The following is a 133,346-nucleotide window of genomic DNA, read 5'->3' as shown; positions in this document are numbered from 1 at the left end:
TTATTAAAAACTGAATTGAAACCTATTTTAAGTGAAAAAAAATTTCATATTAGATATGCATGTCATATTTTAAATGTGGCTGTGCAAGATGATTTAGCTCTTATTGACCCACAAATACAAAATATTAAAACTTATATTACATTTATCAATTCTTCAATGTTTAGAAGACAAGAATTTGTAAAATTATGCAACACCTATAGAAAAGAATTTTCTAAATTCAAATTAGATGTTAGACATAGGTGGAATTCAACTTATTTAATGTTGAAACATTGCATCCCATATAAAAATTTAATTCAATCATTTGGTAATGAAAATATACCTCAACCTCTCCGTTACACTGTAGGTCTCCCAGATTGGAACACTTGTGAGGGTTTTATAGTTTTCTTGAAGTTTTTTATACTGCAACTAATGCTTTTTCTGCTGTTTACAAACCAACCTCAAACATAATTATGTGTAACTTATATAACATCACGCTTACTTTAAAAAAAATAAAACAGAAAGACATGAACAAATAATTGAAGTCATGGAGGCAAAATTTAAAAAATATTTTAATGAAATTCCACTTTTATATTCCTTCACTACAGTAATGGACCATAGGTTTAAGTTATAAAGTTTAGAAGTCTTGTTAGAAGAGTGCAATAACAACCTCGATAATGATCATGAAGATTCAGGGAATAGTATAAATGAAATTAGATCATTATTAAGGTCTATGTATCATATATATGAGGTGGAACATGGACAAAGAAGACTCAGTTATTCTACGAGCTCGGGGCCTAAAAATAATCCAATTTTTACTTTAATGAGCCTAAAAAGAGCAAAACCTAGTAGTGTTGGTGAAGCATCTTGCAATGAGTTATCATTGTATTTGGAAAATGAACATTACATCAATCCCGAAGAATGGGAAACTTTTGAAATTTTGCCTTGGTGGAAAGCAAATGAAAAAATATATCCAGTGCTATCCGTCATGGCACGTGATCTACTACCCCCCCCCCCGGGTGTCTACAGTAGCATCGAAGTCCGCTTTTAGTGCAGGTAACAGGGTTTTAGAAGACAAAAGAACCAAAATATCATAAAAAACATTAGAGGTATGTGTGTGCTTGAAGGACTGGCTTGATGTAGATGCTAGGATACAAGGACTGGAAGGCTCAAGCTCATCATCTGAAGATTGCTGAAGACTTTTAATTTAGAAGTTATTGTAATTTCAAAGTTGTATTTATTTTTTCTCTTTTCTTTCCTTTAAAGGGTTAGAGGCAAGGTTATATCTCCTCCTCGGCTCCTCTTTTCTTGTTATAATATTTGATATTAATAAAATTTAAAGGTGCCGCCTGGGTTCTTGGGTAAATATTCTGGGCATAATCGATCTTTGTTTCTAAATTACTATTGTAAAGTAATTGTAAATGAAATTGACAAAAGGAGGACCAAGAAAATTGTAAACAAAACTTGACAAAAGGGGACTAAGAAAATTGTTCAAAAAATTTGATTTTTTTTTTTTTTAAAACAGAACATTTCTCGGAACTCCATGGGAATCCACGGAACTTCGAGAACAATTCTCGGAACTCCGTGGGATCCCAACAGAGTTCCGAGAAATGTTCTGTTTCAAAAAAAAAAATTCTCAGAAAGATCCCACAGAGTTCCAATAAATGTTTTAATTCAAAAAAAAAAAAAAAACACGGGCCGGCACGGCGCCGTGCCGTGCCTAGCCTCGAGGATTCTGGCCCCGGCACGGCACGGCCTATGAACCCTTCTGTGCCGTGCCGTGCCCGGCCCGCGGGCCTATCCGGGGCCCGGCACGGCCCATTTGCCACCCTGAGCCAAGCATGGCAATTAAGGACATTTTTTTTTTGGTCAGCACCTTACATTTTATTGATGAATGAAAAAAAAAACATGGGGACATAACATCTTACCTCAAACCCTACAAACAGAAAAAAACCTACATAATTCGAATGCTAGGAATACCTAGAAAATCACACCTCATATCACCCCTAGCCAATCTCAGGAGGTCTCTCCATTGATAGAACATACTATTACATTTATTGTCATAAGCAAAATTTGCAAGGGAGTCGGCTACCTGGTTGGCCTCTCTATATTGATGAGATATCTTTTGCTTAATATCTAGAATAAGATCTTGAAGTTCATGCCAGTAATTGTAGACACCTCATTTTGACAAGGCCCTAAAATCCCCAAAATTGAATATCCAATAAAATTCCCAAATTTCGAGTCCCAAGACATCCCAAAATTAACCTCCGCAAATTTCTGGGGACTGAGCCCAAAATGAGAAGAAGGTTTGAGTCTTGGAGCATCTTATTGTGCGTATTTGTGAGTACAAACTCCCCAAGAGGTTGTTAGTATTCTCGAGAGTCCTCCGGCAAAATTTCAGGGCAATCGGGCGAAAAATGAAGAAAAAGACAGGCAAAGTATGTGCGATAATCAAAGAAACAGCGAAGATGCCAAAACCATCATCATCACTGTCCCCACCTCTCCTCATTTTTCTTTATTTCCTCCTCATTTTCTTTTACATATATAAATATATATATATATATAATATTAAAAAAAAAAAAAAACGAAGACAGACGAGAGACAGAGAAGATGCCAAAATCATCATCGTCACTGTCCCCACCTCTCCTCATGTTTCTTCGTTTCCTCCTCATTTTCTTTACATATATAAATATATATATATATATATATAATATAAAAAAAACGAAGACAAACGAGAGACAGAGAAGATGCCAAAATCGTCATCATCACTGTCCCCACCTCTCCTCGTTTTTCTTCATTTCCTCCGCATTTGTCTTCGTCGGCCAGGCCTTCTTTCAGAAAGTCCAACCACAAAACAAGAAAAGAAGATCAACCCAAGAAAGCTCCCGATATAAAAAAGCATTCGACCATCTTCTTCGGGGGGCGAACGATCTGCAGAGAAAAAAAAAAAAAAAAAACCCAGATAGCCACCTCTACCTTCTCTGGCAGACCACCTCTCTGAGCCACTCTCTCAGCCACCCTCAAAACCCGGATCGTAATCCTAAACGCCGCGAGCAAGCCCATCACCATTTTCTCGACCGCCACAGCCCGCCGGCCGAGCTCCACCATCACTCTCCTCCATTTCGAGCCCTACCACCATCTCCTCCACCCCACCTCCAGCGGGCCCTACATCAGCGGGTCCCACATCAGCGGGCCCCACACAAGCACACCGACTCCGTCAACATCTTCCTGGATCTTTTGTTCCTCCTATTATAGCCGGTGTAAGTTCAGTTTTTTATTTTATAATTAGTCATTCTTTGCACTACACGATACACCACAGTAGCGGGTCCCACAGCGGGTCCCACAGTGGCGGGTCCCACAACAGCGGGTCCCACAATGGGTCCCACATCAGTGGGTCCCACATCAGCGGGTCTCATAGTGGCGGGTCCCACAACAGCGGGTCCCACAGTGGGTCCCACATCAGCGGGTCCCACATCAGGGGGTCCCACAGCGGGTCCCACAGTGGCGGGTCCCACAACAGCGGATCCCACAACAGCAGTCCCAGCGGGTCCCACAGCAGCGGGTCCCACAGCGGGTCCCACATCGGGTCCCACATCGGCGGGTCCCACAGCAGGTCCCACATCAGCGGGTCCCACAGCGGGTCCCACATCAGCGGGTCCTACTATGAATAGTAGTTTTGAATAGTACTTATAAATAGTAATTATGAATAGTAGTTTTGAATAGTACTTATAAATAGTAATTATGAATAGTAGTTTTGAATAGTACCTATAAATAGTAATTATGAATAGTATTTTTGAATAGTAATCTTGTATAGTAATTATAAATAGTAATTATAACAGTCTTCAGCACAGGAGTCAGTCCTTCAGTCAGTCCAGGAGTTTTTCCTATCATCATAGGGGTTAGGATTCTGTCCATCCTCTCATCAAGTCGTGATCTTTACCCGCTCCTGCAAGGTATAGGATGCTGTCCAACCATTGCCGAGTTATTTTCCTGTTCGTTCCCCCGCAAAGCATAGGATGCTGTCCAACCTTTGCGGGATTCCAGAAGTCTCCCTACCCTTATGATGATAGGATTTTATTCTCTGGTGTCAAAAAAAAAACAACAAAAACATTCCAAAAACACTTGAAAACAACAAAAACATTCCCAAAAATACTTAAAAATTCAAAAACATCTCAAAAACAATTCAAAATCCAAAAACATCTGAAAAAATCAAAAATCTCAAAAATCTCGAGTCATTAGAGTGTAGTTAGGAATTCTGTCCGAACTACGTTGGCTTGATCCCTTTCAACAGGGTACGTAGTGCAGCTTGGGGTCCACATCCCAGGTCCAGCCAAACCTTTAAAAATAAACATTTCAAATATTCCAAAAAAATACAAAAAAACTTCAAAACCTTTTCAAAAAAGATCTTCCCCTAGAGTTAGGAGTCTGTCCTAGATATTTAGGGTGTTTTAGAGTTAGGAGTCGGTCCTGATTTGTATTGATATGGTGTGTCCTGTCGTGTGAGTGTCCCTAGAGTTAGGAGGCCTCAAGTCGATCGGTTAGACATTTAGTCGAACCGATGGCTAGACTAGGAAGCATATAGTCAACCCATGGTTTTCCTTAGAATGCACAGCCTAGATACACATAGGATATAGGGCTCACCTGCATTAGCTTAAGGCTAATCAACTTGCATTAGTTAGGGCATATAGAGTCCTAAAAATTACAATCCACTTGAATTTAAGCAATCGCACAAAAAGCTTTAAACATCAGTCGAGTCTAGTGGATCGAGTCTAGGATAGCGGTCCTAGAGTTTTAGGCATCGTAGTTTAGAATAGGGCACCGAACTACGTTGGCTCTGATTCTTCCCGAGGCCGGGATACGTAGTGCAGCTAGGATGGATGGCCATTCTGGTCCGAGTCAAGTATTGCATTAGAGTCTAGGGTTTGTCGTGTCGGGTCGTGTGTCGAGTCGTGTTGTGTTGTGTGTTTTGCTGTGTTTTCTTATTTTTATGTACAGATCTTATACCTTTAGCTGTAACATGCATGTGCTTGTCCACCAGAACTTAGACACCAATTAGGCATGGCACTCATAACCTAGCTATTCTTAGGCGACATATCTTTCATTTCTTTTGTGTGTGCTTCTTATTCATCTCCGAGACATGCATGATTAGCTAGACGTTATCTCGGAGATATTCGTTCTCATTTCGCATGATTTTCGCCCAAAACTCTTCAAAATTAATAATAAATGGCATAAGAGACCAGGTGCTAGCACTTGGGCGAATTGGGGGCGCCTAATCCCTTCCCCATTCGTCATCAGGCACGAACCCTATTTTATATCTCTGGTTATCCGTTGCAACAGAGCACAGCATGGGATCCAGGGCCCACTTCCTTGGATGGCGACTCTTCTTTGTTTAAGATACGCCTCGAATCTGGGCTAGTCCCCGAATCGAGAGGTATCTCACTTTACATCGCCGCTCATGCTGTGAGGGGCACTCTTTCGAGAGTTCCTTGGTGGGGCTCTCCTTCACGTGGACGATCTAGAGAGACTCGCGCGGGGGCCCGTCCTCCACGCCCGTCCCGGATCGGGTTCCACAGGCTGGCGACTCTGCTGGGGAAACTTTGAAACATTGCCTAACTCTGTAAAAATGCCATTTTATTAATTTTGAAGAAATTTGGGTCAAAACCAAGTTAAATGAGAACTTTATCGTTAGAAATCCAGGGGCACCAAGTAGGTGCGTAAATAAAACAAGGGATTCACACACTGCACATCATGCATTGTCATATTCTTTATTTCTTTCATTATTTTCCTTATTGGCCTCAGGGAATAGATATGACGCGCACCAGATGGGAGCCGTTGTATCTATTTCCTAGCTATGCGCCGGAGCTGCAGCCGTAGACACTGGGTGTGCTGGTGTTCTACAGCAGCCGATGAGCAATGAACATACTCTGTATAATGCTGGGTGTGCTGGCGTTATACATCAAGGGTATGGTCATAGGCATAGTACCCTGCAGAAATGCATGGGCCCTACTTTCATTTCATTATATTATGTATATATATTAGTTGCTCCCTTTAGAACCAAAATTAGGGAACCCTTGCTAGGACACTATATATATGTATTCATATAGGACGAACATATGTTGCTTACACATGTGAAGCCTAGAGTTAGGAGCCTTGTCCGATTTGTAGACTAGGGTAGCTCACCTTGTGTGGCTACAACGCGGTCCTAGTACACTCATCAGTCTGTCACGAGTCGAGACCTCTTTGGCTCCGCTAGATTAGACTAGGGTTGGTGTCCCTGGTTAGGATGTATATATATGTATATATTTGTTATTAGATTAGGGTTTACTTCCTAGTTAAGTTTTCCCTCATAATCTAATCAATTATTCTTCTCTATCCATTCTGTGGATTATCATCAGATGCTTGGCTCTTTTAGCCATGATCTATCTCCCATGTGCTTGATCATTTGATTGATCCTGATCAGATGTACTCCGCATGTCGATTATGAGTCTATCTTGCCATTATCATTACCGGAGTGTGTTCTTGCTGAGAGCCCTGCTTTGTCTTGACCATGACGGCATACTCTTCATGTTTAATTGCTGAGACCCTCCTAGTACAGCCGTCATGCTGCCGATTTCTTTTCAGAACCCTTGAGCGTAATCATTATCCTTTTGGGTTCGTTGACAACCATGTGCTTACCTTACCACATCTCCTAGTATAGCTGTTATGCTGTCGAATTTTCTTCGAATACTTTGAGTGTGGTCATCATCCTTTTAGGCTTGCTGACAAACCATGTACTTGTCGTACCACATCTTCATGTACAACCGTTAAGCTGTCGGATTTTATCAAGGGGAAGATGTCTTTGTGCTGCCTTTTGTCTCAACTTGCGCATTACATTGTCATGCGATTAATTCTCATTGAGCATAGTGTTTATGATGTCCATGACAGGAGTCTTAGTCACTCGTCTACCATCAACCCCAAAAGAGCTTTCATCTCTAAACGCGCTTGGTCTAGCCCCATACCTGATAGACAGGGATCCCCTCATTCTTCTTGAACTCAAATGCTTCTGAGAACCCTGCACATAATCGTGTTGCACCTCCTACACCCACCATGGGAACCATTTCACCCATTCAACCCTTCATGGATCTCGCCACCTTTACCTGTACCACCTCTGGGCTGGAAAATGATTGGGAAGGAAAAAGAAAGATGTCAGAGCTTGAACTCCTTGAAAACATCATACCAGAGAAAGCCTTGCCATTGTCAAGTGCTAAAGCACAATTTGAGCTGGGTCAACAGAAACCCAAAGAAGTCCTCTCTTCTGAGATTCTAACTCCAGGATTGCTCTCTCCAATCATTATCAATGAAGGCACGTTGTCCTTGAACTTTCAGCGCCAATCCGTTGCCTCCGATGAAGTGTCACATCTTTGAAATTTGCTTTGAAGTGTGTATACCAACCCTCCCTGTCAAAGTTGGTAAGTCTAACCATGTCGATATCAATTCTAAGTATGTTGTGTTTATTGGTCTCTCTCATTGTGAGCCAATGTCCAATCTTTTGTTGAATTTGATGGAGAGCCTATCGTGGCGCGTCAAAAATCATTGTATGTACTTCAAACATTCAATGCAACGAACATTTGATTCCAGTGTCGTCAGTATTCTTGTATATGTTCACTCTTGGATCTAATGTTAATAAACAAATTAAGACACCCTCCTCGGACGAGGATGCCGATGAAATTCTCCTCGAGATTTGAAAGATGATCAGACGAGAGGAAGAGCGTCGAGCAAAGCCACTTGAAGATGAAATCGGTACCGTGGATAGTGGTATCCAAATCCGAAACTTGGGAAATAAGAATTGGCAAAATTTTATCTCCCGAAGAGCGCAAAGAATCGATAAACCTATTTAGAGGGTTCAAATAAGTGTTGCTTGGTCCTATGAGGATAAACCGGAAGCATGCCTTGGCACTGTTCAACGTAAGTCACCCTCAGCTTCAGACATCAGGTCGAAAAAAGCGAAAATTTCAAACGAAGAATACCAGACATCAAGTGAAGTTAATGAAAAATTGAGAGAAGACTTTCGGACAACAAAGTCATGAGCATAAAACATGAACCCCAAAAAGAATACTTGGGCTATACATTACGATGGAATTCTAAGTCAAAGTAATCAAAGGGTAAGGGCATTCCCGCATTTCAAGTGAAAAAAGAAAAAGAATGAAAAAAAAGAAGAAGATAGAATCCAGAGAAGAAAGGAGAAGGGAGCATGCCCCACGTCAACTCCTCAAGAACGTCAGAATCGCAAAAAGCAGAGCTGATAAATAGATTGAAAGATTTCAAAATCTTCAGCATTCAGAGAAGACCCAGAGTCGTAGAATCCTGAATATCAGTGCGAGATCCTAAAGAAAAAGTGGGGATTCAATCAGTCTAGCTTGCACAGTGCAGATGAAGTCTTGCCAGGAAATGCCGCCAGACTCCTCAAAAAAAAAAAAAGAGAACAAGAGAAAAAAGTTCAAAGCCATTGAACCTTAGCCATTCAAGAAGCTTGTATGCCAAAACACCAGAAGGCCATCCTTGGACGCCTGAGCCTTAAACGCCAAAAATCCCAAGTTCAAAAAAAAATCCTTTTGCGAACACCTTCGAGCCTCAACAAAATCAAACATTCTTTTCAAACACCCGCAAATTAGGGGCATTTCGGCCCGAACTACGTCTGACCTGATCCCCAACTCTTCGGGGGTACGTAGGCAACCTGATCAATTCAGGTTCGGTCAACCTTTGGGATAAAAATCAAATTATTCCCTTTCAACCTTTGGGATAAAAGTCAAATTATTCCCTTTCAACCTTTGGAATAAAAGTCAAATTATTCCCTTTCAACCTTTGGAATAAAAATCAAATTATTCCCTTTCAACTTTTGAGCTTAAAGCCAAATCATTGTGTTCCAAACCCCAGCAAACTACGCGGACCTGATCCTCCATTTTTGGGGTACTTAGGCAACCTGACCAATCCAGGTTCGGTTGAAACTTTGAAATCCAAAGGAAATATCCAACCCTTTTGAACCCAATCCCGCCTAGAAAGTCCTTCTGGTGAACAAGCAGAGGTTCAAAGTCAAAAAAAAAAAAACGATGGAGTCTGAAGACCCGCTAGGCTGAAAACCCGAGAGGGCAGTCTAGGCAAAATTTAGGATCATTCACCCGCTAAGTTGACAACTGAAAAGTCAGCTTAGGCAAAAATTAGGGTATCAAGCCCGCTGGATTGAAAACCCGAAAGGGCGAACCAGGCAAAAGTTAGGGCAAGCGGTCCGTCAGATTGAAAACCTGAAAAGGCAATCTGGTCAATGGCAATGACTTCCAACAAAAAGCGAATCATTGAGATAGAGAAACAGTCTTCAACCAGGGTAAAATCTCAGAGTCCAAGTAGTGCCAGCAACTCTAAACTAGGGGCATTGAAACCGAGCAATCTGAAAGGGATAATAACCATGACATAAATACCGAAAGAGGAGAGTAGTGCCTTTTGACACGGTCTTCGAAATACTCTAAGAGTGGCTAAGCCATACCCTTGAAAAATAACACATCAGATCCAAGAGTGAGTCGAAAGCGAGTCGAGTCCTTAAAGCAATAAGAGTCTTCTTTGATTGAGTCCTTGGAAATCTGTTCCTCCTTCATATTTGTGTTCCCTTTCCTTGCAAAGTCCAAACTGTCGGGTGCTGGAAGAATGGGACTGTGTCCTCCAAAATGCAAAGAAAATTCAGAGTAAATCCTGGTTTAGGTATCAGAAGGGGCGAGAGACATCTTGTTCAAACTTACTAGAGACCTTAAGCCTCCAAAAGTGAGCAATGCGAAAGAAGGGATTCTCAGACCCAGCCATCATGGTGATTGTCCTACTCTCTCCATACAAAAAAATTGTGCAACCTCAAGCCTTCATGAAACGAAGCATCTTTTCTTCAACCATCATTGTCCTGCCTCCTTAAAACTCCTGTCATGGAAACACAATATACTAGGGGCATCTTTTATGACTCGCGTCATAAAAGATGTCAAGCACACAAAGGCAATCAGTAATAAGGCCTCCAGCAAGTTAAGATAAGAGGGGTACGAGCACATCTCAAGCCAAACCTCTAAACTCCTCAGTTGATTCCACTCTTCAGAAGAGTCAATTCTCCAAGAAAATCAGTTTCCCTAGCGAAGTCTAGAATTTGCTCACGCAGCCTTCAATCTCCAGCAAAATTCAGTTCTCTCAGAAGAAATGATCAATACTCAGAACCTCAGCAGATCATGTGAGTCTGGTCCTCACCAAAGTCTCCCTGAGAGCACCCAACTAAAGTCTCCCTGAGAGCACCCAACCAAAGTCTCCCTGAGAGCACCCAACTAAAGTCTCCCTGAGAGCACCGCACTAAAGTCTCCTTGAGAGCACCCAACTAAAGTCTCCCTGAGAGCACCGCACTAAAGTCTCCCTGAGAGCATCCAACCAAAGTCTCCCTGAGAGCACCTCACTAAAGTCTCCCTGAGAGCACCCAACCAAAGTCTCCCTGAGAGCACCTCACTAAAGTCTCCCTGAGAGCACCTCACTAAAGTCTCCCTGAGAGCACCTCACCAAAGTCTCCCTGAGAGCACCCAACCAAAGTCTCCCTGAGAGCACCCGCACTAAAGTCTCCCTGAGAGCACCTCACCAAAGTCTCCCTGAGAGCACCTCACTAAAGTCTCCCTGAGAGCACCCACCCAAAGTCTCCCTGAGAGCATCCAACCAAAGTCTCCCTGAGAGCACCTCACTAAAGTCTCCCTGAGAGCACCTCACCAAAGTCTCCCTGAGAGCACCCAACCAAAGTCTCCCTGAGAGCACCTCACTAAAGTCTCCCTTAGAGCACCCATTCCGCGTTGTTCATCTGTCAAGATGCTGTCTTTTCAGATCCCGATTTAGGTTTGATCATGATGCTGTCTAATCATTCCTCTATGTTCATCTGTCAAGATGCTGTCTTCTCAGATCCCAATTTCGGTTTGATCATGATGCTGTCTAATCATTCCGCTGTGTTCATCTGTCAAGATCCTGTCTTCTCAGATCCCAATTTAGGTTTGATCATGATGCTGTCTAATCATTCCGCTATATTCATCTGTCAAGATGCTGTCTTCTCAGATCCCGATTCAGGTTTGATCATGATGCTGTCTAATCATTCTGCTGTGTTCATCTGTCAAGATCCTGTCTTCTCAGATCCCAATTTAGGTTTGATCATGATGCTGTCTAATCATTCCGCTATATTCATCTGTCAAGATGCTGTCTTCTCAGATCCCGATTCAGGTTTGATCATGATGCTGTCTAATCATTCCGCTGTGTTCATCTGTCAAGATGCTGTCTTCTCATATCCCGATTCAGGTTTAATCATGATGCTGTCTAATCATTCCGCCGTGTTCATCTGTCAAGATGCTGTCTTCTCAGATCCCAATTCAGGTTTGATCATGATAACTGTCTAATCATTCCGCCGTGTTGATCTGTCAAGATGCTGTCTTCCCAGATCCCAATTTAGGTTTGATCATGATAACTGTCTAATCATTCCGCCGTGTTGATCTGTCAAGATGCTATCTTCCCAGATCCCAATTTAGGTTTGATCATGATAACTGTCTAATCATTCCGCTCTGTTCATCTGTCAAGATGCTGTATTCTCAGATCCCAATTCAGGTTTGATCATGATAATTGTCTAATCATTCCGCTTCATCTGTCAAGATGCTGTCTTCTCAGATCCCAATTCAGGTTTGATCATGATAACTGTCTAATCATTCCGCTTCATCTGTCAAGATGCTGTCTTCCCAGATCCCAATCCAGGTTTGATCATGATAACTGTCTAATCATTCCGCTCTGTTCATCTGTCAAGATGTTGTCTTCTCAGATCCCAATTCAGGTTTGATCATGATAACTGTCTAATCATTCCGCTTCATCTGTCAAGATGCTGTCTTCCCAGATCCCAATCCAGGTTTGATCATGACATCTGTCTAATCATTCCGCAACGTTCATCTGTCAAGATGCTGTCTTCTCAGATCCCCATCCAGGTTTGATCATGATAACTGTCTAATCATTCCGCTTCGTTCATCTGTCAAGATGCTGTCTTCTCAGATCCCAATTTAGGTTTGATCATGATAACTGTCTAGTCATTCCGCTTCATTCATCTGTTAAGATGCTGTCTTCTCAGATTCCAATTCAGGTTTGATCATGATGCTGTCTAATCATTCCGCTGTGTTCATCTGTCAAAATGCTGTCTTCCCAGATCCCATATTAGGTTTGATCATGATAACTGTCTAATCATTCCGCCATGTTCATCTGTCAAGATGCTGTCTTCTCAGATCCCAATTTAGGTTTGATCAAGATGCTGTCTAATCATTCCGCTTTACAATCTCCAAATCCCTGAGTGGCTTAATTAGATGCTGTCTAATCATTCCATTCTGCATTGTGTGAGAGTCTGTCTCATTACCACTTGAGAGTCCATCTCAGTTTTCTTTTCGAGATTCTGTCTCGTCAATTCATCTTATCATTCCTTCTCGATGAGAATCTGTCTCGTCGATCCATCTCGTCACCCTTTGCATCCCTTCTGTTTGAAATCTTGGGCCAGTCAAAATGTGTTGTCTGTTCAGCTTTGACATTCGCGCGACAAGCGCGCTCTGCCAAAGAGGGGCATCTGTAGACACCTCATTTTGACAAGGCCCTAAAATCCCCAAAATTGAATATCCAATAAAATTCCCAAATTTCGAGTCCCAAGACATCCCAAAATTAACCTCCGCAAATTTCTGGGGACTGAGCCCAAAATGAGAAGAAGGTTTGAGTCTTGGAGCATCTTATTGTGCGTATTTGTGAGTACAAACTCCCCAAGAGGTTGTTAGTATTCTCGAGAGTCCTCCGGCAAAATTTCAGGGCAATCGGGCGAAAAATGAAGAAAAAGACAGGCAAAGTATGTGCGATAATCAAAGAAACAGCGAAGATGCCAAAACCATCATCATCACTGTCCCCACCTCTCCTCATTTTTCTTTATTTCCTCCTCATTTTCTTTTACATATATAAATATATATATATATATAATATTAAAAAAAAAAAAAAAACGAAGACAGACGAGAGACAGAGAAGATGCCAAAATCATCATCGTCACTGTCCCCACCTCTCCTCATGTTTCTTCGTTTCCTCCTCATTTTCTTTACATATATAAATATATATATATATATATATAATATAAAAAAAACGAAGACAAACGAGAGACAGAGAAGATGCCAAAATCGTCATCATCACTGTCCCCACCTCTCCTCGTTTTTCTTCATTTCCTCCGCATTTGTCTTCGTCGGCCAGGCCTTCTTTCAGAAAGTCCAACCACAAAACAAGAAAAGAAGATCAACCCAAGAAAGCTCCCGATATAAAAAAGCATTCGACCATCTTCTTCGGGGGGCGAACGATCTGCAGAGAAAAAAAAAAAAAAAAAACCCAGATAGCCACCTCTACCTTCTCTGGCAGACCACCTCTCTGAGCCACTCTCTCAGCCACCCTCAAAACCCGGATCGTAATCCTAAACGCCGCGAGCAAGCCCATCACCATTTTCTCGACCGCCACAGCCCGCCGGCCGAGCTCCACCATCACTCTCCTCCATTTCGAGCCCTACCACCATCTCCTCCACCCCACCTCCAGCGGGCCCTACATCAGCGGGTCCCACATCAGCGGGCCCCACACAAGCACACCGACTCCGTCAACATCTTCCTGGATCTTTTGTTCCTCCTATTATAGCCGGTGTAAGTTCAGTTTTTTATTTTATAATTAGTCATTCTTTGCACTACACGATACACCACAGTAGCGGGTCCCACAGCGGGTCCCACAGTGGCGGGTCCCACAACAGCGGGTCCCACAATGGGTCCCACATCAGTGGGTCCCACATCAGCGGGTCTCATAGTGGCGGGTCCCACAACAGCGGGTCCCACAGTGGGTCCCACATCAGCGGGTCCCACATCAGGGGGTCCCACAGCGGGTCCCACAGTGGCGGGTCCCACAACAGCGGATCCCACAACAGCAGTCCCAGCGGGTCCCACAGCAGCGGGTCCCACAGCGGGTCCCACATCGGGTCCCACATCGGCGGGTCCCACAGCAGGTCCCACATCAGCGGGTCCCACAGCGGGTCCCACATCAGCGGGTCCTACTATGAATAGTAGTTTTGAATAGTACTTATAAATAGTAATTATGAATAGTAGTTTTGAATAGTACTTATAAATAGTAATTATGAATAGTAGTTTTGAATAGTACCTATAAATAGTAATTATGAATAGTATTTTTGAATAGTAATCTTGTATAGTAATTATAAATAGTAATTATAACAGTCTTCAGCACAGGAGTCAGTCCTTCAGTCAGTCCAGGAGTTTTTCCTATCATCATAGGGGTTAGGATTCTGTCCATCCTCTCATCAAGTCGTGATCTTTACCCGCTCCTGCAAGGTATAGGATGCTGTCCAACCATTGCCGAGTTATTTTCCTGTTCGTTCCCCCGCAAAGCATAGGATGCTGTCCAACCTTTGCGGGATTCCAGAAGTCTCCCTACCCTTATGATGATAGGATTTTATTCTCTGGTGTCAAAAAAAAAACAACAAAAACATTCCAAAAACACTTGAAAACAACAAAAACATTCCCAAAAATACTTAAAAATTCAAAAACATCTCAAAAACAATTCAAAATCCAAAAACATCTGAAAAAATCAAAAATCTCAAAAATCTCGAGTCATTAGAGTGTAGTTAGGAATTCTGTCCGAACTACGTTGGCTTGATCCCTTTCAACAGGGTACGTAGTGCAGCTTGGGGTCCACATCCCAGGTCCAGCCAAACCTTTAAAAATAAACATTTCAAATATTCCAAAAAAATACAAAAAAACTTCAAAACCTTTTCAAAAAAGATCTTCCCCTAGAGTTAGGAGTCTGTCCTAGATATTTAGGGTGTTTTAGAGTTAGGAGTCGGTCCTGATTTGTATTGATATGGTGTGTCCTGTCGTGTGAGTGTCCCTAGAGTTAGGAGGCCTCAAGTCGATCGGTTAGACATTTAGTCGAACCGATGGCTAGACTAGGAAGCATATAGTCAACCCATGGTTTTCCTTAGAATGCACAGCCTAGATACACATAGGATATAGGGCTCACCTGCATTAGCTTAAGGCTAATCAACTTGCATTAGTTAGGGCATATAGAGTCCTAAAAATTACAATCCACTTGAATTTAAGCAATCGCACAAAAAGCTTTAAACATCAGTCGAGTCTAGTGGATCGAGTCTAGGATAGCGGTCCTAGAGTTTTAGGCATCGTAGTTTAGAATAGGGCACCGAACTACGTTGGCTCTGATTCTTCCCGAGGCCGGGATACGTAGTGCAGCTAGGATGGATGGCCATTCTGGTCCGAGTCAAGTATTGCATTAGAGTCTAGGGTTTGTCGTGTCGGGTCGTGTGTCGAGTCGTGTTGTGTTGTGTGTTTTGCTGTGTTTTCTTATTTTTATGTACAGATCTTATACCTTTAGCTGTAACATGCATGTGCTTGTCCACCAGAACTTAGACACCAATTAGGCATGGCACTCATAACCTAGCTATTCTTAGGCGACATATCTTTCATTTCTTTTGTGTGTGCTTCTTATTCATCTCCGAGACATGCATGATTAGCTAGACGTTATCTCGGAGATATTCGTTCTCATTTCGCATGATTTTCGCCCAAAACTCTTCAAAATTAATAATAAATGGCATAAGAGACCAGGTGCTAGCACTTGGGCGAATTGGGGGCGCCTAATCCCTTCCCCATTCGTCATCAGGCACGAACCCTATTTTATATCTCTGGTTATCCGTTGCAACAGAGCACAGCATGGGATCCAGGGCCCACTTCCTTGGATGGCGACTCTTCTTTGTTTAAGATACGCCTCGAATCTGGGCTAGTCCCCGAATCGAGAGGTATCTCACTTTACATCGCCGCTCATGCTGTGAGGGGCACTCTTTCGAGAGTTCCTTGGTGGGGCTCTCCTTCACGTGGACGATCTAGAGAGACTCGCGCGGGGGCCCGTCCTCCACGCCCGTCCCGGATCGGGTTCCACAGTAATATATAATAGACCATGGTGGGTCCCTCTTGGTATCAATCACATCTATTAGCATTTTATTATCTGATTCAAGCCAAACTTTAGAAACTCCCGGGGCCTTGCAATACCTAAGCCCGTCAAGCATACTTCTCGCTTCCGCTTGTAGGCTAGTGCCGACATCATAATAATGTGAAAATGCAAAGATCATCTTACCCATATAATTTCTAATAACTCCGCCACCACCAGAAATTCCAGGATTCCCTTTAGATGCACCATCAATATTTAGCTTTACCTCTCCTCGCCTCGCTTTAACCCACACCACTTTCAATATCTTGGGAAAATTAACCTTTTAAGGAATAATGCCTATAGCACTTAATGCCCAACATTCCCAATGAGAACACTCTAGGGACGGCGTGAAGGATTTAGATAACATCTTGCACCATATCAATATATCATTTATCAATATATCATTAATAATTACATCAATAGGCTTGGCAATTCCCTCCATACGTCGTTTACATCGCTCCCTCCAAATCTCCCAAGTTATTAGGGATGGGATGACTTTCAAGGTAAAACCATAATCTGAATTTCTTTTCCTCTTTGATATTTCAAACCATTGCAAAATCCTAGCACATATAGACTGGTTGTGTATAACTGGAACTTGTAGAATGTTGGCAAAATGAACCCATAGAAAATTTGCCTATTCACTCTCAACAAAAACATGATCCAAATCTTCTTCCTTAGGCACAACGCAACATGTGCACATAGATGGGGTGGGAATGAATATGTCCTTGAGTCTGCTATCCATGGGAACGGGCTCTCACAAAAACTTTCCATATAAAACAGCTGATTTTAAGAGGAAGATCCTCCCAAATATAATTTGGCCATCTTTTCTTTGGAAAATTGCTCCTCACCATATTCTATGCAGAGCTCATATTAAATTGACCTGAGTTATTAAGGACCCAAACTAATTTATCCTGTTTATTGGATAAATTCAAAGAAGAAGCTTTGATGTTGTCAATCACACCTTGAGGAATGTAACTCTCCACTCTCGCTAAGTTCCATACTCCAGCCTCATCAATCACATCTTTAACACACAAATTCAAGTCAATATTCGCCCTACGAGTTACATAATCAACAAGCGGCTGATTGCCAAACCATACATCAGTCCAAAAAGAAACAGTCCCTTCTCCAATGATCCATCTGCTGCTATTTGTCCATTCTTCCTTCAATAAGAGCATATCTTTACATTCCTTCGAATCTCCAATTTTTCTTTCCGTCAAATAAAAGCTGTTGGAAAATTTGTTGAGGGTACTGTTGATGATAGAAAACAGAAACTTGTTGCTTCAAGGCGTGATATCACTTTCCTTAAGACAAGATTCGCCCCCACTAGTAGTGTGCAAAGGGGATCCGCGAATTGCCTCCAAGATACAATGAAGCCTAGTAGGGAAGCCCTACTAATGTTTGATGACGCGTAGCACTAGCGGAATCAAACCCGAAATGCCCTTCCGAAATTTCAAGCCTTAGAGAAATCTCTAGATTCTGTTTCTGCAGAAAAACAGTATCTAGAACAGTAAACAAAAGAAAAACAGTATGTAGAAATACTTGGGGATTTTAGTAGGATTGTAGAAGAGAGTGTAAAGTCAGTCAGAATTGCCAATTCGATTTCTATTTTGAAATGACTGAAGTTTGCACATTTTTATAGACCATCTGGTGTCTTTTCAGTGTGAAAAACACCTCTACAGGGCACCTTTCCAGAATGTTTGAAATCTGACCGTTAGATCGCACCCATTGATATTGAACGGTCCTGATCGATCCTAGATGTGACTGTTGGCTTGAGTAAAATCCTCTTTCCAACCCAGTCATCGTTAGATCAATCATCTATGGTGTGGATCGCACCCCCTTGGCACATGACCGTTGGGGAAAGGGACACAACCCATTTGATCACACCTTTTGACCGTTAGAGTCATGGGCCCGTTGGGCCGACCGTTAGGCCCGAACCGAAACGGGCCCACCGTTAGGCCCGAACCGAAGCCCAACCCAACTGAACCATTCGGCTTGATGGGCCTGCGAACCATTTGACCCACCCATCCGACCGGTCCATCTTCATCTTGATCCAACGGTGCAGATCAAATCTGGAAAAAATTAAAGGCTCCAATCGCTCCTCGCGACGTTGCGTACGTGCGAAGTGCAAAGTGCGCCTAAAAAAGCGCCAATAAAGCGCCACTATGCGCCCTATAGCCCATTGCCCACGCCGCGCGCGCGCATGCGCGTGCGCGTGTGCGAACGGTGCGTTGCACCGTCCCGCGGGTCCAACCATGGGTTCAACCCAATGTGCAATCAACAAGAGTTAGAAAAGGTAGTGCTTTATAAGCCCTTCTCTTTCTTTTCTCTCATCCGATGTGGAACTATCTTTTTCAACTACACTTCTACATCCTTTTGTAAAAGCAAATATTTCCAAGAAAACTTTTTCTTTTTCCCAAACGCTTTTGATAAAATATTTTCCAAAACACTAAAACATGTAATATACATGATTTTGAAAATGCAAAATCATTAACAATCCCCCACCATTTTCAAAATCAAAGAAAATTTTCTCATCAGGCTTGGAAATCTTATGCATAGATGAAGGTATCTCTCGATTTGAACCTTCACTTAGTGAGGACATATCAAAGTTAACCAGAATTGCATAGTAGACGTATCTTTGAACTAGCTATTCTATTTGGCTAACCGGATACGTCTCACACACAAGATTTCACCTCTTTGGGCAATTTCTAAAACCGACACATGTACTGGCCTTGTGTCTATATCTTGGTTTCATGAGCGCTCTAGAGACTAGCCAGGTCTCATAGGAAGCGGCACCACTTCCACACTCACATAGGTAGGCTTATCAAGAGTGCCCCTGTAACTAAAACACTCCAACACTATGTTATAAGCCTATTAAGAGTTTAAATACTCAGCCTTCTCCTTTTAAACATTACAGGTACCAAGCACTTTACCTTGGGATGGCAAATAATACAGATTATAGTGCTTGCAATCACTCCATATGATGTACTTGGACTCATTGAACTCAAGACTTGATGTTTATTCAAGTGTTGAGTTGATGTTCCATCATTGGTGACTATTGGTTAATGGCTTTAACCCCATCCCTAATGATGTTTTACACACCAGATCTCTTGAAAGAGCTTTAGTGAATGGATCGGCCAAGTTTTGGCTCGATCTCACAAAATCAATAGTTACTACTCCATTAGTAAGTAACTCTCTTATAGCACTATGTCTAAGTCCTATATGTCTGGACTTACCATTATAAACATGATTATATGCCCTTGATAGTGTGGCCTGACTATCACAATGGACATAAATCGATGGCATTGGTTTAGACCATAACGGAATTTCCAATAACAAATTCCGAAGCCATTCCGCCTCTTTACAGCATGCTGCCAGAGCTATAAACTCTGCTTCCATAGTTGAAGTTGTTATGCATGTCTGTTTCTTAGAGGCCCAGGAGACTGCTCCCCCACCAAGGGTGAAAATCCACCCACTGGTTGATAAATGGTCTATACGCTCAGTTATCCAACTAGCATCAGAGTATCCTTCTATTACAGTTGGATACCCACTATAACATAAACCATAGTCTATAGTTTTCTTTAAATATTTTAAAACTCTATAGACTGCATTCCAATGAGAAAAACTAGGATTACTGGTAAACCTACTAAGTTTACCTACAGCATATGCTATGTCTGGCCTAGTACAAGTCATAGCATACATAAGACTACCAATTACACTAGCATACCCTAGTTGAGAGATAGTCCTACCAGTATTAAGATACAACTTTATATTTGGGTCAAAAGGTGTTGAAATGGGTGAACATTCAAAATGGTTAAACTTTTTGAGAACTTTCTCAATATAATGTGATTGTGTTAGAATAAGACCATTATACTGTCTTATGATTCTAATACCCAAAATCACATCATCTTCACCCATATCTTTCATATCAAAGTTTTGAGAAAGATATGATTTAGTACTTTGAATGCTTGCAATATCAGTACCAAAAATTAACATGTCATCAACATATAAACAAATAACAACACCTTTGCCACCCTTGAATTTACTGTATATACATTTATCTGACTCATGTATCTTATAACCATTTGACACTAAGACTTTATCAAATCTTTCATGCCATTGTTTAGGGGCTTGCTTAAGCCCATACAAAGATTTGATAAGCTTACATACTTTATGCTCTTGGCCTGGCAGAATAAATCCCTCAGGTTGTTCCATATACACTTCTTCATCAAGTTCACCATTTAAGAATGCGGTTTTAACATCCATCTGGTGAATGTGAAGTTTGTATATGGAAGCAAGGGCAATCAACACTCTAATGGTAGAAATCCTAGCAACAGGTGCATATGTGTCAAAGAAATCAATACCGGGTTTTTGAGTAAACCCTTTGGCAACTAACCTTGCCTTAAACTTTTCTATGGTCCCATCTACATTGATCTTCTTCTTGAAGATCCATTTACATCCTATAGGTTTAGACCCAGGTGGAAGATCAACCAAAATCCAAGTTTTATTACCCATGATAGAATCCATTTCGTCATTAATTGCTTCTTTCCAAAAAGCAACATCTTGTGACTTTATGGCTTCTCCATAGGTTTGAGGGTCACTTTCTATGCTTAAGTTTAACAAGACAGAACCTTGGAGTTTTTCCCTTGTCCCTTCTACCAGGTAGGTTACAAAGTCAGGGCCAAAACTCCTATCCCTTCTATCTCTTGAACTTCTTCTTATTTTACTAGGTTGTACACTAGGATCACCAACTTCTGTTTGTGATTCTAAAGGATGATCTACAGAAGTTGTAGGTTCAATTTCTTTAGGAATTGCAGTGAACCTATTTTCATAGAAAAAAGCATCTCTAGATTCAATTATGGTATTGACATCTATAAAATCATTGGGTTCTATAACTAAGAACCTATAGGCCTTACTGTGACTAGCATATCCCAAAAAGATACACTCAATACCCTTTTCACCTAATTTCCTTAACTTAGGTTTAGGGACTTTAACTATAGATCTACAACCCCAAACTTTAAGGTAACTTAAGTTTGGTTTCCTTTTCTTCCACAATTCATAAGGGGTTATATTAGATTTCTTACTTGGTACCCTATTCAAAATGTGACAAGCTGTAAGTAAGGCTTCACCCCAAAAACTTTTATTTAAACCAGAATTAACAAGCATAGCATTAATCATTTCAGTAAGTGTCCTATTCTTCCTTTCTGCTACACCATTTTGTTGTGGTGTATAAGGGGCAGAAGTTTCATGGACTATGCCTACTGATTCACAGAAATGAGGAAAGTGATATTCACCACCTCTATCTGATCTGAGACATTTAATGCTTGTTATACATTGGTTTTCTACTTCAGTTTTATAAATCTTAAATTTTTCTAAAACCTCATCTTTATGACTAAGTAGATAAACATAACAGTACTTAGAATAATCATCAATAAATGTAACAAAGTACTTTTTACCTCCCTTTGTGGGAACACTATGTATGTCACATACATCACTATGAATTAAATCTAACAAGTTAGAAGTTCTATCTACTTTAGGAAATGACTTAGTGATTATCTTGGTTTGCATGCATGTTTTACATCTATCTACTAAGTCATTTTCATATTTAGGAATTAAGGTTAACTTAACCATATCATTCATTTTTCTAGTATTTACATGTCCTAAACGATTATGCCATAAAGATAAAGAAGAATCCAAAACATAAGCAAAGACATTCACTTTATTGATATTAAGTTTGAACATCCCTTCATACATATATCCCTTCCCAACAAAAGTACCCCCCTTAGAAAGAATGAACTTGTCAGATTCAAATACAAGTTTGAAGCCATTCTTGTTGAGAATGCTTCCAGACACTAAGTTCTTTCTAACTTCTGGTACATGGTAGACACCGGTTAGAGTGAGTCGCTTGCCGGATGTGAACTCAAGTTCCACCTTGCCCTTCCCTTTGACTTCTGCTGTCGACGAATTTCCCATGTATAACACGCTTCCATCTTCAACTGTTTCATAAGTTGAAAACAGGTTCCTGTCTTTACAGACATGCATCGTCGCACCAGAGTCAATCCACCAATCATTGCCATCTTCAAGCATATTTGCCTCTGAAATCATGGCGACAAACTTTTCTTTGTCTGTTGGTGCACCCGACTTCTTATCCTTAAGAAGTCGGCACTCACTCTTGTAATGGCCTGGTTTGCCACAGTTGAAACAAGCACCCTTTCTTTTCTTATTCTTATTAGTATTCTTTTCAGGGTGTTTGTTTCTCTTCCAATTGCCTTTTCTTTGTTGGTTCGAATTCTTGACATTTTCCACCAAATGGATCTTAGAGGATACAGTTTCATTTTCTTTCTTGTCTCTGATTCTTGACTCTTCCTCAATCCTGAGGCATTGAGCCAAGTCTTCAATAGACATTTCCTCTTTCTTGTGTTTTAGACTTTTTCTAAAGTCTTTCCAATTTGGTGGAAGTTTGTCAATAATTGACGGGACAATGAAGGAATCATCAAGAAGGATGCCTTGCAAATGAATTTGATTAATTACATGTTGTATTTCATGTAATTGATCAATAACAGACTTATCATCTACCATTTTAAAATTTAAAAATTGACTCACAGTGAATTTCTTGCTACTGGCGTCTTCCGCCAAGTATTTGGCTTCAAGTGCATTCCAGATTTCACTTGCTGATCCCATGCCTTGATATATGTCAAATAGTGTATCTGACATAGCATTTAGGATGTGCCCTTCGCAAATGTAGTCATCCTGTTCCCACTTCATCCTTGCACGAGCCTCCGCCAAAGTTTCATTTTCATTTGCTGACGGCTTTAGAGTAGTGAGAACATGGACCACTTTGAGTGATGTCAAAATGAAGTGCAACTTCTTCTGCCAGCGCTTGAAATTTCCTTTGTCGAAACGTTCGAGTTTGACAAAGTCTTGGGTCATTTGACGAACTGAATAAAGTGCCATTGAAACAACAGTAGTAAAATCTTGTCTTAAGATTGTTGGAAAATTTGTTGAGGGTACTGTTGATGATAGAAAACAGAAACTTGTTGCTTCAAGGCGTGATATCACTTTCCTTAAGACAAGATTCGCCCCCACTAGTAGTGTGCAAAGGGGATCCGCGAATTGCCTCCAAGATACAATGAAGCCTAGTAGGGAAGCCCTACTAATGTTTGATGACGCGTAGCACTAGCGGAATCAAACCCGAAATGCCCTTCCGAAATTTCAAGCCTTAGAGAAATCTCTAGATTCTGTTTCTGCAGAAAAACAGTATCTAGAACAGTAAACAAAAGAAAAACAGTATGTAGAAATACTTGGGGATTTTAGTAGGATTGTAGAAGAGAGTGTAAAGTCAGTCAGAATTGCCAATTCGATTTCTATTTTGAAATGACTGAAGTTTGCACATTTTTATAGACCATCTGGTGTCTTTTCAGTGTGAAAAACACCTCTACAGGGCACCTTTCCAGAATGTTTGAAATCTGACCGTTAGATCGCACCCATTGATATTGAACGGTCCTGATCGATCCTAGATGTGACTGTTGGCTTGAGTAAAATCCTCTTTCCAACCCAGTCATCGTTAGATCAATCATCTATGGTGTGGATCGCACCCCCTTGGCACATGACCGTTGGGGAAAGGGACACAACCCATTTGATCACACCTTTTGACCGTTGGAGTCATGGGCCCGTTGGGCCGACCGTTAGGCCCGAACCGAAACGGGCCCACCGTGCGAAGTGCAAAGTGCGCCTAAAAAAGCGCCAATAAAGCGCTACTATGCGCCCTATAGCCCATTGCCCACGCCGCGCGCGCGCATGCGCGTGCGCGTGTGCGAACGGTGCGTTGCACCGTCCCGCGGGTCCAACCATGGGTTCAACCCAATGTGCAATCAACAAGAGTTAGAAAAGGTAGTGCTTTATAAGCCCTTCTCTTTCTTTTCTCTCATCCGATGTGGAACTATCTTTTTCAACTACACTTCTACATCCTTTTGTAAAAGCAAATATTTCCAAGAAAACTTTTTCTTTTTCCCAAACGCTTTTGATAAAACATTTTCCAAAACACTAAAACACGTAATATACATGATTTTGAAAATGCAAAATCATTAACAAAAGCTTCTACACTTCAAGTATCTAGACTTCATAAATTCACATCATAAGTTTGACCTTAGATGCAGATTATGTATGCTTTTAACTCTGAAGGCATTGCAAACTTCCCTCAAGGACTTTATACCAATGCCTCCTTCCTCCTTGGGTTTACATAAACTATCCCACACCACCCAATGATGTTTCTTCCCTTGGTCAGTGGATCCCCACCAGAAATTTGCAAAAATGCTCTCAATTCTTCGAAGGACAGCCACAGGGGCTTAATAGCTGATAGAATATAAATTGGAATAGAGGCCATAACATGATTAAGTAATATAAGTTTACCTCCAGCTGTCAACAACTTTCCTTTCCAACCTTCGACTCGATTGCGCACTTTCTCAATGAGCTTTTCAAAGTAGATAGTCTTTAACCGACCCTTGTATAATGGTGCTCCCAGATAGTCCATAGTTAAACTTTTAAAGGAAAAACCAGTTGTCATGTTGATAATTCTTCTCCTTGCCAAAGGAATTTTGTTAGAGCAAGAAAAACAACTTTTTTCCTTGTTTATAAGTTGTCTGAAGTAACTTCATACAAGGCCAAAAATCTCATAATGGTTTCAACTGATCTCTTCGTTCCATTAGAAAAATTATAGCATCATCTGCAAAAAGACAATGAGTCACTGTATACAGCCTCTGGAGCAGATATAGTAGTCAACCTTTCTACCCTGAAAAAGCATCTTCTAGCCACGGCTTAGCACCTCTTCTGCAATGATAAACAAGTACGGCGATAATGGATCACCTTGACGAAGGCCTGTTGTAGATTTGAAAAAGTCCTTGGGCTTTCCATTAATGCATATGGAAAACCAACAATTGGATATAATGTTCTTTATCAAATTAATAAAAGCATTGCCAAATCCAAATTTCTCCAAGACACCAAGAAGAAAATCCCATCTCACCCGATCATATGCCTTGGCCATATCAAGCTTTAGCACAATATTGCCCCCATACACCTTTCTATCCAAACTCTAAACCATCTCTTGCACAATAGATATATTATCAGTGATGCTCCTACCTTTCACAAATGCACTTTGTTCTGGAGAGACAACTTTTTGGATCATGACTACCAATCGGTTGGTAATCACTTTAGAGATGATCTTATAGCTAAAATTACACAAACTTATAGGCCGATAGTCAGACATACTTTTGGGGTTCTTCTTTTTAGGGATGATTGTGATAAATGTGGACATATAAGATTTAGGGAGATGGTAGCCCCTGAAAAATTCCTTAACCGCACGAATTACCTCTGATTTGACAATCTCCCAACAATGAGTAAAAACTTCCCGTCAAATCCATCTGGGCCAGGTGCACTATCGACAGGCAAGCCAAAGACTGCATTTTTTATTTCATCTTCGGTCGGTTGCACCATCAAAATTCCATTATCCTCATATGTGATAACACTAGGAATAATGTCAAGGATATCTCTATCTATAAAGTGACCTTCCTCTTTCCAAAGATTTTTATAGAATGTGCATATTAATTCCTGAATATTATTTTGATCCTCCACCCAATTTTCATTGTGCCATAGTCTACTTATACAATTGTGTGTTTGACTTTGTTTAACTGAGGCATGAAAGAATTTAGTGTTTCTATCCCCTTCTGCCAGCCTTTTTTCCTTCGATTTTTGTCTCATGAATATCTCCTCCTTAAGAAGAGCTTGGTGAAGATTTTGTCTAGCCATGGCTAACTGCTCATCATTTGATACGGATGGATTCTCATCATGAGCATCCTCAGCCACAACCACCAAATCTTCAGCCTCTCTATGACCTCTTTATTCCAGCTTCTAAGTTTACCTTTCAACATTTTCAATTTGGCTGCCAGAGAAAAAATATTATTCCCAAAGATCGGAACCTACCAATCCTCTCTTACTACTGCCATAAATCTTTCATCAATAGTCCACATTTGTTGAAACCGAAAGGGTCTTCTAATCACCATACTCAAATTAATGAAAGAAAAGAGGTGCATGATCAGAGCAAGTTCTAGCCAAGTGACTAACTTTAATCTGGATATTCTGCTCATTCCAGACACTATTAAATAACGCCAACTTCTCCAAAGGCTTAAGCTGTTGGAGAAAGGCGTTATTTATCTTTTATACTTTAACACTCCCGGGCACGTGTGGCCCACTTGGGCACATGTGGTCCCACTTTGGGCCGACCATCGCATGTGGATTTTTGCTATCCGGGAGGTTTGAACTCGAGACCTTTGGCTCTGATACCATGTTAAGTTACCAACTTCTCCAAAGGCTTAAGCTGTTGGCAAAAGGCATTATTTATCTTTTATACTTTAACAGGCTTAAAGAACTTTTTTAGGGTTTTGAAATTCTTCTAATTTCTTTTGGGGGACTGCTTCATTCATTGGCAGAATCACTGGGACCTACGCCAATACAAGGAGATGGGGTGAGTCGGTTTACACCCTCAAAATTCAAAATTTTAAAGATCGACCTCGTGTTAATTGCAAGGCTCAAATTCAAAATTTGAAAGATAGATCACATAGTGATTGCTAAAGGGAGAGCAGTTACAAAATGGTTAATCAACAACTACCAAGTCCAAAGTTTATTAATAAAGGAGGAAGAGATTTCCAAGGGCACTCGACATACATCATTACACAACTTGTATCTTTTTTCTTTTATCTAGGAGTAGTCTGTAACTTAGAACACTTTGGCTAAGACAGCAAATCCAATGGGCAGATCGTGAGTTTTCGGAGATAAGTTTATATAAATACAATACAGATGAATAAGATGACAGAGATAAGTTTAATAACAAAATGGATTTGCTTCTTTTTTGCCTACAAGTTTATTCTGTATTGGGCCTTACATTCTAAACCCCTAAGATTTCAAAATGAAATAATAAATAAAATTCCAAAGCACAGATCCAATGAACCCAGACTAGAAGAAAATCTGAAACCCAAAGCTCCACTTAAGCCCCAACAAAAATGCTAGCCCATATATATGTGAACTCCAATAGCTAGCAAGAAGATGCAAATGAAGGCAAAGAAGAGGAGGGCGTGTACTAGAATCGAGACCCCGCTGGTCTGGAATGTGCCAAACTCAATGAATCGGTTACGACCCGGGACTTGACACAGAAGACCCGGTGAGAGAATGATGAAGAGAATAACAGCTACAAGGACTGGGCCCCAATCAGACATTTTATCTAATAACTCTTTCTCACTCTCAATACAAAGAAGACCAGAGAAGAAGAAGGTGATCAAAGGACAATGGGATTGAGGTTTTTAACGTGGGATTTTGGCTTATAGTCGAAAGAAAAGGACATATTCACAGAATGAATGGAAAAAACAAAGGAAGGTTAGAGTATCAAGTCACTAACATAAATTCTCTCTCAGTCCAAACTTGGCATATCCGAAACTTCTTGCATGGGGCTTTTCTTGAGTTATTCTCGGAATGATTCTATCCGTAGGATCACATCCCAGGATCTTTTTTCAAATCGCATCCAATGATTAAGACCATCTGAATGGGTGGGCATTCTGATGGTCATCAGAACCATTCATCAGTGGCCCCAGTTTGTACTGCATTGTTGAAGAAAATTAGTAAAAAGCCAGTGGCCAACTGGCTATTAGTCTCTTTTAGGCCCACATGTACCACGTGGAGGTGATCCATCCGTTGGTTGGTAGATGAGCACAAGTCCAGCCCATTGGCCTTAGGGGTGCAACTGGGTAGTTTTTTTTTTATGAGAATTCACCGATTCGGGTTGAGCTCTTACCTTAGGGACGAGTTGGGGTGGATTCCAATTCATTTTTTTTTAGCAAAAGCTCAACCTAACCCGAACCAAGTTGCACCCCTAATTGGCCTTGACCCCTCCTGATTGTATGATCCTAGCATTGTTCCACCAAGCCATATTTAGAATTTCACCAAGAAAAGCTAAAACATTCATTTAGTAAGCTTTAATCTTATGATAAGATGTCCACCCCATTGCCTAACAAATCCCGTTTTAATATGGGGGAGTGATAAATCGACTCCCCATGTGTCTTTCTCTCTCCTCTAGGTTAGAGAGAGAGAAAGAGGAGAGAGATAGACACATGGGGAGTCGATTTATCCATTTGGGAAGTCGATTTATCACTGCCCTTTAATATGGTGCGAGGCTGTACCTGCTCGTAATCAAGGGGTCGCCCTTGATATTTGATCTAACAACTGCTGACTTTATTAATACGAGGGTGTTGTTGGATCAAGGGCGTTACTTTTCTCACACCCCTCTTACGTGTATGTACGCACACACACCATATTATCTTACATATAATATCAGACTTGTTTCTGTTCGTTTCGCTGGATCCCTACAAAAAGGATGTAAGAATGAGCTTTTGCCCAAATTTTTTAAGACATGGACTTTCTTCTGAGTAATCTTTATTCACCTGTTTCTGCCCATTTCTTATGTTGTTGCCGTACCCAGTTTCACCAGACCCCCAACAAAAATGGTGGGGGAGAATGAGTTTTTGCTCAATTTTTCGTGGACATATTTGATACGAGAAATTTTCATTCTTTTGTTTCCACCTGTTTCGTCTGCTCATGCATCCGGATTATAAGAATGCTTATCGACCTTGGTTTCCTTTAACTTCTTTGCAAAGACCCACTAACAGAAGTGTAAATACTTCTACACCTAAATGTCAAAGAATTCTCTATATTCCCACGCCCCCTCCATTTTCCCACTCCCCTGTTTCCTACTATTTCGATAGGGGTGCAACTTGCCGACTGAACCCGACGAGTTCAACCCGAATTTGGCTCGGGTTAGGTTGGCATTTCCTCAGGTTGGGTTGGGAAAGCCAACCCAACCCTATTTAATTTCGGGTTGGGTTAGGGTTGAGGCCTTGGCAAACCGACCCAACCCGAACCCGGCCTCTAATTTTATTATGTTTTTTTCTTGTATTTTTGTGTTTGGCTCGAAGTGAACCCGAACCAACCCACTAAACGTGTAAACCAGACCCGATTTTGGGTTAGATTGGTTGGGTTAGGGTTGAGGGCAATCTATCTCGGGTTGGGCTAGGGTTGGCCTCAACCCGATCCAACCCGACCCGAGTTGCACCCCTATATTTCATAGATAGTGAGAATGATTGCAGCCCTGGTTTCCTTTGACTTCTCTGCATGGAGATTCACTAACTAGTGTGAATACTTCCCAAACCTACATGTCCCTTTAGCCTCCATGTTCCTACTCCCCTGTTTCCGCCTGTTTGGTTCGCTCTTACAGCCGCATAATGAGAAAGATAAGGAAAAATATCTCCTGTGGAATTTTTTCCTAGGAAATTTTTTGTTTCCACAATTTAGAGGGGAGATGATATTTCTGATGCTGTTTACCAAAAAATAGATATTGTTATGGCTTATTTAGAGGGATACCATTATAAGTTGAAGTTTTTTCTAAATAAAACTTAATTGCGCTGGTTCAAGTTCCATTTTATTTTTTCATGTGTAATCTGAAAATAATAATTAAAGCAAACTCTTGTGTAACTCACGGTGTTATTCTTCACCGTCTATATTCTACTTATATAGAGCATACACCGTAGTGATAGATGTACACTTTGGGGTGTCAATGGATCTAGACGGTCCGATGGACTATCCGAATCCGAACTTTAATGAACGGGATAAAAGCATACCAAGAGGGTCCATGGGCATATTTCAGATTCCCAATCATATGATCCGAAAATTTTTGGATCGGATCCAGGCATGCTGCGAAAGTCCTTAGGGACAGTCACGATCCGAAATCATCTTACAGAAATACCCTCAAAATCATTATAACATCAATGTTAAGTGGGGGTATTCTCGTCAAAATAGTCATATTATTTTAGTACTTACCGGTTTCCATCTTTATTGAATGAAATCTCCTTTTCGAAATAAATCTCCTCTTCCTTCCCGTGTAAGTATCCCCTGCCCATTTGTGGAACGAACATCTCATCTTCCTATCGTCCGAAATCATCTTACAGAAATACTCTCAAAATCATTACAACATCAATGTTAAGTGGGGGTATTCTCGTCAAAATAGTCATATTCTTTTAGTACTTACCGGTTTCCATCTTTATTGAATGAAATCTCCTTTTCGAATTAAATCTCCTCTTCCTTCCCGTGTAAGTATCCCTTCCCCATTTGTGGAACGAACATCTCATCTTCCTATCGGTAACCATAACCCAACTACTCCATTGACATTAATTAATGTTCTGTCCCTAGTCATTGCTCTCACCCTCGCTATCGCTAGTCATTGCTCTCACCCTCGCCATCGCAGCACCCTTGCCTTCCTAGCATCCAAGCAGTATGCACGGAAAACTCCTGCTAAGTTTTTGGTTTCTATTATCTTCTTAGAATACTGGATAGTGGAGACATATTTTTCCCTGTTTTTAGTCACTTCTTTGAAGTCGATCACTGCTTTTCCTTATGGTGGACTGACATTCTAATTCTTTTTAAAAAAAATTAATTGTGTAGGACATAATAGGACACTCCGACGGACGGTCCGATTTAAAATGGATCGTGATCGTGACGTGGAAAGTAGGATCTGAAGAACAATCTGAATCTGATCCGACCGCTAAGGAATTTGAATGGATCATGACCATGACATAGGTGGATCCGATCCGAAGTGGATTCGTTGACACCCCTATGTACACTAGGCTGTTTGGTACAAGGAGATAAAAACTAATAAGTTACACTATTAGTAGAGTTACAATCGGATAAGGACATGTCAACAACATAGAGTTATCTCTTCAAACGAGTCGTTGCTATCATGTGTTAGAGTAAGCTTGCTTGATAAGAGATGAAAATGTTGAGCCGAATGTCCTTTAGGGCCCGTTTGGATGCCGAGAAGATTTTGATTTGGATTTCTCACATTTGCAGCCCTTTTTGCATTGTAATTTGGATCGGATCAAATTCTTGGATTTCTAATTCAGCAGCTGGTAGTGAAAAAAAAATCAGATTTCTAAATTTCCTGTGGAAATAAGAAATTGGAAATCCACAGATCTGGCAGTTTCCTTCACCCTCTTTGCTCCTCAACCTCTTCCCTCTCTGTCTCCCTCTACATGAACTGCCGGATCTATTCAATTTGTATTCAAAACTCAATTCCAAATCCAAATACAAAATGGGAGGTATCCCAACGGGCCTTTAGTGAATATATCTGCTAGTTGATCCATTGAAGGCACGTAGTGTACTTGAAGTAGCTTCCTAGCGACGCGTTCTCGCACAAAGTGAAAATCAATCTCAATGTGCTTAGTTCTGACGTGAAAAACCGGATATGCTGCAAGATACGTAGCACCGATATTATCGCAATATAACAATGGAGGATCACAAAGATGAACCCCTAGGTCCCGAAGAAGATATTGTAGCCAAATTAATTCTGCAGCTGTGCATGCAAGAGCCTTGTATTCTGCTTCAGAGCTTGACCGTGTGACCTTACTCTGTTTCTTGGATGACCATGATATCAAGTTGGCGCCGAGGAAGATTCATGACCCAGATGTAGAACGACGGTCATCAGGATTGCCTCCCCAATCGGCATCTGAAAATGCAACCAAGGAAAAATGGGTGGAGGCGTTGATGGTCAATCCAAGTGTAAGTGTCCCTTTAACAAAGCGGAGAATCCGTTTAACTGCAAGAAGATGAACGATTTTGCATATGTTAGCAAACTTGATTAACTGCAAATGTTAGATCGGACGTGTGAGAGTCAGATATTGAAGACCGCCAACTAGACTACGATATAGAGTAGGATCGTCCAAGAGAGTGCCGTCAATTGTAGAGAGCTTGGCTCCAGAGGCAACTGGTGTTTTGCATGGTTTGCAACCCAACATACCAGCTTTATGAAGTAAGTTTATCGCATATTTTGTCTGTGTAAGACGAAGAGAATCGGCATTGCGAAAGACTTCCAGACCAAGGAAAAAACTCAAATTTCCAAGAAATTTAGTGTCAAATGTGGAGGATAGTCGTTTCATAAAAGCATCTAGTAGTCCTCTATTATTTCTTGAAAGTATAATATCATCGACATATACCAAAATAACGATTGTGTTACCCTTAGAGTGCATCCTGAAGAGAGACAGATCTGCCAGACTTCCCTTGAAACCAAGAGAAATTAGAAAGGAACTGAGTTGTTGGAACCAAGCTCGCGGTGCTTTTTAAGGCCATAGATGGCTTTATGAAGCCTGCACACATGATGAGGACGTGTGGAATCTACAAACCTGGGTGGTTGTTTCATATAGACCTCCTCCTGAAGAAAACCATGTAAAAATGCATTCCAAACATCCAATTCATATAGTGGCCACTGCCGAGAGACTGCTAAAGATAACATTGTTCGTATACTGCCAGGTTTAACAACTGGGCTATAGGTTTCTTCATAATCAAGGCCTTCTCGTTGGTTAAATCCCTTGGCAACGAGTCGTGCTTTATAACGTTCAATGCGTCCATCTGCAAGTTTCTTGATCTTAAAGACCCACTTGCATCCTACAACAGTTATATTAGGTGAGTGAGGAACAAGTGCCCACGTCCCATTTTTCACAAGAGCATTAAATTCTTCCATCATAGCCATGCGCCAATGTGGATCCTTAGAAGCAATGGTGTAACATGTGGGTTCCAAAGGGTATGAGATGGTGGTGGTAAGGCAAGTGGGAAGAGGATGCTTAGTAGCAAGGTGAGCCACATAACCACTGAGAGTTTTGGGTTTGGCAATGCCATCTTTCGCTCTAGTCGTCATAGCATGAGTATTGGTTGTGTTGGGAATAACAGATTGTGGTGGGGTTTGGGAAGGGGTAGCAATATTAAGATGAGATGGAAGAGAAGACGTAGCAGGGGGCAGCTCGTGAGTAAGAGATGGGCTACACGAGCTTGGTATAGGAAGTGGTCCATTGGTAGAAGGACTAAAAATGGGTTGAGCCTAGATAGGAACTTCATCTAAGGAATTAGGGACTGTGGAAGGATTTGGGTTGGAACATCAGCCAAGATGAAGGGGCAGAAGAGGACCTAGAAGGGCTGGTTTTGTGGGAGTGGGTGTGGCAGGTGCAGAAGGATATGATCGACCACGCAAAGGGTAGGTGGCTTCTTCAAATATTACATGCCGTGATATATAGACGCGCCCTGTGTTGAGGTCCAGACACCGATATCCCCTGTGATTAGAGCTATACCCCAAGAAAACACACTGAACAGATTTCATCATTAATTCGTGTGTATTGTAAGGAACTAAGTGAGGATAACAAGCACAACCAAAACTTTTGAGGAAGGTGTAGTCAGGTGGTCTCTAAAAGAGCAATTCATATGGAGATTTATAACCCAATTTGACAGAAGGAAGCCTATTGATGGCATAGATTGCCGTGGAAAACGCATCAACCCAAAAAGTCAATGGGAGACCACTATGAGCTAAGAGACATAATCCAGTCTCCACAAGATGACGGTGCTTGCGTTCAACAACACACATTCAATGTTGAATCCCTTCCTTGGTTAAAAAGTCCTTGAAAGCACGACTTGTAAATTCACCCCCTCCATCTGTTTGTAAAATTTTGATGGGACGGCTAAATAATTTTTCCACAAGCAATTTAAAGTGAAAGAACATAGATAAAGCGTCCGATTTTTTTGCCAGAGGGAAAAACCATGTGAACCTGGTCTTATCATCCATAAAACTTACATAATAACGAAAACCTAAATTGGACAAGACTGTTGAAGATCCCCACAAGTCACAGTGTATCAAATATAAATCATCAGGTGCCACAAAGTTGGAATCATAAAACAGCAGTTTTGAGCTTTTTCCCAGTGGACAATGTGAACAAAAGTCGAATTTATTTGCACCAGAAATAGAAATAAGCTTATTCCTAACCATGTAACTGGTAGTGGCAGTAGACGGATGGCCTAAGCGTTGATGCCAAACCTCGGATGGAGCACGCACACCATAGAGAGAGTAGAGGCTTTGATTATTTATAGAGTGATCATTTCGATCTGCGATTGGATAAAGTCTGTCGTTACTTGGTCCAGCCAGCAGCGGTGTTCTCGTTTGTCGATCCTTGATGCAAAAACCCCGTGCAAAGAATTAAAAAAGTCATTTTCTTTTGTAAATTTCTCAATAGACAATAGGTGTAAGTGATTTTGGATTTTCAAAATCATGTATTTTATATGTTTTAGTGTTTTGGAAAATGTTTTATCAAAAGCGTTTGGGAAAAAGAAAATGTTTTCTTGGAAAGATTTGCTTTTACAAAAGGATGTAGAAGTGTAGTTGAAAAGATAGTCCCGTACCGGATGAGAGAAAGGAAAGAGAATGGCTTATAAAACACTACACTTTTCTAATACTTGTTTGATTGCACATTGGGTTGAACCCATGGTTTGACCCGCGGGACGGTGCAACGCACCGTAAGCACACGCGCGCGCGCGGCGTGGGCAATGGGCTATAGGGCGCATAGTGGCGCTTTATTGGCGTTTTTTAAGGCGCAATTTGCACTTTGGAAAGGTGCCCTGTAGAGGTGTTTTTCACACTGAAAAGACACCAGGTGGTCTACAAAATGTGCAGAATTCGGTCATTTCATATAGGAAAACGAATTGGCAATTCTGACAGACTTTACACTCTCTTCTACACTTCTACAAAATCCCCAAGTATTTCTACATACTGTTTTTCTTTTGTTTACTGCTCTAGATACTGTTTTTCTGCAGAAACATTATCTAGAAATTTCTCTAAGGCTTGAAATTTCGGAAGGGCATTTCGGGTTTGATTCCGTTAGTGCTACGCGTCATCAAACACATGCATGCAAACCAAGATAATCACTAAGTCATTCCCTAAAGTAGTAGAACTTCTAACTTGTTAGATTTAACACATAATGATGTATGTGACATTCATAGTGTTCCCACAAAGGGAGGTAAAAAGTACTTTGTTACATTTATTAATGATTATTCTAAGTACTGTTATATTTATCTATTTAGTCATAAAGATGAGGTTTTAGAAAAATTTAAGATTTATAAAACTGAAGTCGAAAACCAATGTATAACAAGCATTAAATGTCTCAGATCAGATAGAAGTGTATATGGAACAACCTGAGGGATTTATTCACATTCACCCGATGGATGTTAAAACCGCATTCTTAAATGGTGAACTTGATGAAGAAGTGTATATGGAACAACCTGAGGGATTTATTCTGCCAGGCTAAGAGCATAAAGTATGTAAGCTTATCAAATCTTTGTATGGGCTTAAGCAAGCCCCTAAACAATGCAATGAAAGATTTGATAAAGTCTTAGTGTCAAATGATTATAAGATACATGAGTCAGATAAATGTATATACAGTAAATTTAAGGGTGGCAAAGGTGTTGTTATTTGTTTATATGTTGATGACATGTTAATTTTTAGTAGCGATATTGAAAGCATTCAAAGTACTAAATCATTTCTTTCTCAAAACTTTGATATGAAAGATATGGGTGAAGGTGATGTGATTTTGGGTATTAGAATCATAAGACAGGATAATGGTCTTATTCTAACACAATCACATTATATTGAGAAAGTTCTCAAAAAGTTTAACCATTTTGAATGTTCACCCATTTCAACACCTTTTGACCCAAATATAAAGTTGTATCTTAATACTGGCAGGACTATTTCTCAACTAGGGTATGCTAGTGTAATGGGTAGTCTTATGTATGATATGACTTGTACTAGGCCAGACATAGCATTTGTTGTAGGTAAACTTAGTAGGTTTACCAGTAATCCTAGTTTTTCTCATTGGAATGCAGTCTATAGAGTTTTAAAATATTTAAAAAAAAACTATAGACTATGCTTTATGTTATAGTGGGTATCCAACTGTAATAGAATGATACACTGATGCTAGTTGGATAACTGAGCGTATAGACCATTTTTCAACCAGTGGGTGGATTTTCACCCTTGGTGGGGGAGCAATCTCCTGGGCCTCTAAGAAACAGACATGCATAACAACTTCAACTATGGAAGCAGAGTTTATAGCTCTGGCAGCATGCCGTAAAGAGGCGGAATGGCTTCAGAATTTGTTATTGGAAATTCCGTTATGGTCTAAACCAATGCCATCGATTTATGTCATTGTGATAGTCAGGCCACACTATCAAGGGCATATAATCATGTTTATAATGGTAAGTCCAGACATATAGGACTTAGACATAGTACTATAAGAGAGTTACTTACTAATGGAGTAGTAACTATTGATTTTGTAAGATCAAGCCAAAACTTGGCTGATCCATTCACTAAAGCTCTTGCAAGAGATCTGATGTGTAAAACATCATAAGGGATGAGGTTAAAGTCATTAACCAATAGTCACCAATGATGGAACCTCAACTCAACACTTGAATAACCATCAAGTCTTGAGTTCAATGAGTCCAAGTACATCATATGGAGTGATTGCAAGCACTATAATCTGTATTATTTGTCATCCCAAGGTAAAGTGCTTGGTACCTGTAATGTTTAAAAGGAGAAAGCTGAGTATTTAAACTCTTAATAGGCTTATAACATAGTGTTGGAGTGTTTTAGTTACAGGGGCACTCTTGATAAGCCTACCTATGTGAGTGTGGGAGTGGTGCCGCTTCCTATGAGACCTGGCTAGTCTCTAAAGCGCTCATGAAACCAAGATATAGACACAAGGCCAGTACATGAGTCGGTTTTAGAAATTGCCCAAAGAGTTGAAATCTTGTGTGTGAGACGTATCTGGTTAACCAAATAGAATAGCTAGTTCAAAGATACGTCTACTATGCAATTCTGGTTAACTTTGATGTGTCCTCACTAGTTGAAGGTTCAAATCGAGAGATACCTTCATTTATGCATAAGATTTCCAAGCCTGATGAGAGAATTTTCTTTGATTTTGAAAATGGTGGGGGATTGTTAATAATTTTGGATTTTCAAAATCATGTATTTTGCATGTTTTAGTGTTTTGGAAAATGTTTTATCAAAAGCGTTTGGAAAAAAGAAAATGTTTTCTTAGAAAGATTTGCTTTTACAAAAGGATGTAGAAGTGTAGTTGAAAAGATAGTCCCGTACCGGATGAGAGAAAGGAAAGAGAAGGGCTTATAAAGCACTACACTTTTCTAATACTTGTTTGATTGCACATTGGGTTGAACCCATGGTTGGACCCGCGGGACGGTGCAACGCACCGTTCGCGCGCACACACGCGCGCGGCGTGGGTAATGGGCTATAGGGCGCATAGTGGCGCTTTATTGGCGCTTTTTAGGCGCACTTTGCACTTCGCACGTACGCAACGTCACGAGGAACGATTGGACGTCACGAGGAGCGATTGGAGCCTTTAATTTTTCCAGATTTGATCTACATCGTTGGATCAAGATGAAGGTGGACCGGTTGGATGGGTGGGTCAAATGGTTCGTAGGCCCATCAAGCCGAATGGTTCGGTTGGGTTGGGCTTCGGTTCGGGCTTAATGGTCGGCCCAACGGGCCCATAACTCCAACGGTCAAAGAGTGTGATCAAATGGGTTGTGTCCCTTCCCCCAACGGTCAAGTGCCAAGGGGGTGCGATCCACACCATAGATGGTTGATCTAACGATGACTGGGATGGAGAGAGGTTTTACTCAAACCAACAGTCACCTCTAGGATCGATCAGGACCGTTCAATATCAATGGGTGCGATCTAACGGTCAGATTTCAAACATTCTGGAAAGGTGCCCTGTAGAGGTGTTTTTCACACTGAAAAGACACCAGGTGGTCTACAAAATGTGCAGAATTCGATCATTTCATATAGGAAAACGAATTGGCAATTCTGACAGACTTTACACTCTCTTCTACACTCCTACAAAATCTCCAAGTATTTCTACATACTATTTTTCTTTTGTTTACTGTTCTAGATACTGTTTTTCTGCAGAAACAGTATCTAGAAATTTCTCTAAGGCTTGAAATTTCGGAAGGGCATTTCGGGTTTGATTCCGGTAGTGCTACGCATCATCAAACATTAGTAGGGCTTCCCTACTAGGCTTCATTGTATCTTGGAGGCAATTCGCGGATCCCCTTTGCATACTACTAGTGGGGGCGAATCTTGTCTTAAGGAAAGTGATATCACGCCTTGAAGCAACAAATTTCTGTTTTCTATCAACAACAGTACCCTCAATTTTTTCCAACAATAGGTTCTTTGTTAGGCCAGGAACATGTAGAACATCTCACAATTTGAAAGAATTAGAGTAAGTACGAAAAGTGTAATTACCAATAGTAGAGATGGGTAGTCGTGAGCCATTGTCAACAACAATTTGGTCAGTTCCTGTGTAGTGTCGTCGATCCGAGAAAGTAGAAGAGTCTGCAGTCATGTGGTTAGTTGCACCAGAGTCAGGGAACCATGTGTCGTCCAACGGTGGCTGAATATGCATATCATGAAGGGACTGTTCAAGGCGATCCACAGAGAGAGCAAAGCTAGGTAGACGTGGGCATTGTGTAGCATCATGACCAATTTCTCGACATAACTGGCATGTTTCAGATTTGAAAGGAGGACTAGTAGGCCTAGCCATTTGAGGGTGACGGCCACCATGAAGGGATCCACGACCACGTCCGCGGCCATGAAAATTGGTTCCACGATTGCCACGATAATCAGTTTGGCGATCATTGTTGCGTGATGGATTGTTATAGTTATTGAAACAATTGCCACGACCCCGTGTGGTAGAGAGAGCAATATTTTGATTGGAGGAGAGATGCTGGAGATGTTGAAGACGAAGTTCTTGAGTAAATAGAAGGTTGTGGAGTTTAGAGAAAGAGACATGATTGGTCTAAGTAGAGATAGAGGTAACAAATGAATCAAATTCAATACCTAGCCCATCAAGAGTATAGTTAACAAGATCATAATCAGAGACAGGGTGACCAGCGGCAGCAAGAGAGTCACTGAGTGTTTTGACATGATGAAGATAATCAACCATTGATTGAGAAGAAGGCTTTTGGAGGTTGCGAAGCTCAGAACTTAGGTGCAGGGTACATGATCGTGATTGAGAGGAGAACATCCGTTCAAGAGAAAGCCAAACATCTCTTGACGTCTGACAACCAACAACATGAGCAAGGACCGACTCAGATAGGGTGGCATTGAGAAGGATCATCTGATCCATTCTCATCCAAGGGATATAGTTGGGATTGAGAGTGGGATTGGCTGTAGAGGTGGTACCATTAACAATCGATAGGTATTGAGAAGGAGGAGAAGTAGAGCCATCAATGAAGGAATACATGTCATGTGTTTTAAGGATGGGAACAATTTGGCTTTTCCAGAGTAGGTAATTGGTACGATCAAGTTTAATAGAGACTAAGTGAGAAATATTAGAGAAGGGATTTGATATGTTCATATAATTATGGTGATTGTGGGTAGTTATAATCTAGTTATTATCTAGTTGTGGGAGTATGTTTTAGAGTTATGGATGTTAGTTATGGTTTATGTGTTTAGCGTAGTGGGTAGTGGATGGTGGTTGTTGATGGAGTGTGTTGTAAGTGGGAATATGGATGGGTGATGTGTAACTACTTTGTGTTTGTATTAGTAGTTGTATTATAATGAAAGGAGAAAGGAAGAAATTTTACAACAGCAAAGGAAACTTTGTTCTTGGAGAGTCATGGTTCCTCTCGAATTGAGCCATTAGGATGTCCGGTTGCCTCGAATCAACCTCTCTCTCCCTCTCTTCTATTTTCTTTTCTTTTATTTTCATTACGGCCAATTAGGCACGTAACAAATTGGTATCAGAGCCGTCGATCTAGCGCGATGGCTGCGTCTACGGAGTTTTGGGAATCCATACATGAAGATTTGCAAGAGATTAAAGTGTTGGCTTTGAAAATGATGGAAGAACACTGACGATTTGCGGAAGGCTTCAACAAAATCAGAATGGAGATCAAGAAAATGTGCAAAGAAGATAAACAGTTGAAACTTGAGGAAGTTGATGTTCGTGTAGAGAAAACTGCGAGAATTGATGCCGAAAAAGATGAAAAATCATCTTTGTTTTCGAGTTTGATCACGACGGATTTTGAAATTGGAGTTCCAAAGATCTCTACCATTACTTTTGAAGATGGAAGTCCAATTTTAATTATGTTGCTCAACAAAATGATTTCCATTACGAATTGGGACCCCGGTGAATTAAAGTGTTTTATTCAATAATTCGACCTTGAGGGCAAGGTCGTTTCGAAGGGGGAAGGAATGATATGTGCATATAATTACGGTGATTATGGGTAGTTATTATCTAGTTATTATCTAGTTGTGGGAGTATGTTTTAGAGTTATGGGTGTTAGTTATGGTTTATGTGTTTAGGATAGTGGGTGTTGGTTGTTGATGGAGTGTGTTGTTAGTGGGAAAATAGATGGGTGATGTGTAACTACTTTGTGTTTGTATTTAGTAGTTGTATTATAATGAAAGGAGAAAGGAAGAATTTTACAACAGCAAAGGAAACTTTGTTCTTGGAGAGTCATGGTTCCTCTCGAATCGAGCTATTAGGAGGTCGGGTTGCCTCGAATCAACCTCTCTCTTCCTCTCTTGTATTTTCTTTTTGTTTATTTCGTTACGGCCAATTAGGCACGTAATAGGATTAATGGAGAAGCTGGTGGGGATGTGAGAACTCACCACAGGAGAGGAGACATTGTCGGCCATTGCGGTGTTGCAACAAGGTCTGCAATAGTTGGAGGAGAATGACTCAGCTGCTAAATCCGTTAGGATATCAATGGCTCTGATACCATGAAAATAATAATTAAAGCAAACTCTTGTGTAACTCATGGTGTTATTATTCACAGTCTATATTCTATTTATATAGAGTATACACCGTAGGGATAGATATACACCATGTTGTTTATTACAAGGAGATAACAACTAATAAGTTACACTATTAGTAGAGTTACTGATGAACACATAAATGTGTGAATATTAGGTAGTAAATCATGCATATTTTATACTTAGAACAGTGCTACTTGATGTATTTTCCTTGTTTTTGGTGTTTCAGGGTTATTCCTGAATTTCCACGAAAAATGGAACTAAGGTGGATCAAAAGCGTTCAATGGCACTGTTTCGCCCTTTGAAAATTCAATTAGGATGATTTTGATTAATTCAAGAGATAGATAATTTTTTTTCTCTTCGGTTGTAAATGAGTTTTATTGCACATTTCATAAGGCAAAATGAAGAAGAAGCTACTGAATGTGCCTTGGATAGTAACATGGAGGAATGTGCTACTCTTATCAATTCAAGCACTGTAAAGGTTTCACTGGCTGCTGTTGGTTGTAATAATGGGGAGTGCCAAGGCAACCCATTAAAGATGATAGCCCATTTAATTGGAGAGCCATAAGGGGACAGTTCAATCAAACCTCGGAAATAATTATTGGGTACATCTATTTACATTGAAGCTACTACCTAATGGACGGTCAAGATCAACTTTGGGGATGAATTTGGAATAGCCCACACAATGAACAGCTTGGATTACGCATAGAGGATTTACATCATGGCTAGTCAATTCGACGGTTCAAATCATCCTATAGGGGTGCAATCAATGGACGGTTTAGATTATCATATGCATTCGCTTTCTATATCTCTTTCACATTCATTAGAAGGGATGGCCGTAAGAAAAAGAAATGACCGAATATATTATTCCTTATTAAGATGCATGGGTCCCACTTGGTGTTAATTTATGATGGGCTCATCCATATTTTTTCGAGTAAAGAGGAAAATTTGCAACCCCTTCCGCCAAAATATGTGGGGCCCATCATTGGTTCATTCAAGCTTGTGTGAGGTCAGTCACGTGGAGAAGTGCTTACTATTTATATAGAATATAGAATTGGAAAAGGCAACTCAAGGGTATTAAAAGAAGGGCTGTGGCTACTAATTTAAGGGTTGCCAAAATTACAACTTGATGACCATATTTGGAAGTTACTATTTCTTTTGATTTCAAAAAGGTATGATTAGCAAAATGCCAAAATATACATCTACTTGGATTACCAAGTTACTGTTTTTTATTCCTTATTGCTCTGTTTGGTTCCCTTTTTTTGAGAAAAATAGCAGGGAATGTAATTCTACTAATTCGTTAAAGGGTGTTTGGTAGGGAATTTAGCGAAATTGGGGAGTTTGACCGCCGGGGATGTTGGGCGCTTGTCGGTGACGTGGAATCCTCAAAATTCAATGGATGAATTTCTCCAAATCGAAGAAAAAATGGGAGAAATTCTCAGGCAAATTCTTTTTTCCAGTAATTGTCATAAGCTTTTAATTTTCATTGTAGTTTTTTCGGTAATTGTCATATGTTAGTACATCCTGTTGGTATTTTTTCATAATTTTCCCACTTTGCTTCCATTTTTCTGTAATTTTTCATTTAAAACTTAGTATTTCTGCCACAAATCGTAATGATTACTATTTTTTTCAATTTTACGTTTTTGCTAGCTACCTTTGCACCCATGTTACTCCTGCCAATCTTTGCACAAAGGATGGGCCACAAGCCGACAAGTGGCCTCGGTGAAGGTGGCTAGCAAATTCCTATACAAAAAAGGGAAATGTTATCAGCACTACTGTTTTTTATGAGGGCACTCCTCACTTTATTAAAAGTACGGTATGGCCCACACCATATGATGATCCAAACCGTCCATTAGATGGGCCATAGCCTAAATAGGTTATGCCCCAAAAATCATTTTCATAGGCTGATCCTAACCCTCCAATCTGAATGTTAGAGGGTTGATCCTAACCCTCTATAGATCGGAGGGTTAGAATCAACCTATGGAAATAATTTTGGGGCATAACCTATTTAGGCTATGGCCCATCTAATGGACGGTTTGGATCATCCTATGGTGTGGGCCATACTGTACTTTTAATAACGTGAGGAGTGCCCTCATAAAAAAACAGTAGTGCTGATAACATTTCCCAAAAAAAATCTTCAAAAATATGGCAAAAAACCTCCTTCACATCTCCTAACGCAACCAAACAACGTCTGGGAGATTTGCTCTCAATCTCCCTGTTGACTGATTTCCTTTTGATTTGCTTTTAATCTCCCTTTGACTTCTTCTCCAAATCCTCTCAACATCTACCAGCATCCAAACAGAGCATATGAGCTAAAAAGGGAAAGAGTTACTTGATTCAACGTGAAGTACATCAGCCATTCTCGCAAGCCATAGATACACTATATATGGGTGTGATTCCCTTTTTGGACTCTTCCTTGTGAATATTAAAGAGGTGTTGCACGATTTTAGAAAGGGGAAAGAGGCAAAAAATTTGGCTATTTTTTTATTCAGAAAGAAAAGGGGGAAAAATCTCACGTTTTAGTTGACCCACTTTTTCTTGGAAAGTATATTAAATTCAATCTCCCTACCTTTTATATTTAAAGAAGCTTACCACTGTTGACACTTGAAAATTGCCTCTTTCATATATTTTTGAGAAACTATCATTCTAAAAGAACAAAGAAGCAGGTCATGTTTTGTGGGGTTCGGTCTCTCTTTCATATATAGAAAAGCAAGTTTTCTTTTACTCTCTCTCTTTATCCCTCTAAGCTCTCCCTTTTGTCATCTTCCAATTCTTCAACCAACGATTGTTCTCTCCTTTGAATTTTTGTTTTTCTCTCTCCTCTCTCTTAATATTTTTGTCCAATTCACTCTTGCTCTCCCCTCTAAAATTTCATCCCATTCTCTTTTGTTCTTGCTTTCTTTCAATTACTTAGAGGCATTCTTTGGTGAGCCATCATCTACCCCACCATTCAAGGTTCATCAAAAGGGGTGACATCAAGGCGTGAAGGCGGAAGAATCGGCTTGCTGGAGGGAGACCGAGACTAAGTCCTTTTATCTTATTTGTTTATTTCAAGTTTAAAAGTGATGTACTTTTGATTATATTGAGAAAGAGTGGAGTTATTTCTTCATCTTTTTACTTTTATGGCCATGGTTTGTATTATCTTTTTAATGTTTCCTTTATCCATGAGTAGCTAAACTCCCTTACTTGGGGTTTAGATGAACCCATGGGAAACGGGGAAGGATATCGATTAATTTTTTTTTTTCACAAATATAACGTAAGTTGTATATATATATATATATATGAGGAAAGTGTCTCTAGTCTCTCTCCTAGATAAGTTTATCTACTCCTCCCTTTAAAAAAACACAGTGGGCCCATGCTGTTTGGATGATCCAAAGCATTCATTTGATAGGTCCTAACATAGATAGGGTGTGCCCAAAAAATCAGCACCAAAGGGTCATCCTAGAACTTCGTTTTGTGGTGCCTTGTGGTACCCATTTTGGACACATATAAACGTCCACGTTTATATGCGTCCATTTTGGACACGGTGTGCCCAACAAAATGAAGTTCTAGGATGACCCTTTGGTGCTGATTTTTTGGGCACACCCTATCTATGTTAGGACCTATCAAATGAATGCTTTGGATCATCCAAACAGCGTGGGCCCACTGTGTTTTTTTAAAGGGAGGAGTAGATAAGCTTATCTAGGGGAGAGACTAGAAACACTTTCCTCATATATATATATATATATAGAAAAGGAGTGTGCGGTCGAGCGCACCTAAGCTTAGGTGCGGTCGAGGGCCCAAACACATGGGTCCCAGATTTTTTGTGCTGATCAAAACCATTCATTTGCGAGGCCCCATCATAGATAGGGTGTGTACAAAAAATCAGGAGAGTGTCTCTAGTCTCTCCCCTAGATAAGCTTATCTACTCCTCCCCTTAAAAAAACACAGTGGGCCCACGCTGTTTGGATGATCCAAAGCATTCATTTGATAGGTCCTAACATAGATAGGGTGTGCCCAAAAAATCAGCACCAAAGGGTCATCCTAGAACTTCATTTTGTGGGGCACACCATGTCCATTCTGGGTACCACAAGGCCCCACAAAACGAAGTTCTAGGATGACCCTTTGGTGCTGATTTTTTGGGCACACCCTATCTATGTTAGGACCTATCAAATGAATGCTTTGGATCATCCAAACAGCGTGGGCCCACTGTGTTTTTTTTAAAGGGAGGAGTAGATAAGCTTATCTAGGGGAGATACTAGAGATACTTTCCTCTATATATATATATATATATATATATATATATATATATATATATATATATATATATATATATGAGGAAACTGTTGGTGAGCTTAAGCTCACCAAATTTATGGTGAGCTAGCTTTCCCAATCACATGGGTCCCACATTTTGGGGAGTGATCCAAACCATTCATTTGCAAGGTCTTATCATAGATAGAGGGTGTACCAAAAATCAGCTCCATAGGATCATCCTAACCCCTCCATTTGTGGAGGACAAAAATGGGGCAGATTTGTGTCTGTCCATTTTTGTCCTCCACAAATGGAGGGGTTAGGATGATCCTATGGAGCTGATTTTTGTTACACCCCCCATCTATGTAATGGACTTTCAAATGAATGCTTTGGATCATCCGAACAAAGTGGGCCCCCATGTGATTGGGCAAGCTAGCTCACCATAAGTTTGGTGAGCTTAAGCTCACCAACAGTTTCCTCTCTATATATATATATATATAGAGAGAGAGAGAGAGAGAGAGAGAGAAAGAGAGAGGAAACTGTTGGTGCGCTTAAGCTCACCAAACTTATGGTGAGCTTAAGCGCCCAATCACATGGGGGCCCACTTTGTTAGGATGATCCAAAGCATTCATTTGAAAGTCCCTTACATAGCTGGGAGGTGTACAAAAAATCAGCTCCATAGGATCATCCTAACCCCTCCATTTGTGAAGGACAAAAATGGACAGACACAAATCTGCCCATTTTTTGTCCTCCACAAATGGAGGGGTTAGGATGATCCTATGGAGCTGATTTTTGGTACACCCCCTATCTATCATAAGGCCTTGCAAATGAATGGTTTGGATCACCACAGAAAAGTGGGCCCCCATGTGATTGGGGAGCTTAAGCGCACCATAAGTTTGGTGCGCTTAAGCTCACCAATAGTTTCCTCATATATATATATATATAGAGAGAGAGAGAGAAAACGGTTCCTACACATATGTGTAGAGAATTCTCTACACACTAGCTTAAAATACAATGGGGGCCCACATTGTTTGGGTGATCCAAGCCATCCATTTTAAAGGCCCTCACATAGATAGGGTGTCTACAAAAAATCAGATCCATAGGATCATCCCAACCCTACGATTTGTGGAGGTAAAATGGATGTCTTTAAACCTTCACAAATTGGTCCATTTTTTGCCTCCATAGTTTGAATGTCATATGGATCTGATTTTTTGTGGACACCCTATCTATGTGAGGGCCTTAAAAATGAATGGTTTGGATCACCCAAATAATGTGGCCCCACTGTATTTTAAGCTAGTGTGTAGATAACTTATCTACACATATGTGTAGGAACCGTTTTCTCATATATATATATATATATTGCCCTCCACTTTTGGATGGGTTAGGATGATCCTATGAAGCCAATTTTTGTACACATCCTATCTATGTAAGGGCCTTTCAAATGAATGCTTTAGATCATCCTAACAATGTGGGCCCACATGTGTTTGGGCCCTCAAGCTCATATAAGCTAAATGAGCTTCAAGCTCACAATCATTTTCCTATATATATATATATATATATATATATATATATATATATATATATATATATATATAGAGAGAGAGAGAGAGAGAGAGAGAGAACATTTCCTACACAAGTTACCTACACACTAGCTTAAAATACAGTGGGGCCCACATTGTTTGGGTGATCCAAACCATTCATTTGAATGGTCCTCATATAGATAGGGTGTCCACAAAAATCAGATCCATAGGATCATCCCAACCATTCAAACTATAGAGGCAAAAAATGGACTAATTTGTGAAGGTTTATACACGTCCATTTTACCTCCACAAATTGTAGGGTTGGGATGATCCTATGGATCTGATTTTTTGTGGACACCCTATCTATGTGAGGACCATTCAAATGAATGGTTTGGATCACCCAAACAATGTGGGCCCCCACTGTATTTTAACCTAGTGTGTAGGTAACTTACCTACACAAGTGTGTAGGAAATGTTTTCTCATATATATATATATATATATATATATATATATATATATATATATATATATATATATATAAGATACAACTTGATTATATAATTAATGAACTCTCATGGGGAATGACATCCTTCGATCTTATTCTCCATCGACTATGTTTATTGGTTATATAACACGCCAAAGCAATATTTTCAATTTAATCAACAATCTAACCCACAACCCATGGTGGATTCTTGATTCCAAGTAGTTTTTCAATTTGAATCAAAATCCTTTTCTAATCAATTTTCTTTTGCAAATTAGTTTAGTTTAGCTTTTCTAATCAACCCTAACCCAACCTGCTTCCAAATCAAGTCGGGTTGAGTCGGGTTGGGTTCGGGTTGAGTTGGGTTTATCTCGAGCCAAATAGAAAAGGGAAATGATATCAACACTCACATGTTTTAATAAGAGTCGCTCATATATCTTGTAATTTAGTATTTTAGGGCTCTCAGAAGTATATTACAGTTTTCAAATAGCTCTTTCAAGCCCTTTAAACACTAAACGACAAGAGACTAGAGCGCCTCTCATTATAACATGTGAGTGTTGATATCATTTCCCAATTGGAAAATACAAGAAAAAGAAAGCATAATCCAACCCAAATGAAATCGGGTTGGCTTTTCCCAACCCAACCTGAGAAAATGCCAACCCCACCCGAGCCAAAATCTGGTTGAACCAGTGGGGTTTAGGTTGAGTCCGACCCAAGTTGCACCCCTAGGTGAAAGTGAGTTTGATAGAAATGGGTGGAAATATCATTTTCCTACATGTCCTGATTTCAGGGGGGACCCCCATGTCTAGCTTTTTATGTGGCAAGAAAACCACTCAACATGAACAACACGAGGGCCACGAGGCCCACGACGAGGGTATTTCCTTCAATACACAAACAGTGAGGCTTCCTTTCCGTCCTGCTTTCTCCCAAAAAATCTGAATGCCTCGTGCTTCACGTTCCAATTTGGTGGTCACTAGGAGTACCAAATTACCTACTCCCATCCTGCAAAGCGATCCAACCCGTTCATCTAGTGGGCCCCTATTCGTTTTTTGCATATCTCAATCTTGGGAATAAGATCTCTGTTCAATAACTGACCTAGATCTAGTGGGCCATAAAATCGACGGTCCAGATCACCAAGTTACATGTCACATATGCATTTTGAGTCATGGTTGTTTTCATTCTTCATTGGTCCATCATAAATCTAGGACTGATTTGTGATTGAATCTAGTGCATTTTAGATGGACGGTCCAGATCTAAAAGAGGTGGGGCCCACCTAGTTCGGCACTCCACTGGCTCAGTGGGTCCCACCATTGAAGAATGAATGGGTGGAGAAGCAACCGTTTACTCCAAAAGCAAAGAGGGGCGGGGGAATAGCCATCAGAGGGGGGAAAATATCACTCCCCGAAAATATCACTCCCCGATAGAATATCCAGAGAAAATCGGAGTGTTTAAAATCAAACGCGCGTTCTTTGAATGTTTTAGGGGTTTCCTAATCACATTTAAAGATTCTAGGGTTTTTCTTTCCCTCAGCATTTTGATTTCAACGATTCCGTCTGTTAATTCCAGTTCCTTTCTGTTTATTTTTGGGATTCCGATGGATCTCTGCTCTATCTCTCAGAAGAAACTTAGATTATGCAAGAAAATTTGTTGATTGTGCTGTTATTCTAGTGATCCAAGACCATGCCGTCTGGTAAAGACGCGTTTTCAAATTTTTTTTTTTTTTTTCATTTTCTTCTCTTTCTTTTTCTTTATTGAATTGAGTTCTTCTTCCCTTGTTTTAATTTTAAGAGCTTTGATTTTCGTCCTTTAGAGGCGATTTCTCATAAGATGTGTTAGGGTTTGTGAGGAAGGGTTTCGTCTTGTGGTTGAATTGTATAAGATACTATCCATTCTTAGTAAACTATAATTTCTTGAATTTTTCTCATATTGAATCCTTCTCATATGTGTAATACAAACTACAGAGTTTGGTTTTATAGGCCTTTATTCATTGCTCACTGAATCATTCTCATCAGTATATATGAAAACATGGAACTTAAAACTTGCTTCACAATCACAGCTATTTTGTTGTTCCTTTTATGAAATGCCCGCGATGTAAATCATACGCACTTGGCTTATGTGCTTATCCTTTTTGTTTCTTAAAATAATTTGCAATAGCTTGTCAAGAGAGTTTCCTAATTAGAAATTACATTGATTGAAAAGTTATTTTTGACTGCTATGTTCATTGTCTATTTCACAGAGTTTGATATCAATGTGCTGCTTCAAGAAGCTCGAAATCGTTGGCTGAAGCCTGTAGAAGTGTTCTTTATCTTACAGAATAATGAGAAACATGAACTTACTCCAGAGACTCCTCAAAATCCACCCAGTAACTTTCATATTCTTCTTTACTTAAAGCAATCTATCATTTTTCCAGTAATCCTGTTTTATAGGTTTATTTCATAATCACCCACTAGTTACTTTTTGGTTCTCAGTGATCATACTCACCCTTAATATTTTTATATACGTTAACAGTGTTCTTAATGGCCATACTTGTCAACAGGTGGTTCTTTGTTCCTTTTTAACCGAAGGGTAAACCGGTTTTTCCGTAAAGATGGCCATTCTTGGCGCAAAAAGAAGGATGGGAAAACTGTTGGGGAAGCACATGAGCGACTGAAGGTTTGTGAAAGATCAATATTCATATTGATTTATTGGGTCTGCAATTCAAAAAACATACTTCATCAATAAATTGGAGCAATACCAAACGAAATATGATGTATTTTCTAGTTCCATGGATTTAAATTTGTGCCGAAACCGAAATGTTTCCGTATCCATGCCCATTGACATGCATAGCAAAATCAAAATGCACACTGAAACCAATATCGTGAGTAGATTACAATATAGCGGTTGAAACATGGAAACTTTTCGGTTTCAATTAGAAATTTCAGTGAGAAGCCTGTCAAATCACAGAAAACATATATAAATCATTTGCAAATGATAGAAATTTAAGATGAAACTTCAGGAAATCCTGTAGAACAATTATTTTATTTAAAAATACGGAAAATAATTAAAGCGGTAGCTAAGAGCTATCTCAAGTTACGCTAGCAAGTTTTTGCTCAGATTATTTGTAGGTCGTAGTTCTCCAGGACTTCAGAGGTGTGGATAGCCAGACTTTCAGAAGATCTTGGGATAAAATTCGCTCCTGCAGGATCCCCATAAGAAGGTTATCCCCACGTGGACCCGAAACCCCCCATGTGGATCCCCTGATAAAATTCACTCCTGCATTATTCAAAGGGTTCATCAAACTTTGACGGATCAAGTTTTGGGAACCCCGGAGTCTCAAGCGTTGCTAGCACACATTGTGGGCATATGTGAGTCCTCTGTGTAGATCAAACTCGACTAATGCAGAAGTGCAAACGCTTTTGACTAGCATTCAATTAGTTGAGGAGGCAGATTTAGACAGTATCATCGTGGAACGGGATTACTTTAATGTGATTTGTTGGATCAAGTCAGGAACCTCCTATTTGTGAAGGTGTGAGGATGCGATAGAGGAGATCTTGGACAGGAGAGAAGGGCATGCGATCAATATCTAACATGTTTGGAGATCAATATCTAACAGGGTGGACAGGACAACATTGGATATCTTCAACTCTCTTCCACCTTGATTATCATGTAATTTGTTCTTTGTGCTTTTTCTGCTTTTGTTTAGCTTGTACCTAACCATCTTGGTCTTTTTATTTGAATAATATCGTCACAGCGTTACCATTAAAAAAATAGGGAAAAAACTTAATTTTTTTGTATTAAAAAAATAAATAAATAAATAAATATATATATATATATATATATATATATATATATATATATATATCAATTTAAAATTAAAATCATATAAAATCAGAATGAACATGAAAATTATATTAATAACACAATCTATACTAGGCTACTGAAATCGATGATCATGTTTTGATAATGGTACGGATTCACCATATTTTACATGTTTTAACTAGCCACTGAGAGCTTTGTGGGAATCCTAATAAACTTTGACAACTGATTAAAACATGTAAAACAAGACGAGTTTGCCCCATTATAAAACATTGGCACATGGATATCAGTCTCCTTTATACTGTTGTAGTGTTATATACTACATTTTATAATATTATGATTAATTCTTTGTATTTTATTAAAAACTAAAAAAATCATTAAAATTTCAGAAAAACTTACAAAATCAAAGCATGAGCAGATTTAGATATGCTCTATGATATTAAATTTATGTTGTATTTTCTCACTATTTTCAATCTTTGTTATATTTTTATAAAATATTAAAAATTATTTACAAAATAAAAATTTCTTTCTTTGTCAATTTATGCATTAGTGGTATGTTTTTATCAATATGTTGGTATGCTATATCAGTATGCGTTACATAATTATTTTTATTTGAATTAGTGTGACGTATGGTATATATATTATTTATAAATATATATTTTTTGAAACGGATTATTTATAAATATTTTATGAAGGGATTTGCTAGCATCTGTGAAACTACCGTTACTCCAAAAGCTTAAGTTGTTGGAGAAGGTGTTATTTATTCTTTTTTGTGCTTTAACCAAGGAAGCAGGATTCTTCCCTGGGAGTGGGGAACTTCGATTCCCGGGTTCTCGAACCCGAAACAGGAATCTTCTTGAATCCCCAAAAACTAGGAATCCCGATTCGGATTCGCCGAAAACCCGATTCCTACTTTTGGAAATCTCGGTTTATGATTCCCAGGAAACCCGATTCCTACTTCTTGGAACCATGATTTAATGTTATGTGAAACGTGATTTCTCGGCGATTCCCCGGAGATTCCTTGGCGATTCCCAAACAATTCCCCAAAGATTCCCCAACAATTCCCCGACGATTCCCCGGCGACTCCCCGACTCTCCTGTGACTCTCCGCGATTTCACGATTCCCGCTTCCGACCATCCCGGGAGCCTTCGATTCCCGTTTCGATTCCTACTCTTGCTACTTTGGCTTTAACACTCCCCCTCACGTGTGGCCCCGCTTTCTTTGGGTTGATGGCACATGTTGCCCCACTTTTGGGTGGAGCATTGCTTGTTGATTTTTGACATCAAGGAGGTTTGCGCATCAATGACATAAAGGGCTATCGTTTTGAACTGAGAGAGATATTGAGAGAGATCCAAATTCCAGTTCTTAGTTACTTAATGGGCATTTCCATATCTTTTAATGTAATGAGCCTACCCTCTCTTCTCTGTTCGTATTCCACGATATCGAAACTGATACAAGACCATAATAGAATATTCGGAGATTTGTGCTTGAAATAGCTGCCTTTCATTTTCAGGACCTTTGCTCTGATATCATGAGAAACTACCAGTTACTCCAAAAGCTTAAGCTGTTGGGGAAGATTAAGGCATTTTGCGGATGGGATATTACATGTGAGAGCAGCCACATCACGAATGAAGACAAATTCTGCTGAAAAGTGAGGCGGTGTGGCTGCTCTCACATGCAACAGCCCATCTGCGAAATGCCTTCTGCGATGGACGCTAGCAAATCTCGTTTATGAATTATATGCGAAATGTGGTATGTATTGAATTATTAGACATGTGCGACAACACATGTCACTAGGTGTCCTATTTAGTTAAAGAGTTATGGATTTTTTTTTTGCGTAGATGATCTTTTTTTAGTGTTATGTGTTGATTCAAGCACTTCCTGAAGTTTCATCTTAAATGTCCATCATTTGCATATATTTCCATATGTTTTTGTGATTTTGCAGCATTTCCACCAAATTTTTTTCATTTCCGTTATGACTGAAATGCACACCGGAGCCTAAAACCTGAAACCTTGGCTAGTTCTTAGGAGCTAGGACAAGCAAACCTTATTTGAAATTGCTCAAATCTAGATCTTAAAACAAACTAACTTTTCATGGTGTTTGTGTTGTCTTGGGATCCCCAACTTTATTTTCTTTTTTGTGAGAATGGACGTAGAAATTGAAATGCCTACCGAATAGTTCCAAATGATAGGTCGCTGCAATGATAAACTTATAAGAGTTTGCATAAATGTAGCTTACAATACCTTGAAATTTTTCTCTAAATGTAGCTTAGAATACCTTGAAATTTTTCTCTAAATGGAGAGCTTGTACGCAGTCGATCTTTTACTAACACTGCTTTGTGCTCTTTATTTTTTCCTTTTTGAATTGCAATAAAATTCATTAAAAGTAAAAGAAACTTCAAGAACGAGGGGGCCTCGAAAAGAAAAGAAAACCAGACAAACAACAACTTCAAAATAGAAAAGATAGACTAAAAGAGGAATAAAATAAAATAATACTAGTCTCATATCTATTGATCCTGGAGTGGGCAATTCAATTTCCCTCACTATTAGCTGAACACCAAATATACCGGATAGCCACATTGTAAATCTCCAAGAATAACAATCACCATTCATCACTCATTTGATAAGGGAATCATCCTCTATGGTGAGACGATCCATCACATTTTGATCAGCCAGTCTAGTATCACATAGAAGAGCCTGAACCTCTGCCAAATTAGAATCTTTCTCGCCAAAGGGGCCCAAGAAAGCCCATCTACCCTCACTCGAAGAGCTACTAAGAAGACCTCCAATGCTGGCAGGACTTGGATTTTCGAGAAAACATCTCAGCTATGTGGATAGGAATAACCCAACTGACTCCAAACATGCTGAGAACAGATGACCATATTGTACTCCAAGCTGACGATCACACAAAAATCATGGGCAAAACGACGAGATTAAGAGCAAAAACTAAATTCTTTTTTTTTTTTGGGTTTTGTGTGTGTGTGTGTGTTGGGAGAGGGGGGGGGGGGGGGGGGGGGGAGGAGGGGTTTGGGTTGTGTGTGTGCAAGGGTATCTGACCCAAAATTTATACAAAATAATTAGCCGACCGAATTTGAGGTAAGATTCTTGATCGAGATATGAAAAACTTCGTTTTCTTTTTTAATGTTGAACTGTGTATGGAATCATTTATGAATGGCGAGATTTGCTGACCAGTTATCTCATCTAAGTAAAGCTTAGATTTGTGTTTGACTTGGCCAAAACTCATCTCCTTGACTCCAAAATCTGGCCAATCTAAATCTGCATCAGCTCATCTGAGTTTTGAGCCGAGTCGACTAGTTTTGAAACACCGGCTGAAAGCGTCCAATAATGATAATCCCTCGTCGCCAATAATAGGAGCAAGTTTTCTTCTTCTTACTCTTTGATGCTAGGTGTCTGAATTCCCTACATGTAGCCATTGAACTTTAGTCAAATCGCATTGTCTTTGTTTGCAATTGTCACATTGGGTAAGAAAGACTTTGAAGAGAGTAGAGAAGATTGTCACATTGGGTCGAGGAATGGCTTGGGCCGTGAGATGGGAGGCTTATATTACCTAGACTCCGTACCTACTGGCGGTGCACTTCGCACTTCTGTCGACGCTTATCAGTGGCAATGTCGTTTGGGTCATCCTCCTGTAGATAAATTACGGAAATCTCCTTTTCTTACTAAGTCTATTGAGTCGTTTTCATGTGAGTCTTGTGAGTTGGGAAAGCACCATCGAGTGTCTATTCCTTCGCGTGGTGGTCGATGGTCGTCCAGACCGTTTGAACTTATTCATTATGATGTATGGGGACCTGCACAAACTACTTCTTTATATGGTTATCGGTATTTTGTTATATTTGTTGATGATTGTTCTCGTACTACATGGCTTTTTCTTCTCAAAGAACATTTTGATGTGTTTAATGCCTTCCATAGTTTTTATTTTGAAATTGAAAATCAGTTTAAATGTTCTATCTCTTATTTACGCACTGATAATGCCAAGGAGTACTTTTCTCATAGTAGTGGTTTCAGACAGTTCCTTGACTCTCGCGGTATTATTCATCAGTCCTCTTGTGCCTATTCTTCGCAGCAAAATGGGGTTGCCGAGCGTAAAACCAGGTACCTTTTAGATATGACTCGCACCCTCATGTTTCAAATGCTAGTACCGAAGGTATATTGGGGTGATGCCGTATTCACGGCATGTTTTCTAGGGAATCGCCTGCTATCTTCCGTACTTTCTGGTCAGACCCCCTTCTCTGTCCTATACCGTCTCGGTAATCCTTTCCCTTTACTACCTCGTGTGTTTGGTTGTACTTGCTCTGTTCACAAGTTAGCTCTGGAACTGGATAAGTTGGACCCTCGTTCTAAGAAATGTATCTTTTTGGGTTACTCTCGAACACAAAAAAGATACAAATGCTACAGTCCTCGCATGCGCAAAACGTTTATTCGGCTGATGTTTCATTCTTTGAGGATACTCCTTATTTCTCTGATTCTCAGGTTACTGTGGCTGAGCCACCGAGTTTACTTTTCCCTCTGTCCGAACCTAATATTATTAGCCCGACTCCTGGTTCCTCTTCGGCCAAACCTATCAAACCTATCACGGATTCTCCCTCAGCAAAACCTATGAATAGATTCTCCAGAAATTCCTGCTTTGCCGGCGACAAAAGTGTATAGCCGCGGTCCTAGGTAGGTATATTAACCTCCATCTCCTCCCCAAGCCAACTCTCCTTCTATGTCTGATGATCACGGTTCAGGTAATCCTATTATTATCTCTGACTCTCCGGTTGCAAGTCGTACTCGTTCTCGTACAACTGCTCCACCAATTTCACAGTTTGTATATTATGATCATCTTTGACCCAAATTTCGATCTTTTGTTTCCAGTGTTTATTCCTTTTATTTTCCAAAATCAGTTACAGAGGCATTGGCTCATCCTGGCTGGAAGGAAGGCTGCAATGGATGCTGAGATTGATGCCCTACATTCAAATAGCACATGGCATCTTGTTCCCTTACCTTCTGGTGCGCAGGCCGTTGGCTGTCATTGGGTATTTGCTATTAAATATCAGCCTGATGGGACCATTGAGCGTCTCAAAGCGAGACTCGTTGCTAATGGTTACACTCAGACATTTGGTGTTGATTACCAGGAGATTTTCTCTCCGGTTGCGAAAATACCCTCTGTACGAGTGTTGATTTCTATTGCAGTTAATCGTGGTTGGCCACTCTATCAGTTGGATGTGAAAAATGCCTTCCTACATGGTGACCTTACTGAGGAAGTGTATATGGAGCAACCTCTTGGGTATGTTGCTCAGGGGGAGATGGGTTCATCAATGTGTTGCCTTAAGAAAGCTATCTATGGGTTGAAGCAATCCCCGGGGACATGGTTTGGTCGTTTTAGAGGTGCAGTTATGCATTTTGGCATGAAATGCTTGGTTGATCATTCAATGTTTAGCCATCACTCCAATACTGGATATGTTTTCTTGATTGTTTATGTCGATGACATCGTCATTACTGGAAATGATCAAGATGGGATACATAGATTGAAGATCTTCCTTCAGAAAGAATTTGTGACAAAGGACTTGGGTCTTCTCAGATATTTCGTGGAATTGAAGTTGCTCACTCTAAACATGGTCTTTCCCTATCACAAAGGAAGTACACTTTAGATATTCTAGAGGAGACAAGCTCCATGGGAATAAAACCAACATCTATTCATATGGACCCAAATGTAAGGCTCATTCCTGAACAAGGAGAGTTATTTGAGGATCCAGGCCGATACAGGAGATTAGTGGGAAAGTTGATTTATTTGACTGTTATCCGACCTGATATTTCATATGATGTAGGAGTGGTCATCCAGTTTATGAGTTCATGAGATAGTAGAAGGATTCACAGATGTTGATTGGGCTGGTTCTCCAGTGGACAGGAGATCTACGACTGGTTATTGTACTTTTGTTGGTGGTAATATGGTGTCCTAGAGAAGTAAAAAGCTAAGATATTGTCTCAAAATCTAGTGCAGAAGCCGAGTACAGAGCTATGTCATATACAATGAGAGAGTTAATTTGGCTACGTTCCTTCTTGTCAGAAATTGGCTTTCCTCCTTCAGGATCCGGGGCCGTACTCAGGAGGCCCCGTAGGGATTTTTTATTATTCTTAGGGATATTTTGGGTATTATTTGTTGTTCGTAGGGACATTTTGGGGATTTTCGGCTTTATTAGGGTTATTTTGGTCTTTTACTTATTTTATGGACATGTTGGTGGCTCATCCCCTAAATCTAAGATCTTCAAGTTGGGATTTTGGAACCCAAACCATCTTGGTTCCAATTGTTCTATATAGTTCATTTTTCTTAACCCAAAAAAACTTACAATTCTTTACAAGTTTAAATTTATGGTTGTATTGTGATAACAGGTCAGCTATTTATATTGCCAACAATCCTGTTTTTCACAAGCGAACCAAACATATTGAAGTGGATTGTCACTTCATTCGTCAGCGGATTCAAAGAGGAGAAATTTGCACCTTGTTCACTAGGTCTGCCGATCAACTTGCGGATGTGTTCTCCAAAGCTTTGGGACCTGCAAAATTGAAAGATACATGTAACAAGCTAGGAATGTATGATATATACATTCCTGCTTGAGGGGGAGTGTTAGATGAATAGCGGTATTTCTGTAACTTTCTTATTATGAAGTATAAATATAATTGGGGCATGAGTTAGAGAAGACTAATGACTCTCTTCTCTCGTGAATACCCCGTTCTCTCTTTTCTTCTTCTCCATTCTCCATTCTCCATTCTCCATATGGCCATGTAACAAAGTCCACAACAGTAGTGGCTGTATAGAGATCTAGGTGTCAACTTCATTCAACTCAGGCATAGCTGATTGTAGATCTGCAATCTGTCATTGACTGATGATGCTGGCTTGTGGTTCCACAAACTCTGGATGGAGTCATATGAGGAACTGCACACCTCTAACAGAATTCAGATAGTAAGGAGGTTATGCAAAAAGAAGAAGAAGAAGAAGAAGAAGAAGAAGAAGAAGAAAACGTGTCTTGCTCTGTCCAAAGGACCATAAACCCAAATTAATTGGATTGTATGTCTTTACTCCGTGGTGAGTATTGAGACAAGTCATACCCAACCTTAACAATCTCTCGTGGTTGGCTTGTTGATATATCTTTTGCAAGTAGTCCAACAACTCCTTACACTTCTCATAAGAGAGAAGATTCAAGGCAATAGAGGGTCGACGGAGTTCAGGATCCATGTGATTACTCATGCACTATTCATCCTCCAATGGATCATCCCTTTCCTAGATGAGGGTTTTGAATCAGATCTGCCTAACATCCACATCAGACCTTTTTCTTCGACAAATACCTGGAAATGGAATTCCCAAGCAGAGTAGTTAGATCCGTCAGAAGTCATTGAGATCATGAGATGGAATCTGATATCACATGGAAGCCGTGATAGATCACTTAAAAGTTAAAACTGCTCATAACAGCCCCTCTAGTGTCTTAAAGAACACAATCAAACATGCTGAAGGAAATCCCAATCTAATAGGGGAATGATCCCCCCCTCTGATGGATAAATTCTGCCTCCCCCCCCCCCCTCTCTAAAGTTATTCGTTAAGTTTTAAAGGCAAAGAAAAATGTTAAAGGGGGTGAATTTATCCTCAAGCAGTGAGCCATTCTCATAGAAACCGTTAAAGGGGGGATTTTATCCATTTGGGGGTGGGGGCAAGGGATATTGTTTCCCATCTGATATAGTAGCCAAGTCTTCAAAAACACTGCACAAACTGTCTAATAGGTCATAAAGCACACAAATTGCAGTCACATGAGGCGATCGTAACTCGTGTAAGCCACTCTCAAATAACGTCTCATCACTATCCAAGAATCTGAATCATAAACAGAAATTCAGATGGAGAAATGATAATAACCAGCTCCACAAATTGATGCAAACATCAAGTGAGAAGTTGTTTGCACTATATCCTAATCCCATGAGTTGATTGGGAAGCAGTTAAGGTTTCTAACCAGCCACATGAATAGATGTGAACGGCAATTGACTAAGTATCTGCATTTATTCCAATCCCACAAACTTAAATGGTGAATAACTTGGGGTTTCCTCAACCAAACTCACGTAGACAGGGAGGGACCACCATATGTTTAAAAACTGGTTGAAAAAAGTGACTGACTTAGGGTTTCCTTAGCTGAAAACCACCCTATGGATGATCATGGATGCTTAAGAGGCCACACAAAACTCTAATCTAGATCCAAAGTGTAGATAAGAGTCATGGATACCAAATTAGATAATAGAATTTCCGTGGCAAGATGAATGGATGTTTCCTTCATGTTTTTGTGATAGTCCTCCTTCAAACTAGTTTCGTAGATCTTCACTTACTGATACCATGTCAAATCACCCTTTGTTGGACAAAATGAGGAAGAAAAGAAGAAAAAAATGCAGGAATAAGCCTCATGAAACCCTAAGACAAACCCCATGATTTGTTTAAGGAGCGAGTTCAAGTCATGGTTCATGACTTGTCTCTTCTTCTTTACATCACTAATATAATTTAAATTACATAAAAGTGCCCAATGTGGTGGATGAACTTACGGAGGGTATCCAGGACGAGGTGTCGTGGTGTATGCTATTTGCAGGTGACATAGTATTAATTGACGAAACCAAAGTAAGAGTTAATGCTAAGTTAGAGTTATGGAGAACTACTTTGGAATCCAAAGGTTTTAGACTAGCAGGACTAAGACAGAGTATATGGAGTGCAACTTTAGTAATGTAAGGAGGCGGGGCGGGATGTAGTAAATATGACTGGACAAGAGGTAGGGGGTGCAACACCCAAAAACCTCAACCTCCAACCCTAAGCCAACCCAACCTGACTCTTAACCCGGTTTGGTTAACCTGACCCAACCCGGATTTGTTTTTTCCCAACTGACCCCGACTCGACTCGATTTCCTATGTCGGGTCGGGTTGGGTCGGGTTGACCCGCTGAGGCAGGCCCACCATTTTACAGTACACGTGATGAGAGGCAGGAATGTTGTTGCTACAGGTTTCAACCAATTATCTTCAAGAACATAAAAAAATCATTTTCATATAAATCTCCCAAGGGAAACATTTGAAAGCTTAATACATATCACTATATTCGTCGGGTTACAGGTCGGGTTGACAATTCCCAACCTCGACCCGAACCTGACCCGGAAAAGTTCAACCCAACCCACCCAAAAAATTGGGTTGAACCCGTCGGGTTCGGGTTGACCCGACCCAAGTTGCACCCCTAACAGTAAGAGGGATATCTTTCGCTATCTGGGTTTAATCCTACATAAGGAAAGAGAGATTGAAGATGATGTTAACCACAAAATAAGAGCAGGTTGGTTGAAGTGGAAACATGCTTCAGGAGTTCTGTGCGACCGTAAAATACCTACCAAGTTGAAGGGAAAGTTTTATAAGACAACTGTGAGGCCAGACACGCTGTACGGCTCAGAATGTTGGGCCACCAAGAAGAAGCATGTGCATAAGATGAGTGTAGCTGAGATGCGATGCTTAGATGGCTGTGCGGCCACACAAGGTTAGATCGAATTAAAAATGAAGACATTCATAAAGGCACCAATTGAGGAGAAGATGAGAGAGCACCGCTTAAGATGGTTTGGGCATATCCAACGTAGGCCTTTGGATTCTCCAGTGAGAAGAAGTGACTCGTGCCAAGTTGATGTAGTAAAAAGAGGTAAGGGTAGACCGAAAACAACTTGGGTAGAAATAGTGAGGAAAGACTTAAGGAGTAGGAACATAACAGAGACCATGACCTTGGATAGGAGAGAATGGAAGAAAATGATCCATGTAGACGAACCCAACTAGTGTCAGGATTAGACTTAGTCAATTTTAGCCAGGTAGATCCTTTCACCTTCTTCATGAAATTTTTTTAAAGGATTCATTAGCCGACCCCATATGGTTTTCTTTGATTTGGAGAAAGCGTATGATAGGGTTCCCCGGAGTGTTATGCGGTGGGTCCTTGAAAGGAAAAAAGTGCCTACTAAATATGCTGATGTGATTAAGGATATGTACGATGGAGTAGTAACTAGTGTCAGAACCACAGATGGCACGTCTAGCGAGTTTCCAATTACAATAGGACTGCACCAAGGATCAACTCTAAGCCTTTATCTTTTTTTCGCTAGTTATGGATGAGCTTACGGAGGGTATCCAGGATGAGGTGCCGTGGTGTATGTTATTTGTAGACGACATAGTATTAATCGAAGAAACCAAAGCAGAAGTAAATGCTAAGTTAGAGTTATGGAGAAGTACTTCGGAATCCAAATGTTTTAGACTGAGTAGGACTACGACATAATATATGGAATGCAACTTTAATAATGTAAGGAGGCGGGACGAGGATGTAGTAAATATGAGTGGACAGGAGGTACCTAAGAGGGATATCTTTCGCTATCTTGGTTCAATTCTACATAAGGAAGGAGAGATTGAAGAGGATGTTAACCATAGAAAAAGAGCAGGTTGGTTGAAGTGGAAGCTTGCCTCAGGAGTTCTGTGCGATCGTCAAATCCCTACCAAGTTGAAGATAAAGTTTTATAAGACAGCTGTGAAGCCAGCCATGCTGTGAGGCTCAAAATGTTGGGCCACCAAGAAGCAGCATGTGTATAAGATGAGTGTAGCGGAGATGCGAATGCTTAGATGGATGTGCGGCCACACAAGGTTAGAATTAAAAATGAAAACATTCGTAAAAAGGTGGGGGTGGCACCAATTGAGGAGAAGATGAGAGAGCACCGCTTAAGATGGTTTGGACATATCCAATGTAGGCCTTTGGATGCTCCGGTGAGAAGAGGCGACTCGTGCCAAATTGATGGAGTAAAAAGAGGTAGGGGCAGGCTGAAAACTACTTGGGTAGAAACAGTGAGGAAAGACTTGATAGCTAGGAACATAACAGAGAACATGACCTTGGATAGGATAGAATGGAAGAAAATGATCCACGTAGAAGAACCCAACTAGAACCAGGATTAGAGCCAGGTAGATTCCTTTTACCTTCTTCATGAATTTTTTCTAAAGGATTCATTTAGCCAACCCCAACTAGTTTGAGACAAAGGCATTGTTGAGTTGAGAGAGAGAGAGAGAGAGAGAGAGAGAGAGAGAGAGAGAGAGAGAGAGAATTCATTAGCCTACCCCAACTAGTTTGGGACAAAGGCTTAGTTGAGTAGCGTTGAGTTGAGAAAAGTGCCCGATGTATTGTACAGGAAACTGAAGGGCGTAAAGGTACACAAATCTAAGTGACACTCATAGACATGTGTATATGAGTCATGTACAATACAACAAACTCCACATGCACCATGCAACGATGTATACTAGTGATGGATATACATCTATTTTCCACATGATACCCCTATGCGTTCACTTGACCAAAAAATACTTCTGATGTAGGACCGAAAAGAGAAATAGAAGAAAGGGGAGAAAGAGAAGTAGAGAAGAGAGGGAAGGAGAGTAGAGGAGAATAGAAGAAGAAGAGAAGAAGAGGAGAGGATTAGAAGTAGTAGAGAAGAATTTAGTGAGTAGAAGAAGGATAAGAGAAAAGGAGAAGAGAGGGAAGAAATTTAGGGAAGAAGGAAGCACTCAATTAGTCTCAATTCAATTAATCATTCAAAGTTAAGAAACAAGTTGTAGCTTACCTATAAATAGGCAATGAAGAGCCCTAAAAGAAAGAAACTTACTAAATTAAGAATCCCTTAAAGACTAAACTACTCTAAAAGTAATAAAAACTAAGATATCCCTAATAACATCAAGTAATCCCAAAAATATCCCTAAGAACAATAACATAACCATAACATAAATAAAAAATCCCTATGTGGGCCTACAAGTGTGACCCCATCTAGAATAAATGCGCAATGGGCGTTGATCTCCATCATTTCCCCCTGTTGAAAAGAACTCTCCTCCGGAGAGTGAATAGTGTGGTACTTATCAAAGAGTCTTTATCTCTGGCCTTGAATACACAAGCAGAAAAGGGTCTTGGAGTACACAAGCAGAAAAGGGTCTTGGAGTAGTCACGTGAAAGCTAATACTGGGGGTATTGGATAAGTATAAAATACTCAATATGGGGTCTGCACAATGTGGAAAAAGTGGGGGTGGGAGTATGGTAATTAAAAAAAAGGAAAAGTACTTGGCTTTACTTATTGGCCACGTGTCGTTTCTTCAAAAAAGTAATTGCTGCTGAAGAAGACACATGGGCAATTAACTTTTCTATGTACTATAGGCTACTTGCTTTCTTAATCAACTATAAGTATAAAGTAACCCAGGTCTATAGATTGAAAGTTACCAAGTTAATGTAACTTACCAAGTTACCAACTTACTGCCGTTGTGAAACTCAAATTACGTGGCAGCAACAATAACAATGACTACTTCTATGAGACTTTTGGTAACTAGCAGTGAGCTTGTTGAATTGAACACAACAACCAATAAAAAGTGGGTGATTCAGACTTGCGAAAGACTCGGCGAGGGCAAGAGTGGTGAGAAGGGCTGGATGTTGCAAATCTGCTCGAATCCACGTGTGCAAAAATCCTACAGCAGCGAAATATTGATGGAGAGATTGCTTGTGTGACGGTGATGTTTCCGGCAGATGATAAGGGTTAGGGTTTGGCTCGTGTGACTGGTGGTGCCGCGGGGATGGAGATGGGTTGGGTTTCGGGCTGATGTGGGTCTACGTGAGACGAGGGGCTGAAATTAATGGAAGAACAGAAGTATAGGTGACTGTTTCAAAATGGATAGAGGGACTCTTAGTAGGGACTTAGATGGTGTGATATAAGACTGCTGTGGAGAAAACAGAAACTGATTTCTATGGGTTAATATGGGCTTGATGGGGACATCAGCGAAGGGGAGGATTTAAAGTTTACAAGCGAAGAAAGAATCGTTGGAAGGAGAATGACTGATTTTTGCATGAGAGATGGACGTTCACACATGTGTTGTGCTACATGTGCCACATGCCACATGGCGTCCACTCTATGTTGATGTTTTCTTTTAGTTTGTTTTTTATTATTTACTGTGTATTTTCGTCATTTTATTTGTAGCCTACTTTCTAGGCATCAAATCTCATCCGTTTGGCGTTATTTTGGTATTATTAGAAAGGTTTTTCAATTACCTATCTAATGGGCCCAAGATCACATGATTTGGATGTGATCATGTGATTTGAGAAGTTATGAGTGTTTTTTGGAACTGGTAAAGGTCTATTACCGGATTACTATTTTAAGTAAGTTTTTATCTTTATTTAGCTTTGCTTTAGATTAGATGAATGGTTGAGATTAGTTTTTAACTTTAGGTTATCTTCTAGGGTTTCTTTTCTTATAAATGCATCTTATGAAAGCAATATAAGAGACTTTGGAATATTTAATAGAATTGAGAATTTTTTGTGAGAGCTATTGTGGCTTGGACTTCTTCTTCTCTTCTCCTCTTGGTGGCTTGGAGCCATTCTTCTCTCATCTCCTCTCATCTATTCTCATCTATTATCTTCTATTTCTTCAATCAAATCAACACAAACAAGGTTAGTAAATCAGATTTTCTATTTTCTTTGTTCTTGAACCCTAAAACTAAAAAATCCAAAATCCATAGATCTCCCTTGTTCTCCAAGATCTTGTTATGAGATTTTAAGGGATTATTTTTATGATTAAACCTCAGCCTAAACACCCAAGAACCCTAACTTTAAACCCATTTCTAGCCTTATTGCATCTGTCACCCATTTTCAAGCCCAGAAACCCTTTTAAAAGATCCATAGCCTAAACCTATGACCAAATCAGAGCCTAAACCGTAGATTAAATTTTCTTTTATTTTCTAAACCTTAACCTAAAATTTAGACAGCAGTATTAAACCAAAATTCCAGATCTGCCAAATTACCAACATACCTCTACAACCTAAAACTGGACCGCTTTGAGCCTTTTACTGCTGCTAGACATTTTTTTTGTTTTTCATTGGATATTATTATTTTCATGCTTGTGTGACATCTATTTCATTGGTACTTGCATTAGCTTTTAGTTATTTTAATTGGTTGTATGTGTAGGCCTAGTTTCGGACTAATCTTTCTATTATCAATTCATCTAACGAATCATTATCGCTTTGATTGATTTGTTTAAGGTTTAGTTTATGCTTAATCACAATCTTTACAATTATTTTTAAGTCTCATTATTGCTGCTGCCCATAGATTAATAAGGTGTTAATTCGGCCCTAGGTAAGTTGTTAAGTGTTCTTTCAGTTTTCTGCATAAGCCCTAAATTGTCCTAAAGTCTTAATCCAACTAGGAGTGTAGGATTTTCCCTAGATTAGGTATTTTCCTGCATCAAGGCTGCTATATGATGGCAAAAACTGTTTTGAAAAAACAAGAAGATTTTTTACGGAGACTCTTGGATCTTTTGCTCTAATACCAAATTTGATGCAGGACCGGGAAGAGAAATAGAAGAAAGGGGAGAAAGAGACGTAGAGAAGAGAGGGAAGGAGAGTAGAGAAGAATAAATGAAGAATAAGGGAAGAAGAGAAGAAGAGGAGAGGATTAGAAGTAGAAGAGAAGAATTTAGGGAGTAGAAGAAGGATAGGAGAAAAGGAGAAGAGAGGGAAGAACGAAGCACTCAATTAGTCTCAATTCAATTAATCATTCAAAGTTAAGAAACAAGCTGTAGCTTACCTATAAATAGGCAATTAAGAGTCCTAAAATAAAGAAACTTACTAAATTAAGAATCCCTTAAAGACTAACTACCCTAAAAGTAATAAAGACTAAAATATCCCTAATAACATCAAGTAATCCCAAAAATATCCCTAAGAACAATAAAATAACCATAACATAAATAAAGATCCCTATGTGGGTCCACGAGTGCGACCCCGTCTAGAATAAACGCGCAATGGGCGTTGATGGGTCTAAGAGGGACGTGCAAATTTCAAGTGTCACTTAATTTTGGACAATTGATGGGTTGTTTCTATTAACTGAATTTATTCTTATTCCTGGTTTTATTTTCAATTAAAAGTGACAAATTATGAGTATCCTATGCAATTCTTACTTGAGAACAACAAAAAGCTTTTCATATTTCAATGCTTGAAAGTTGAAGTAATTTCTCTTATGCTTCTTTTTACTGGTCTTTGTGGTGAGCAAATGTATTGACATTTTGTTCCATGATCTCAATGTAGCTACTCATTTTTTTAATGGTAATTAAGATACTCTGTATTGGATAGCCTTTTGCTTGCAGAATGTCACTTTTTCGTTATGTCCTATTGGATAGGTTGGGACTGTTGAAGCTTTGAATTGTTATTACGCTCATGGAGAGAAAGATCATAAATTTCAAAGGAGAAGTTATTGGATGCTTGATCAGTAAGTTTTCTTATCTCTATTGAGTTCTAGGGAATCAATATTCATTATCTTCCAAATTTCTTTTGCTACACTTTTTGAAGTTCCATCCAAATGACATAGGACCATTTAATATCTATTTGGATGGAACTTTGAAAAGTGCATCAAGATCAATTACCGCAATTCATTGCAGTAAGTTCTAGTCCTATGCCATTTCGAAGTTTTACTTAATTCGTTATAACCTTTTCTTGTAGCTTGATCTTACATTGGTCTAGAATTTATCCAGTCTTCCACAAATTTTCTTGTTTAAGAATTTTAATTAGCGGATGTAAAGAATTTCTTCATGGTAAAGATTTGTAATTAATGATTGGAAGAATTTTTGGCAGCCGATCACAAATTTGCTCAAGGGTGACTTAGACAAGTTATAGATGACCCAGCTAGTTCTTGTTTGCTATGGCTAGCCGAGTGAGTTTATGTTTGACTAGGTAAAGCTCAATCAAAATCAATTACCGCAATTCAATGATTGATCCGTCTATTTCTCAAACATTGATTAAAAAACATAGTTCAATTGCTCGAATTGTTAGAACTCTTGAACATTCAAAGGATACGGTTATTGTCTAACCTTCCCAACTCTCCTCTGCTCTCATTTCCTCTTGATATTTCTTTGACTTGGACTAGTTGAATAAATTTATGTTTGACTAGGTAAAGGTCAATCATAACCAATTCGTGGGATCAACGATTAACTTTGACGATTTCTCAAATATTGATAAAAAGCATAGTTCATTTCTCAAATTGTTATAACCCTTGAATATTTCTTCAAAAGATAGGGTTATTGTCTAACCCTGTAAATCCTCAGCTCTCATTTGTTCTATACTTTTCTTTGAGGTCTTCCATGCATTTTAAGATTTGCAAGATGTCATGGAATTATAAAGAGAGTGTTATAGTATAAAAGATTAAATAACGCCATCTCCAACAGCTTAAACTTTTGGAGTAACTGGTCGTTTCACATGATATTAGAGCCAAAGGCCTGAGTTCAAACTTCCTGGATAGCAAAATTCACATGCAATGGCTAAACCCAAAAGAGGGGCCACATGTGCCACGTGTAGGCCAAACCCAAAACAGGGGCCACACATGTGCCACAGCTTAAGCTTTTGGAGTAACTGGTTGTTTCACAGAGAGAATTAAATAACTTTGGCTTTCCTTTTATTATTATTTTTGTAGAAGTTAATGTCTGTTTATCAAAGGAAGAGTTATTTTTTATAACTTGTAGAAATAGAAGATACCTTCAAGGATTTCGAGTGTTTTTATCCCTTAATTTCTCATTAGCTATTAAGTTATGTGATTATAATACCTTACTTAAGAGGGCAAGCCTTGGCGCAACGGTAAGGTTGCTCCATTGTGACCTAGTGGTCAGGGGTTCGAGTCACGGAAACAGCCTCTTTGCAAAGCAGGGAGGCTGCGTACTTCTAGCTCTCCCCAGACCCTGCAATGGCAGGAACCTTGTGCACTGGGCCGGTTGCTCCATTGTGACCTAGTGGTCACGAGTTCAAGTCACGGAAACAGCCTCTCTGCAAAGCAGGGGTAAGGCTGTGTACATCTAGCCCTCCCCAGACCCTGCAATGTCGGGAGCCTCGTGCGCTGGGCCGGCCTTTTTTTATTATTATAATACCTTACTTAAAGGAAGAGAGTCTGCCTTCTATAAAGGGGATTGATTTGTGGAAGAAATTTTAAGAGGACTGAGCCTGAGGGCAATTTATCTTTTCTAACAAAATTGTACGAGGTGTCGACACGACACAGAGTGTCGAACACAGCAAACCCCCAGAATTTAGAAACGGGGACACGGCTACAATACAAAGTATATATAATCATGATTGTAGGTACGGATTCGTTTGTCGGGTTTCGACACAGATACGAGTTGTCTGACCTGGCAACATCTTAAAATCTAGAAATAGTGACACATACATACATATAAAATTACCAATTACTATCCTAATTTGTAGTAATATAAATATGTTATTCATTTAACATACTAAAACTGTCCAAAGGAATGTCGATATGTGTGGACAAGCGTGTTGTGTCGGACACGGCAGGACACGTATGTTGGCAATAAAGTCAAAGTGTCGGCTAAATCATAGATCTTCTCCCATTTGGAGTGGATGGAAGGATTTGGTTTAAGGATCCCCAAGTGTCTTTTTTGGTCAAATAGTTGTTATCTTTGCTCGTGGTTGCCAATTGTGTTTGTGTGTGTGTTTTTGTTTTTTGTTTTGTGGGGGGGGGGGGGGGGGGCTACTGCTTGGTTGACTACCCCCTCCATTAAGGGTATTTTGAACTTTAGTCACTTAGAGTATATAAGACAACTCTCATTAGAAGATGAATGAACTAATTCAACCTCTTCCACACAAATTTTCGGTCTGCTCTCTTATCCTTCCACCACTGTTTGAAAACTCTTGAGTCAGTCGTCGACTCGCCAAGTAGACTTTGTTTTACCTTGGTCCAGTTCTCATTTGAGTTTGAGTTTTTTCCTACCAAGTCACTCAAAAAATTCTTTGACTCGCTCGGGTTAAATGAAAGTTGACCTCATCAGTCATTAGTTCACCAAGTTGGACTCCTTTTTACCTTGGTCGAGTTCTCATCCGAGTTTGAGTTTTTAGACACAGACTTTGACTCCTTTTTACTTTTACCGAGTTGGACTCCTTTAAAGATTGACTTTTTGAACTGCTTTATACTCTTCATTGGATTGCAATGTGTTCATTCTTTCAACCAATAAATATATTCTGTTAAGTAATGTGGTTTAAATACAATTTTTGCTTTGCAGGGCATACGATGACATCGTTCTTGTTCATTATAGAGAAGTCACCGAGGTGTGCTACTTTTGTTTATTTGGATATGCAAGACATTATTGTGGCAGTATTGTTATATGATCATATTGTGGTTAACTTTTCTTTCTTGTCAACAAATGTATACAGTTAAAGTTTTATTTGTGTGTGCTAACGAGAATGAATTTTAAGACGAATATTATGTTCATTCTCTGCCAAGTGATTTTTTTTTTTGAGTATATATGCTAATGATGTATTTAGTGGAAACACCTTTGTTTTAGATGACCATCAAGCGTAGAAAGGGGAAAAGGACAGTACATGATGTATTACAAAAAACCCTTATGCACTTCCCCTCAAGCCAAAGCATGAATCTCCCATCATGCTCGCCTTATAACTGCTGTAGCAAACATATCTGGTAACCAGAACTTATACTTGGCTAGTGTATTCGAAATTCTTCCACTACTCACTTTTTTACTTGCATAGTGACAATACACCTCTATATGCTTTGTTCTTTCACTGTACATAGACTAAAGGCAGTGTGAATTAATGCCCCAGCTCCACAAAACATTCTCACTTGGTGAAGAGACAACACCACCAATATCAACACATCATTTTTCCATTAGCAGGTGCTATTGTTCTGCATTGATCTTCAACACTTGACCTGGTCAGAACACACTGTCTTTTACTTTTCTTTGTAACAAGATTTAGCCAATGTAGAATCGCCTTAGTGGAAGGTCTGTCTACTTGGAAAGGGAGATGAATGCTTTATATAGGTTTTTTTTCGAATGTAAGCATGTGTTTTTTCTTTGCAGACATGCTCATTCTTTCAATGGTTACTATTACTTTGCTATTCAATAAAAAAAGAAAAAAAAGAAAGGATTATGGTTACTTATCTATATTCTGTTGTTTATGTAGTTTCACCATAAGTTTCTGTTCACTGCTATATTATTATGAGTTTCAGTTTGATATTACAGCTTGTACTTTGCGCTATACAGGGAAGACACAATGTTGGATCAATCTCAAATTTGTCAATGGAGTCCCCATCTCGTTTCAACCAGAGTTCCAGAGTTTATAATGCTCAAAATCCTGGCGGCTATTCTGGAATCGGAGAACCATATATGAGTTCATTTAGTCCAGGATATCTGGAAGAAGTCAGTTCTAAGTTAGTTGTTGGGAGTAATGGCATACATCACTTGGATCCAACAGACAGATCAAAAGATTTTGGTAGCTCGCCAGGCCCGGAGGTCAATCAAGCACTGACACTGAGAAGTTTCGAAAAACAGTTAAGCTTGGATGATGATAATAATTCCATGTACTTCACTGAAAAGCTTACTCCATACTGTAGCCAGAGTGAGAAATCAAAAGATTCAGGACTTTTAGCTTACGGAAGATGGGGGTCCAAATGTGATGCACCTGTTGTTCTACTACCTGAATTGGGATACAGGAAAGATGACCAATCTTTAGATGGGGACTTTGGAATGCAGGATTACTCAAAAAGCGTCCAGTTTCTCCAGAACTCAGGTTGGTTTGTATTTTTTATGGAGTCATAATGGTTGCATAGTTTTTTCTTGATCACATCCCACTTAGTAGTTTCGTATTGGTACTATGAAATAGTAAGTGAAAGTTTATTAATAGAACAGAAGTGTACAGAGATATAAAAACTAGGGCAGTACATTTAAATATCTGGAGTTTAATGCCAAGCTCTTCCACAAGTAAAGTTAATGAGAGTTAAATAATGTCCCTACCTGATAGTTTTCTTCTCATCTGAACATGTGATATCTTCTCCACTGAAAAAGAGGAGAGAAAATGCTCCATCTCTTGGTATTTGGAGAATTACCACCGAGAAGGTGGGGAGTCCCTTTTGAGCCAGCCAACAGCTTGAAGTGAGTCACCTGCTCCTGTCATTTTCAAATGGTTGTATTGTTCAGTAAGATTAGGTTCAAATCGACTTTCATTTTATTGATTTTATTACTTCTCTTTCAATATAAGAATACTTTTAGTTCTTTTCAAATGGTTGTATTCCTTTTGATTTTGTAGTCATTGTTTTATGTCATCGGTTCTTCGCATGTGGGGCTACTAAGCCTTTTCTGTCGTATCTCTCTCTCATTTATGAATTCATTTATCTTTAGTTTAACCTGTGTCATGGGTGTCCATTGTCTTCGAAAGAACTTTTGATGGAGGTATTTCTTTTCTTATTTCAATTTTCTAAAGAATATGATATTCCCCCTTCGTTTTTATTGTGATCAAAACCAGAAAGTGAGCTGCATCACATTGTTTCTGTAGGTGATAAATGGAAGCAGTATGTTCAGCCACATGGTGGAGAATATACACTTGAAAGGAAAGGATCTCTATCCTGGAAAGAGGTGTTGGATTCAGCTCAGATTGATTTCCACCAGAAAAATTCAGATACATTCACCCTAAATGGGGGCCTTGACTCTTCCACGAGCAGGTTTGAAGAAGCATTTCATGCCAAGGATATGGCATCACATGTAAGTGTGAGGGTTCTGGATACCTCATATGTTCTTATTTCCATGGCTGCTTCTTGATAATCCTCCTTTGCGGCAATTTTAAGTCTAAATTAATCAGATTGTTCCTATGTTGCATTTATATGGATACGAGTGTCGGAATCCGACACAAGTATCGAGTGTTGGATTCGGCAAAACTCAAAAAGAACGATTTGTGGATTTGCCAAAATATTTTAATCAATTCTCAAATTTTATTTTTTTGCATAATAATATGGTTATAACAAGTGATATATTGAAAATTTTAGCACGTTAAGTGGATATAATATTTTATTTTCAATTAAGAAACTTACTGTTAGGATGGGTAAACCTCAAAATATGCTGTAATTGTAAAGTTGTGGTAGTAGTATTCAGAAAAAACAGATAAAAGAGATCTAGAAGTGTCTCAAAGAATCTTGAAGTATTGGAATCCGAGGCGTGTCCGATACGGATTATTCACCCATTCAGAAGAATCCATGTAGCATGGGATTGTTCATATCTCTGTGCTTATTGATGAAGATGTAGCCGACATGAAATATTTATGTTCTGAATGGTTCCATTTCGTATGTATGTTACAGGTGTACAAGCATTCTTGTAATATGACTCTAGTTCTGACCAATTTCTTTGGTCTTTATGTTTTGTTTTAGAAAACTGTTTACTGGCAAAATCAGCTGCACTTATTATTCTTTCCTTGTAACTTCCTCGACTTTCTTATTGATGGTAACTAAATTTACTTTTCTTTCTTTAACATCTCATTGTTATCCCTAGTAGTGGAGTATAATTTCATATTAATGCGGATCTTTTGGACAGGATAGGACCCTATCATCCTCAGACGCACCAAAATTCTCTGTGAATCAAGCTGGACAGACAGAAAACTTGATATGCCAGTGGCTAGATTATAGAGGAAATGATGGTCTAACTTCTGAGAGCAGTTTAAGTTTACTTTCAGCAGCTAGAGAACTCCTGTTAGGTTCTGACAATCCCGTTGTACCATCAACGTCAAATCAAATAATTCAAGAAGTTGATAAATCTACACATTCTAAGTATTCTTCTGGAACAAGTGCTTATGAAGCCAATTCCAGCATCGTGATGCTCAAAAAAACAAATAGCATGGATTGGATGGAGACTCGGGACATTCCTGTTGATAATCATAAGTATTCTCCTGTCCGTTGCGAGATATTGTTTGAACAAGGAAGCCATCTTGGAACTGCTGATTCAAGTTTGACTATTGCACAAATACAGCGGTTTAGCATTCGTGAAATATCCCCAGAATGGGCATATTCTGACGAAGCCACAAAGGTAAATTCTATGAAGTTACTAAGCTTTGCAATCCTTCTTTCCCTTGTAATGTGTTCCTTCTTGTTCACTGAAATGGTAATCTTTCTAAACAGCATTTCCAAACAACTTAAGTAGAGATTTCTTAAGGAACAGAAAAATAATTTGGTTAAATAGTTTTGGGAGTTTCATGCCGACCCCAACTAGTTTTGGACAAAGGCTAAGTTGAGTTGAGTTTTGGGAGTTTCATATTTATCCATTCCCATCAACTCTAAAGGATTATGGATGAATTAGATGTTTCCCATTACTTCTCTCACAATTATATTATCAACTTGCCTTTCTATTCATACGAAATCTATTTCATAGTCACTTATCTGCAAAAATATGACCTGGTAGATGTTTATTTATGATTGTCGGGAATTGTCTCTTGGTGAGTAAATTCTGTTACGGAGAATACCTTTCAAACCTGGTGCAGGTTATCATTACTGGGGACTTTCTTTGCAATCCTTCAGAGTGCCCATGGTCATGCATGTTTGGGGATGTTGAAGTTCCTCTCGAGATCATTCAGGTAGGTGTCCTTCGTTGCAAGGCGCCTCCACATGTTTCTGGAAAGGTCACATTATGCATCACATCTGGCAATAGGGAATCATGTAGTGAAGTAAGAGAGTTTGAATACCGTTCTAAGTCAGAGAGCATTGCTTTGGATAGTACCTTATCACAAGCAGATGCAACTAAGGGCACAGAAGAACTGGTTTTGCTTGTCAGATTTGTGGAGATACTTTTACGTGGATTTGATAGTGTATCTGTTCAAAAAGAAGATAATATCGAATCAGAAATTCAACTTTTGAGAAAATTAAAAATAGCTGATGATCTATGGGGACAAACTATAAAGGCACTCTTGGTTGGCAGTGAGACTCCATCCAATGTTATGGATTGGATTTTGCAAGAACTTTTAAAGGATAAGTTGCGGCAGTGGTTAGCATCCAAGCACCAGGAAGACAAAGTTCCAGGTTTCTCCCTGACCAAGCAGGAGCAAGGTATACTACACTTTATATCTGGCTTGGGCTATGAGTGGGCCTTAAGTTCAATTCTTAAATGTGGCGTTGGTATAAACTTCCGTGATGTAAATGGGTGGACAGCTCTTCATTGGGCTGCACGCTTTGGAAGGTAATTGATTTTACACCATGCACTTTATGTTAATGAAATTATGTTCTTCCTAGCGTGCTATAACTCATTACCCTCCTAGTCAATACTTTGAATTTATTGACACACGTGTCGTATCGTGTCGTGTCGACACTCCTTTCGACACTTGTAAATATAATACTAGAAGTGTCAGACTTAGTATGGGTGCGTTGACATGCTTTTTGTAACATGTCAAGTATGGCATTCTATTTCATTATTTAATATTGTATTTACCTCTTCTTTTAGTATAAACTCTTCTTTTAGCTCTTTTTAAACTAATATTTGTTTTTATATCCCCTCTTAATCTTACAACCCTAAACAAACTCTTATTCCATTATTATATTCATTGTATCCTATTGTGTCCACAAATTGTGTGTGTGTGTGTGTGTGTGTGTTTTGTGGGATTTGCTAGCGTCCATTGTAGAAGGCATTTCACGGGTGGTCTGTGCATGTGAGAGCAGCCACACAGGCTCACTTTTTCAGCAGATTTTGTCTTCATTCATGAGGTGGCTGCTCTCGCATGCAACAGCCCAACTGCGATATGCCTTCTACGATGGACGCTAGCAAATCCCATATATATATATATGAGAAAACGGTTTCTACACACATGTGAAGATAAGTTATCTACACACTGGCTTAAAAATACAGTGGAGGCCCACATTGTTTGGGTGATCCAAACCATTCATTTGAGTGGCCCTCACATAGATAGGGTGTCCACAAAAAATCAGCTCCATAGGATCATCCTAACCCTTCAAACCGTGGAGGCAAAAAATGGACAGATTTCTGAGGGTTTATACACGTCCATTTTACCAACACAAATCGTAGGGTTGGGATGATCCTATGGAGCTGATTTTTTATGGACACCCTATCTATCTGAGTGCCAATCAAATGAATGGTTTGGATCACCCAAACAATATGCCCTCCATTGTATTTTAAGCTAGTGTGTAGATAACTTATCTACACGGGTGTAGAAACCGTTTTCTCATATATATATATATATATATATATATATATATATATATATATATATATATATAGAGAGAGAGAGAGAGAGAGAGAGAGAGAAGGGTTTTTGCATTCGAGTGCAGAGAGAGAGAGAGAGAAAAGGGTTTTTGTGCTCGAGTGCAGATAAGCTTATCTGCGCTTGAGCACAGAAACAGGGGGGCCCACATTTTTGGTGGGATCCAAAGCATTCATTTGATGGGCCCTTTCATGGATAGGGTGTCCACCAAAAATCAGCTCTATTGGATCACCTTAGGGTGTCCATTTGTGGGGCCAAAAAATGGGCAGATAGTGGACAAATAGTATCTGTCCATTTTTGGCCCCACAAATGGACACCCTATGGTGATCCAATGGAGCTGATTTTTGGTAGGCACCTCTTCCATGATGGGGCCTTCCAAATGAATGGGCCCTCCCTGTTTCTATGCTCGAGCGCAGAAGCCCTTTTCTCATATATATATATATATATATATATATATATATATATATATTCTTTGTTTTAGCTGTGTCCCATTTCTAACTTTTGGGGGTTTGCCGTGTCCGACACTCCGTGACGCTCGTGTCCGTGGCCACAAATCATAAGCTACAGTGGATTTTATGTAATCCTTAATATTGGAGAGATATCTCTGGATTTATTTGCTAAACCTTTGTTCTCATGCAGCTTATACAATTGATATTCCTTTTATGATGTAAACTTGGATTGATGCACAATATTGGCCATGTAATAGGGAAAAAATGGTTGCTGCACTTCTAGCTGTTGGTGCATCAGCTGGGGCAGTGACAGATCCCACTTCAAAAGATCCAACAGGCAAAACACCCGCTTCAATTGCTGATGCCAGTGGCCATAAAGGACTTGCAGGATATCTTTCAGAGGTGGCACTTACAAGCCATCTTTCATCACTTAAATTGGAAGAGAGTGAGATTTCTAAAGGGTGTGCTGCCGTGGAGGCAGAAAGAACTGTGGAAAGCATATCCAGTAGGAGTGTAGATATACCTGTGGATGCAATTGAGGATAAGTTATCACTCAAAGAGTCCTTGAAAGCAGTCCGAAATGCAGCTCAGGCGGCAGCTCGTATTCAAGCTGCTTTTTGTGCACATTCTTTCAGGAGAAGGCAACAAAGAGCTGCGGAAAGTTGTGATGAGTATGGCTTGACTCCAGCTGAAATTCAAGAGCTTTCGGCCGCATCAAATTTTCAACGGGGTCCACACAGTCTTCGTGATCACAAGTTCAACAAAGCTGCTCTATCTATCCAAAAGAACTATCGTGGATGGAAAAGACGCAAGGAATTTCTAACCTTGCGTCGAAATGTGGTGAAAATACAGGTACTGCAACTTTTGTATACACAAAGAGGCACGCATGCATGTACACATACATGGACACACACATTCTCTACAACATGAATTCTTTCTTCCTAATTTATATTCTTTTCTAGTAAGCGTAAATTTATAAGGGGATATGTAGGTAATAATATTCTTGTTTCATTTATTTAGAATTCTTTTTGACAGGCTCATGTGAGAGGCCACCAAGTCAGGAAGCATTATAAGGAAATTCTATGGGCAGTTGGTGTCCTAGAGAAGGTCATGCTACGGTGGCGTCGGAGAGGAGTAGGTTTGCGAGGATTCCGTAACGAAGCCGAGGCCATTGATGAATGTGATGATGATGATGACATCCTTAGGGTCTTCCGAAAGAAGAAAGTGAATGCAGCTATTGATAAAGCTGTTGCAAGGGTGCTGTCCATGGTCGAGTCTCCCGAGGCACGACAGCAATACCACCGCATACTTGAAAGTTACCGGCAGGCTAAGGTAATGACTCATGATATAAACACCAACTCAGAAACTCAAGCCAGGTCTAGACAGTTGCTCTTCCATTAAGGCTATATAAACCCCAACCTAATGTGAGAAATGTTGGAAATAAAACCCTTTTGGGGGATATTGTCAACATGTTTACACTTTACAAAAACTCTCGCAATCGAAAAAATAACTTTCCTATAAGGGACGCCAGTCTAGAATAGGTGCGATTCAGGTGTTAGCTCAGGAGTTGCAATGGCCTTATTTTTTGCAACTTGTCTTTTCCCAATCATGTACTTATCAGTCACCGCTCTGGGGATTTTTATAAAATATTTGGGTGAAAATGTTATATTGGGATTAGGGTTGGGGATATTGTTGACATGGTTACAAAAAAAACTCTCGCAATCGAAAAATCACTTTCCTATAAGGTACGCCAGTCTAGAATAGGTGGGATTCAGGTGTTTGCTCAGGAGTTTCAATGGCCTTATTTTTTGTAACTTGTCTTTTCCCTATCATGTAAAGATTTGGGTGAAAATTTTATATTGGGATTAGGGTTGGTTCTAGATTGTATCTCGTGCTTGCGATTTTTGCATACTTGTGGAAGCTCTTGGATAACCTTTGCCCGTGGACATGATCACAGAATGTGATGAATCTCAACTTAATGTGAGGAAGCTCTTGTGTCCTCGATTTTTGTTTTTAAGTTTAATTTCTTTGCTTATTTGCATTTCCATCAGACCCTAGATCACGTTTTCACAGCATTTTCCATTTCATTTTGCAACACATTTCTTGTATTTATTGAACAAGATCATATCGTGCCCTTCTTTTTGTCTGTTTTTCTTTTCCTAATTTTGCAAGAAATCATTTCAACAAAATCAAAATGAAAATTGAGTTTGATTACAAGGGAATCCACTTTCCAAATTAATTTGGATGAGCATGGTGCATTGACACGCGGCACACATGTTTGATGATTAGAGTTGTCGATCTCATGGGCCACCACCATGCAACACTATGCATCTAACGCCCTTTATGAATGAAGATGCCCTTCTATTAGATCAAAGATCTGGAAAAATCGATGGTTAAAGTCTCTTTTTTTTTAGAACTCTAAAGTGTGCATTCAGATCAAGGAGCAAGATCATCATATCATGGTGGGACAAGAGGCAATGGACTGGACTCATGGTGGCCAAATGGCCACAGATCAATGGACCTGATCACCCACAGCATCCGTATGCATTGTAGTGGACCATGTTCAATTAACTTGGGCAGGCTCCATTCCAAAATTTTCTCATAAAAATGCTATAAATACCTTATGGGTAACCAATAAGGACCCTCATTGTGTACAGTATATCTCTTTAGGGTTTGGGTGTTTCCCAGCATGAAACTAGGAAAATTTACTAAAATTCAATTACAAGAACAAAGGTCTTCCTATGCAGTCTAATTTTGGTGCACAGTCCATCAATATTTTGTACAGTTTATTAACTTTGATATGCAAATAACTAGATTCGTTATCTCGTTTTATCATGTAATTTGCTTAACCCATCCAGCAAGTGTATTCCCCTTGTTGACTTGCATTCAACTGTTTGCAGGCTGAACTAACCAAGGATCAAAGTGAGACGACATCAAGTTCTAAAGGCAATGTCTACAATACGGTAAACAATGATGACATGTTTAATTTCTCATAGGAGGAAAGTTGGGTTCCTGTTGAATGACCAAGGTTTGGTTTAACCGAAACAGTATTAAACTTTCCTGTCATTTGAATTTGTAGCCTTGAGCTGCATGTATATATTATGTTGGTATTAAAAGATATAAGATAAATATCTACACAATTTCAGTGCAAGTGATTATAAATGATAGTCGTATGCTTCCCCTATTGCTGGTGTAAACACCTTGTAAAATGACTACTATACAAGCAATGCAGATTTATCCTGCATGTAAAGTTGTAAACTACAAAGGGAATGTAGATTCAGCCCACATGTGAGGACCATTATACTAATTAATGTCTTTGGCTGAAGTCTTATGTGGTACACCATTGAAGGTCCCGGATATTCCGGATGTTCTTTCACCGAAGGCAAACAAGCAGAGAAAGGTGAAATAAGACGTGGGCTCGAGCTTTTGCATGCCAATACTCCAAGCCAAATCACAGAACAGACCAACTGCATTATAAAAGAGATAAGGAGGGGGGGGAATTCATTTCATCACCATTCATTTGTTATGGCTTTCTCCAATTACTGACCCCACCCATGTGAATCTTCTTGGGAAGCTATGTTCCTTACTATCTGCAGTCCATCTTGACAGGATATTTGTGTAGTTTACACTGAATACAGTTGTTTAGAATATGGGTGGATACATAAAATATATGTATGTCTTGTCTGTTGTGAAGCACATTTGTGAAACTGTATCTGCCAATGCTATTATATGTGACATGCATACATTCATTCTACTTTCATGGTAGGGGCTAGAGACTCTCATTTGCTTCAATTCTTGTTTTTCTAGTCAGTTTTGTTATTACTGATCAGTGGAGGAAAGGGTACTGAACACTAATAGAAGTGCTTGGGAAGAAATGGCAGATTGGGCTCCTGTTATTGTTGGAGCTATCCTCTTCATTCTACTGTCGCCGGGGCTGCTCTTTCAGCTTCCAGGGAACAGCCGGGGAGTAGAATTTGCGAGTTACAGTACGAACCCCATCTCCATAATTGTGCATTCCTTCATCTTCTTCGGTATCTATTATGCCGTTTTGCTTATTGTGGTGGGGCTGAAAATCTCTTGGGGCTGAACAGCAAAGCAGAAAGATGATAAAATGTGTGCATTATAGATTGATGGTTGGTTTGGTTTTGAATTTAAAGGTTTTTTTTTTTTAAAAGCAAGCTTGTAGCTCTTGATGCTTCATAAGGGTCATGTTGTTTTTCTGTTTGAGGAATGTACGGTGTAATATACACCGAAAGTCTCTGTGTCAACTGCCAATACAATCTAATTTTAGGATCTCATGGGGACATACTTGCAATCAAGACCGTTGTAGTTCCCCTCGTCCTTTGCTATAGCACAAAAAAAGGCAAGAAAATAGGCCCTTTTTCATCTTATGAACAAATTTTCAGCAAAATTTTCTTTTCCAGGCATTATCAAATGCCCGAAAAATGTGCAAACGTGAAGAAAATATTTTTCTCAATTTTTTCCAACGTATCAGTATAAAAAGAAAATTGATGGAGTAAAAAGAGGTAAGGAAAGACCGAAAACAACTTGATAGCTAGGAACATCACAAAGAACACGACCTTGGATAGGATAGAATGGAAGAAAATGATCAAGAAGAATCCAACTAGAGCTAGGATTAGAGCCGGATAGATTCCTTTCACATTCTTCATGAATTTTTTCTAAAGGATTCATATAGCCTACCCCAACTAGTTTGGGACAAGGCTTTGTTGAGTTCAGTTTTCCGACAGTATAACAAAAAAGGCCTAGGAGGAAAATTGGAATGTCGAATTATAAAGAGAGATCAGAAATTAGAGTTATCAGAAACTCTGACCAGATAGAACTTTTATAATTTCATTACCGAATTTTATTGCAAAATGATATATTCACCCCCTTTTCTTCCCAGGCAACCCCGTTGTAGTGATAATAAATACACACTGGGGTAGCCCCGGGAAGCAACTCAGCATTGTCAATCGGCTCAAGCGTCCCCAGTAGAGTGGCCCAATTGAAAATTCACATTAATTTGGTGATCCAAGTGTACGAGCAATCACCTCTGCTAGAAGAAAATGGCTACAACTCAATTTTGAAATGCTGTCTGGATGGGGGAATTTCAGACAATAACAATAAGTGGCCGTTTGGATATCAATATTTTAAAATCTTGGATTTACTCAAAATCCTAGATGGGAGATGAGAGGAGCCTGTCCGTCATTTTCTGATTTCTCGCTCCTCTTTTCATCAGATAGAGGTTTTAGAAATCTCATTATGGGGGAGAGAAAACCTGGAATTCTTACCTAAAAATTCAGGATAATGGATTGTAATATCCAGAATTTTACCCCACTTTCAAACTTAAACCTGAATTCAAAAATCCATGTATCCAAACAGCCCCTAAGAAATCTAAAGGTGATATTTTGAATGCTAATCCACACATCAACAAATGGTTTGATGATAATTATAATAACAAAAAAAATTGGTAAATGATAACCCCACTCCCCCGTTTAGACAATAACCCTCACCTGTTAAACGTTTCTTTTCTGATTTTGGCTGGCCATAGCGTCTATCCATAGTTTCTATCTAAATAAGGATGAGTTCCATTATAAAAACAAGGGAGTGCGGATATCATTTTCCTTACTATTGACCAATTAAGCTTACTTTATGGACCAAACATTCAAAAACAAAAAAAAAAACATTCAATCAAAGGTCAATCAAAATCTAAATGCAAGGGAGGCCCATAGACCCCTAGCTGCAGGATTTGCTAGTGTCCATCGCATAAGGCATTTCGCGGAACGTCTGTTGCATGAGAGATCAGCCACATAGGCTCACTTTTCAACAGATTTTGTCATAATTCATGAAGTGGCTGCTCTCTCATGCAACAGAGATCCGTGAAATGCCTTATGCGATGGATACTACCAAATCCCAAATATAAATAACCCCATCACAAGATGAAAAGAAGTATAAAAACCCAGCAAAGCATTAAAAAAAAGATTTTTGATGTGTCTATCCCAAATATTTTACAGAATTCAGATAATCTACATCAATCCAGTCAATCAACAGAAGGGAATATCTGACAATTCAAGAAGATGTAAGAAAAGAAATAAACAAGCCAACAAACAAACCCAAAACCCCAATCTTCTTTGACAGTCTTAGAAACAGTAACAATGGTCCCTTTGGCACTTCACAACCCAAATATCCTGGTTGGGTTTCATGAGGGTCTCAAGCATAGTTCAGCCGAAATATGTCGTTGAACACATAGAAGCTTCCCTGAGGGGTCGGCATCAAATGAAACATCTACCACAAAACCAAGACAAATTTGCTCATCAGCGACAAAACTAACATTAATAATTGATTCCAATTCGACCGCACCAAATTTTTTGTGCGAGCTGAACCCCGCCCGCTCCATACTTAATGGAGTGTGAGCAAAGTTGTTAGGCCTTACACCGCAACCACTTGGTCCTAACATCAACTAGCACTGAAATTTGGGTGTAATAGGCTCACCCAAGATAATTGATTAAACATAAATCAATGACATGTTTTTTATAAGAACAAAAATAAAATAACACAGCCAAAAGAACGGAATAAAACGGATATTTGGTACATACTAAAAGCAACAAGGCATTGGTATTTTATGTAATTTAGGGAGTTCAGATTAGCACAGTATCAAAGTAATAAGAGCATGATTCTTTTGTTGTTTCTTACTTCAATATGAATATTCATAAAAGGGCCAAAATGCTCCCTTAATAACAGATCACATCAATTCATTCATTTTCAGTGACAGCACCTACATTTAATTTTAAATTCCTAGACACAACAGTGAATTAGATGGCTAAAAAGGAATATCTTTGGAGATGAAAATGGGATCCGCGATTAAAGAATGAAAGAATTAAATGGACTTGATGAAGCCCTTTTATTTTAAAGATTCTTCAGTCGCAACTAAAGAGAAAATGTGTGGATATATGACCTAGTAGACAAAGCACAAGGAATCCTTTGCGTAGGCAGTGGCTGAGTTGGACATTCCATCTCACTATAATTTCTCTTGAGATGGTAGAAAAGTTGAAATTGAAAAGAGCATAAAAACTCGCCATATCAAATTCAATGCTCAAAAAGATGAAAAGTGCTAATGAATACTAAGTGTCTGGTAACATTCTCTGTTGAGAAGGGTACGAGGTTATGGTGCTAGATAGCTCCTATGAACATTTTCCATATTCTTCTTGGTTGGCTGTGGTTGTTAGTATCACTTTGCATTTGATAAAAGAGCCTCCCTACACCAAAATCTTCTAAATATGAGATTTCAAAGAGATTAAGGTTTAAAAAATTTAAAGGAAGCAACAACGAGATGTGAAATTGTACAGGATAGCTGCTAAAGAGAAAGTGCAGCTGAGGTCTATTCTGAAGACACTAAAGTCTCTTCTTCAAGAGTATGATTATCTTACACCCAAAGAACTACCAAGTGGCATCCCTCCGATGAGAAACCTAAAACAGCACATTGATTTACAGCTTGGCATAACTCTTCCAAACTTGGCACGTTATCCTACGAGGTAGCGTAAAAGAGCATAGGAAAGTACTAGATATGTTGATGGCAGGCCTCGCAGGAAGAGCATGGCACCATTTGTGGTACCAAGCTTTACATACTCCCAAAAAGGATGGACCTTGAAGAATAAGTGTGAACAGAAGCGGAATAGCCAAAAATTATGATATGGTATAGATTCACAATCCCAGGTCTGGGTGATAATACTCGATACACTTGCCAAGTATTTTCTAAGATCGTATGTACTTTCATAATGATCAATAAGGATATTTGGTAGGCAACACTATTGAACTTCACAGCAGAGTAATTGTATCTTATGCATGGTATTTGAGGTCAGCATGGGACCAATAATACCTCATGTCCTCATAATATGTGGTATTGACATGGAGTTGGGGTCATTTGAGGGGAGGGTGGTCATTGTACTTTCTTATACTTCATTACATTGTACATCTTTGTTGACTTTAGATGTTCGATGTGATTAAGCCAATATAGATGGCTTTCTTGCTTATGTATTATTGTTAAGTATGTTTTTGTGCTTATTCTAGCATTTCCCAAAGTTTCTTTTTAAAATTTTATCATTTGCATATGTTTCCATACATTCCCATGATTTTACAAGATTTACACCGAAGCCGAAATGTTTCCGTTTCCGTGCCGACTGAAATAGAAACTCAAACCAAAATTTAAAACCTTGGTTAGATAATGCAACTAGGTTAGATTAGGTTAGATGAGCAATTGGGGTAGATTAGCACCGTTCTATCTTTATCACTTTCTTATCTCATCATTATCCCATCCTATGTTTATCCCTTAAGTGCTCTATATCATCCAAATATAAATCTAAGATAAGTGAAATATTAATTCCTTTCAATCAACATTATGCACGAATTTAGTTTATCTTTTTTGAATGACACACGATTTTAGTTTCACAATGCATCGCAAGACTAACAATCAAAATAAAGTATTGAATGCTTCAACCCAAAGGACTACTTTGTAGGCAACTTTATCTTTTGCAATTCGAGGATGGTCTTCATCTATCAGGTAAATGAAAGATGAAGATATGGGCGTGCTCCTCTCAACAAGTATATTCTCTATGATGACTATATACTTAAACTTTAAAGGCGTTCGACTATTCATTCGTGAAGGTTCATTAAGGGATAAACATCTCAGTGAAATCCACCATGAGGGATTAGGACATTTTGGGAGAGTAAGATGCTGCGGAGCTTGAAGCAAGGTACTAATGGCAGTGTATCCAAAGGGAGGTAGAGAGATCTGTTGCGAGGTGCAAGACGTGCCAATGGCATGTTAAAAAAATGGATTTATAAACTACTTCATGTTTCAAATGCAACATGGGTCGACGTCTCTATTGATTTTGTACTAGATGTTCCTAGGAGACAACACGAATTGTATATTTGTATACATTGATATATTCTCAAAAATCTCATACTATATGCCTTGCAGAAAGATGATGGATGCCTCTACTATAGCTACTGTATATATTCTTTATAGAGATTGTGAGCCTTCTTATCTTTTTACGCTAGTTATGGATGAACTTACAGAGGGTATGTAATTTGCAAATGACAGAGTATTAATTGACGAAACTAAAGCAGGAGTTAATGCTATGTTAGAGTTATGAAGAACTACTTTGGAATCCAAGGGTTTAGACTGAGTAGAACTAAGAGTATATGGAGTGCAACTTTAGTAATGAGGCGGGGCGAGGATGTAGTAAATATGACTGGACAGGAAGTACCTAAGAGGGGTATCTTTCGCTATCTTGGTTCAATCCCACATAAGGAAGGACAGATTGAAGAGGATGTTAACCACAGAATAAGAGCAGGTTGGTTGAAGTGGAAGCATGCTTCAAGAGTACTGTGCGACCGCAAAATACCTAACAAGTTGAAGGGAAAGTTTCATAAGACAGCTGTGAGGCCAGCTATGATGTACGGCTCAAAATGTTGGGCTACCAAGAAGAAGCATGTGCATGAGATGAGTGTAGCAGAGATGCGAATGCTTAGATGGATGTGCGGCCACAACAAAAATATTTTGGAAAACCTTTGTGGGCACAGAAGAGAGGCACCGCATAAAGGGGGTTCACCCTACAGGCTAATACTTGCGGTGGAACCCTACCTCTAGCATAGAACATAAAAAATGGAGATGGGCAGCTGCTCCAGGCCCACACACGTCTGGCAAGTCCCATCGGATATAGGCCCACTAGCCGATGGGTCCATAAACACCATAACAGGATCCACCGTTGAAAGCCCACTGGCCGACAATTGTTGCATAACACTAGACCCGTGACCAACAGTCCCATCAAAAAGGGTATATGATGGGCCCATATGCACATTTAAACCTACTGTTATAAGAGCCCGACAAGCTTCCCAACCCATGTGCCTCATTCTGCTAGACACTTGACTCATTTGGTCCCACCTCACTGACACCTAAAACAGACTTGTCGGCTCCCGTCAACCTCTGCTCTATATTTATGCTGGACGAGTTTACCATCCTCAATTGTTGTGCTAAGGGGTTTGAAATTGAAATTTGTTACTTGACTGTCCCGTCAACCTCTGCTCTAGAGAACACGCATCCTAGTACAGACAAAGCCATAGACTCAAGACAATTGAGTCCCACTTGCTTGACACGTTCTACTTGACCAAATGAAGCAGTGTCACCGCGCAACTAGTCTTTGCTACATGGATCTAGGCTTAAATCATCTCTGCCCGTCCCATTGACTGGAACACCAACCGGCGGCAAAAGAAGCAATGGCAAAAACTGGAGATTGGACAGCTTTGCTGCAAAAACCCCGTCCCTCAAGGTCTCAACGATCACCCACTGTCGAAGTTTTCCAGATTTTCCTGCATTCAGGAAACCACATCGTCCACTATGACTAGGAATATCTGCTTTGGCAGGCAAACGTCGAAGGTGCTAATCCACATTCTACCAACTTCAAAACCATATCCTACTATGCAAGATTGATAAAGGGAGACTACTCTCCCGATCTACCTCTCAATCCTGTCAAAAGGCATCTGTCGATCACGCATGAGGGGAAACCCCCTAACTACCCACAACGCATCTTGAAGTTGAACCCCACAATTATCGCTCCACTCCTCAACCACCGCAAAAGGGAATCCATGCTTGGCCAACCAGATTCTAATGGCATCTTTATGGTTCACCTCATTCGGTAGGGTTAATACCATCTCCTTAGAGCCAATCTGATGAGCTTTAATAGATTCCCTCACGCCATTGGTTCAGGCGAGACACTTCACTAAGGTTTTCAAGGATGCCAACTAGCAGTTCTCCAAGACTCCCCAAACGCCTCTAGCAAAAGAAAAAGGAAAAGACCTAATATAAGAACTACAGACATCGAGGCCCAGAACAATTCGCCCCGGGCTCATCTGAGGCAAACTGACCTATTGCCAACCAAGTTGCGAAATGAGAAAGGTAAGCTCGCTGGAATGATAATATCATATGACAGATCCTGATGCGAAGAAGAGGAGCCATCTCTGACATGGAAGTATCTCATCTCCAGTTTGCTGATGACACCATTCTGTTTTGTTCCCTCCAACTGGCGCAGGTTTTGAATTTAAAGACTATCCTTAGGTGCTATGAGGTGATCACCGGCCAAAGATCCCAACTTTTTCAAATCAAGATTTTTTGCATTTAACATAGATCAGCAGGAGGTAGCAGGTTTGGCTAGGATAATGGGATGTCAGGTGGACCAATTTCCAACCACTTATTTTGGCCTGCCTCTAGGGAAGGGAAGACCAAGAAAACCAGTTTGGGATCCTATAGTTGAAAGAATTGCTAAAAGGCTAGACACATGGAAAAGAAGATTAGTTTCAAAAGGAGGTAGACTGACTCTTGTTAAGACAGTCCTAGAAAACATACTCATCTATCAATTATCTATGTTTAAATGCCCTATGAGCATTGGCAATCGCATTGAGCAAATTCAACGACGATTTCTATGGTGGTGGTGGGGGAGGGGGTACAGAAGGCATCCCTCTGGTTATGTGGGAGAATGTATGCAGACCCATTAAAGATGGTGACTTGGGAATTAGGAGAATCAAACAAACCAATTTTGCTCTTGTGGGTAAAATGGTTGGGGAGGTTTGGAGAGGAACCCTCTCAGTTGTGGGCCATATTCATAAAAGGAAAATACGGTGCAAAGCCTGGCTATTGGGAATCGAATAACATCTTTGGTAAACAGGGGGTTACAGTCTGGCGTGACATTTTAAAAATACAGCACCGGTTCAATCAGGGCACAAGATTCAAAGTATATTCAGGGGATCGCATTAGATTTTGGGGCGATGCCTGGTGTTCTCATGTCCCCTTAAAAGATATGTTCCCTTCGTTGTTTGAAGGGGCAGGCCAAAAGAACGCTCTATTAAGAGAATGTTTTGAAAGGAATGAGGATAGTGTCAGTTGGATACCGAATTTTAAAAGAAATTTCTTTGAAAGGGAGTTGGCTTCGGTTGCAAGGTTTCTGGGTATACCGGAAGGGTGGTACATAAAACAGACATGGGTGGACAGAAGGATATGGATCTGGGACTCTTCTGGGACTTTCTCTGTCAAATCTTTTTATAATCATCTAATGCCTCACTATGTTCCCTCCATTGAAGCAAAAGTGTGGAAAATCCAGGCTCCCCCTAGGGTATGCTTCTTTGGATGAGCAGCGATAAGAGTTCGGATTTAGACGATAGATTTCTTGCAGCAGAGGGGAATGTGGTTGATTGACCATTGCCCTTTGTGCATTGAGACCGGAGAATCAATAGACCACTTGTTCATTCAGCAAGGTGGCGAGAAAGGTTTGATCTGGCATATTATCTAGGTTTAGCATCGCCTGGGTTTTCCCATCCACGTTATCTGAGCTAATGCAAGAATGGGAAGCGGCTCAATGGAGGAAAAAAGGCAGTGTTATGGGACAATTAGCAGTCATATGGGTGTTATGGAAGGAGAGGAATGCTAGAGTTTTTGACGGCGTTGCAAAATCATCACTGCTTGCTTGAGATCCAGGTCTGTATTTCCAATTCATTAAAGTGATTGCATTAGTCATTGCCTGGGTGAGAATTCTCCCTATGTTCCGCTTTATTCCGGCTCATGATTTGTGGGAAGGGTGGCTAGTGGTGTGCTCAAGCAATGAGAGGAGGGCTACAATTGTTCAAAATTGGGAAGCCCACCCCCTGGTCTAGGCTTTTCAAGATGAATTTTGACGGCTCTAGCTTGGGTAACCTGTTTCCATCCGGAATCGAAGGAGTTTTGAGGGATTTCATGGGATTCGCTATTTGGGCCTTTTCTGGCCCTATTGTGATGGCATGGCAGATGCTAATGAAGCGGAAGTTAGAGCCGTTCACCATGGATTAAAATGCATGGATAGAGATCTAATGGAAGCGAGGAGATTCCAAGAATGTCATTAGATGACTTACAGGGTCGGCAATACCACCTTGGAGATTTGCCCACTTTTTTTATGAGATCCAAGATTGAACAGGTCAATCCTCAGTCACCTTCAATCACGTCAGACGATTGGCGAACTATCTGGCAGATAGCTTAGCTAGAGGTGGTGTAGGTAGGCCGGGGCTAGAAATGTTCGACTCCTTTCCCCCGTGAATTGTAATTTGTCCTTTTCGTTGTATCTTTGGGGCTGACTTTCTCAGTCTTGCCCCTTTCTTTTAATGAAATTGCAGCCATTAAAAAAAGAAGAAGATGAGGAGCCATCTCGCACCCTATGAATCCTGGACAGAAAGTTATGGTCAAAACTAGACCAAATCTTGTCGCATTGCCAGCACCTCATCCTCCTCTTGAAATTGATGAACAATCATTTGCAGCATCGTCAGCCGCCAAACTATCGGCTCCTTTCCCTCATTCTCTTGGCCAGACTTCTCCCTTCTCGGTTGCGCTGCACATCCCATCTCCCTCCTAGGCTCACGGTGCCTCTATGTTTGTTTTCACTTCTAATCATGACTCTTGAATGGATTGCTAGCCCAGTAATATATTAGTTGTAAGCTCCGTTTCGTTTCGTCCGGAATGGACGAAACGAACCGGTTTCATTCCCATTCCGGAACGGAATTCCAGAAATTTCGTTCCGATGGGAATTTCGTCCCATTCCGGCCGGAATCGTGTGTAACGGCTAGTTTGACTAGATTTTGCAGAATTTACAACAATGCCCTGCAACGGCTCTTATGGGTTTTTGACCATTTGAGCCTCAAAATGTGACCGTTTATAGCTGTTGGGAAGGGTATTTTAGTCATTTTTAAATGCACAATCAATTAAAAATTCTATAAATAGCTTTTTCCCTACCTTCTTCTCCTCCTCCTTCACATAAGTGATTCTCCTTCTTTCTCTACTTTCACTTACACTATCTATTCTTCTAAATTTTCTACAAGTCTACCCTCTTCTTCAACTCAATCCAAGTTCATTTTGGAGCAAAGTGAGGCCTACATTCAACTTACCACTACAAGAAGTCAAGAACTATTTCCAAAAGCTTACAAATTATAAGTTACAACTTACACTACAAATTTCAAGTGAAGGCTTACAAGTTACACTACAAATTTCAAGTGAGTGAAGGCTAATATTTTCTTCTTCTCTTCAACCCAAGTTCAACCTCAAGGTTCTCTTTATTTCTTTCCATTTCCTTTCTTTCATTTCAATTTTATTTCTTACTTCATTTGTCCCCTTCTACTTCATTTTTTTGTAATTTGTTTCCATTTCCTTTCTTCTAATTCATTTTCCCGCTTCTTCTACTTCATTTCAGAATGAGTGGGTCGGGGTCGGGACCTTCTGCAGGAGCATCCTCTATTGATTCGGCACCCGCTAGATCGGATGACCCGGTCAAAAAAATAAAATAACTTGCATATTTTGTAGCAAAGTCATAGCAGGTGGAGGTATAACCCACTTCAAAGAACATTTAGCTGCTGTTCCTGGTGTGGTAGCATCATGCAAAAAAGTGAGTGAAGATGTAAAATACCGAATGAAGCAACTTTTAGATGCAAAGAGAAAAGAAATGGCTAGGATGAGCGTATCCAGAGCAGAGGTTGAAGGTTTTTATGGCACACCAGACGAAGAAGAAGAGGAGGATGATGAAGAAGACAATAACATTACCATAGTTGTCGAACTCGTCCGAGTCACGAGTCGAGTTGTACGAGTCGGGTCGAGTCAAGTGGTTTTCGAGTCAACTCGTATGGTAGACTTGCAGGTGCTCAAGACTCGTACGAGTCATGTTTTGACTCGGACGAGTCACACCAACTCGACTCGAAAACACATAACTCGTACGAGTCTTATTTTAAGTCGTAACACTTGTGTTTAAATAGGGGGGCTGGACCAACTAACTAAAGGGGGTGTGAATATATCAATATATACGTATTTACCTATTCCCGTAATAGAAAACTTAAAAAGTTAGGGTTTTTTACTTCGGGAAAGTGAAACGGAGAAACCCTCCATCCTCGACGGCTCAACAGTTGATTTTTGCACAAAGATAGGGGTCTACCAACAGCCAAAAACAAGAGGAAGAAGAAGACGACTGATTTGCTTGATTAAGGTTAATTTTTTGCAGTTTTTTTCTTTTCTTTTTTCTTATTTTCATGTCTTCTTCTCTCATCCTCCAAAATCTGCATGAAGAAGAAGAAGAAGACGACTTTTTGGCTTTTGCAGATGAGAACATCCACACGGTTGATTTTGTCTTATCCATTTAATTCATCAAAGGTGGTTGTTCTCACATGCAAAAGCCAGCTGAGAAATGGCTTTCCACGAAGGCCCAATTTATCAAAGGTGGTTGTTCTCAGTGAGGCCCTGTTTTTTTGAGATTGTGTTGTGACAATCGATTGAGAGCCCTAAACTGATTACCGGTCTCAAAATTACGTTTAATTTTGAGTCAAATAATATGTTTGGGGCTCAAAATTAATCTTTTTGAGTACAATAATTTGTTTTGAGCTCAAAATTAGATTTAATTTTGACTCCAAAAATCTGATTGGGGCTCAAAGTTAATCTGTTTAATTCCAATAATTTATTCGGGGCACAACCTATTGTTGTTTGGACTTAAAATCCATAATGTAAGCCCTAAATTTCTGCATTTGTCAAAAACTCTTACGAGTCACGAGTCAGAAAATTAAGAAAACGAGTCACGAGTCAGAAAATTAAGAAAACGAGTCACGAGTTGACAACTATGGCCATTACACCATTGCCTCGGCGAAATGGTAAGGAAGTTCTTGTAGAATCGAGTGGTACAAAAAGGAAGAATGAGGGATCAGGAATTTCTTTACACCATGAACAACCCCGGGAGCCCAGCCAAGCATTAAAAGTGCTTTGGCTACCAAAGAAACGGTGGATAGAGCAGACATGGCAGTTGGCATGCTTTGCTACGATGCCAATCTCCCTTTCAACGTTGCCAATTCACCTTTCTGACAACCTATGTTGATGCTGTGAATGTCGTGGGTTCCGGCTATAAGGCACCTACCTATCATGCTTTAAGGGGTTCCATTTTGAAGAATACAGTGGATGAGGTAAACAACTACTTGGAGGAGATGAAGATGTCATGGAGATACACTAGCTGTAGCATTATGGTCGATGGATGGACAGACACCAAACAACGTTCCCTAATCAACTTTTTGGTGTACTGCCCTAAAGGAGTCATATTCCTCAAATCCGTTGATGTATCTGGCATAATGAAGAATGCCGATGAATTATTCAAAATCTTTGAAAAGCTCGTCACAAAGGTGAATCCGAAATATGTGGTGCAGTTTGTAACTGACAGTGAGCCAAGTTATAAAGCTGCTGAGAAAAGACTAGAAGCCGTGTTTGGTACATTCTTCTGGACTCCGTGCGCAGCCCATTGTTTAGATCTCATCTTGGAGCATCTATGCAAACCGAGTGTATTTCCTCACATAGCAACTACAATTGAGAGGGCTCGGACGATTACATAGTTCATCTACAACCACGGAGACCTCTTGAATTTGATGAGAAAGAAGTTCACAGGTGGGAAGGAGTTCTGTCGTCCTGCTTGGACCAGATTTGCTACAAATTTCATTAGCATACAAAGTCTGGTGTTGAATCGGAAAGCACTTCAGCAGATGTTCGTGTCTGACGAGTATAGTACTAGTAGGTTTGCCCAACACCCACTGAGTGAAGGGGTAGTTAGTACTGTGTTGGACAAATTTTTTTGGGACCAATAGAAGAACATTCTAAACATCAGCGAGCCTTTAGTGAGAGTGCTATGTTTGGTAGATCGGCAGGACAAACCGGCGATGGGTTACCTATATGAGGCCATGGATAGGGCCAAAGAGAACATCAAGGAGAGGTTGAAGAGAAAATCAGATTACATGCCCATCTGGAGGATCATAGACCAAAGATGGGATAGGCAACTCCATAGTCCCATCCATGCAGCAGGATATTTTCTTAACCCTGCTCCCTTTTTCACTCCTACCTTCTCTAGGCACAGTGAAGTAACCAGAGGCTTGCTGGCATGCATCACTCGATTGGTACCTGATGAAGCTACACAAGACTTCATCACCAATCAAATTGAGGATTCTCAAGAGGCTAAGGGTATGTTTGGAATGAAGCTTGCAATCCGCAACCGAACGAAGTTGGGACCAGGTATATTTGAGTTGTTTGTTTAATTAAGTATAATTCATTTTAACTTTCAGTTTCTCAGCAAATAATGCTTTACTATTTGTTACTTTACAGTTGTATGGTGGAATCAATTCGAAGGTGACGTGAAAGAATTACAGAGCTTTGCAATCAGAATCCTCAGTCAGACCTCCAGTGCGACTGGGTGTGAAAGGAACTGGAGCACCTTCGAACACATTCACTCCGCAAAGAGAAATAGGTTGGAGTACTAGAGATTGGATGGCTTGGTGTTTGTCCATTACAACCTTAAGTTTCGAGAAAGGTATACAACGTAATATAATGTTTCCAACTCTCACCTCATCACTTTAAGCTTTTAAGTTTAACCTTTGACATTAAACTTAATGTTTTTCTTTTCATGGACTTGTTGAGGAAATCATCTACCACTAGTGGCCCTTTGAGCATAGACCATCTAGATGTCATGATGATTAGGTTGCGGAAGAAGAAGATGTCATTTTCACGCCGGAAGACATTGGGTGGGAAAATCTTGAAGCACCTGCTGATGTGGTTTGGGACCGGGGCCGGGGACAACGACGACGACTTTGTCATGCCTCTTGAAGAAGATGTCCCTACTGGTGGTCCAGGTGGTGATGGCAGCGGCGACGACGACGATGACAAAGACGACATTGAGTACGATCATCTGGGTTATGATCACTGAGAGTTGTTGCTACTAGCTATTGTCTATGTTTCACTTTCATATATCTCTTTTTTTATGTTCTTCCATGTATCAGACTATCAGTTGGACTTGTGCAAGACTTTAAGTGTTTAAGTAATGAATATGCCTTTTGGGACACATATTTTCGACTATTTATTCATTTTTATCCTTTTCTGTTGATTTTTTATTTTTTGGGATTTTTCTCATATTTTTTAGTATTTTTTTTGTGTGACCAAAAAGTTTCGACCGGAATGACCGAAATCCCACCGGAATTCCGTTTCGGTGGCCAAACCGGAATGGCCACCGAAACGGAATTTACAACTTATACGATTATTTAGAAAAACAATATAAGGAAGTAAAATTGTAGGGACTTCAACACCCAACTTTGATCACATGGATTCTCTTGTACTTTTGATTGTCTTTTAGGTTTTAGGAGATCTCCTTGGTCTGCACTCTACATTGTAGAATCTAGACAAGACCAAGATAGATTGTGGAGTCAAGACAAGATAAAATTAGCAATAAGCCAATAAATACAGCTGATTCTCATTTCCAAGAAAGATTAAAAGAGAATTACAATCTTATATTTATCTTACAATTAAAAAAAGAATATTAAGTAAACTCTTAAAAACACCAATTAGGAACAACCGGCAACAAAAGCTAACCGCACAAAATTAATACAGTTACCAATTGGAACAACTTCACCTTTAAAAGAAAACTGAAATCAACTTACAAATTGAATAGGATGACAGGAACAAGTAAAGAATGCAATAAGATCTAAAAAAACAACGTTTCAAAAAAAAAAGATTTAAAACAACATAAACAATAACAAAAACTCTTCTCTACCTATCGCCGAACAGTGAAAACTGTTTCAGAACATACCTTTGAAGGTCCCAATGACCAACCAAGCTTCTAGGAAACTAAATTCTAGGTACAGAAAACACGACCATATAAACCATACAATCAAGACCAAGAAGTTAAGATTTGGAAACATGATACGCATCAAGGTATTGCATATTTTATAAGATGATACAATTTTATCTGTGGATAACGCACTATCTGTATAGATAATGTATATGCGTCTTTTTTCGTATTGACCACACTTGAAAAATGATACACATAAGACAATATGCGGTGCCATACAATACTCAAATACTTGATTGAGACAAATGGAGTCAAGTATAAACGGGTAAACCAGCATCCACGCAATCAATTGCCGCATCAATAGATCAACAAGGAATCAAACAAACGTTTCCCTATCACTGAAATGACAAAACCCCCATATAATGAAGATGAAAGCATTTACAGTCATTCCAATAATTTGCAAAAGAGGCATACGACATTATAAAATAATTCTGGTGCACAAAACCCATGTTACATCAACAGTTAAAATCTATGAATGAACCCACAGTTGCCAGTTCTGCTCCGGTAGGCATTCCGTTTTTGTCCTCCCATTTCATTGTTCAATTTTAGGAAAGAAAAGAAACAAAATGGTTTTAAAAGGTTTAAAAAAATCAAGAAGTCAGAAAAAAAAATAGTAAAAAAATTAAAAGAGCACTCGAAAAACCTAAAGCAACAAGGAAACCCATATTTTACAAGATCTTCCATCCAGCAGTAACAAGTTACCATCATCTAGTATACACAGTCTAAGTGGCATCTACATAGTCTAAAAAGAGATAGCTTTTTAACCCAATAAACCCATTAAGGGCATCTAACTTTTCAGTGCAACATGGTCAGGGAAGAAAAAAACTAGAACAAACTGGCACACTAGAACAACCAGGACAGTCTGGGACAGAGACCATTATGTTTCAGTATATGTCCCATTCCAGTTTCTTATGAGTACAGAATCAAATTTTACCCATTGTTCCCATTCCAGCCAGAACTAAATCAAATTGACAACTATAATTGTATAACAAGTTGATATGTATAGCACGCTGATGCATATCGACACAGAAACCTGTGTCCAATATTTGACAAAAAACCATCAAATAAGTGATTTCCGTGATCGTGCATAATAATGAAGTATACACTATTTTACAGTACATATTTTATTTACTCTCTCTGCTATGGACAGTCTATACAACTCTATAGTCTATAGAGATGAGGGTGGGAGAGGGAGAGAATTAAGAGGGCACGAGTGAGGAGAGGGTGAGAAGTGGCTGAAAACAGGGAAAAGAAAAACTCAAATCAAAATTGAGTTTTATTTTCCCTATTTTTTAAGCCACTTTCCACCATCTCTTCACTGCTGCTCTTTTAATTCTCTTCCTCTCCCATCCTTTCCATCCCTCTCTCACCACTTGGTAAACTAATATTCCCTGAAAAATAAATCATGGTTGCCAAACATGGCCTAAGACATAGTTGCATTACAAGAACCCTCAGTACATAAACACCTCATATGTGTATGTGACTGTGTCAAAAGTCCATACATGAAATCAATCCTTCATACAACCAAATGGACTGAAAAACATTGCCAAATAACAAAACCCAACACCTCACTTATATTCACAGATCAATGAGAAAAGCCAGCCAGGTTACCTATAAGTAGATAAGTTCATTGGGATAAACCCTCAAAATCCTCAAAACAAAAAAAAAAACCCTAGCTTCAACAACACAACAAACAATCCTTATCAATATAAAAACAACATGATCAATACATCAAAACGAAAGAGAAACAAGAAATAAACCTAAAACCCATCTCGAAAATATAAGCCCAAATCAAAATCAATGAAACCCCAACATTTCTAAAAAAATCAAACAAAACCCTAAAAAATCCAATAAAAAAAATCATAATCAATATAAAAAACAACAAGAAAAATAGTAAAAGTAATCATAAAGGAAAAAAAGAAGAAGAAGGAAACCCTACATAGAAAATAACCAATCAAGAATGCCCTAGAAAAGTCGCAGATCGTACGGGGAAAGGAGGGACAGAGAAATAGATTATATATGGTGATGAAGAACAAGTGTTTGCAGAAATACCTGACTGAACTTAAGAGCGTGCTGCTCACCGGCGAGCTGGAGATTGCCAGAGACGAAGACGAGCATGCCGCCGGCGGGTCCGGAGGGCTGGCAATCGACGGTGGTGATGCTGTGTTGGCACTGGTGGAAGGGTAGTGATGTTAGCTTGGCCACGATGTTTTGGGACCCTTGGATCTTTTGACCCTCGAATGTGAGCATCGAGGCTTCCTGATAAAGCCCGGCCAGCCCGGCCCGATTAGCGTCGAATGTTGAGTAGTAGTGCTCAACAAACACCTTTGCAACCGAGTCTGGATTCATCTCTCTCTCTCTCTCTCTCTCTCTCTCACACACACACACACACACACCCGAGGAAATACAGGGTTAGGGGGGAAAGTAGCCGAGACTGCGAGAGAGACAGAGAGGAATAGGGATTTTATTGTTAGGCACGGAGAAATACGCAGTCCCTTGTTTTGAGAATGGCACTCCTGCTTAATGTGCCAAAAAAAAACTACTTATCGGCAACGGTTCACATTCAACGGCAGATAAATTACTCGGTAAGTTGGATGTGATGACTGCATCATTGGACAAGCGTTTAATAAATATTAAGGAGTGCCGTTATCAAAACAGAAGTGCCGTATCTAAGCGGGTCCGATGATCCGATGGGTATCCTGAAGTCTGGTCAACTGCCCTTGATAAGACCTTCATCAGATGATCCTAGGTCAGTGATCTATCTATCAAAGCCTCATTTAGGGTTTCTCAACAAAAATCTAAACCGTTCATTTTTGTAGTACCTTTATCTTCCTACTTGGGATGTCTGTTTTTTGGCGTGGGTCAAACTCATGATGCTCTACAAGATCAACGGTCTCAATTGCATCTGCTTGGGACCCTATAATTGGTCACAACCATTGATCCCAATGCTACTCTCTGCCTAGTGAGATTAACGACTCATTGCTACCCTTATAGCGAGATGATGGAGAGCGTTCATATTTGTTGGGCTTACTTTGCTACCCTTATAGTGAGATGATCGAGACCATTCATATGGTGGGCCTACTTTAGATAGGTCATGGTTTATGATTCATGACATGTTTGGTCAGCTAAGGCCCACTCGGTGACTATCCTTTCGCATTGAACATATGCCATAGAAAAAAAATCTATGGTTGAAATATGGAGAAACTTCTTATTTGGAAAAAAAACTAAAGAAATCCAAACACTGAAAAGAATGATTTGATAGTTGATATCAAGGACACGGTAAAGACTTTCACACTAAGGCCTTGACTTTCACACTGAGGCCTTGTTTGGATTGCAAAAAAAATTAGGGAAAATTACAGATTGACGCCCTCTGGTAACCCTGTGGTCAGGAAGTTACCAAAGACACCCCCTCAACTCCTTGACATTTTTAAGTAGACCCCCTCCGTTGACAGTCCGTTAGTTTAACCTGACGGAAGATTAAAACTAACCGTGGTTAATATTTTGAGGACAGAAATACCCTTTATCACTGGTTTTAAGCCATTTGTAAAGGAATTAGGGTTAAGCTATTTCCCGCCACCGCCATCGTCGTCACGTCCGGCCACCGCCGCACCTCCACCACAAACAATGAAATCCCACGCCATGGCTACATCAAACCCACATTTCAAGAAAAAAACACTGATAAAAACAAAACAAAAATTCCTAAAATATTAGGATTTAAGTGCAAATCATGATCATGATGTGAATGAAGACAAATAAAACTCCTAACTCAAGGGTTTATGTTGATAAATAAACAAGGTTTGAATCAAATCCTAATTTTTAGTTTTCAAGTATGAAAACCCTAATTTCAATTGGGAAAGATGAGGGCATAACAGTCATTTTCCCCTCTCCGTCACGTTAAAAAAACCCACGGAAAGTTAAGGGGGTGTCATTGGTAACTTCCAAACCATAGGGTTTTAAGCGAAAAATGGCCAAACCACAGGGGGTGTATATGCAATTTTCCCCAAAAAATTATGGAAAAGTTTGGAAAGGAATTTTTTTTCAAATCTACTAATTTCGTTAAGTTTGGATTGACACGAAAGAACTTTTCAGTTTCAAGAAAATTTTACCAGTTTTGCTAAATAACTTCTCTTTCTTAAAACGTTTTCTATTCTCTTGGAAAACCATGGGCAACCCCCTCTTCTCTCAGGAAGAACAAATTGGGAAAAAACTTCAAAGATCAAAACACAAATAACAAGGAATATATGATGAGCATATGTAATAACTAAAAATTGAAAGTTTGTAATTACTCCAAAATCAACGAACAACGAAGTAAATTCTAAACACTAGGTATCTCCAACAGAGAATGGGCTATTCACTGAATTAAAACATGATAAAACCCTGTAAAACCCTGTGGCTGCCACAACAGATCAGGCAGGGTGAAATAGCAGAGTTGAAATTTTCAAGCAAGACCATTTGGCTTGGCCAAAACGGTCTCGCACAACAAAAACCCATCAGCAAAGAAAACAAGAAGCCATCATGAAAAACTAATCAAAGCAATGGAAAACCCTAATGCGATTTCGGAGATTTCGGGGCTGGAGCCTGCACCACGTTCACACCCATGTCCCTCACCATGGCCTTGCCTGCTGTTGTTGCCCGGACCTCACACCCGCCCACATGTTCATAAGTTGGGAAACACCATGAAAGACCATCACCCAAGAATTGAATTAATTTGGCAGGTCTGAAGTGAGAATCTTCCATATCTAATGTGCAAAAGTTTATTGTGTGCTGCAGAGAGGATCGTCGAACAGACCATGAAGCTCTAATAATCAACACTGGATTTTTTCTGATTGTAAGCTCTTGAAACATAGTGTCATTAGACTGATATCAGGAGGCGGTATCATAAAAGTGGTACTTGATGGGTCTATTTCATCCAAATTTAGGTTATTAACAAGTATGTTTCTTCAGTGGAAAAAAAAGTTAGTACAACAAGGTCTTTTTCATCCAGAACATGGACTCTGCCACGTGGATATGTCGGCAATAAGATCTCGAAACTGATCTATGAGAAGCTTGAGATATTTGTTCTTGTTTGCAAGTTCCTACATTCAAAGATGACAAAATATCAGGAATCTAATGGGTCATGCATGGAGGAAATTAAGATTTGAAAAACAAGGTCAACATTTAGAATATTAGTTTCATTAGATTTGCATTCTGGATTTGTGATGATGGCATATTCCATGAGCCAGGAACAACCTCCAGTATACAAATATAATAGCCTAAGAGTCTCCAACTCTAAATCATGTTCTTGATTTGGTAGCAACAAAAACAGCATGTTAAGTATTTTATGGGAATACAACAATAATAGTTCTAGGATGACGTTAAAGGACAGACATACAACTTGAAATGAAATTTAAAAGCAGGTCCAGAGCAGAAGAGGTATGAGAAAATTGCATCAGAAAACATGAGTGCACCACTTGCTCAAGTCTTTCTTTGAGATAACAATGGAGAGTGCAATAGAGACTGACTTTCAGACCTTGAAAAAGTAGGTGCCTTTTAAGATTCCCAGGCGTATACCACCAAGGTGTTTATACACAAGCCAGGTTGGAATCACCAAGTTACATGAGCTCCTGCTGTCTAAGCCTTTTCTTTGAGATACCAATGAGGAGAGTGCAACAGATAGTGACTTGCAGACCTAGAAAAGGTCGGTACATTCCCCACCCTAGCTCATCAAGGTGTTTGCGCACAAGCAATGTTGGAATGGCCAAGTTGCAAAACCTATGACGCCATAGGCAAAGTCCAACATCCAGCTGAGGATTCTGATTGTTTTCTCCTAAGTGGTGGCCATTCATCAGTATCAACTTCATATGAGGCCAGAGATAAAGATGGCTTAAGCAAAAAGAGAGACCCACACAAATGGAAGGTCCAACTCAAAGAGACCACAACAAAGATAAGCTTCTGATTATCAATATAAATTGACTGCACATATCCAAAGCTAAGATTTCCCCCGGCACAGACACTATGCGCACGGGCACTTTTGGCAGGGAGAATGTCATGAGTATGTATGCAAGTGCACATTTCCGTTATATGTTTGTCTACTGACATGCTTGTGTATGCACGTGCATTTGGCACTACTGATGACAAGTTTTGAAGTTTCTCATGGCTGATTCAGGGATAAATATGCCGAATGCCTTGGAATGGATACACATTCAATATGGTTCCAGGTAACAAGATTATGCTCAACTCTTGGAACATGGTCAGGAGAAAATAACTTTTCAGAAACAATTCTACACTATGGAGGGTTAGGACTGTATGGAACATGCTTGAAATGGTAGAGCAAGGATCCACAAACGCCAGATAAACACTAGATCAATGCAAATTGTTTTCATTTCCTATTTTTAATTTGTACAAAGAGAATACAGAGCAAAAGCAAGAAAAGATGCCAGCTACAACAGTGAGACCTCAGAAAGCAAAACAGTTACAGATTTGGAGATAAGTAGCTTACCTGTCGCTCAATAAAATGGCTGGTTTAGAAGCACTTACATGAGTGTTCCCTCATATTCCCCTTTTCTAATTTTTCAACATAAAAACCTTTGCTCATAAGACGCTAAAACAGTAAACAAGATATCTGCCTACCATAAGCCTCTAAGACTCTTTAACAGAAACATAGGAAACGATAAAAAGCATGGAAGCATTCTCCTCATACTACCACAATACCAAAATATAGTGAATTATCTCATTGAATAGAAGTTACAATACATACTATGCAGTACCTTTCTTAAATTAGCATGACGCTCCTCAAGTATCTCGATTTCAGCTTGATCTGCTCTGGATTCCAATGCACCAACTGTAGAAGCTGTCTCGCTCGGTTTTCCCTGTATTACATTTGGAATTAACAGAATATATGACCAATGCAATGAACCTAGTAATATTTTGTTTCTTATCAAGTTTAGACAAGTCAACTAAATTTGGGAAAATGGTAAATGTGGAGAAGATAATGAAGAACTTTCCAACGTATTCTTGAAGAATGTTTCGTACTGTAGGAATGCAATGCAAAGAGAATGTGGGCCACTGATCCAAGACTAAAGTTCACAGTCAAGTCAATTTTCAAGACGCTCAACTCTGTGGCTAATTCTTCCTTCCCATGGAGGAAGATCTAGTGCACTTATAGGCCACATGCTGATTCATCGGATATTATCGAGAGAGGTATGGGCTGAGGTATTTGGTTGAGTTTGGAATCAGCTGGACGCAACCAAGAACAGTTAAGTTGGCATCGTAAACATCTACGAATCTTGGGACAAATAATTTTTCTTTCTTTTTTGAGAGGTAAGCTGGGATTGAACCTCTTGGGGCAAATCATTTGGACACTTCAAAATGAGAGGAATGAGTAGACATTCGACAAGAAGTTGGAGTCAGCAAAATCCATTGCAATGAAGATGAAGGTATCATCAGTTAATTAGGCCATAAGCAGTAAAGAAGCTGAAGGTGATTAAAAAAAAAGGTTATTCCAGGAAATCGTTCTTACGGCATGTAAGGAGATAGTAATTGGATGAGGTCCAAAAAAAAAGGTTGAAGCGAATTAGCTTCCACCTCCCCCAACTCTTATCAAACTAAATTTTGACGGTTGCTCTCTTGGCAATATCAGTACAGCAGGTGCAGGGGAATTTTTTGAGATGAGGATGGGATTGTTCATCTTTCCTATTCAGGTCCGATAGGCCGTACGAACCCAACAGAGCAGAATTGAGAGGATAACTAACAGGTTTGCATTTGTTTAAATCAGAATTAGGGGGTAAGCTTTTGGTTGAAGTAGTCTCGTGAAATGTTATCTCTTGGTTAAGAGACAAAGAGGAAGGTCCACCAAGGCTTGCTCATTTCATAAATGAGATTAAGGACTAGATTAGAGATGTGGTGGAAGGGTGCAGCCACATTCCTATAAGTGCAAATGAAATAGCGATAAGTTAGCAAAAGCAGGAGGGACGATGATGGAATCATACTATGGGCAGACGCTGCATATTGATGTATATTTGTAATATATTCTTTTTGCTTCTCTTAATAAACTTATCTTTTCAAAAGAAAGAAAAATCCCTACAAAAAATAAAATCAGAGCATTCCAACTGAAAGAAGTAGATTTCAGAAGCAGAATCAATGCATAGAAATTCATCAAAACTCACTGTAAAAGCATTTAGAAACATTCACCATTCATGGGCAGTTGAAAACAGACCCGTGCTCTCAAGACAAAAAGACATATATCGTGATCGGAAAGAGTCATCACGTTGGGATCCACCCTGAACCTAACTGCCGGACAGGGGCGATGTCACTTGAAAGGAAAGGGGGACAATTGCCCCCCTTAATTTTTTGGAAAAGAAAATATATACCTTTATTTTTTAATATTTTTTTATACTTAACCCCTTTTTAAAAAAATATGCCCCCCTTTCCAATCATTCCTAAGATAGAAAATAAGTTTAAAATTTTAATTTTACCATCTTTATCTCCCTTCTTTGTGCAAAATTTACTATAATTTTTGCCCCCCTTGTGCAAAATTTCTGGCATCACCCCTGTTGCCGGATGATCCTAAATGCCAGATCAATGGACTTTTGCTCATTGAGTCTGAACCTTCCCCGCTTGGAAGGCTAATGATCAAGAAATTAATATCATATGATGGATCCAATAAATGGGCACTGCCCATCCATGAAGGGCCCCACCAGATGATTAATTTCAATCATCAGTTCATCACCCAAATTCCACATATACTCTGAGAATAGTGATTTGACTACCCGTGAAACAACCAATCACTCTAAAAGCTTAAACTGTTAGAGGTGGTGCTATTTAATCATCATTCATACTTCAATACTCCCCCCCCCCCCCCCCCCCTCATATGTGGCCCCTCCGTTTTGGGTTGGTCATACGCGTGGCACATGTGCCCCCTCTTTTGGGTTGGCCGTTCACATGGATTTTTAACATCAATGAGTTGTTGGGTTTTGAACCCAGGACCTGTCGTGAGGCAATATCTCTGATACCATGTGAAACAACCAATTACTCCAAAATCTTAAGATATTAGAGTTAGTATATTTAATCCATTTATACTTCAAGACTACCAACGTTAGAAGACCTAATGCTACTAAAAAGGGCCTCTACTCATGGTCATTTACAGAAGTGTTTTGATCAATTCAATCAACCAAGAAACAGTAACAGCAATAGTAACAACAACCCACATCTCAAATTCTCCTAAAGAGTAGAAAAACCAAAATTTTGGAACATTTTGTTCTGTATTTTTTTTTTTACCTTGGTAGAATTTGGAATGGCAGTGAGAACAGCCCTTAGTGAGGCGACTGCAGACTTGTATCGAAGACGGGCGTCTTCGAGCGCTCCTCCGCCCATCTCGAAGTGATGGGAGGAATCGGAAGCATCACCACCGTTGGATGACTGAGCAGGGGTGGGGCCCGACCATAGTGAGGGGTTACAGAGCTCGTCATTCATGGAAGATAGGATTTGAAATGCAGCCTCAATAGTATCTTCTAAATGCTTCAATCCCTCAGCTGCTAATTCATGCGCGCTCTTCCCATTGGGAACGCCTTTGTCTTCCATCACAAAAACCCTAATTCCAATTAGAAATTACGAAGATTTAGGAAGAATTATCGAAACCAAAGTTTCAAACCATGGGGGATTTCTTAGCCCTAATTCCAAAAGAAGAGGAGAATACCTTATCCTTCTCGGTAAAATCCTTCTATTAACCCACAACAAAGGGTACTAGGGAAAACCCCACAAACCCTAGAAAACCAGTCGCATGGGAGAAAGTAAAATTATTTATGGCGTATGCTTAACCCGTAGGGGCTATTGAATATTTTAAGGGCAATAATTTTTTCGCCCCCGCTGTAAGATTATGCGCTCCACTGTTGACGTGATTTAACGTAAAACGTTAAAGTCTGCCCAAATTCACGTTAACAGTGTCCCTTATTTTTTTCAAAAAATACAATATGGTCCACACTATAGGATGATCCAAACCGTCCATGTAAATGGGCCACAACTTAAATAGGTTGTGCCGAAAAAACCTAGCCCTCCGATCTATAGAAGTTCCCATAATAAGCAGTTCCTCTATAAATCGGAGGGTTGGGACGTTGAATTTACACATACTTTGGACACTTTTACACATGTTTTGAGTTTTTTTCCTCTAAGTGTGCGTAAATTCAACATCCAACGGCAATTAAATGATGCTTAACAAGTAATGATACTCATCAGCAATACCTTTTAATCAATTATACCCCTCCTCTTTTGGGTTGGCATTAGGTGTGATTTTTTAATATCAAGGAGTTGTTGGGTTTTGAACGCTTTGATACCATGTGAAACAATTAATCACTCCAAAAGGCTTAAGCTGTTAAGAGTTGGTGTTATTTAATCATTTATACTTCAACAGGCAAATTGTAATTCAGGGCACCAATCATCTTTATTAAATTCATTATTTACATTCATGTGTTCCTTTAATTAAAGCAGAACACATGCATTATCAATCACTCTAAACAAGAAGGAATCTAACAAACACCTTTATGTACAGACCCAATTACACCGAAAATGAATTCGCTAGAGTCACAGGGCTGAAAACATTGGCAAGAATATATACAAGACAAGTCCTGGGTAACCCTCCATCTCTTCCTAATCTAAACAAATGCTTTTGTGATTCTGAATGCAGCACTGAGAATGACTGATTGTGTCAATATGTTCATTGATCAGTGTTCCCATGTGCACTTTATGTCATCTACTCAGACTTTGTTTCAGTCAGTTCCAAAAAACTAGTTAGTTCTCTATACAGTTGTTGTCCTTCAAATGGTTTCGACACATATCCATCCATTCCACATCTCATGCACTCCTCATGTGTAGCCTGAATTAAATCCGCAGTCATGGCCAATATGGGTACATGCCAGTTTACTATGTTTCCTCCGTTTCCTCCGTGCTCAAGACGATCATTGACATTGTGCTCCGTATCTCGAATCCTTCTGGTAGCTTCAAACCTGAAAGAAGAAAAATCTTAAGTTTGCACATTAAAAAAAGGGAAATGAAATCAGCACAACCACTTTTTGATATTTTCACAAACCATCTTGTCTTTTGGTAGTTATAGAGCTGTCAAAAGGTTATTACATTTCCCAAAAAGCTCTCACGAGCCAATTAAAGAAGAAAAGACAGCTGGGTTTGTGCAAATATCAAAATATGGTTGTGCTGATAACATTTCCCTAAAAAATTGTACGGTGAATAATGACTTGCGTATAATTTGTACCCATCCATTTCTGGCATCTGAATATCCATGAAGCACGCGTCAAAGTTGTGGGGTGGCTTAAGCATGGCTATTGCCTTTTTCCCACTTTCAACACAACCTACTTGAGCTCCATATTTCATCAAAGCACCAGCGGCTACTCTAAGAGTCACTAAATTGTCATCTACAACCAGAATATTCTTCCCATGCAGAAGAGTATCCATAGACAAGGAAGGCATACCGACATTTCTGCAATTCCCTTTGTTTCCAACACCCATGGCTTGTTGCAAAGATGCCGCTAGCATACTTACTCTGAGGGGCTTAATGATTACTGGTGGTACATATCCAGGAGTCTTGGCAGTATTAATTTTAGTCGAGCTGATGGAATTTGCAAGAAGAAACAGTTTAGGACCATCTGATTGATTATCCTTACTCAACATTTTTTATGAAAAGAAGTGCCATGTCCGCATCCTTAAACCAAACTTCCTTTTCGACCAAGAAAAAGTTGATAACTGCCGTCACACTGCTTAAGCAAGAGAATGCTTGATTAAGATCGGCCGCTATTTCCACTTGAATTCCAAGCCTTTGGAGATGATACTTTGTCACCTTGTTACGGATGTGCCTTGGGTCAACCACTAGTGCTGCCATGCCTTGAAATCCCGATGAGATCAATTCAGACTGGTTGGTTATTTGAGGGTGATGCTGATTTTTGTATTCATTTGGATCAGCACAAACACTGGTAAAGACAGCAGTGAAGGTGAAAGTGGAACCAATTTGAGGTTCACTGGTAAACCCTATCTCCCCATTCATGAGACCAACTAAACATTTGCTGATACTCAATCCGATACCTGTGCCACCATGGATACGGGAAATAGAAGGACCTACTTGTATAAAAGGGGTGAAAAGACGAGAATGGGCTTCTTGAGGGATTCCCACACCTGTATCCTCAACCGATATAATTAGATTGATGAGATCAGAAGAAGTTGACAAGAAAGCCTGCTGAAACAAAGGTCCTTCTTGATTGAGTGCCTGAAAGCTTTCCCAGCTGTGCCATTTATCAGCCACAGGGAAGCCACTCAAGGTATTCGTGCATGATACTTCTGTCTTGACTTCAATTGATTTCATAACCTCCTCAACAAGATAGACAGTAACAAAGATATGCCCTTTCTCTGTGAACTTCAGAATGAAGAATTGTAAGTATTTATGCAAATTGGCATCTGAATTTATCATCAGTCTTCTTCTAATACAAGGGAAAATGAATACATATTGATTAAATAAATGCATACTTACTTTGATAGAATTACCCATGAGATTTGTGATGATTTGCCGCAATCTTCCAGGATCACCAATTAGAATTTCAGGAACACGATCAGAAATGTAACCCGCCAACTACAACAGATAAATTAAAGATCGACCAAGTTAAGAGATAGAAATAGAATATTAAACCTTATAAATTCCAAGTAATTATGGAAGTATCAAACATATTAGTTACCTCTATTCCTTTGTCTTGGGACTTCCCAGAAAAAAGTGACAAAACATCATCCAAAATAGCCCGCAAATTAAAACGGACAGCCTCAAGCTCAAGCTTACCAGATTCAATCTTAGCCTGATCCAAAACCTCATTTATAAGTGATACAAGAGATTTTCCACTGGCCTGTGCAGTTCTGACATAATCCTGCTGTGTTATATCCAGATCAGTATCCATGAGCATCTCCAACATACCTGAAAGTTGAATAAATTTTACTTTAGTGTTGCAAAGAATCAAATCAATATCGGTGCTTATCTGGACTAATGAATTTGATCCCTCCAAAATTATTGACTTAGAACATCAAATGATCATAATGGTAATAAACTCAGTCATAACATCCAAACTTAAGAACTTCGATGTCAAAGATCATAACGATAGTTCAATACATAGCTTTCATCACTCACCTAAAATACCATTCATTGGAGTTCTAATCTCATGGGAAACATTTGCCAGGAACTGCAAAAGATGAAATAGCGCAACTAAATATCATAAACTAAAATGATAGTAAATTTCAGATCGATAATATAAAAGCAAGTCTAAAAAAATATTACTATCTCACTTATCCACAGTATATGCAAATTTACGAAAAGCAAATGTCAACTACCTGGGATTTTGCAACATCAGCTGCCTCTGCCTGCTTTTTGAGTTTCATCATCTCACGGAAATCATCCTCCACTTTTGAAATGCGAGTCATTGTTGCGTGGAATATATGCCCAAGTAGCAACGCAATAACAAGAATTCCAGATGATGTTGTTATTTCCAGCAAAGCAAAAGGTGGTGGCTTCTGCTTGAATCTGTTCAAAGGATGATCAAGATTCAAGCAACAGTCTCAGCTCTTTGTCGCCAAACCATTAAAGCTAGACTTGTTTAAAAGAATGGAGAATATTAGAATATTAACAGAGATGTTTACTTATTACTTATTTCTTACCTGCAACGCATCTCATGCTTCCTAAATGGGTCTCCAAAATTAAGGGAGCTGACATGGTGTAGACCGTTATCTGTTACATTGGAACCATACATGCTAATCGGATCTGAAATATTAGTGGTATCATACACATCCACAATAATGGTTTGTTTACTTGCTAGTTGGTGAAGTAGCTTCTCCACTAGTGATTCTATATCAAAAACTCCACCTAGGTACCTGCAAAGCAGAAATTGGACCTGATTTATGTCATGTTGTCCTAGCACAAAGTTTTTTGAAGCTAAATTGAAAAGAAAGTAAAATTAGCACTTCGTTAGCAACATGCTCACCCAGCAGTTGCTTGAAAGCGCTCGTTTGGTTTTGCATATGATGGAAGTTCTGACTTGTAAACGGCAAATGTTAAAATAATCCCCAAACGCTTTGATTTCAGCACTCTAAGAGGAGCAGTGAGAGCTCCCTTTCCAGAAGCTCTGGCCCGTAAGATATTCTCACGATCTTCCTATAAACATAGGAAAGTTTCTTAAAATTGAGGACAGAAAATCATAAGCTCAATATTCTTCTAAAAAACAATATAAACATGGCAGGCCAAGTATGTAGAACCTATAATATGAAGAAAACGCATGTCATTAAATTGTGGATAACGATCCATGGTTCCTAGGGTAATACTGATTAGAAAGGGATAGCAAAAATGATTCAAATTGGATTGTTCTAACTACACTGGAAACCCAACTATAAGCACTAATAAATCAAGGCATCAGGGTTTCATGGTTTATACATAATACATGGCTAGTAGACTGTTAGAGAAAAAATAATTGTGATTGGCCAAAAAACTCTTCTTAGCTTGAGAAAAGCTGCCTACTGTTACATATATCCAAAGAAAAGGCATATTAAAATTCAGTTGCAAACTATAAGGTTGGCCAATAAATCTTGTAAATTGGTTTGCAAATTTTGTGAATTGGTTATGAAAACCTCATGGGAGGATGACTCTCCAACTAGGCCAGATGAGGTAACTATTCAGCTATTAGGCTAGATTAGGGTAACTAGGGTAACTAGGGTAGATGATGTAACTATTAGGCTAGATTAGGGCATTTCTATTGGCATCTCTTTCCATGTTTATCTTTATCTCTTTCTATGATGGTGCCATGGGTGCTCTATATTAGCACCCATTAAGGTTCATTATTCATCAATCAAGCTTAATAAAATCTATATCATACTTTTAGCTAGCTCAAACTGTTTCACATTGAACATTATTGGATTCTCAAACTATTGACACATCCAAGTAAATTATAACATCATAAAATTCTTAGCATTCCATGAAGAAAACATTAAGGGGCCATTTGGATACGCGGATTTTAGAATCCGGGATTTCTTCAAGCTAAGAGACAAGAGAAGCGGACCAGCCATCGTTTTTGACTTCTCGCCCTTCTTTCCGTCAGCAAGAGAGTAGCAGATCCTCCCATATTTCCAGGTTTTAGAAATCTCAGGATGCAGGAGAGATTTTTAAAACCTGAATTTCTCACTTAAAATCCAAGAAGCGCTGTCAGGACAGCATACAGCAACTTGATCATGAACCATCTTTTACACTGCTTTCAAACTAAAAACCCGGGTTCTAAAATCCGCGTATCCAAACGGCCCCTAAGTCTCACCACCAACGGTTTGAAAAGTTAACAAAATGTAAGATGCAAAAAGAAAGTCAGATTTCACCTTTCCAGACAACACATCAAGAGATACAACATGTGAGATGGTATCCTGCGCAAAGATAACAGGCGCATATTCCTCTTGAACAGGAGATGTCTCATGGGTGTCAGCAGCAGCAGCATCCTCCCGAACAGGGGATTGCTCATGAGTATTCATCTTTTTAATTGTCCACCCTTGTTGCTTCTCAAATTGATCTCTTTCAGAGTGATGAAGCTTCAGAGCATATGCTACACCGCTTGTCAGTGGCCTCTCGAACGCAGTTCTATCTCTATGCCTTGTAAACGTCATCTGTGAAATGGGCAATGCACTATCAGGAATTGTCTTTCATAGGATAACTAAAGAAACAATTAACCTATTTTATACGGGCAATATAAGCAAAGTAATTTCAAGCAATTCGAATTGTAAATGGAGGAAATTCAACATAAAATAAGAGTTACAAAGGGAAAAGATAAGTATGCTGATGGATACTTATGAGTTGGTAACAACATGCAAAGTAATTTCAAGCAATTGGAATTGGAAATTGAGGAAATTCAACATAAAACAAGATTTGCAGAGGGAAAAGACATGTATGGATAATCATAAGTTGGTAACAACATGCAAAGTAATTTCAAGCAATTGGAATTGGAAATGGAGGAAATTCAACATAAAAACAAGATTTGCAGAGGGAAAAGGCAAGTATGCTAATAAATAATCATATAATTTGCCAACAACATGAGAGATCCAACTTGCATATCATTTGCAACCTATCTTTGGGTAGACAAACTGCTTTGAATTATTCAACAACGGATGTAAAACCAAAGATATTAAATAAAATCAAACCACCTGATCAATTGCAGAAGGGTTCTTGCCTTGGTGAAATGTTGAGACCAAGATGGACAAAGCTTGAACATGATTCATGCTCACATTAAACTGGTCTTGTAACATCATCGTCCGTTCATCGCACATACTTGCGAGCGTCTCTTTCCTCCTCACAATTGTCATAGAGCTCATATACCAGAAAATTGACAGAGATCCCAAAACAGAAACAAGTACCCACATAACCAAAAGTTTCCCAAACCATGCCCGTTGGACCTTCTTAGAGAAAATATGATGAAAGTAATGGTAGATCCTCCAACCTCTTCCTAAGAATTTCTCCCACAATTTAAACAACATTTTCCCTCTTTTACCAAGAAAACCAGTTTTTTGCTCCATGACTTTACCCACAATAAAACATTTCATCTGTAGAGAAAAGCCAACAGCATATAATCAAAGACAGATACATAACCTTCAAACTGAAAAATGTATGAAGATAACACATCCACAGAATCAGCTTAGTTGTCTTACTCAAAAACTCAAACACAAGTCAACAGGAGCAGTAAAAAGAGAGGTGGGCCAAAAGGCTACTTTCAATGACAAAAGAAACTCATCATTAATTCCTCAAATCAGAACCCAATAACACCCAAAACAAGAAAAACCCATCTAGAAAATGACATATCTAGACAAAAAATCCAAAATTCTAGGACTTCTAGACGCTTAATCCTAGTCTCAACAGACTTATGAAATTCATGCCATGACCACCCAAAAACCAAAAAAAAAAGGAAAAAGAAAAGAAAACCAATTCAAGTTATCAAAGGGTAGAAAAGGAAATAAAGTAAAACCCAACAAAGAATCTGTCAGAAAATCTAGTTTATAGCTTTAAATTCCTAAAATCAAACAGGAAGAAAATCAAGCATGTGAGCACTAGAGGTTGACTCATACATAACTATGAAGTAGTAGTAAGAAAATCAAGCATGTGGCCATTATCTACTGAAATAAAATAAAATAAATGAATAAATAACATTATTAAAAGCAAAAAGAAATTTTCACCAAACAAAAGAAAATTATAGCCAAAAATGAAAAATCCATCTTATCCACTGAGGAGAAGAAGCCCCAGCTGTTTTTGTTTTGACATCAAATCCAAAACCTAAGTACACTACTTTAACCTGGTGAATTATGTCCTTTGACGATAATACCCCTCACTAATATGATAAACATCAAAAAACACCTCATGACTTGTTGAGTTACTTGCTAAAGTGGGACCCACCTTCGTATGCCAATTACCCTTGTAAAGGGAATGGTATGAATGACCAAACGAGGGTCATAGAAAGACTTGAATGCAACCTTACAAAGCCCTAAACCCCAAACCTTACACCCAAAACCTTACAAAGCCATAGCAAATCCGCTTCAACTGAGATGGGTCCATTTATTTCTGAAGTATAGAGAAAGCAAAGGTGCATTTGGATTACCTTCTTCCTATAGCCCTCTCGAGCCATGACCATATGATCTCATAAATATGTTGATGGGATGAAAGACCACAAGTCCAGCCGTTGAGAATATCTTGATGGGATGATCCTACTCGCTTATTTCATCAACCCTTGTTGTCTATGGTTCTGCTAAGAAAAGCTAAACCGTTTATTTTCAAAGGCTTTAGTAGGGCTGCAACTCGAGCCGGGTTTTACCCTACCCGCATCGACCCGACCCGAAAATAGCCTGGGTTGGGTTCAGGTTTCATGGGTTTCGGGTCGAGCCGGGTTCAGTATTCAAAAGCCCGCATGAATCTCGGGTCGAGCCAGGTTTGAAGGAGCCCGACCCGACCCGACTCGAGTTACATAAGTTATAGTATGTACATTTTTTTCTATTGTTAGTTAAAAGTTAAAAGTGGAAACCCACGCACCCACTGTTATTGTATGTGAGTGTAATTTCTGCTTTTATGAGTTGAGTTGATTCAAGTGTTTGATTCAGCATTGTTTGATTGTAATTACAACATTGTTTGATTACAACATTGTTTGATTCAAGTGTAATGTGAGTGTAATTACATCATTGTTTAATTCAAGTGTAATGTGAGTGTAATTTCTGCTTCTATGAGTTGAGTTGCCTTGCCAAACAAGAATTTTCCTTAAAAAATTGCGTCAACGTGAAAAAACCCGACCCGACCCGAACCGACCCGAGATTTATCATGGGTAGGGCCGGGTTTGGGAATCGTGGGTTTTCCGAAAAAAAACCCGACCCGACCTGACCCGAGATATTTCTCGGGTAGGGTTGGGTTCTCCAAAACCCGACCCGCCCGACCCGAGTTGCAGCCCTAGGCTTTAGTCTCATAAATATGTTGTTAGTTCTGCATGGGACCGAGGCCCCATGAGTGGAATCAAATGAGGGTCTACAAGATGAACAGTCTCGATTAAACATACATGTTATGTCTGGGACCCAATAATTAACTGTTAATTTGTTCTCATTGATTGGCAAGATAGATAGTTAGATCATGGTAATGGACGGTTCAGACTCTGTTTGTTTTAGATTGTGACAACCGATTGTGAGCTTGGTAAAATTAGGGTTAATTTTGAGTCCAATAATTGATATTGGCATCCCCTTGACTTCATCTTTTGAACCTGTCTGGTAGTTGGCAACTTCAGTAACAACCAATGACAAAACAATAAAATGAGAGGTTCACTATACAAAACAAGGCAATTCTTAATCAATAATTTTTTTTTGGTAGGTAAGCTGGGATTGAACCTCTGACCTCAAGGTTGAAGACCAAAGCCTTGGCCATTAAGCTAGAGGCTCAATCCCATCTTAATCAATAATATAGTAAAAAATAAAATAAAATAGACTCCGCTGCGAAACATTTGTTTAAAAAGAATAAAAATGTATCCATTTACAACCCTATCTCGCCCCCTATGGGACCAAAAGATTGCCAAATATTACACAGATTTTGGATGTTGGGAAGAAATTGTATTTTTTTCTTCAACGGTGATCCAAATCGACCATTTGATGGGCATACCGAACCAGAACCGAAGAACCGAACCGGAACCGAAGAACCAGTTCGGTTCTAGGGGTGGCCAGAACCGAACCAGAACCGAAGAACCGAACCGGAACCGAACTGTAAAAAAATATTTTTGGTCCGGTTCGGTTCCACTGGTGAAGAACCGAAATTATTCGGTTCGGTTCCGGAACCGAAGAACCGAACTTTGAATATATATATATAATATTTTTATATTTCTATTATACATATACTTAATAATATAAATTACTTATAATATTAATAAGTAATAGTTAATACTATTCTTATAATAAGAAAGTGACTTATATTATAACTTTAATTAAAAGTTTTTATAAATTATAATTAATAATTAATAATTAGCCATTAGAACCGAAGAACCGGGCCGAACCGAACCGATTATGTTCGGTCCGGTTCGGTTCGGTCCTACTGTGTACTACGGTTCGGTCCTACTGTGTACTACGGTTCGGTTCGGTTCTTACGGTTCATGGAACCGAGAACCGAGAACCGAACCGGTTGGCCACCCCTATCCAACGGTAGTGGTACGTACTGTTTTTGTTTTTTAATAATAATGGTATGTTCGAGCTTACACCATCTTGCATTTATAAGAGAGAGAGAGAGAGAGAGAGAGAGAGAGAGAGAGAGAGAGATTTTCAAAGGAGTTAATTTTGCTTTAGTGATGGAGAGATTTTAGGGATTTGTAAGGGTAATATTATGAAGGGTATAATGGGTAAAAGAAAAAAATAAAAAGCTATTTTAGGCTCAAAATTGTATTACTGGTAATTATGAAAATTTTGAGGGGATTCTGTTAGATATGAGGTTTTTAGATATTTTTACAACTATGTTTTCTTTCCAAACTTTCCCAATAAATTCCTGGAATCCAAACGAGGGAGATCCAAGGTTATGTTCGTCACTAAAAAGTGGCTTGGCGCTACACCACGGAATAAGTGGCAGTTTTGTGATTAAGATAATAGACGAAGGCATTATCACAAAAGAAATTTGAATCCAAAAAAAACTTAGCTCGAAATGATTAACCCATCACAGGTCACTGAGCCACGTGTCTAGTCATTTCGCACCTTTTCCCACCTTTGCCAACTAAAGTTTCCACTTGTCATATTATTAGAGGGTCAATGGTGGACGATTAGTCCCGTTTTTTTTGGCCGGAATCAGGGGTAGGAATCGATTTTATTCCGATCCCCCCTTCAACGGAATGAGAACAAATAATTAAAAAATCAACGGGAAAGATTAGAGAGTTTAGTACTGTATTGGTTTAGAACAAATAACGTTTTCCCACCATTTGACCGGTCTCTCTCTCTTTCTCTCTCTCACACACAACACGAACAGTTGGTGGGCCCAATGGAAACCAACATGGTGGGCCCATCTTTGAACAACGTAGGCCCCGCCCATACCACACCATAGGATAATACAAACCGTCCATTTGATAGGCCATAAATGTAAATAGGTTGTGTCCCAAAATATTATTTCCATAGGTGATCCTAGCCCTCCGATCTAAATTGAAACTACATCTTATGCAACCTCTATAGATTGTAGGGTTGTGATCATCCTACTGAAATGATTTTTGGGGCACAACCTATTTACATTCTGGCCCATCAAATGGACGGCTCGGATCATCCTATGGTCTGGACGGTACACTTCATTTTCAAAAATATGGGTGGGGCCTAAATTGGTACGAACCACACCATAGGATGATCCAAACCATGGACGGCTTGGATCATCCTATGTTGTGGGCAGTACGCTTCAATTTGAAAAATATGACCAACTCCATAGGATTATCCAAACCATGGACGGCTTGGATCATCCTATGTTGTGGACGGGCCTTAATGTTACCGTACGACGATAGGATGATCCAAACCATTCATTTGATGGGCCAACCCTTTTGGGGGCACAACCCATTTACGTTATGGCCCATCAAATGGACGGCTCGGATCATCCTATGGTCTGGACGGTACACTTCATTTTCAAAAATATGGGTGGGCCTAAATTGGGCCTTAATGTTACTGTACGAACCACACCATAGGATGATCCAAACCATGGACGGCTTGGATTATCCTATGTTGTGGGCGGTACGCTTCAATTTGAAAAAATATCGGTGGGGCCTACGATTGGCCTTAATATGACTGTACGAAGAACTCCATAGGATTATCCAAACCATGGATGGCTTGGATCGTCCTATGTTGTGGATGGGCCTTAATGTTACTTTATGACCAACTCCATAGAATGATCCAAACAATGTAAATAAGTTGTGCCCCAAAAATCATTTCCATAGGATGATCACAACCCTACAATCTATAGAGGTTGCATAAGATGTAGTTTCTGTTTAGATCGGAGTGCTAGGATCAGCCTATGGAAATGATATTTTGGGACGCAACTTATTTACGTTTATGGCCCATCAAATGGACGGTTTGGATTATCCTATGGTGCGGAATGTGTTTTTTTTAGTGATTCTAGACGGAAGGGTGCCCTTGTAAAAAGGGTGGCTTGCAGCCAATCAGGGTGCCCTTTCACCCCATTTTTGCAAATTACAAGGGTGCCCTTCAGTCTTTTTTTTTTTTCGAACACAGTTCTATTGAAACAGAAAATAAATAAGAAGAATTGAGTAGGAGAAAAATAGGGAAAATAGAGTTAATTCATAGAAACTTGCTTAAACAAGATTGTTGAGAAAATCAGCTGGGTAAATCCGATCCGATCGTGCACAAATAAACAGAAAAGATAAAACAGTAAAGCAAGCCATAAGATGAACACCGAGATTCTTTGGCCAAGCCTAAGCTAAAACACGATCTTCTACTATGATGAAAACGATAAACAAGAATTACAATGGATTAACCCCAACCCGACATAACTGTTAAATTTAAATTCAAAATTTAAACACAATAACCTTATTAGTTTTCAGGATACCCAAGGTCATAAAAAAATTTATTTAATAATAAAGAAAAGTTATTTAATAATAAAGGAACGAAAGGCAGATCCTATATACCTTCCATTAAGGAATGCCTTAACTGTACTCACCTGGGATGAAAAATGTGAATATATTCATAATTATATCATGATTATTAAATATTTGTTAATAAAACCGAATGCAAAATTAATAGATACCAATTATAAAGTGAATTTACAAGTGAATGCGAGCTTTACCCATTCCAATTTTTTTCAATTTCGATCATTAGGAAACACAGTAGAAACCAAAGAGAAATGTTGGACCTATAATTTGGGAGAGTGCTGGTATGTCCATTCCCCACCGTAACACACTGACCATCCTTTCCAGCAATAGTAATCTTCTTTTTATTTCTTATTGCTCTCATCAAAGCTTTCATCAAGAATAAGCTCTACAAAATAATGGAGAATTGGAACCATTTAGAATCACTACCCGAATGCCATGATCCATCTCAAGAGATTGAGATAGATTCCAGCAGTTCTCTACAGAATTTTACAGTTAGCACAGTCTACTTCTCTAACCCAATTTATGACAGCAATTCCTCCTTCTAAAACTCTTCGAACTTCCATAATCTCTGCCTTTAAATAAAACTCACAAGAAAATCCAACTCTTCTAAGACTTAGCAGATGAGATAGTAAAACCGAAAAATTCTTGCAATGCATTCTCACTTCTCATACTCTTCTTATCCTCAAATAAGATAGTAAGATCCCTTGAAACCCAAGGGCAAGAAAATCTCAATAAAAGAAACATTAGCACAAGAAAATCTAAAATCTAAAAACCCTTCTCAGGCATAAATTCTCGCAATTCCTTCGTAAAACCCCTCTAGAGAAAAGAGAAACGGCAAGAAAATCCACAGAAGAAAATCTAAATACCCTTTCTCAGAAGTAAGAAAATCTGAGTTAAAAAAAGAAAAGAAAGATTCACAGAAGAAAATGGCAATGACGAGCTGGTTCTTTCTTGGAAAATCAACGTCGTCTCTTCGCTTGAGACAATATCCAGAATATGGAGAGGGAAGGGCTATAGTTTACTCTCCGGTTCTTTCTTCCTCAACCTCTCTTGGAGCTTGTTCCCAGGGGTCGATAGTTGAAGAGAAAGGCCCATATATAGGGAAATGATATTTCACCCCTCTAAACGGATTAAATCTCTCCTCCCCTACCAAAACAGTTTCTGTGAAAATGGTTTACTGTTTGAGGATAAATTCACCCCCTTTAACGTTATTTTTTTGCCTTCAAAACTTAACAATAACGTTTGTGGCCGCGGGGGGGGGGGGTGTGTGGTATCATTTCCCTAAAAAATAACAATAATATATAGCATGCATTAAAATCACATTTTATATATAAAATGAAGTGCTCTATGCAAATGCGTGATGGGTGTTCTATTCCATTATATGTTTGTTAAGGGCACGTTTGGCTACCATGATTTTTTTTCCCTGGAATATTAGCTTACCCAATGCGGGTGAGAGAGTGGGAGATGGATAGAAACCAAAGGAACTAAGTGATGAGAGGGTAAGAAAAGCCTACAAAACCAGGAAAAAAAATACTCCACCCAAAATATGATTGATTTTTCCATTGTTTTTTTAGCAACTGCTCAATGCTTGGCTCATTCATGACCTCTCAAGTTTCTCCTTATCCCACCATGCACCAGCCCTACCCCTCTATAACCACTTAATCATGGTTGCCAGACATGGCCTAAGTGTCCTTAAAATGTTCTATCCATTATGTTTATGAACCAGGTTTTGCAACGAATGATTTTTTTTCCAATACGACGAATGGGAGAAAGATTTGAGATGGCACAAATGAGTAGTGGGTGAGGAGTACCTAAAAATAAGGAAAAAAACCAATCATATGTTGAGTGTGGTGATGCCAAAATCCGGTCTTGAGCGTTCGATGGGAGCTGTAGATGAACTCAGCTACTAAGGATGACCTGCACTCAAAGAACACAATGTTAGAGGGCCCCAGAGTTTAGACCCCGGTGGACCCTCCGACGCTCAATTCACATAATAGTACCAAATAGTATTTGAGCACTACCAATTTATGGAGAATGAACGCTTGAGCATGGTTATGGGGTACATAGAAGAAGATGCGTAATTAAAGTGTGGGGTCCCCTTTTGTAGATTGGAGTCCTTAGCAGCTCGAGAAGCTTGCCTTCTTGGAGTCTTTCTTTAAGGCCCGTTTGATTTGTAGGAAAGGTCTTGCCAACCTGAAAATGCTTTCAAGGGAAAACCTTTTATTTTCCTTTCCTTTTAGGGAAATCATTTTTGTCGTTTGGTATAACAAAGCTGAAATAGTAAGCTTTTTCCTAGAAAAGTATTCATCTCGTTTGTGTGCATGTCATTTGGAAAAGAGATATGAGAACATTTACTAATCGATGATCAACGGGCCCCACATGGATAATAATGACTTATATATAATTTTGTCTAATATATAAAATCATATACTTCTACAAAATTAATTGTAAATACCCAACAATTACTCTAATATAAAAGATCTTCATGATGCAAAACTCTATGAGTTCATACTTAATAAAAAAGTGCTTTTATTAACTACTTCTCCTTTATTTTCTATTTTCTATAACTTTTAATATTCTTTTGTCATTTATTTACAACAACCGGCATGCCAAATAATGAAGTGAATTATTAAATCATATATGAGATTATTAAATTGTATTGTAGTAAATAAACTCAAAATACCCATATACTTACAGATGCGAATACATGTCTAGGTCTTTGGGTTTTTTCAGTTTCCTCCAATATCTGACTGTTTAAGGAACTCTTAGCATGTAAAATTCCTTTAAAAAGTAGTAAAATAGAATATTAGAAAGCAGTATAGGAAAAAATTGTTCATTGAGTGGCAATTTACTTTTTTTTAAAGTCGCTGAAGATGATACCTCTTCCTGTTACAGTTTCAAAATCTAAGAAGAGAAAATAAATTAGAGTTTATCCTCTTGAGGTAGAATATAAGAAGTTTCAATGGCATTCTTATATCTACTCAAACTCTATTTTGGCTCCAATGGCATGAATGAGCAAGAAAGACAAATTATTCTTGAATATTATAGGAAAAATATAATATTCAAGGGAAAGAGAAATAGTTTGTTGTGGGAAGATACGTTGTATGTTGATGACAAACTTAGACATGAAAGAGAACATGCATACATACAGTAAGACTACAATCCCCTTTTTTAAAAAAAGTATTTTTATTAACTTAGTTGAATGTGTATTTATAACTTCTAATTTTAAAATTTTTTAACATGCATACATATAGTAAGACCACAATCCCCTTCATCTACTTGCTATAGACTAGGATGTGTAATGCTACTAGCCTATACTTAATGTCAGTCTAGAGATTTGCAATGTTTTTTTTATAGTGTGCAGTCTGCAAGCACATAGACACGATTTCTCAAATAAGTTTCTTCATTCCTCAAAAAAGGCTACGTACAAGTTATTTGTAGAAAATCCCTAATCTAGATAATCCTTATACATCCCAAATAACTACAAAGCAAATCCTACAAACTAATAAATCTAAACTAATTTATTCCAGCCCAAGTGCGACCCATAGAGACACGTAACACCTTGCATCAGACTCAATAGTCTCAATCATCCAGGACACATTGCACAGATCAGGAATATTTGAGAGTATTTATTGGAATTGTTATTAAATGAGACTGGTAAATTGCCCCCAATCTTTCCAGTATTCGGCCCCTTGCATCGGATTTGTTATTTGCATCGGATTTGTTATTAAATGGGGCTGAGTAAGTATCTGGTACCTCTTTTAATGTATAGATTAGGCATGGTTGAACAACCAAACGAGAAAATAGAGGAGAAGAACCGCCAAGGCTCTCTCTCTCTCTCTCTCTGGATCACCAATGGTCCAAAAACCAAGGTGAATATGAAGCATAGAATTTAATTTTTGACCTTCCACAACAAAAATACCCCAACTTCCAATTGAAATGAATTCTCTAACAGGAATCAATGAAACAAGAACTAATGAAATACAGGTAGAAAAGAGGCGAGATGTAAACTCTATCATGGAGGGGGATAGGTTTGCCAAAAATATCTGATTACAACAGTAGAAACAACTGTTATTAAGTGGATAAAAAATCAAATTAATTTTATCCTTTTTCTCCCGGGCAGATGGAGAACTGTTCACGTGTTTTAAACACGGCAATCATACATGTTTTGGGTATGAGTTCCCAAGCCGAACACAAATAGAGATCTCCTTACTACAAGAGCATTAAGAGGAGAGATAGAGAGGCCTATTGACGAAAGATGAGGTGTCTAGGAGCACAGGAAGGCTAATCTCAGGGCGATACCTTGATGCACCTGATTGCGCTCTGAGACACCATAATTTGATGTTACAATTTGAAGATTGACTTGATTTTTTAGCGTAGTGTATACTAAACAAGGCCCTTCAAATAGACGTTTCTGATCAACAGCCATTGCGAAAAGTCACATAAAGTAAGCTAGGGGTGAGCCAACAAATATCGGTTCTGTACTTACTCTGAGGCCATGTGTCGCAGCCATGAATTTTTTTTTCATGATAAATTGGTGCCTGCAAGCAGTGAAAGAGTGGTAGGGCAGTGGGAGAAAGAGAGATTTGAGAGGACACGATTGAGATGAGCATGGAAGGGCTAAAAATAGGAAAAGTCATACCCTTGAGTAGGGTTTTTTTTTGTTTCCTGATTTTTAGCCACTTCTCATCACTTAGACACTAATTTAGTATTTTTTGTACGCTGATTTTTAGCCACTTCATCCTCATCTCCACCTGCAGATTTATCATGAAAAAAAATAATCATGGTAGCCAAACGTGCCCTTCAGGATTAGATAAGGCACTACACAATGATACTCTTATGACATAGTACTTAAAAAGTGTGTCAAAGACTCGCTCATCCTCCCACTGATTCCTTGCTGAGACTCAAAAGTGAGACAAATATCTGTGAAAGGAATGGAAGCAGACCAAAAGGCCATACACAGCTCAATTTAAGGTTCCCAAGTGCATGCCATTTTCCAAGACAGGATCAGCACGGAAAGCAAAAATGGCTACAGTTAGGCAAAGAACGCAGATAATATAGAATTCTCACGTTCCTACTCACAAGATAGAACAGTTAATACAAGATATGTCAAAAAGAATTTAACAAGATTCTACATTCCTATCTATTGTTGTGATAATTATCACTGCTCACTTCCTTTCGCAAAATGGGAATTGTTAACTGCTCTGGTTCAGAAAGATATTTGGGTGTGATTGAAGATACCTTATAATTCATATATTGCTCACAAAAAAGCTTTCCTGCTTGAAAAGGGTGATGCATTTGGTGCTGCGGTTGGCGTGGAAGCTCTTTTAGCATTCTGTGCTTCCTGTCTAGATGATTTGGGGTCCATCAATAGAGTTTTTTGAAAGGTTTGGGAAAACCCAGTTGCAATTATTGTCACATGGATCTCACCATTGTATCGGTCATCAATTACAGCCCCAAAGATTATATTCGCAGATGGGTCTGCCAAGCTGGTCACAATCTACATGAAAGGAAATGCTTGTTGTACAGTAACTATGTCAAATGGAAGACTGTATATCTTAGAACAGGGTTGCACTTATATTCATAGGACATAGAGCAGACAATAAATAGGAACAATAGGCAATTAGGTAGGATGAAATCTAGATAGTCAGATGATTGATAGTTCAACATTATAGAAACTTGTCTCTTACAAATAGTCTGATGATTGATAGTTCAACATTACAGAAACTTGTCTCTTACAGGCATGGTTTTAAATTTCAGCCGAAATACCAAAATTTCAGATTTTGGTTGGGACTGATACCGAAATCCCCAACCCGAAATTTTGGAAGTTTAACAAATTGAGGCCGAAATTTCTATTTTCTGAACTTTCAGTAATTTTAGCCGAAATTTTGAAATAAAAAACTAATTCTTTTTTTTTTTTCAGGATTTTGGCCGAAACCGAAACTGAAATTTAAATCCTTGCCTTTTTTTTAATGGTAATTTAAATCCTTGCTTACAGGTAGTAAAAGAGGCAAACTGACAAAACATCAAATAGCATATTAAAAACATGGGAAACGATATCTGCACTTGTTTTAATAGTGGCACTTCTCTCTTTATTGCACACTTTCTTAATTAGCTGCCAGAGGCTTTTACCATTTCTAAAAAATTATCAAAATGTAATAAAAAATATTTTAATAGAGTGACTAGCAACATTATCAAAACAAGGGAATGCCTTACCTGTGATACACTGTTTACTTCTTGCAAAGTTAGGTCCTTTCCTCCAGTGATATTGTAGACAATACCTGTTGCACTTTCTATTGATCTTTCGATCAAGGGTGCTGAGGTTGCCTGTAGTGCTGCATCTTCAGCACGATTTTTACCGCTGGAAACCCCCACTCCAAGCATTGCAGTTCCCGAGTCCCTCATTATAGCCTTCACATCGGCAAAATCCACATTCACTAGTCCTGGGATCTGCACCACGGTATAAGAAAGAATGACAAACTTAATTTTGTGTTCCAAACATTGAAAATTCTTTGAAAGAAGGAATGGTTAAGATGGTGCCTCACAGTGATTATGTCAGAAATTCCTTGAACACCTTGTCGCAGCACATCATCAGCAAGAAGGAATGCCTCCTGTAGAGGTGTTTGGGCAGGTGCAACATCGAGCAGGCGATCATTGGGGATGACAATAAGAGTGTCTACACTTCCCTGCAATTTTTCAATTGCTTCCAAGGCCTGCGCCATAGTGGTGTAATTAGCGAGATAACAAAGATTAGATGCTTCAAGCCAGTCAACATTTATCTTGAAAGTGCGAGAGACAGATGCTAGAAGCAAAAGTGGGAAGCGAAAAGATCTAAAGAAAGTACAAAGGAAATGTGTAGGTAGCGTCATTGAAAGTCAACATGAAGCATGCAAGGAGCCTCATTGGAAGTGAACAAAAAGCGTATAGAAAGAGTAAGATTATAATAGGTTACGGAGAAAGGGCAAATGTATGCAGGATAAAGATGCCTTCTCAACTGATTAGAATTACCAAATTTAGGGATTTATAGTTTCACGTGTTTTATTTGTGTAAATTTAATGTTAAGTCTTCTTAAAAAGATATACATTTCATTTGAAACTTAAGATGAGTTAAAATTAAAATGCACTTATTTTAAATATGCTCCTTCAGGTGTTATCAAAAGGAGAAACCATTCTTTTAGGAAAAAATAAGCACCTAAATATGAAGTATAGTCTTAACCAAGGAGAATCAGATGGGACACATGTGGGAAGCGAGCTACCCCAAAATTTGAAAAGCGAGAAGAACTTGTCTTCCGAAGCAAGCTTCCCACCCAAATAGGAAGTTTCTGGTAATTGTGGTCTAAATTTCAAGGATTTGTCCTTTTTATATAAAAAAATGGCTCTATACAAAAAAATTAGCAGGTAAAATATGTGGAAGTAGGTTACGGTATATAGGCCAAACCTGTACAGCCCTCCGACGGCCTTCAAAACTGAATGGATAAGTAACAACACCCACAGTCAAATAGCCAGCATCTTTGGATAGTCGAGCTACAACTGGAGCAGCCCCAGAGCCAGTACCACCGCCCATTCCGGCAGCAATAAAAACAAGGTCCGAGTCAGCGAGAACTTCACAGATCACAGTTTTTGACTCCTCGGCGGCCTGCTCACCCAACTCTGGATTCCCCCCAGTACCTGTATTCCTGAGCGGAAAATCTATCAATGATGAAGGATACTGAAATGTAGAGATGGTTGTGCCGTAGAAAAAGAGCCTACTAAACTCTAATTACAATATAAGGTTTGTGAGATATCAAACAAATACCCATGTAAAATTTCCAAAATATCAGAAACTAGAAAGTAAATTTCAAGAATTCTGTCATGACTTGAGAAGTCAGCAAGTTATGCATGATTATAAAATGGCAGAAAGGACAAAAATATCCATCCCTACCCAATAAAGATGATACAGATCAGATCAAGACAAAAAGTAAAAAGGGCAAGAAAGGGCAAAGTAGTCAATTCTAGGATGCAACTTTCATTTGGTACTTCAAGATGAGATGGGGCCTACTTGGGAGTTAGAATGATAATAGAGACATAGAGTTATAACAGTCACTTGAGTCATTAGGTATAGTTACGCCACTTTACTCAATTCTAGGATGCAACTTGCATTCGGTACTTCAAGATGAGATGGATGAGATGGGGCCTACTTGGGAGTTAGAATGATGACAGAGTTATAACAGTCACTTGAGTCATTAGGCATAGTTACGCCACTTTAGATCCAGGATGCTATAAGAAAAAAGAGTCAATTCCAAGCTTTCATTTGGTACTTCAAGATGAGATGGGGCCTACTTGGGAGTTAGGCTGATAATAGAGTTATAATAGTCACTAGAGTCATTAGGCGTACTTACGTCACTTTAGGTTCCTTTTCTTTTAAGCTGTTTAAGTGATTTAGCAATAAAGATAGGGCCCATCATTCCCAATAATTGTTTAAGTGAGAGTGTTTAATTTTTTGTGGAGCTTTGGGAGGGGTTTTATTTTCGTGGGTCTTATAAATATGAACCTTCCAGAAGCTAGGGGTTTAGTCAAGAAGGCCGACTAGTTGGAGTTTTTAGTAGAAAGTTTAATAATTCATGAGTGAATAGTGTGTGCAACTGTGTATATGTGACTGATATCCACACTACCATATTTTTATAATGGCACTACTCACTTTGTTTTACACTCTTTTTAATTATTTTTTCCATGGCTGTTAGAATACTCAAGACACAATCAACATCCAAGAAAAGTTTTTCATGGCTGTTAGAATACTCAAGGCGCTATGAATGAAAGAAAACCTCTAATCTTGCGCAACATTAGTGGTGCAATTCCCTACGTAGACGTTGGTGTGGTGCGTTGGCAATTATATCCTTCGCTTTCATTATCAAAGGTATTTATATATCTTTCACTTTTAATCTCATCTTTTATTTTATCCTTGCTGTTGCGATTCCAACATTTTGAATTCCCTTGTTAGTTTTGATTCTGGACTTTGACTATATCAAAGGTTGAATACCTACACCCGAAACCCTAGATTGATTTCACTTGGGTGGATCCCATTACATCATAAATCAGATCTTAGTTTTCTCCTTAGTTCTGCATCAAAAGACTAATCCAGGTATGGTATATGTACAAGAACATAAAATTATAGAAATATCCTTAGGAAACATCCACCAAACAAGGATTGCACTCAACAAATTATCATACCTAACCCACGAGTCAATTGCTCTCCTATTTGAATCCGCTGGTTTGCACTTGATTGAAGTAAGGCCTGAGCATCTGTGTTTATTGCATAGAAATCGACGCCCTGAGTAACAAATGAATATTATAAGAGATTGGAAATGAAAGTTAGCATGAGCATTATACAAGTAGCTACCAATTATATGATGCAGGCGGCAACACAGGTGGGATGCTATAATCATTTTGGATTTTTTTCCCATTTAACTAATCTTTTAGGGCATGTTTGGCTACCATGATTTTTTTTTCATGATAAACTAGTGTCTCCAAGTGGTGAGAGAGGGGTAGGGCGGATGGGAGATGGAGAGAGATCAGGAAACAATAAAAACTCTACTCAAAATAGGATCGACTTTTTCCCGATTTTTAGTCACTTCTCACACTCATCTCAATCATGCCCACTCAAATCTCTCTCCTCTCCCACCCACCCTTCCCCTTTCACCACTTGGAGACACTAATTTATCATGGGAAAAAAAAAATCATGGCTGCTAGACATGGTCTTAATTGAAATTTGACCGGAAATAGAAGTCTAGTTGGTATGTTTAGGACTTAGGTAAGTGGAGATTATTGTTCTTTCACAAGTTAATATTTAAGGACAAAAAAGCCAAGCAGTGCTTTAGTTTAGGTTTGGAAAGGAAGTTGAAGCTTGAGAGCTAGATACTTGGGAATATTATCTCTCTCTTTTTTTTTTCTTCTCTTAGAATTGATAAAGATTCTATTTATTTCTGTATATCTCGTAATAAGTAGAGATGTTCTACAAAAAAAGTCATTCATTCGTTCTTGAGCCGCCCAGAGATTTTCTTTAATATCTCGAAGAATCTTCTCTCCTTTTTAATTCTTCTTCCATGGCTGGCACCCCTAAAGATCCCAGAATATTCGAGAGCATAGTCGGTGGCGCCACTCCATAAATCGGTTAAAAAAGAAGACATTTTAATGGCAAAGTGATTTGCGGTATTGTACCACCACTCAGCTAGTGGGACCCATTTAACCCAAGTTTTCAGGTGAGAACATGCAAAGCACCTCAAATAGTTCTCCAAACACCCATTGAGGATCTCAGTTTGGACACTTGACTGAGGGTGATATGCTGAGCTCATTCTTAATTGAGTTCCATGTAGCTTGAATAATTCCCTCCAAAAATTGATAGTGAACATAGGATTCGTGTCAAAGACAAAGGTAGTCCATGTAACTTAAATATATTTTCAACAAATACTCTAGACACGCCTTGAGCCGTATAAGGATGTGAGATTGGAACGAAGTGTCCATATTTGGAATTTTGGAAAACCGTCAACAACCACTAAAATAGCAGACTTAGTAGTTGATATAGGCAATCCCTCAATAAAATCAAGAGAGATGTCCGTCCAAAATTTATCATGGATTTGGAGGGGTTTCAACAACCCAAAAGATGGCATGTTCTCATATTTGATTTGCTAGCAAATCTCACTTTTGTACCTATTTCTTGATATCTTACCACATTCCTGGCCAATAAAAACCCATCCTCATTTTCTTTGGTGTTTTGAATTCCACGATAGCCATTGGTTGGTGTATGGTGGCGTTTCTTGAAAATCTCCTCTCTCATAGGAGAAGTGGCCCCAAAATAATCCTCCCTTTCCTCCATAAAATCTCATCTACAACCTTATATCTAGCCAAGTTTACCTTCTTTTATTCAATTTTCGTTTTTAAATTTGAACATAAGCATCTCCCACTAATTCTTCTATGACTCTCAACCCACGTAGGCACAAGAGTAGAAATTCCAAAATTCTCTCCTTGGACACGTGAGAGAGAATTAGCCACCGAATTATCAGCTCCTCTTTTGTATTCAATTTGGTAGTTCAGCCGATTAGTTTACATATCCACCATTGTTGAAAAGGTGTCGCCAACTTTTGTTCCATCAAGAATTTGAGACTCCTCTGGTCCATACGAATAACAAATTGCCACCCCAACATATAAGGTCTCCATTTTTGAGCTGACATAATAATCGCCAATAATTCCTTCTCGTATGTAGATAATGAGAGATTCTTTCCATGCAAGGCTTGACTATAGAAAGCAATGGACCGGCCTAGTTCCATCAGAACCGCCCCCACTCATATACTGCTCGCATCACATTCCAAAATAAATAGAAGAGCAAAGTTGGGAAGGGCTAAAAGAAGAGCTTTATTCATGCCATCCCCCTGCATCATTCAAAAGTGTTGTCAAAGGAGCTGCAATTTTGCTGTAATCTTGAACAAATTTTTTTTTCAGTACCCGGTGAGGTCCAAGAAGTCTCTCAACGCCGTCATAGATGGGCCGTGGCCACTTAAGCATGGCAGCCACCTTATCTTGCTCAACAACCTCACCTTGTTCATATATCACATGGCCCAAATATTGGACTTCAAAAAGCCCAAATGAGCATTTAGATCTCTTAGCAATAACTTGTGTTGGTGCAACATCTCCGCTGTAGCTCTAAAAACTCTGTTTGGTTGCAGGTATTTACCTCGTAGATTAGTGGTAACTGGTAAGTAGTCAATAGGGAGGAGACAAGCATTGTTTGGTTGTCAACCTCATAGAGTAGTAGTAGGGGGTGTCGTTAGTCATTACCAACATAGATAGCGAAGAGAGAGAGAGAGAGAGAGAGCATCATCCACAAGAAATCCAAGAAAAATCCCACCTTTTTTGTGATTTTTGGCTTGAATTTCGGAGGGTACAAGGGTGGTGAATCACTAGACATGTAATGATTAACCAGGAGACATACCTAGTAGTCTCGAGGGATTTCGTTGCCAATAGAAGTTTTGTTGATGTGGCACCCAAATGAGCCATCCTGGGTTTTGTGCAACAAAACACACCCTAAATGCTACAAATGCTCATTAGTAGATTTGTTGTAGACTAAAATGCCGTCAAAAAATACTAGCATGAACTTCCTTAAATATGGCCGAAACACATCATTCATAAGAGCCAGGAATGTTGAAGATACATTGGTGAAGCCCAAGGGTAGCATTAAAAATTCACAGCAGCTCTCATGTATCCTAAACTCCGTTTTGGGAATGTCTTCTCCTCTGACTCAGACTTGGTGATGTCGGATCTTAGATCTAGCTTACTGGAGACCATAGATCCATGTAGCTCATCCAAAAGTTCGTCAATTACAGGGATAGGAAACTTGTCCTTTACAAAGACTTTATTCAAAGCCATGTAATCAACGCACATTCTCCAAGATCTGTCATGCTTTCGAACTAATAGAATAGGAGAAGAAAAAGGGAAAACACTAGGCCAAATTACAACAGACGACAACAATTCTTTAACAATCTTTTCAATTTCGGACTTCTGGAAACACAAAATGTGCCCCACTAATAAGGGGTATGTAATGATCCTGAGATCTTGTACGCATTAATCCCTTGGGCTCTTCAAAAAACGTAGGTAAATTGGTTCAATACTTTTAATCCGACAACTTCAGAGTTGGAAGATGTAATACCTTGGAACACATGCTACCCTTTCCTTCCCCTTAAATTTCATTGATAATGACAAAAAATCCCATAGCATTAGGTGCAACGTCAATAGCCATGCAGCCCAAGGACCGCATCACATCCACCCAACGATAACAAATAGAAGCCCGCCATGATGGGCACTCCTTGCACTTCCAATTCACTATCTTGCATTGGTCGCTACCCGTCAACTTCTCGCCTTGGCCACCATTACTTCAAATGAGGCATCTAATTGTGTTGGAAGATTAGCCTTTCATATGACCACGGTCTATGAAATTGTGGGTCAAGTCAACCCAAGGCTATCAATGAGAATAGTAAGCTTGCATTGTCGAAGAGTTCCCACAAGTCCTCATTGTCTGTGACTCTGTGGTGCGCAAGTGCCTGCAATGGCGTGGACCGTGGATTGATGTTTCAGGTGCCGCCCCTCATTGACATTATCATGGTCCGGCACCTTAATATCGTCCTCCATAACCACATCCTCATCATCGTCCAGCATGCCTTCAACCCAATATAATTTATGGCTTTGACCGGGGTAAACCTTTCGTCGCAATGGTAGGAAAGTCATTTTCCCCTCCTCTCACGGGCATGGGCTGGGGTGAGCTTGGTAATGGATGGGACAAGAGCTCTAGATGAACTAGCGGGATGCATCATGCGGGGCCCAGCTACTTCAATTCTAGTGGTCGACCACCTTACATTAACCTCCTCCTGCAGTCGGGCTAGGCTAAAGGCCTCGGGAAAAGTAGCTAGGCCGAAATTTTGAATATTACGCATAATCGCATCCCTTAAGCCACTTAGGAATACATCAACAAGACAATCCTCAAAAGACCTCATACACGATTTGATAGTCATTGGAACATCTGGTATTCCAAACTAATGAAGTTTGATGAAGCTTCGACAATATTGGTACCATTCCAAGCAAGCCCAAATCGAGAGTCCATAGCTTCAACAAACTGATCCCAAGTAGATTCAGGTTGATACCCAATGGTTTCAAATTTCGGTTTCGGAATGCGTTTTCGCGTTTCGGTCCTCACGAAACCGAAATTTTGGCAGAATTTCGGACAAAATCCGACGAAATACAATAAAAGAATATTTTATCTCGTATAAAATTTCGTCCTAAATTATTGAAATTTCATCTGAAATTTCGGTAATTTCAGCCGAAATTTCGGAAAAATCTTTAATACTTATCAAACATCTAGATTTTTGGGTGGAATCCCTTAAATTTAGGGATAAACGAAATTTCAAAATTTCGATCGAAATAAATGACCGTTTCGCGTACCCCCAATTTTGTTTTCGCTCTCGACCGAAACCCGAAATTTCGGATTTCGGTCAAAATTTAAAACCATGACCATTGGTACCATTCCAAAGTCTCTCCCTCAACGTTAAAAGACATTATGGTCAGCCATTGTTCTTACGGAACTTGATGATAATCAAAATATTGCTGCACCTAGAAGAGCCAACCCACAATATTGGAACCATCAAAACATGGAAACGCAAGCCTCATCGAACGGGTCTAAATTCCTTCAATGCTGCAAAAGATTGGCCAGCAACAGGGTGCACTTGAGACCTTCTAGTTGAGCCTTCAGGGTCCCTAGACACAGCTCGCAACTCATCCAAACGGTGGATGATCTCCGACAGCAACAGCCTATGCCTTTCAAGCTTTTCAGCGTTTCCTACAACTCATCAAGTGCATGTTGCAGGCTCCTCATCTTCTCATCGATCTGAGCACCACGTGTGTCGTCGGCCATTCCCTTGTCTTGCTCCGATACCACTTCATGAGGATCGAAGCTACAGTCCCACAATGATAGATCTCTTGGGCTCCTTTTCTTCCGAGATGGAGCTATGATGGAAAAACAGTAACACATGAAAAAGATAAACAGTTGATCTCAGCGGGGAGATCGCACAAGCGACTGGTAAAAGGATGATTCTTCAATGCTTACAAGTTATAGGATATTAACTCCTTAATCACACCCTTTCACACCACATAACGGCTACATGCCAGCTCTCCATAACCGACTCACACAATAATCCCACCTTATTAAGGATCTCAGTCCACCACCTGCTGCTACTTGAAACAATCATACACATAACGTTAAAATGCCAAATTAAACTCCTAACTTCAAGGCTATACGTCAACTAACTCATCCCCATGGTTTCAAATTTCGGTTTCGGAATGCGTTTCAGTCCTCACAGAAACTGAAATTTCGGCCGAAATCCAACGAAATCAAATTAACTAATAATTTATCTCGTAGGGCCGAAATTACAATATTAAATAATGAATAAAATCAAGATTTTTTGGCGAAATTTCGAAATTTTAGTCGAAATAATGTAAGGTTTTGGGTATTACCGATTACGATTTCGGTATTGACCAAAATCCAAAATTTCGGATTTCGGTCGAAATTTAAAACCATGATCATCCCCATCCACTTGTCCAGCATGCAGACGTGGCTTTATTGAAATATTTACATCATATTGCTATGTATCCATTCTCTTTGGAATGAAGATAATGAATAGGTTTGTTGCATTTTTCCATTAGCGTGTATATACACAGGAGGACACCCTTTCCCTTCCTTAAGTGGACATCACCATTTGATAGAATCAATACTATCAAACAAGTAAAATCCCAATGGCTCAATGCGACCCTAAATTCTTACAAGAACTAACGACATAATCTTCAGTCACAGTAGGATAAAAAATTTCAATCCAAAACTATGAAATAAAAGGTGAATTACTCACGACTCCGCAAAAAACTGGCTATAAACACAACTCAACTCAACTAAGTCATTGTCCCAAACTAGTTGGGGTCGGCTAATGAATCCTCTAGAAAATTTTCATGTAGAAGGTGAAACGATCTACCAGGCTCAAATTGACTAATTCTAATCCTGACACTACTTGGGTTCATCTACTGGCTACAAACACATGAACTCGAAATAACCTGTAAATTCTTAAACAAACAATCCACACAATATCCATTTTTCCTAACTAAAAAATTGAATCCTTCCTTCTCGAAATGTTACACAAACCCTAATATCTAGATGCACAAAACCCTAGTATAAACACACATCATAACCAAACCCCCATTTACAGAAAGATAACAAATCTTCGAATCAAACAACAAAATGAAAGATTGTAACAAAACTAAATAAAAGAAAAAAAAAGAAAATTATCAACAGAAATGAAACCTGAAGCCCGCTCCCGATCATTCGATTAACGGCATTGTTGCCGCCACCTCCGATTCCAACAACCCTAATTCGAGCGCTCTCGGAAGAAGAAGGCGAGAGAGAGGAAGAACAGGTGTTAGAGATAAGAGCCCTAGATTTGTAGGTTTTGGAGAGAGGAGGGTTTTTGAGGACAGAGAGGGAATTTCTTCTGTTGAAGAGGGCAGAAGAGGGAAAACGGTAAGGAGGGAGCTGGAGTCTAGATGAGTTGCAGTGGGAGGTGTTTTGAAGAGCTGCGCCCTCGCAACACTGCATTTTCGCTCCAAAGACGGAAAAAGGACTGAAGATTTTGCTTTCACTCCTCTGTAGTCTGTAAGACTCTGTATAAAGGAGCGGATAATTCCAGCGTTTGGATTAACGGAATCGGAATCGGAATCTTATTACCGCAAACCTAGTGCGATATCAGCAGAAACATGTTTTAATAATTGCATAAACCCTACTTGTGAGAGCTTCTTGCCAACTGTAATAATCTTTGACTGGACAGGATGGGTGAGTGCTAGGGCTGCAACTCGAGCCGGGTTTTACCCGACCCGCATCGACCCGACCCGAAAATAGCCTGGGTTGGGTTCAAGTTTCATGGGTTTCGGGTCGAGCCGGGTTGAGCATTCAAAAGCCCACATGAATCTCGGGTCAAGCCGGGTTTGAAGGGGCTCGACCCGACCCGACCCGACCCGAGTTACATAAGTTATAGTATGTACATTTTTTTCTATTATTAGTTAAAAGTTAAAAGTGAAAACCCACGCACCCACTGTTATTGCTTGTGAGTGTAATTTCTGCTTCTATGAGTTGAGTTGATTCTAGTGTTTGATTGTAATTACAACATTGTTTGATTACAGCATTGTTTGATTGTAATTACAACATTGTTTGATTACAGCATTGTTTGATTCAAGTGTAATGTGAGTGTAATTACATCATTGTTTGATTCAAGTGCAATGTGAGTGTAATTTCTGCTTCTATGAGTTGAGTTGCCTTGCCAAACAAGAATTTCTCTTAAAAAATTGCGTCAACGTGAAAAACCCAAACCGACCCGATCCGACCCGAGATTTATCATGGATAGGACCGGGTTTGGGAATCGTGGGTTTTCCGAAAAAAAACCCGACCCGGCCCGAGATATTTCTCGGGTAGGGTTGGGTTCTCCAAAACCCGACCCGAGTTGCAGCCCTAGTGAGTGCAACTATTAAAAATTCTGGCTGGCATTGCTATGTTTTAATAATTGCACAAACATAGCTTGTCTTTTCTTTTTTAATTGCCTTCTGAGAGTTTTTTTGGCAACTGCATTAACCTTTAACGGCTGTTTAAATAATAA

General features: G+C 39.4%; 5 protein-coding genes, 1 long non-coding RNA gene and 1 pseudogene across 9 annotated transcripts; 1 reads left to right on the top strand and 6 right to left on the bottom strand.

The window, feature by feature from the left end:
* Positions 1-26,854: 26,854 nt before the first annotated feature.
* LOC143862393 (uncharacterized) lies at positions 26,855-27,378 on the bottom strand. The gene has a single exon (XM_077373438.1). The coding sequence runs from the start codon at positions 27,306-27,308 to the stop codon at positions 27,099-27,101; it is 210 nt and encodes a 69-aa protein (XP_077229553.1). The 5' UTR covers positions 27,309-27,378; the 3' UTR covers positions 26,855-27,098.
* A 20,970-nt stretch (positions 27,379-48,348) lies between these two features.
* Positions 48,349-79,107, top strand: LOC143862713 (calmodulin-binding transcription activator 4-like). Of its 2 annotated transcripts, XM_077373792.1 has the most exons (12): positions 48,349-48,695; positions 49,242-49,367; positions 49,542-49,657; positions 66,019-66,107; positions 68,899-68,944; positions 69,895-70,420; positions 71,183-71,388; positions 72,211-72,699; positions 73,151-73,842; positions 75,585-76,179; positions 76,363-76,659; positions 78,228-79,107. In XM_077373792.1, the coding sequence occupies exons 1-12, from the start codon at positions 48,686-48,688 to the stop codon at positions 78,321-78,323; spliced, it is 3,288 nt and encodes a 1,095-aa protein (XP_077229907.1). In that variant the 5' UTR covers positions 48,349-48,685; the 3' UTR covers positions 78,324-79,107. The 2 variants fall into 2 exon arrangements, with proteins under 2 accessions (XP_077229907.1, XP_077229908.1); XM_077373793.1 differs by lacking the exons at positions 48,349-48,695; positions 49,242-49,367; positions 49,542-49,657; positions 66,019-66,107 and adding an exon at positions 66,503-66,568.
* Positions 79,108-81,291: 2,184 nt separating this feature from the next.
* LOC143860452 (nuclear transport factor 2B) lies at positions 81,292-96,453 on the bottom strand. The gene is made up of 2 exons (XM_077371112.1): positions 96,078-96,453; positions 81,292-81,609 (listed from the first exon to the last, which is right to left on the bottom strand). The coding sequence occupies exons 1-2, from the start codon at positions 96,372-96,374 to the stop codon at positions 81,535-81,537; spliced, it is 372 nt and encodes a 123-aa protein (XP_077227227.1). The 5' UTR covers positions 96,375-96,453; the 3' UTR covers positions 81,292-81,534.
* Positions 96,454-98,253: 1,800 nt separating this feature from the next.
* On the bottom strand, positions 98,254-103,813 carry LOC143862063 (mediator of RNA polymerase II transcription subunit). Of its 2 annotated transcripts, XM_077373060.1 has the most exons (4): positions 103,699-103,813; positions 103,281-103,593; positions 100,772-100,873; positions 98,254-99,100 (listed from the first exon to the last, which is right to left on the bottom strand). In XM_077373060.1, exons 2-4 carry the CDS (start codon positions 103,581-103,583, stop codon positions 99,002-99,004), a joined length of 504 nt encoding a protein of 167 aa, XP_077229175.1. In that variant the 5' UTR covers positions 103,584-103,593; positions 103,699-103,813; the 3' UTR covers positions 98,254-99,001. The 2 variants fall into 2 exon arrangements, with proteins under 2 accessions (XP_077229175.1, XP_077229174.1); XM_077373059.1 differs by having other exon boundaries at positions 103,281-103,798.
* Positions 103,814-104,414: 601 nt separating this feature from the next.
* Positions 104,415-111,192, bottom strand: LOC143861925 (histidine kinase 3-like; annotated as a pseudogene). The gene is made up of 10 exons (XR_013240076.1): positions 110,211-111,192; positions 109,395-109,676; positions 108,020-108,189; positions 107,697-107,909; positions 107,373-107,562; positions 107,173-107,224; positions 106,733-106,962; positions 106,531-106,629; positions 105,265-106,416; positions 104,415-105,001 (listed from the first exon to the last, which is right to left on the bottom strand). The product of XR_013240076.1 is annotated as a histidine kinase 3-like (transcript).
* Positions 111,193-116,421: 5,229 nt separating this feature from the next.
* LOC143862667 (uncharacterized) lies at positions 116,422-118,395 on the bottom strand. The gene is made up of 3 exons (XR_013240424.1): positions 117,952-118,395; positions 117,059-117,261; positions 116,422-116,525 (listed from the first exon to the last, which is right to left on the bottom strand). It is a non-coding gene; the product is annotated as an uncharacterized LOC143862667 (long non-coding RNA).
* A 2,780-nt stretch (positions 118,396-121,175) lies between these two features.
* LOC143860759 (cell division protein FtsZ homolog 1, chloroplastic-like) lies at positions 121,176-132,361 on the bottom strand. The gene is made up of 6 exons (XM_077371573.1): positions 132,005-132,361; positions 125,347-125,446; positions 123,578-123,807; positions 122,686-122,853; positions 122,357-122,590; positions 121,176-121,640 (listed from the first exon to the last, which is right to left on the bottom strand). The coding sequence occupies exons 1-6, from the start codon at positions 132,293-132,295 to the stop codon at positions 121,401-121,403; spliced, it is 1,263 nt and encodes a 420-aa protein (XP_077227688.1). The 5' UTR covers positions 132,296-132,361; the 3' UTR covers positions 121,176-121,400.
* Between the last annotated feature and the right edge of the window lie 985 nt (positions 132,362-133,346).

This window comes from Tasmannia lanceolata, unplaced genomic scaffold (assembly GCF_043159265.1).
Source record: "Tasmannia lanceolata isolate RefF3 unplaced genomic scaffold, GAP_Taslan_0.1 ptg000037l, whole genome shotgun sequence".
NCBI lineage: Eukaryota > Viridiplantae > Streptophyta > Magnoliopsida > Canellales > Winteraceae > Tasmannia > Tasmannia lanceolata.
The sequence above is the reverse complement of the archived record's forward strand: the minus strand, read 5'-3'. Positions and strand labels throughout refer to the sequence as shown.

Bases quoted from the DNA above. Each gene is read 5' to 3' on its own strand.
- LOC143862393 (XM_077373438.1), bottom strand. From the start codon at position 27,308: ATGTCTGATTGGGGCCCAGTCCTTGTAGCTGTTATTCTCTTCATCATT.
- LOC143862713 (XM_077373792.1), top strand. The intron at 70,421-71,182 runs GTTGGTTTGTAT...TTGTTTCTGTAG, and splicing joins CCAGTTTCTCCAGAACTCAG to GTGATAAATGGAAGCAGTAT. The intron at 72,700-73,150 runs GTAAATTCTATG...AACCTGGTGCAG, and splicing joins ATTCTGACGAAGCCACAAAG to GTTATCATTACTGGGGACTT.
- LOC143860452 (XM_077371112.1), bottom strand. From the start codon at position 96,374: ATGAATCCAGACTCGGTTGCAAAGGTGTTTGTTGAGCACTACTACTCA. The intron at 81,610-96,077 runs GTATTTCTGCAA...GTTTTGTGGTAG, and splicing joins ACGCTCTTAAGTTCAGTCAG to ATGTTTCATTTGATGCCGAC.
- LOC143862063 (XM_077373060.1), bottom strand. From the start codon at position 103,583: ATGGAAGACAAAGGCGTTCCCAATGGGAAGAGCGCGCATGAATTAGCA. The intron at 100,874-103,280 runs GTAAAAAAAAAA...AATGTAATACAG, and splicing joins CCATTCCAAATTCTACCAAG to GGAAAACCGAGCGAGACAGC. The intron at 99,101-100,771 runs GTACTGCATAGT...CTTTGAATGTAG, and splicing joins GTCATGCTAATTTAAGAAAG to GAACTTGCAAACAAGAACAA.
- LOC143860759 (XM_077371573.1), bottom strand. From the start codon at position 132,295: ATGCAGTGTTGCGAGGGCGCAGCTCTTCAAAACACCTCCCACTGCAAC. The intron at 125,447-132,004 runs GTTTCATTTCTG...TTTGTTACTCAG, and splicing joins TGATCGGGAGCGGGCTTCAG to GGCGTCGATTTCTATGCAAT. The intron at 123,808-125,346 runs GTATGATAATTT...TCAGGAATACAG, and splicing joins GCAATTGACTCGTGGGTTAG to GTACTGGGGGGAATCCAGAG.